This window comes from Phocoena phocoena, chromosome 5 (assembly GCF_963924675.1).
Source record: "Phocoena phocoena chromosome 5, mPhoPho1.1, whole genome shotgun sequence".
Taxonomy (NCBI): Eukaryota; Metazoa; Chordata; class Mammalia; order Artiodactyla; family Phocoenidae; genus Phocoena; species Phocoena phocoena.
The window spans coordinates 75,046,634-75,190,812 of record NC_089223.1 but is presented as its reverse complement, the minus strand read 5'-3'; the positions used below and the strand labels follow the sequence as shown (position 1 = coordinate 75,190,812).

The 144,179-nt window shown below is 38.5% G+C and overlaps 4 protein-coding genes across 7 annotated transcripts in view; 1 reads left to right on the top strand and 3 right to left on the bottom strand.

The window, feature by feature from the left end:
• The window catches only part of RPL9 (ribosomal protein L9), a 4,396-nt gene extending 249 nt beyond the window's left edge, over positions 1-4,147 (bottom strand). The window contains exons 1-7 of the mRNA XM_065877525.1: positions 4,131-4,147; positions 3,634-3,680; positions 3,429-3,544; positions 2,747-2,842; positions 1,628-1,760; positions 685-765; positions 60-174 (exon numbers count right to left, since the gene is read on the bottom strand). Coding sequence (XP_065733597.1) covers positions 68-174; positions 685-765; positions 1,628-1,760; positions 2,747-2,842; positions 3,429-3,544; positions 3,634-3,679 — 579 coding nt within the window. The 5' untranslated portion in view covers position 3,680; positions 4,131-4,147 and the 3' untranslated portion in view covers positions 60-67. The remainder of the gene's footprint in view (positions 1-59; positions 175-684; positions 766-1,627; positions 1,761-2,746; positions 2,843-3,428; positions 3,545-3,633; positions 3,681-4,130) is intronic.
• A 131-nt stretch (positions 4,148-4,278) lies between these two features.
• Positions 4,279-18,685, top strand: LIAS (lipoic acid synthetase). Of its 3 annotated transcripts, XM_065877449.1 has the most exons (11): positions 4,279-4,421; positions 5,564-5,736; positions 6,701-6,794; positions 7,721-7,801; positions 8,971-9,127; positions 9,214-9,271; positions 11,101-11,229; positions 13,382-13,527; positions 14,174-14,244; positions 14,974-15,085; positions 18,344-18,685. In XM_065877449.1, exons 1-11 carry the CDS (start codon positions 4,377-4,379, stop codon positions 18,394-18,396), a joined length of 1,119 nt encoding a protein of 372 aa, XP_065733521.1. In that variant the 5' UTR covers positions 4,279-4,376; the 3' UTR covers positions 18,397-18,685. The 3 variants fall into 3 exon arrangements, with proteins under 3 accessions (XP_065733521.1, XP_065733522.1, XP_065733523.1); XM_065877450.1 differs by lacking the exon at positions 11,101-11,229 and having other exon boundaries at positions 4,377-4,421; positions 18,344-18,396; XM_065877451.1 differs by lacking the exons at positions 6,701-6,794; positions 8,971-9,127; positions 9,214-9,271 and having other exon boundaries at positions 4,377-4,421; positions 18,344-18,396.
• A 9,207-nt stretch (positions 18,686-27,892) lies between these two features.
• On the bottom strand, positions 27,893-49,473 carry UGDH (UDP-glucose 6-dehydrogenase). 2 transcript variants are annotated; one of them, XM_065877941.1, is made up of 11 exons: positions 49,312-49,473; positions 39,872-39,973; positions 37,108-37,308; positions 36,799-36,996; positions 36,198-36,345; positions 33,458-33,552; positions 31,842-31,972; positions 31,209-31,342; positions 30,699-30,790; positions 30,474-30,584; positions 27,893-28,003 (listed from the first exon to the last, which is right to left on the bottom strand). In XM_065877941.1, the coding sequence occupies exons 1-11, from the start codon at positions 49,471-49,473 to the stop codon at positions 27,893-27,895; spliced, it is 1,485 nt and encodes a 494-aa protein (XP_065734013.1). The 2 variants fall into 2 exon arrangements, with proteins under 2 accessions (XP_065734013.1, XP_065734014.1); XM_065877942.1 differs by lacking the exon at positions 37,108-37,308.
• A 13,362-nt stretch (positions 49,474-62,835) lies between these two features.
• SMIM14 (small integral membrane protein 14) lies at positions 62,836-131,119 on the bottom strand. Its single transcript, XM_065878196.1, has 5 exons — positions 131,003-131,119; positions 105,314-105,423; positions 75,674-75,722; positions 65,834-65,976; positions 62,836-63,557 (listed from the first exon to the last, which is right to left on the bottom strand). Exons 2-5 carry the CDS (start codon positions 105,386-105,388, stop codon positions 63,525-63,527), a joined length of 300 nt encoding a protein of 99 aa, XP_065734268.1. The 5' UTR covers positions 105,389-105,423; positions 131,003-131,119; the 3' UTR covers positions 62,836-63,524.
• Between the last annotated feature and the right edge of the window lie 13,060 nt (positions 131,120-144,179).

The window sequence follows — 144,179 nt, the reverse complement described above, 5'->3', positions numbered from 1 at the left end:
AATTAAGACCCCCAACTAAAGCAGTTAATAAAATTTATATGGACATTACAAGAACCTACCTCAGATCTTATTCATCAGCCTGCTGAACTGTTCCTTTTTCAGAAACATAGATACCATCCAAAAATTTTCTGATATCCTTGTTTTTTACTGTTGTGGCTTGCTGAATCAAAGCAGCTGTAAGAGTGAAAAAGGCAATTATTTTATCAGCCAAACCCAAATCATAAGCAAGTATTTTATTATATGCTATATACCCAAAACCCAAGTATCTTTGGGATAGTTTATTAGAGTCCCACAATTTAAAAAAACTCACCAATCTTTTTGTCTACCTCATTTCTCTCTCCTTCCCCGTAATTTTTTAAATTTAGTTACTTATGTTTGATTGCTCTATTAGAGGTATAACAAATTAAACTTGAGTCCTTTTGTCCCTATTAATATCCAATGTACTTAAGAGTCTTTTCTTTTGTGCCTTCACATGTTTAATTGTTTTTCTGTACACAGAGTTCCCAGGTCTGTTTTTAACTGACTGACCAGTGTCTTTACAAACTCCCCACGGAACACTGTAAGTAAATAAACGGATGAAAAAAAAAAAGAGAAAAGCTCACTAAAAGAACATATATCATGTATTCAACTACAAGATTTAGGTAAGATTTTATGGGCGTAATCAGGCACAGTAAACATACAAACCTGAATTTGACACAAGTTCAATGTCATTTCCTTCAAGAATCAACTCATCTTTCTGGGCTTGAGATACTGAACAAGCAACACCTAAAAAGGTAAGAGAGCATATGCATAGTGTCAACGTAAGATAAGATTTGTAGCATTATTTAAAATACTTAAATTAAGTAGCAATTTATTCCATTTAAAATTCCACACACCAAAAGAATTGTTTTGTAACAGAATCTGTATTATCTGGGCCCAATCTTGTATTCCTGCTTGAATGAATCTGTCCCAGACTGATTACAGACTATGATTCAATTAAGGAGTATGAGAAAAAGGTATCCAGCTAGTAGGATTTAGCTGTACAAGGATTTGTATCCAGTCTTACTTCTACTGTATATTTGGTATCCTTCAAAGCTCATTTTTCACCTAAGGGTTCTCATTAAGTACTGCTGACCATAGCAACTATCAAGTAATATTTCTGTAGAGCCATTAATTGGTACAATCCCTTCTTCTCACCCCCACAATTCAAGGGAATCAAAAAGCATCAAGAGCACTAAGTTTTAAAACTTTCTAATGCTTCAGTGTTAACTATGCATCAGACAATAACTATTTTTAAAACGCATTTCAAGTCATTTAATCATGAGAGGTTCCCAATTTTACAGATGAGTAAAATGAGCTAGAGGCAATCTGCCCAAGGTTGACAGTGAGAGCTGAGACCTGAAACTAGGAAATCTAGGTATTAACCTCTTTTCAAATGGGTCTTTTTTTGGATTTCAGTTTGCAAAACCAACCACAGCTCCCATGGCCTGCAAACTACCCCAAATGTAAGCCTTCAAGAACCACAACTGATATAAATATGATACAAAGCCATAATCAAACTGGATAATTCTGAAATAAATCTGGTCTTATTTATAGCTAACCCAAAATACCAGCCTTCACAAGTAGAAAGAAAATTTCTAAACCATACCTGGCCTCATCCGAACCCTGCGGATGTATTTTTCACCCAAAAAATTTCGGATTTCAACAAGAGAACCATTCTCCTGAATAACAACGTTGATGGGGAAGTGAGCATACACAGACCTCATCTTGTAACGGAAGCCCTAGGTTAAATAAACAAAATAAACAAACTATTAGCAATGCTGAGAAATTTGAAAGATAGGATTTCCAGTTTTTCTCTGAAAACCAAGTAGAGGTTGCCCTTTTATAGGGAACATTTACATATTTGTCAAGGCTGTCTCCCTCCCTGCACCTAGAAAAGAATGACCAAATCTCTAGAAATTATCAATGGAGACTTTAGAGGAAAATTTCCTCCTTCCTGACAAAAGAAACTGAAACAGTTCTCATGCAGCACTCATTGTCAAGGTTTTGTAAAATGTATCACCTATACCAAGCCTTACAACAATTTTACACAAAAACATGTGTTTCTGTGTCTCCTCACTGGACTGTGAAGCTCCTTAAGGAAGCATGTATTTTACCACCTGCTATGCCCACAGTAAACAATGCTAGTTTCCCATTAAAGGAGAACCCCAAAGCCCTTCATCTTGGACATCAAGCTAACATACTGGGTTACTAAGGTACGCCAGATTCCAAGAACTGATGACACCAAGACAGGCCCCCTGCCCTCAAGGAACCTAACCTGGTATGTTTTTAAGGAAATGGACAAGGAGCTCAGAAATTAGGTCCACCTTTTTCTATCCCTACAAGAGGTCCTGGTGGTGACAGGGATAAAACAAGAAACCAAAGCCTACCCCGTATGTTACATTTTTTATATATATATAAAAAATGCACCTTGAAGATGAGTCCTATTTTGTGTGGAAAAAACACCATCAGCATACTATTAAGACCATCTGGTCTTTACTCTTATTTATCACTCAATCTTTACTCACATCACTTAATCCTAAGACCCAGGAATGCCTATTAAACACATTTGCCAAGATCACTTTTTCCCACGTACTTAATAAGTACACATAACTCACTAAGTTACATGCATAACCTATTCTCTGCAGGAGACATTTATGTTGCATACATAAATCACAGCTGAGAAACCTCCCCTTCCAAAACAAAGTAGTCTGGTTAACCTGCTTACCAGTGTAACACCCTTGATCATGTTCTGTACATGACTACAGATAGTGCGAACAGTGGCCAGTTCCTTCCTATTCCCCCACCATTTGTCAACCCGGAGCTGTAACAGAACAAAAACTTTAGAAAATTCTTTCCGGTAGTAAGTAGGCTTGGAAAAAAGTCCATTTATTCACAGTAAGTACTCTAGATTCTATTATTTGCCCAAATTAAAACACGATTTTCAAGGAAAAATTAAACCACAAAGCCCTCAATTCACATTTTTGTTACTGTACATTATAGGTACACTACTACTTCACAAAGGAATGAAAACCCAGAACACAAGTTTTGTAGAAGCTGCATCAAACTTCACTCCTGGAAAACTAAAATACCAGATTTAAAAGATCTACTGCTGCATTCCTAAGATTCTTACAAAACAATCAGAAGAAAAATAAACTTAACTTGTAACAGCAATAATACTTGATACAAATGACAACTACTAGTATTGATCTTTTATAACACTCTGTTCAGAATCTCGTTTTCCAATTTCACTGAAGCAACAACACCGAAACTAGTTACACTTCTGGACACCAAATTTTAAGTTAAAACACTGAACCTCAATTCCATAATTTTAAAAGCAACCCAATTTGATGCTCTTAAATCACAACCTTCCAAACAAGCAACTGAAGTGTCAAAAAACAAAAACTCACCCTCTTCTTTTTCTTCCCAAGGAGACTGAGTTCTACATTTATGTGATTAAAGTCCCTCCGCAGGGTGCCTCTGGGGCCCTTCACAATAACTGTGCGTCCCTTCAGAGTAATGTCGACTAGGAGAGAACGTATTCGTGAGGTCTCGGAACAAGGTATAGAGCGTGTAGTAAAGATGTAAGAAAAATGCAAGCACCAAGTCTCGTACCATTTTCTGGAATGTCGACAGTCTGATTGCTGAGAATGGTCTTCATTCTGAAACACAAACACTTGGGGTAAGAAGGCCGCAGAGGACCTGTTTTCGACCAAACTACGATGCACGGACCTCCACTCCTACCGGAGACCGCAGGCAAAAATCCCGGGAAGGATACAGGAGGACCAACAGGGAGAGCGGCCCCCACTACGCTCTGGCCTGGAAGGAGCAGCTCCTCTGCGGGTGTTATAAGCCGAACGGGCCAACTCCCGCTCAACGCAACCCTGGGACTTCCATCAAGCCGGCGCCATCCCGGCAAGGCTGTGGAGCGGGAGTAGGCCTAAAAGCCCAGCACAGGGCTCGAATACCATCGCCACCAAATTCATACGGCGTTCGCCGCGTGGGAAGACAACCAAAATAGGGTTTCCGAGGGGCAGACTGGCGCCGCTGGCTTTCCCTGAGCCGATGGCTTCAGATTCCCAAGGCCCACCGATTACAGTAACCAACCTCACCTCGCAGTAGATGCGGCAAAGAGAGAGCGTCTTTCGTCATCACGTTCTTATAGGCCGTAAGAGTACTGCGTATGGCGTCATAAGCGCGCGACGCTACTAGGCTAAAGCAGCCAATCGCGGAGCAGCGCAGGTTCCACAGGGTCAGGTGTGGCTCAGCTGGTCGGTCATAAATCGAGTGACGGTTTTTCCATCTTTTTTTCCCGGGAATTAGTGATCGCTCGGCACTGCTAGAAAAAAAAGAGAGGGATGTCTCTACGCTGCGGGGGCGTGGTCCGCACCGTGGACCCCCGGGTGAGCTGCGGGGCGAGCAGGGTGCGGGCGTGGGGTGGAGGGGGCTCCCATCCCTTTAGAGCGCCCAATAATGCCAGCACTTACTGAGTGTTTACTTCGAGCCACGTACTGTTCTAAACATTTTTCTTGTGGTATCTCATTTACTTCTTCCGACACCCCAACGAGGTTAAGTCTCTGGTACTGGTTTGTTTATAGGTCTCTCGGGCTGGCACTGAGAGCTTTTTTTCTGCGTATCAGTGATTTGTACTCTGTATTTATTGGAGCGTTATAGGACCACTGCGGTGAGCACTCCAGATTACTACTTTGTGTTGAGCTCTTGTGTACTAGACACCAGTTTGGGCAATTAGAACCCAAATCTATGCTCTAGACTCGAGTGGGAGACCTGGGCAAGTACAGTAGCAATCGTGCAGCATTAATAGGCACTGTATTTTTTTTTTTTAATTCTTGAAGGTTCTTTTGCTTTATAAGTACTGACTTGAATTTTTTAGTGTTTTGGCTGTCTTGTCCGTGTGTGTTCACATCTAGAAGCCAATGGCTTCTTATGGTCAAATACATATTGAGTGACTTCCTTCTTTAAACACAGAATGTAACCTAGAAAATTAAAACATTAGGTTTGGAAAAAAAAAAAAAAAAAAAAAAAAAAAACATTAGGTTTGGTTTCCCTTCTTCAAGTTCTGTGAAACTAGTTGAGCACTTCTACGTTTTAACACATATGCTTATCCAAAGTCCAAAGCAGAGAGATTTACTTCAAATTTCATTTAAACGTCCTTGACTCAAGTCAGGAATAGAAAATTCAAAGCTGTAGCGTCTTCTCCCTTATTGCAATTTAAACTTGAAAAACAGACTTTTAGTACCTAAATGGGTTACATGAAAAGTGTGGCATGTTAGCCAGTTCCAGTGGTTTCCAAATCTATTCTAAATCCAGCAGGAAATGGTCAGCTCCCATTCTCCTTTAGGTTTGGTTTGTTCCCCTTGGGTCCTCCTTAATCTTAGATTCTCAGCTCCTACACAGAGCTTGTAAATAGTTTGACATAATTTCTGAATCAGTTCTCTGGGCTTTACTCTTTTAGGTATTAAAATAGGTTAAAACTAAGTTATTCCAAACCCCACTAAATAAATGTCATAATGAACCCTTTGTTTAGGTATTTGGAAGATATTTATGCAGTCCAGTCAGAGAAGTAAGTTCCTTGCCAGATAAAAAAAAGAAATTTTTGCAGAATGGACCAGACCTTCAAGATTTTGTATCTGGTGATCTAGCAGACAAGAGCACCTGGGACGAATATAAAGGAGACTTAAAACGCCAGAAAGGAGAAAGGTAATTGAAATTTTGAGGTAATTTTAATGTCCCATTTCTTCATAGTGCATCATTTTCAGATATAACCAAGCCCTAGGCTATATTTTTAATCAGCTTGTTAAATTTAGCTAAACATCATTAGAAAGAAGTGATAACAAACAGAATAGGTGAATAGGTGAGATTGTTGGAATCTATTTCTTTTCTCTCTGCCCTCTGACAGTTTTTCTTCAACCTTCCTAGGACTTAGCCATCCTATACCACCATCTCCCATTTTCCACCCAGCAACAAATTTCTTCAGAGAGCAGAGATTATCACCTTGTTACTAGTCTATTACACTTTAATAAGTTTTTCATTGTTACTGGGTGTCGGTGATCTAACTTGTTGCTTCGCCTAGTCAATGTACATATGATCTATGGATAGCATGCCTTAGTTTAAAAGAATTGTAAGGGAATTTAGTGCAGAGAGCAAATTGTATTGGGAGATACTTTACCTAGCAACTTATAGATCACAAGTGGGTGGAAGTCAAAGGGAACCTGAGGAAATGTAGTCTTCACTCAAAATTTTAGATTTTTTTCCACTTCATAACTATCAAAATCTAGAATGTAGAGCAGAAAGTCCACTTGTGGGGGTCTCTCCTTAATCTGAACAAATATAGAACTTTTTGTCAGTATTATTTTTTAGGGAATGAGATGTTCAAAAGCTTCTTCATTTTTTTATTGGGATGGTGTTACTCTGTGCCTTTGCAAAAGTAGACATGAGCACAGTGCCCTGCTAGACACAGTTATAGGTGTTTTCTAAAGTGGTTTGAGCAAATCTAAATTTCATTCTCTGTTATTACTCCTATGGCAGAAATTAAAAGAGTTAATCCAGGATTATGGGGGGAAAATTCCTAACTAGGAATTGTAATAGAGCAGAGTAACTTCAAAGCTGTGTGATTATTTGGGAACATACTTGTTAATGTATAGTTATATTTGGCTTTCCTCAGGTTAAGACTACCTCCATGGCTAAAGACAGAGATTCCCATGGGGAAAAATTACAATAAACTGAAAAATACATTGCGGAATTTAAATCTTCATACAGTAAGTTATCAGAGGGTTAAATATCCCTCTTTACCAGAAGCCGTAATTTTTCCATATATATGTAACTTAAAAATTAATAAAATACATATCAAAAATAGCAAGGAAAGTAAATAAAGATGTTTAGTGATACATTACTCTCAGTAAAGGAAATACATTTAAAGATTATTTTCCCTGCAAGAGAAACAAAAAGTAATTGTATTTTTTAACCTTTCATTTAACAGTACAAACAAAAAAAAATGTTTTCTGCAATTTCGGGAATGAGGGTTTTTGTGTGTTTTATATTACAAATTAAGTACATGCTTGTTGGAAAGGGTATATTAAATGTGAAGCATCCTATGTGCAATCTCAAATGTTTAACTGTTATACCACTTTAACTGTTCAACATATACCCTTGCAGGGCTTTTTATTTGCACATGTAAAATATATACATTCATATAGGGTTTTTTTTGTTTTTTTTTTAAAATTTACTTATTTATTTTTGGCTGCGTTGGGTCTCCGTTTCTACGTGTGGGCTTTCTCTACTTGTGGCGAGCAGGTGCTACTCTTCGTTGCGGTGCATGGGCTTCTCATTGCAGTGGCGAGGTTCGGGGCTCTAGGCGCCCGGGCTCAGTGGTTGTGGCGCACGGGCTTAGTTGCTCCGCTGCATGTGGGATCTTCCCGGACCAGGGCTCGAACCCGTGTCCCCCGCATTGGCAGGCGGATTCTTAACCACTGCGCCACGAGGGAAGCCACCTTCATATAGTTTTTAATTTAAAAATGGAATCCTAATATCTATATACTTCGACAGTTTTAACAGCATTTTCGAATAGTGAATTTCTTCATAAATATGCTGTGAAGAATGGATAGTGTAAACATGCCTGTTGACTAATTTGCTCAATTGGTAAGTATTTTCAACCTGACCGTATTCAGTTCCCTTTTACCCACAGGTGTGTGAGGAAGCTCGATGTCCCAATATTAGAGAGTGTTGGGGGGGCGGAGAACATGCCACTGCCACTGCCACAATCATGGTAAGCCCAGCCTCAAATTCTAAAGTCTAGAGACTGAAAGGAAATGTTTTGTGTCTTTCTCCTACAAATGTACATTATGAACCTCTGATCAGATTTCTTGTTACATATGAGTTTATGAGAAATGTGGGAAAAAACCCGACAGAATAATCCAGGCTGTTATGATCTCACCCTTCTCTGAATAAGTCTGTTATTGATTCTTCCATCTACCTGATGGTTAATCATGTGCTGCCTTGACATATCTCTTCTATTAATTTTTGGAAATGTTCTTCATGTTGGCTTAACTTGTTATTCATGTTGCCCCTTAAATAATAAGCATTTATTTTTCTCCCTCATGGGACTTTTCAGTTGGCCTGTGTTCATCTGTTCTTGACTGGGCTAAGCTGGACTCCAGGAAGTAGGTTGGATTCAGGTCTGCTCTAGAGAGCTTTATTCATGGACCGGTGGCTCTCCAAGGCATATTCTTATCATGGAGGATGGAAGGAGCACAAGAGGGCAAGCCATCCATGCACATTTGAGGTTTCTGCTTCATCATGGCTGCTATCATTCTATTGGCCAAAATAAGCCACTCAAGCCAAGCATGAGTGGGAGTAGAGACATAACTTCCTCCCCAAGTAGGCGGGTCCTGCAAGTTACATGGCAGTGGGTGAGATGTATAATCTTAATATGATAGAGTAAGAAATGGGATTAACAATGCAATCTACCATATTATTTATACAGAGGAGTTTGGAGATTGAAGTATTGGGTTAAATATAAATTATGTGCAACTGAAAGTTCATACTTATCTGGGGAATGTCTGATAAACTGTTGAGTTATATCAGCAAGAGACTATTTAGACGAGAAGCTGGGGATTCTTATGAGATAGAGCTCCTTCTGGAATAATACAGAGCCAAGCAGAGAGTTTATCTAAGTTATGCAATGTTAATTCTTGAAGGAAGGAGTGATTCTGAATACTCCATAATGGAGATCTCTGGTTTTATCCCTTGCCTTTCTTTTTCTTTAGTTTTACCATATATGTTTGTATTCCTTAACTGTATTGTTTAGCTTTGAATGTTTTAAATTTCTTAAAAACAGAATCAAAGTTTATACATTCATTGCAGTTTTATTCCCTTAACATTACATTCTCTAAGTCATCTGTTTATTTGATTTAAATTGTAACATCTCTATTCTAGTTGATGGGTGACACATGTACAAGAGGTTGTAGATTTTGTTCTGTTAAGACTGCAAGAAATCCACCTCCACTGGATGCCAATGAGCCCTACAATACTGCAAAGGCAATTGCAGAGTGGGGTCTGGATTATGTAGTCCTGACGTCTGTGGATCGAGATGGTTAGTGCATCATCATTACCTCTTCCAGAAATTGGCTCTTATCAAGTTAGGACATCATCTTAAGCAATGGACTCTTTTGTTTCTAGATATGCCTGATGGAGGAGCTGAGCACTTTGCAAAGACTGTGTCTTACTTAAAGGAAAGGTACTTACTTGTTTTTGCATTTGCTTGTGTAATTTAAGGACTTTTGATCCATGTAAATTCAGTTTATTTTAGGTCTTTACCTTAAAGCAGTGGTTATTAACCTTTTGTGGGGATTATAAACCTGTCTCATAATCTGCTGGAAATTATGTGGTCTTTTCTCCAGAAAAGTCGTATTCAAACATACAGATACATATTTGCAGAAATTTTAGGGATGTAGGGACACAAACTTATTCATGGACCTTTAGTCTATAGAGCCCCTCCTTCATATTTGAGTATCAGTCTAAACTTTGAGTAATTTTATAAGAAGTATAAAACTAATCTTCCTAGCACTGATTTAAATAAACCATCATCTAGAAGAAGTTAGGATGAGATAAACTCCCACATTGTTAAAATATGTAATCTTGATATAAATTTTATCACTATTGATATGCCCTGGGAATTTCACCCATAACTCACATTTTATTAACATGTAAATTCTATGTATTTAAAAAGCATTTAAAAAGGAGTTTATTTTTTTTAATTATTTTTGGCTGCGTTGGGTCTTCATTGCTGCGCGGGCTTTCTCTAGTTGTGGCGAGCGGGGGCTACTCTTCATTGTGCTGTGTGGGCTTCTCATTGCGGTGGCTCCTCTTGTTGTGGAGCATGGGCTCTAGGTGCGCAGGCTTCAGTAGTTGTGGCTTGCGGGCTCTAGAGCGCAGGCTCAGTAGTTGTGGTGCACCGGCTTAGTTGCTCCACGGCATGTGGAATCTTCCTGGACCAGGGCTCAAACCTATGTCCCCTGCATTGGCAGGCGGATTCTTAACCACTGCACCACCAGGAGAGTCCTATGCTTATTTTCTACAGCTCAGTACTAGTCTAGCACCCTCAGTAAATATTTTTTCAGTGATTCCCCCAATATTTTCTATTTTAATTTTTTATAGTTCATTTAAAAAAAGTTTTGTTTGCCACCCACAAAATTGATCTGACAAACTACTAATGAGTCTCAACTTGTAGTTAAAAAAACAGTGAGTTTTGTGTTCTTTGAACATCTCTTGTATCCATGGGAGGGTGTGTATGTGGTCCTTTCTACATCTGTTCTCGCATGAAACAGCTCCAAAAAAAACTTTGCAGTTGGGTTTGTGAAAAAGTTTTAGTTTCCCAGTCATTTCTACTACTTGTCAAAGGGAACAGCTTTATGACCTAGTTCATATTTTAATGCTTGAATGCATAAATATAGCCAGAATATAAATAGGAAGATTAATGTTTAGCTTGTATTTCATTTAAGCAAAGCTCATGACTCAGCAACTCAGAAGATAGTTTTTAAAGGTCAGAGCACTTGTGAAATATTTGTCTAGAGGACGCGAGGAGGGCACTATTCATGAATTTTAAAAGAATGCAGAATTAAAGGAATTAATATTTGCGTTCACATAAGAGATATCCCAATTTATTTTCTAAAAAAATACAAAGGTTATTTTATATTTAATGTTTTATATTTGTATTTTAATTCCTTTAAACAATTTTTTAATACCTACTTAATAAAGTTTAAAATTCTATATAATCCCAAAATTTACCAAAATTTATTCTGATCATTATTTACATGCAGATGTGTTTTAACCACAGTGTGCATATTATTTGATGTTATAGGTTTGTTTGGTTTTTTGGGGGGTTTTTTTGTTTGTTTTTCATTTAACAGTTCATATATAAACGTCTGTGTTCATGCTATTCTTGGCAAGGTTCTAAAGCTTACCGTGTTGAAACTGATACTGAATGAGTACTGGTGACTTCTATTTTGATCAACAGTTATGTCAATTCTTTTCCTCAGTTTGACACTTATCTCTTTTTCACCCTAGGAATCCGAAAATCCTTGTGGAATGTCTCACCCCTGATTTCCGAGGAGATCTTAAAGCAATAGAAAAAGTTGCTCTGTCAGGATTAGATGTGTATGCACATAATATAGAAACAGTTCCAGAATTACAAAGGTGATTTCATATACAGAGTAATGTTGGGAAGTTTGGAGGGTCAGAATCTGCTACATTTTCTCACTTGTTTCAGGGGAGACCTTTGTAATTCGCTTTTATAAAGTGAACTCTGTTTTTAAACAAAAACAACATATGTCTATTGCAGAAAAATTAAAAAATGTAGCCAACAAAAAGAATGTAAACATCACCCATAATATTTCCACCTAGTAGTATCAATTACTAACATCTAAGTGTAATATATATACTTATATATTTATACATGTGTGTATACGTTTTGGTACACACACACATAATGAGCATCTTTTTTTTCTTTCTTTTTTTTTTTTGTAAAGTATCATTGCAGGTACCAATGAGCTGTTTTTTTCAAAGAACAGTTTTCAAGAAGAAAAACTTACTTGAGCAATTGCTTTGATTGTAGTTCTAAAAAAAGACTTTTAACTATCCACTTGGCAATAATATATGCAGTAAATGATGCTGAAGAAAAACCTAGTACACTCAGATGTATTTCAGATCTCTTTTAAAAAGTAGATACTATGCTGTCTTACTCTTCCTAATGATTTTAGTAGTTAGGAATAATTACAGATTGTTATTCTACATCAATAAGTACATTCATATTTCAGAAAAATGAAAAATTTTGGGCAAGATTAATTCATTTTCATTATTTTAGTAAAGCATTTGATAGTGATTTTATTAGGTTCTATACATTATTCTGTGTTAAAGAAAGAAGTAGGATAAACAATAACCAGGATTTCCACTAAATCATAAATATATTAGGGAGCATGACTTGAATTCAGTGGAGAAATAACTTCCAAAAAGTAATTTCCTTATTATCAATTGTGTGTGTGTGTGTGTTTTAATATTTATTTATTTATTTATCTTGGCTGTACCTGGTCTTAGTTGCTGCATGAGGGATCTTCATTGTGTCATGCATGTGGGATCTAGTTCCCCGACCGGGGATCAAACTTGGGCCCCCTGCATTGGGAGCATGGAGTCCTACCCACTGGACCACCAGAGAAGTCTCTGTGATTATTTTAAAATTTATTAATTTGTTTCCTCTCTTCCCTGTGAACTGGTCTCTGATTAAAAATAACAACCATAACAATAAATCAATTACACAGAATAAAGGTACATTAGAATTCAAATGAAGGCTGATTTAACATCACCAACTTTGTGTCCTTTGGGCCTTATCCATTTAAGCCATGTTGGTTTGGCCCCTGTTGAAGTCTAGCACACAGCCTGTTCCAACCCTGTCATATCTCATGATACCACCACCAGTGGGTGCCAGTTTCTCTGTTTTCATTTTAAAAACATTATCCGGGACTTCCTGGTGGTACAGTGGTTAAGAATCCACCTACCAATGCAGGGGACACGTGTTCAAGCCCTGGTCCCAGAAGATACGACATGGCTGCGGAGCAACTAAGCCCGTGCGCCACAGCTACTGAGCCTGTGCTCTAGAGCCCATGCTCTGCAACAAGAGAAGCCACTGCAATGAGAAGCCAGTGCACTGCAACAAAGAGTAGCCCCCACTCACCACAACTAGAGAAAGCCCACGCACAGCAACGAAGACCCAACACAGCCAAAAATTAAATTAATTGATTTTAAAAAATAATAAATAAAAAACATTATCCTTTGCAGTGAAAATTCCAGAATCATGTGTTTTTTTACCTAAGAGATGTCAAGCTATATACTTACCAGCAGAGGGCAGCTTAGTCTTTAGAAATGAACATAAAAGTTTCATTCCTCTGAAATGGTTCAGGGTAAATGGTTTTTTCTTTGTTCAGTATCGAGATTTTCTTCCACTTTTCCCCTTCTCTCTTGACTACTCTTCTAATCACTTATTCTCAGCTTCGGAATCCTGGTTTCTCAATGAGTAATTCATAAAATGAATTACTTCATTCATTACTTCCATTCTCATTTTCTCTGCCCCAGGCTTGAAAGGCCTGAAAAGTCAACAGAGTTGGGGGCCTAGTGAAGCCTGATTTTCTTTCCTAAAGTAGCACTTAGGCATTTGTGCAAAAATGTTACCATTGAACCATATGATGTAGCATAATGTCCAGAATGTACTTTTCTGGTCTTTCAGGTTGCTTGCATAATTATGTACTTAGTTGAGCTTGTGGTTATTCATGCTGACAACAGCTTTGCTGTTTTCAAGGAAGGTTCGTGATCCCCGGGCCAATTTTGACCAGTCTCTACGCATACTGAAACATGCCAAGGAAGTTCGACCTGATGTTATTTCTAAAACATCTATAATGTTGGGTTTAGGTGAGAATGACGAGCAAGTATATGCAACGATGAAAGGTAAATAAATTGAAAATGAAAACTCTTTTCCATTTAATTTGAGTAATAGCAGGAGTCCCACTTTGAAGGACCTGTTATGCTTTCTCCATAGTCTCAGTGAAAGTGCCAGTGAGAACATATGTATAGTATATGTTGTAAACAGCAGGAAAGGAAGTATGTTTTCTTAAAACTTCATGGAATGATGTACAGGATGCTCAGGATATGAAATTTGCATCCCATTTTATTTCTTAGCCTTTCATCAACTAAAAACATGATTTTGTCCACTTATTCACTCATTAGACAGTTTTTAAAGAGTCCAGCCAGGTACCAGGAGCTCTGTCAAGCACTGACAATCCAAAGATGACTAGGATGAATTCAGGCCTTTGAGGAAGTGCTTACTTATAGAATTGTTACACAACATGGTGTGCTTTGGACTTCGCTGAACCTTAGTCCATTAAATCCATTTGCTTTGTGATTCTTGCACTTCTTAAATTTTAAAATATGAAAGCTTTTATTTTACCTGAAGATCCTTGGCCAACTTACAGTTATTTATTGGTGCAAAGAGTAATAAGTTCAAATAATAATTAAAAGCTGCTCTTTACAACAATGCATACAGTTAGCATTGTAAAAACATCTGCTAATGCAACGTGTGCTTTTTTTCCTGTAGTACTTCGTGAAGCAGATGTGGACTGTTTGACCTTAGGACAATATATGCAGCCAACAAAGCGCCACCTTAAGGTACAACTACCATAAATTGCCAAGTGTTTAATGGTAATTTGAATTAAATCTTTATTTTCTTTAGGTAAAATTAAGAAGCTGCTGGCTTTTTAGTGTAGTGTTCTGTGTATATTTCTAAGTTCCAGTTTCCATTTTATTATCTGCATAAAGCAGCTACACTGGCATTTATTTGCTGCGTCCAAAATTGTATAACTTAAGTGACCTTCAGGAAAAAAATTTTTAAGTTGGAAAGTCGTGTTCATTCACACTTGGTGATCTTGTGATTTGTTTTAGAATTATATGAGAGCCAGAGGTGAAGTAAGAAAGAAAAGTAGGTCTCTCTATTTCTATATTGGACATTTATTCATTCATTCAAAAAACATTTCCTGAGTAGTGACCATGTGCCAGACACAGTGCCGAGCAGAAGATACAAGATGAGTAACACAGTCTTGTCCTCAGGAATCTTTTTTTTTTTTTTTTCTGTCAGGAATCTTATAGAAATAGGTGTAGCTAATTTTTGATTGTACCTGTTGGTCAATAAAGGAATGATACAGATATATAATCTCTACAAATAGTCTCATTTTCTTTCCCTTTTGGAATAGCTAATATAATTCCAAATTGATATGTTTCCCCTATTCTCTAATTTCACTATAATTACATTCTGACCGAGTAGCCAACAAGTAGATTTTTGTATAGAACCGAAATGATTTAGGAAAATTCTAGAATCTAGAATTAATTCTTTAAATCTAGGTTGAAGAATACATTACTCCTGAAAAGTTCAAATACTGGGAAAAAGTAGGAAATGAACTTGGATTTCATTACACTGCAAGTGGCCCTCTGGTGCGTTCTTCATATAAAGCAGGTAAGTTAGACTGCAGAGCATGGTTCTATTTAGTCTGTAATTTTCCACATTAAAATGATAATAGCTGTGGTTGTCTTTTGTGGGGAAGAAAAAAAATTTTTTTTTTCCTGAAATATCTTTAGGAACTTTGCTCCGTAAGGGTAAGTATCTATTTGACAGCATTGCTGCTTGCATTAATATCTTTGTGTCTTTCCTCCCAGAAGCAACAGGAAAAAAAATCCATAAGGTTATTTTCCCTATGGAAATGTTTAGTGTAATTTTATTATCTACAGTGCAATTATTTATTTTAACTTATTAATTTATTTATTTACTTTTGGCTGCATTGGGTCTTTGTTGCTGCACACGGGCTTTCTCTAGTTGCGGCAAGCGGAGGCTACTCTTCCTTGCGGTGCATGGGCTTCTTACTGCTGTGGCTTCTGTTGTTGCGGAGCACAGGCTCTAGGTGCACAGGCTTCAGTAGTTGTGGCACACGGGCTCTAGAGCACAGGCTCAGTAGTTGTGGCGCACGGGCTTAGTTGCTCCGCAGCATGTGGAATCTTCCCCGACCAGGGATTGAACCCTGTCCCCTGCATTGGCAGGCAGATTCTTAACCACTCTGCGCCACCAGGGAAGTCCTACAATGCAGTTTTTTTACCTCTGTAATTTCGGCTCTTATTTTGATCAGTAGCTTGAGCTGACTTATAAAAATAAAAGATAGTTTCTTTTTTTCTTTTTTTAATTTATTTATTCATTTTTGGCTGCGTTGGGTCTTCATCGCTGCACACGGGCTTTCTCTAGTTGTGGCGAGCGGAGGCTACTCTTAATTGCGGTGCACAGCCTTCTCATTACGGTGGCTTCTCTTGTAGCGGAGCACAGGCTGTAGGCGCACAGGCTTCAGTAGTTGTGGCACGCGGGCTCAGCAGTTGTGGCTCACGGGCTCTAGAGCACAGGCTCAGCAGTTGTGGCTCATGGGCTCTAGAGCGCAGGCTTAGTAGCTGTGGAGCATGGGCTTAGTTGCTCCACAGCATGTGGGATCTTCCTGGACCAGGGATCAAACCCGTGTCCCCTGCATTGGCAGGTGGATTCTTAACCGCTGTGCCACCAGGGAAGTCCTAATAGCCTTTTTCAAGAGATAAAGTCATGTGGTAATGGCCATTACAAGAATAAACAGCTAGTTGTTTTTTGGGTATGTCCAAACCATGTTATACCATTAATGATCTTTTAAATGACTTACATAGTGCCGTCTAAATCCTAGATATGTTAAAATTAGGCATAAATTCTATTTGTAAAAATTAATGTTCCGATGTTAGTAATATTCAGTGTGTTCCTGTAAAGAAACTGAAGACATTTTAATGAACTAACAACAGCTTATCTTAGTTATAAAACCCAAGAATTTGATTCAACACTGACTGACAGGATGTGGGAATTTTGGAAACCAATAATGATAAGTGATTTATTCTTTAAGGAGCACTATTGGCAAGCTAAAAATATATATAAAGGATAGGACCAACATCAGCTTCCAGGGTGGTCAAAGTAGAATAATGTCATTTGAAAGGACTTTTTATTTTGTTGGTTTGGGTTTTTTTTGTATGTTTTTTGTTTCGTTTGTTTTTGTTTTTGGTAAGGAAAATTTCTAACAATTATGAGGAAGTGAATTATAAACTTTTTAATTCCTTTAAAATTACCAGTAAAAGGTCAAAGTATTAGATTTAGATGATGGATTAGGATCTGATAATATGGTTCTACTCTTACCAGATTTAGATGAGGCATGGGGCAGCACGGATTATTCTCTCCATTACTTGGCAAGGTTATGAGTCATAGGATTCTTGGTGATTATGTACAGATACAATCATCACAATTCTACTCATGTATTAAGATGGCAGAGAAGTTCATCAGACTCCTCATAAAGTCGGGCCTGCAGTGCTGAACTCTGCCAATAAGCTTTGAGCCGTGCTATAACAGTGATAGACTAAATGGAACCCTAATGACCTGAAAAGTGAAAGTGCCCCCTCTGAGCAGCTAACTTAGTGCATAGGCACGTCTTAGGGGGTGGAGAGAAAGCAAGCCCATTATAAATGAGAGCTCTTGCTTCCCTAGAGGGGAATAAGCTAAAGAGATGCCATCAAATGAATCTGCTCAACTGCAGCAAGGTCTGTTTTATAAACATCAGATCCAGGCTAATAATGCAGCAAAATTGCTCTCTGAAATGAATTGTGCCAACAGCAATACTTTGTCGGTGATGAGGAATAGATGGTGCACATGAAGTGGAATAAATGCACAGAAGCAGCCCACAGATACAACAGGGTCACCCTTCATAATATTTCTTTACTAGAAAGAGTAATGGTAAAAATTGTAGTGATAGAAAAAGTTTTTTAAGAATAATGACTAGGGACTTCCCTGATGGTGCAGTGGTTAAGAATCCACCCGCTGGGCTTCCCTGGTGGTGCAGTGGTTAAGAATCTGCCTCCCAATGCAGGGGATGCGGGTTCAAGCCCTGGTCCAGGAAGATCCCACATGCTGCAGAGCAACTAAGCCCATGCATCACAACTACTGAGCCTGCGCTCCAGAGCCCGCGAGCCACAATTCCTGAAGCCCGAGTGCCTAGAGCCCGTGCTCCGCAACAAGAGAAGCCACCGCAATGAGAAGCCGGTGCACCGCAATGAAGAGTACCCCCCACTCACTGCAACTAGAGAAAGCCTGCGCACAGCCACAAAGACCCAAAACAGCCAAAAATAAATAAATTAAACAAATAATTAAAAAAAAAAAAGAATCCATCTGCCAATGCAGGGGACGCAGGTTTGAGCCCTGGTCTGGGAAGATCCCACATGCCGTGGAGCAACTAAGCCCGTGCACCACACTACTGAGCCCACATGCTGCGACTACTAAAGCCCACGCACCTAGAGCCCGTGCTTCACAACAAGAGAAGCCACCACAGTGAGAAGCCCCCGCACCACAACGAAGAGTAGCCCCCCGGTCACCACAACTAGAGAAAGCCCGCGCGCAGCAACAAAAATACAATGCAGCCAAAAACGAACAATAAATAAATTTATGAAAAAAAACCTCTTTTAAAAGAAAAAGAATAATGACTAAGCATTATGGTTGAGGAAAGTACCAAAGATATGGGGGATATGTGAGGTTAGAAAATTATTGCCATTGAGATTTGAAAAGAGAAAAACACCAATAAATACAAAAGTCTTCTTTAAAGGGAAACACTGAAGTATAATTATTCTGAAATTTACTTTAAATTGCTATTAATGTATTTTTATTTTTCCTAAATAGGTGAATTTTTCCTGAAAAGTCTAGTGGCTAAAAGAAAAACAAAAGCCCTCTAACACTTAACAAGACATTCAAGATCACAGGAATTTTAAAACTTTGACTCCAGTTGGTAACAGAAGTGATGGCAGAATGCCTAAACTTCAGTGGATATATCCCAGTCTTTTTGTTTTACGAAAGATATCAATAAGCTGTGCATATTTAATTATAATAATTCATTTGTCTTTTAGCATATCTTCTTTGTCCCAGTAAACAATTGCTTGTTATGATGTAATCATAAAACATCTTTGTAAGAGTTTACTGTTAATAGTGTAGTTTAAACAATACATTAAAAACTTGTAGAAAATCTTTTAAGCCTCTATACATCATTGTCACGTTTCATTTCTGAAAAATGACATACTGTGATGAAACAGTCAAAATAGATTGAGATTGTATCTGTTTACTTATAAGTAGCATATGTCCTTTGCATAATAGCATAACATCGTTGGAATAATGTAGAAAGGCTTAAGAGTTTCAGTGTTGACTCTTCACATTGATATGACTACTTTAGACCTACAGAAGAGTTTTATGCTGATTGCTTATTTAGGACCTCTATTAAACCAAGACCATGATGTTGTCCAAGATGGGGAAATATAATCTAAAAATAAAATATTAACTCTCATTTTATAATAGTTTGCTACATCACATGCACTATCCATTTGTTCCTTTCATTCCTCTCACCACTCTGGTGAGGTGGCTGTGTTCTATCATGGTAATGACCTGAATGAGGAATTTCTTTCCTAAGTACTAGAACTCAAATTCATCTTTTGACTCTGAATCCTGTTTTTCTACTACATCTCACAAAGGAAGTACTTAGATGGCAATATTATAAAATATGTAATTTGGATAGCCAATTTTGTTTTGAAGTTTTAAATAAGTGAACTAATTTTTTTTTAATAAAATGCATAACTTTGAAAATTAGTTACATTTTAACTCAGGGAGCCATATATACTTTGACTCACTTTCCTTATAGATCCTAACAAATATTTCTGTGTAAAATTAACCCTATCAACTTTCCATTTTAACATCTCTGGCAACTACCCTCCTTCAAAATCTATTATTTCACCGGAAAAATGGATTACTTTTCAGACTCTGATTTTGTAACATAATCTGATGTTTCCTAATTTTGCACAGTGTAGGCAGTTGGTAATGAAACCTTTTAGCAGAAGAGTCATTTTGTCAAATGAAATGTTTGGTATCCCAATGTAAAATAATTAAAATGGCATTTTATTAGCACAAATGTATGTTAAGGTTTTAGATTTGTAACAACTACACATAAAAATAGTGAATGATAAGATGAAGCTGTTTTGATACATATGTGAAATTGGGAGTCATGGATGACGTTTGCAGTCTTTGTCAGGCCTCAACAGTCTACTTACTCCTTTGTTTTATTTTGGTTATATAGTATTGAGAAAAATCCTGACTGATACAGCTAAATAATGATAAATTATTTTAAAAATTTAAAACATCTTGCAATCTCAGCATACTGTCCAGTTAAATTTAATCCAAAAACCTGAAAGATGATTAGCAGGAAATGTTTGTTTCAAAGTGGAATCACAAATAGTATCTTCTGAATTTGTTATTCATTCACTCATTAGAATATGTGAACAAATGCCTGGATCTTGCTGGACATTTGAGCGTAGAGAGTGGGTGCTGTAGAGGTGTAGTCCCTTGCATAAATGTACAAGAATGGACAGGCTTGAATTTTAAAAGGCCAAGGCAGAGCTTTGACCTTCCTAAACAATGATGCATTAAAAAGAAGTGTATTTAAATGCACAGACATGGCAGGTGGCCTATACAAAATTTCTTGATCGCACAGCACAAGTTAATGCATCAGTGGTCTCCAATGTGTTAAAATCTGGCATGTGCCCATTTCAGTATGTCTGATCTTTTTCTTTCTGTAGCACCAATAGTATTTTTAAGAAAGTGAAAGTGACAAATGCACATGGTTTTTAAGAACTCAATTAGTACAGGGGTCACTGTCCCCTTTCCAGCCACTGAATCAGCCAACCCTGAAACCCAATTCCTGTTTGGTGAGATATCTTTACTATTATTATTATTATTATTATTATTTTTTGACCATACCATGCAGCTTGGGGGATCTTTGTTCCCTGACCAGGGACAGAACCCAGGCCCCAGCAGTGAAAGTGCTGAGTCCTAACCACTGGACTGCCAGGGAATTCCCTGAAAACATCTTCACTTTAGAGATATTATTTGTATTACTGCATTAAGAAGCATGAGCTCCAGTGGACTTAGGCAGAAAAATGGGAATAACACCCCAAAGAAAGATTCAGAGTATGAGTAGAGCAGAACAGCAGGAGCAGCCGCAGAGAGAGATTTGAGTACGTGCCCTTCATCCTTGTGGGGACTCCCAGCTACTCAGAAGCCACACATACATTTGTGCTAATAAAATACCATTTAACCTATTTTGTATTGGATTTCCATGAAAATTTCATTTGATGATTATTCTCTTGCTAAAATTTTGGCCACCACATTTTAATTTTCAAGAGCAGTTCTCTGATTTTTTTTCCCCCTTTTAAATAGCATTCTGTTCTTGTTTCCTAGCTACAAGTTCTTCCATTTTTCTTTCTGAGGATAGTGTCATTCTCTGCATCGAGCATTGTCTCTGTTTTCTTTGTTTGTTTTGGTCTCTGCCTTTTGTGTTAAAGGCTCTCCTTCATCTCCTTGGCTGTAAAGACATACTAAGTGATGAGCCACTCTAAAGGTATTTGGAAGCTGGGGTGGCGGGAGCTATCTAATTGATAGAGCTCCACTGGGAGCGTGTTTGGGGCATGAGCTAGATTTCTCAATGAGTGACTCCCAAATGTCAGGATTGAAAATAATAATTATAATCCTCAAGTCTCCTGCCTTGAGGGTTATAAACTTGGCTGCCTGCTTACTCAGAGCCAGATGAGTAAAAGCAAGCTGGTTAGGGGAGCATGGGTCTCTGTTCCATAGGCAGGCTTTTATTTAGTTTCCTCGTTTCCAGTCTGGCAACTTACTAACACCCTCCCCAAGGCTGAAACTTTCTAATTCTATTCCTCCTGAAAATAAACCTCTAATATCCCATGAGAGTAAGGGGTGGGAAAGGGAGTTTCTTGGTGTGGGTAGGGTAGAGACTTGGGTGCAGTCAACTCTTCCTTATACAGCCTTCCATCAAAGTCCCCTGTTTTTAGCCCCACACCTAAACCCCACCTCTTGTGGTATGTGGTGCCTCTAATTCTTGTGTTCTTCTCAGGGACCAGTTACCTACATCTAGAAGGCAGTCCCTTATGTGGGCATTGAAGTTTCTGCTTGCTCTTTATAGTAAGTTACTTAGCCTCCCGTGGTCGGTCCACTTTCTAAAAATTGTTTGACATCTCTCATCTACTGGTGCCTCCTTTCTCATTCTTTGTCCTTATCTATTTACAGCTTTCTTATTTCTTTACTGCCGATTTAGTGAGATTTCAGGAGAGAATGAAAATAGTGCATGTGGTTAATTCAACGCACGTAACCCAAAAGTCCACACAGTGCTTTGACTTGCTGGCTTTGCTTTAGGGCAAACTTGCAGACAGCTGGTATTGGACTTAGGGTTTGTTCTGGTGGAGAACAGTACTCATTGTTATAGTTCTCCCCAGGCAGTCGAATCAATTTCTTTAGAGGAGAAACTTCACCCTGCCTCCACCTACCTTTTTTTTTTTCTTCCCCTTGACCCTGGGGGCTGGAAGATGTAATCACATGGGTGTAAATGCCAGGCTGCCTGTCATTGTGCCTCTAGAGGTGGATGAGATGAGAAGGTTGACTGTTCAAGTTAAAGACCTACAGTTAAGGCCCTGGTGGGTGCCCCTCTCTCTCCCACCTCCTTTTGGGTAGAGCCTCTGCTGTTCTGCTGGGCAGGGCCTCCTCCTCTGGCCCTCACATCAATATTCCAGGAAGCAACTCTTCTCTTTAGTCCGTATACATCTATCCACTCAAGGCTTTCCAGAAATTTATTTAAATCTCTTGACCACTGATGGCCCCCTCCTATTCTCTTTGCTTTATTGGATTATGCCTCTTCCCCCTTCTCACTGTAATTTTAATGGTGTCCTTAGAAGGGAGAGGATATAAATGTGTGCTCAGTTTGCCATGTTGACCAAGAACTCGGCTTGCTGTCTTTTTAATAGTAGCTTTGTAGATAATTTTACATATATAATTATCTATGTGTGTATATATGTATTTATGTTTATATTTAAATCAATCATTTGCTGAATTCCTGAAGCATCTCTGGATGCTTGGGTCGGTCATGGTTTGAAAATCATTGGTAGAGAACAAGTAACATTTAATATTCACTTTACATCTGTATGTTTGCCATTATGTATGCTTGCTCATTAGTGTTAGAAAAACTAACAAACACTATGTTTAGTGTTACTAATTAAAATACATCACCTACCACTGTTTCCTAAACTCCAGTCATTCATGTAAAACCGTCACAAAGTTTTGCCCTATCTGAATGGGAAATATAGTATTATATATTAATTTTTTTTTTACAATTGACTACATTTCTAAACTTAAATTCCTTTAAAATGAAACTTCATGTAGAATATTTAGCTGGCGCGTGGTTGATTATCCTGCTAAAAATTGTATTTCCTAGAGTCCTTTGCAGCCGGTTGTGGATATGTGACTAAGTTGGGACCGATGGTATGTGAGCATAAATGATTTGTGCTACTTCTGAATGTGCTGTTAAAGGGTGGGTCCTACTTTTCCCTTCTCTTTCCCCTTCCCTGCTGGCTGGAATGAGAACATGATGTTGTAGCTGGAGCAGCCATCTTGAACCATGAGATAGGAGACTTGTGTAAAGGGTGGCAGAGCCCAAGTAAAGAAGTCTGAGCCTCTGATGACTATGGAAGTGCTCTGCCATCTGTGGACCACTGACCTGGACTTCCGTGTCTGAGCGAAATATGTTTCCCTTCTGTTTAAAAACACTATCATTTTTGGTCTCTGTTAGAGCAGTCAAGTTTATATACTAACTAATATAATTTGTAAGTCATGTTTATTCTAATGCCTTTAAAATAAATGCCTATTAAAATTAAGAAAAATGTATGTTCACCTAAAATAATCTGCCTTGTTACTAGTGATATATTGTAAAATGCAGATCTACAATGAGTGATCTTTTGGACTATATTCAGGAAAAGGAAGGGAGGAAGACAGCAAGAGGTCACTGTGTCCAACTTATCCTCTGAAGTTTAAAGGTCCCTTGTAAGTATTATTTTGCAAGTCTGGCACTAATGATATATTCATGCCTGGGTTTTGGTCTAAAACTTTAATACAGTGTCAATGTATGAATAAACTAGATGGTAACATCTAGTTTGGGGCAGCAACTCTGGAAAGCAAGTTTGAGTCTGTCCTTTAGTATGACTAACAAATATCTTTTTTTTTTTTTTTAAGAAAATGACTGCAGGGCTTCCCTGGTGGCATAGTGGTTGAGAGTCCACCTGCCGATGCAGGGGACACGGGTGCGTGCCCCGGTGCGGGAAGATCCCACATGCTGCAGAGCGGCTGGGCCCGTGAGCCATGGCCGCTGAGCCTGCGTGTCCGGAGCCTCTGCTCCGCAACGGGAGAGGCCACAACAGTGAGAGGCCCGCGTACCGCAAAAAAAAAGAAAATGACTGCATTTTAAAAAGAAAACCTTCAGTGATTCCATTTATCATTTTTTAAAAATATTTATTTATTTGGCTGCATTGGGTCTTAGTTGCGGCACGCAGGATCTTCGTTGTGGCATGCAGGCCTCTCTCTAGTTGTGGCGCACAGGCTCTAGAGCACGCAGGCTCAGTAGTTGCAGCACATGGGCTCTCTAGTTGTGGCGCAGGCTCAGTAGCTGCAGCGTGGACTTAGTTGCCCCACGGCACGTGGGATCTTAGTTCCCCGACATGGGATCGAACCCACGTCCCCTGCATTAGGAAGGCAGATTCTTAACCACTGGACCTCCAGGGAAGTCCTCCATTTATCATTTTAACAGTTCTAAAGTTTACACTTCAGTGGCATTAAGTACATTCACAATGTGTGTAACCATTGGTGTCTCCATTTTGACTATTAAGCGAAGCCCAAACTCAGCCTGAAGTTCAAGGCTTTCTACAGTCTGTCCTTAGTCTAAACTTCCAGTCTTCTCCAGCTGTTCCTCTTCATGCTCCCTTCAACCCCAAACAAAAAGCAACTTGCTTTCCCTAAAACCAGTCTGAATTTTCCTGCAGGCGTCTTTTTGCTCCCATTGCTTTTTCCACTAACGTGCTCATTTGACCCACTTTCCCTATCAAGATCATGTTTGTCTGTTAAGGCCCACTTCAAGTGCCCAGATAGCATTTTGTTTTTATCATTTATGGCTATTTTCATATTTGGTCAGTTATTTCTGCATGTGTCTTAGCTTCTCCACAAAATTGCTCTCATTCATCTGTGCCCTCCATTTCTTAGCACCTCACAGCATCTGCCTTATAGTGGGTACACAGACACCCAATTTGAAATAGTTTAAATAGGGTTACTCAAATGTGAGTACAAATGAACTTACATAGAAAACGAGACCTTAACTTCAATAGTTTGTCTTACTGAACCTCGCTCCTCTTCTTCCCCATCCCTACCCCCTGCAGAACCTCAGACCCTCTTCTAGTAGTTGGGAGTCCCTGGGAGGGGGAAAGGCAAGTATTTACATCCTTCTCTGCTGCCGCTCATGCTGTTTTGCCCTATCCATCATCTGTTTCTTCCCTTGGGATGCTATCCCATCAGTCTGCTTAAGGTCACAAGTGCCCACTCTTAATAATAATACCTCTGAAATTAGGATGCTTTCAACTTCAAGTAAGAAAAGCTCCTGTTCAAATGGTCGTGACAGTGAGCAAGTTACTTAATCTTTCTAGCCTTCTGCCCTCCACCTGAAAATGGGATGGAACTTACCTCAAAGGCCTTACATGAGGAATAGATGAGAAAATGCACCTAAAGCACTCAGTGTAGTGCCTGCCCTGTAAGGCTGTGTTAATTACTGTACTCTTAGTGACTCCAGAGCCTACACGTGGCTCTGGGTCAGTGGGCCTAATGGGAGTGCCCATCACCTGCCGGCCACTGCCAGTAAGATCTCTGTGTAGTCATTGATCTCATGTAATCCGCATAACAGCTCTGAGTTAGAGATGAATTATCTCTACTTTACGGATGAGGAAAATAATGCAGTCAGGATTTAAAGCTGGAAGTCTTAAGTGGAATAACACATGATTTCTGGAGAACATATTGTGGGAGACAGATTTTACTTTTTTATATATTCTTTTGTATCTATTTGAATTTTTAAAAATCATGTCCATGTATTATTTTCAATTTTAATTACTAGTTAATAATCTCACATAAAATACTAGCTAATAAAAAAAGAAATTTTTTTTTACCACACCTGTGTAGTTTGTGGGCTCTCAGTTCCCCAACCAGGGATTGAACCCGGGCCACGGCAGCGAAATCCTGGAATCCTAAGCACTAGGCCACCAGGGAATTCGCCTAAAAACAGAAATCTTGTATCAGCTTTTAAAATACACATGGTCTTTAATTTTCTTAATAGGGGAGAACAAGGCTAACCATCTTCTTCCAACTTTTCATACAAAGGCCTCAAATAGCTGTAAGTTACCTGCCCAGTCACTGGGGAATTTTTCCCCATTACAAAGAGCCAGTTTACATGGCTCTATGAACTGTCTTTTGTATTTTCTTCCACTTACCAGTTCTCCTACCTTCTAATCGGTAACTATATTTTACATGTTTATTTATCAATTTACTTATCAATCCTAGGCATTGAAGCATCCTGCAACTTGAAACCAGTGCCTAATTCTATCTGTTTTAGCAAGACATCTTTGGGTTATAATCCCTTTACTGGAATACAAGATTATTAAGCACAGTACAAAAATATTTTCAAGCAAAAATGTAAAGCAAATTCTAATTAATAAGCTCATCCTCACTTCAAAGTCTTATGAGCAAGGGATCATCTTATGTTCAAATACTCTGGCATTTATCTTTTTGGTGTTTTGTTTCTTTCACTCTGGTCTGCAAACTTTTTCTTAAAGGACCAGATAGCAATTTATATAACCATTTAAAATGTAATCATGTAAAAATGTAAAAGACATTCTTAGCTCACAGGTGGCTGGCCAGATTTGGCCAATGGGATTTAGTTTGCCAATACCTGGTCTGTTTGCTAAATTCCCTCGCTTTCTTGCATCATTTGAAAGAACAATATAATTCCCCTTTCTCAAAAAAGTAAGGAGTGTTTTCCTGTCTAATGTCATACTGTCATGACTTATTAGTTACTTGCACTAGACAAAAAATAACCCACACAGTGGCTTATGCAGAATATTTTATTTATGTATTTGATACCTCTATAGGTGTCTCTGTCCTCATCTTTGTCTCTGTATCCTTATTGAACCGCAAAATTCCTAAAGGATGAGACTGTTTAACTTAATTTGTATACGCTCAGCAGAGCACAAGCATCAAATGGACATCTGACATATTTCAATAATGATAAACACAAGAGAAAATCAAATATAAGTCAAAGAGACATAAGAAAAAAAGTAGTTGAAGACACAAAATTCCCTATTTTAGGATTATGCTATACATAACTTGTAAAATCTACTTCTTTAAGTTTATATATGAGATTATATTGGTTTATTAAAGAAAAAGGGAGAAATTGCAATGAGTTACAGGAAGAAAATGCGAAGTAAAAGTAACAAATATTGGACTAAAAAAACATAGTAATCAGTGAGGAAAAACAAGAAGTGGAGTGAAATAGATTTTCATTTCACTACACTGATTTTCTCTTCATGTTAAAAAAAATATTGCCTTTTTGTCTTATTTGGATTGATTGGAAGTGGGCAGTGATGATCTTTTTGGACTAGAAAACCAACAACACAGCTCAAAAGGAACAAAAGAACAATAACCAAACCATACTTGTAGGGTTACTTCTAACATGGAAGCATAGGGAAAAGAAAAGCTCAAAGGCCACATTCTGTCCATTGCATCCTCCTCAGTTCAGAGAGACAAGAAATGGCATGGAAAACATCTTGCCCAATTAATCCAGAAACCTCTAAACTTCCATGACACTTTTGGAAAGGTTAACAGGTTTAGCCCAATATTTAGCATAGTCATTTCATGGTTTAAAATACATACTTAAGGACAAGTAGATAAACCAATGATCAGAAAAACTGAAGCATGCCATTCCCATTACAATGTGATATTCAAGTGCTGCCTAAAGACATTCTATAAAGTAAAAAGTGTTTGAAGTTTAATTTTACAAAAATTGACACCATTAAAACCAACACAATTATTTGCTATGCATCCAATCACTGAGGTAACAATATTATAAAAATATGTAAAAAATATTCTAGTTTCATAATTACCAGATACGCTAATTCCCATACAGCTAGTATAAATTTGGTTATTAAAAAAATAGTTTTGTTTCCTTAAAAGCACTTGATTCATTTACCATTTAATATCAGATAGATATTTGCTATCCTGAAGTACCAAAAAAATTACAAATAAAAATGGCAATGTCTATACTCTGGGTTTCTTGTTGGGTAGATCCTGAAGACTAAACTTTGGAATTTCACCAGAAGGTGCATATGGAATTCTCTTTGAAGACACCTTTTTGCCAATTGTTTCAATCTAGAGGGGAAAAAAAGATTTTAGAAAGAAAATTATTAACAATTACAATACTTAATGTAAAAACTCTGTAATGTAGTATAATAAGGGCTAAAACCTAAATGCTTTTTTTCTTTTTAAAGGCAGAAAAAGTTTCTCAAGTCGTCTGGGCTGCTATGAAAGATCTTTGGTTCCTTCCACACTGTTTATGTTTCTAGAGTCAGTCTGCATTCCCCCTTTCATATTCATAACAGGGCACACTGACTCCTGTCATTCTCGACACCAGACCCCCTCAAACAGAATAGGGAACCACCTGCCACGATTGTTTCAGTAGCACATGTGAAAGCAATAAATAGACTGGATTCCAGTTAATTCACATTCTTTCAAACTCTATTCTAATGTCTGTTTCCCTCATTCTAAAAAGCTTGCATAAGCTATAACAGCATAGCTTTTAAGAAGTTCAGGCTTCAGAGTCTGAAAGGCTCCAGCTGGAATCCTGACTGATAAGTGCTGTTACCTAAACCCTCAAAGGTGTTTCCTCCTCATCGTAAATGGTGTTACCCATCTACCTCAAAGAGTTGTGGTAAGGATTCAATTAGATAAAGCGCTCAGCACAGTATCAGGCATGCGAGCCAACCTTCAATAAATCAACAGTCAATTTTCATTTTGCATATTACATTTAAAATTTTTCCCCTCTATCCAAAATAATCAATCTTATCTTTAAAAAACTGCTTCTTTAATAGTCATAAGTTTATCTCCTCTCCACACAGCACAGATAAATATACTAAACAATCTTCATAAATGTCTTTTTAATTAAAAATTAATATTTAATGCTGACTAGTACCACAAAGGGCTTCTGCTTTATATTCATCAATTGTCTTATTTAGTGGCTTATAAATTCCCTTTATTTAGTAATTCCAGTCTAATTGTTTTTTTAATCCTTACTTGGAAAAGTTAATTTTATAAGAATTCAAACTCATTTTAAATATATATACCTCTACATATCTTCTCCTTTAGATGAGTAAAACAGGAATGAGAGAAAATGTGTCTGTGCCTGCAAATAATCTTTAAAAAATAACATTGCTGAGTTTCAGTCATGACTGCGAAAAAGTCACATTACTCACTAAGGAGGAGTAGGATAAAAGGGTCCCCAGGGAGACTTCCCTGGTGGCAGAGTGGTTAAGAATCCGCCTGTCAATGTAGGGGACACGGGTTCGATCCCTAGTCCAGGAAGATCCCACATGCTGTGGAACATCTAAGCCTGTGCACCACAACTACTGAGCCCGTGTGCCACAGCTACTGAAGCCCGCATGCCTAGAGCCCGTGCTCCGCAACAAGAGAAGCCACCACAATGAGAAGCCCGCACACCGCAACAAAGAGTAGCCCCCGCTCACCACAACTAGAGAAAGCCCACATGCAGCAACGAAGACCCAATGCAGCCATAAATTAATTAATTAATTAATTAATTTTTTTTAAAAAAAGGGTCCCCAAGGTCTTTGATGGAGTGTGAACAGACAAGGATGTCATCTGATTTTTCTTGCAAGTTAATCTCTCATGAATGAGACATGGGCACTGAATTCTAAATAAGAAGGATCTTCAACAAGTCAGTGACAGGTTAAGAGAACCAGATCAGATATTTTCAACAGTGGATGAAGGCTTATCAGTACCTCTCCAATACAGCTGGTGCTGAGCAGATGCACACAGCCAGCTCTAAACACTGCTGCACTCTGCCCTGCTTCAGGACTATGCTGACAGCAATCTCCCGGCAGATTTCTTTATCCTCCCAACCGCCCCCCAAGCCTCCCACTCCATTTCTGCTCTGAGGAAATGGAAAGTAGCTCCCTCTTATTAATACTTTTGGAGCCCCTGGTAGAACTGAAATGGATGCAACATAAAATGTACTGTGCAGGTTTGTTTCAGCTCTCTAAACGTTCCATAATTAACTGACAAACTCTGAATTAAAAGAGGGCCAGCACCACTGCAGCTCCCATACTTTTCATTCAGACCTCTCACAGCACCAGCACAGTGCTGAGCACCCAGAGGCATAGGATCCTATACCAACATGTGACAACTATATTGCAGTTTTCAAAACATTCATAAAGGAATAAGTGACCTGGCCTCGGAGTGGGTCAGTGTGATGCAGACAATGCAGCAGAGTAGCTTTGGAGGCTCCAGGAAAAAAAAAAACTTTTCTATGTGTATATTTTCTTACTTGATGTTTATATGAGTTAAGGCAAGGTATATCTTGGCCCCATATGATAGGCAACTGACATTATGTAAGAAAGACCAACACTGAATGACCTTTAGATCACAATTTTAAGGACGGAGTGTAGTACTTCACAAATACCACAGAACTTCCCAGAGAATTGACTGACATGTTGCCCAGAGTTATGCTATTGCTAAATGAAAAAAAATTTTAAGTTCTAAAACTCAAAGCCTTTAAAAAGGAAATGACCAAACAAATGAAACAAAACCAATCCAGGATCATGCTTACCTGGAAGCCAATGGTTTGTAGTTCATTGTGGAGCCCATCCAGGACGCGTCGTCCATCAAAGATAAAGGCTGGCTTCAGCATTTTTTTATGAATGCGTTCATAGTCCAGTTCCTGTAAAGACAGAACCAAAGAAACAAATAGAGCATATATGGGAACACATACTCAACCCCAAATGGTACTAGAACACCTCTAAAATTTTCCTTAATCTCACTACTGTCACCTCACCTTAAACATGTCCCATTCAGTGCAAATCACAACAGCATGGGCACCATCACATGCTTCATAGGGGTCCTTGGAAATGGTCACCAGCCGGGCCACTATAACAACCCAACAGAAAGTTGGAATAAGAAAGGAGTGATTTGAAATTATGCATTTTAACACTAAGATTGCTGGAGGAGTTGAGGGTCTGACAGAAGTGGAATGGTCTGGTTGAAGTGTGAGTAGGGGTAATGGGCGGGGCCTGGAGTACTCCCAATTTTGCCCCAGAAGCAACTCCTTGGAATCTCCGGGACTTTTTAGAATATGTTGGAAAAATCACTAGGCTAACCCACAGCTGATTACTTCAAATCAAGGTTGATGAAACAATGTCTGAGAGTTTAATTTTAGAGAAATAAGGTTGAAAAGAGGGGCCTACCAATGATATAAATGATAAATACTGAACAACCAAAGGTTGCTAGAGAACAAAGTCTGGGGGCCCAAACTCAAAGTGATACATGAGACTCAAAGCCTACTTACCTTGGTCATCCTCTGAAACTCCTGGATGAGAAAGATCCACAACTATTTGTTCCCTTGGTACTTTTGGATCATATATATGGAGGTGTGCGCCTTCATCCATCAAATATTTGCTAATATATATACTAGACGACTCTCTGAAGGAAAAAAAAAATCAGTATTGCTGCACTTTTAAATGGCATATATTCTAAATTTTTTTTTAATTATTTTTTTTTTTGGCCATGCCGCATGCAGGTGGGATCCTAGTTCCCCGACCAGGGATTGAACCCACAGCCCCTGCATTGGCAGCACAGAGTCTTAACCACTGGACCGCCAGGGAAGTCCCATAAATGGCATATATTCTAATACCTAAGGGGTTTAATATACAGGTGAGATTCTATTTCTTGTGAAGATATTGATGTCCACTTTATTTTTATTCTTTATACTATATACATACATGTATTTCACATACACAACCACCATCAAAAAATCAGGATAAGGCCTTTCTCGCCTTCTGAGATGGCCCACACTCTGTCTGTGGAGTGTGTTTCTCTCTAAATATATCCACTTCTTACCTAAAAGAAAGAAAAAAAAAATCAGGATAAGATGAGGAGTTAACATTCTTAAAAAGGTTGAAATATTTCAAAGAACTGGTACCTTGTATCACCGGTGTCCTTTTTGAATGCAAACCCCAAAATAGCTATCTTCTTATCAGTCACTGTATTAAACAGACTGTCTATAATCCGGGAAGCAAACCTCCTTCTCTGGTAGTCATTCATGTCTATGACCTGAAATAACAAGGACAATTATGCAAGGATCAGTTAGAAGAGGTGCAGCCTGTACCATGCACTGCTCACAGCTTTATGGTGAGTACTCTCGTATGAATACAAGCCTTATAAATTAACAGGAGACAAAGATTAACAACCTCTTTAGTATCTGCAGACTGAAAAAAGTAAAGAAAGAAAGAATTACCCACCCCCCACTCCTTATAGCCTGCCTGAAAATTTTCATTTTCATTTGGCTTAACTTTCCATGCATTGGGCTGGGATGGATTTTAAGGTAGGGAGCACAGCTAAATTTCAACACCATTTTAGGTCCAGCCATGAGTCCACCTAAAAAACGGCACATAGCCAACTTCTCCAAACACTGTGGAGGCAATTAAACCCCAAAGTACTCCTTCATATGCTTACCCCCGACCCCTCACCAAAACTGAGTGTGAGTAGAAAGTGGACAGAGAACAGTCAAACTATGTACAGAGTTATAGCTGCCTCTGGATGAACCATAACAGCACAAACATCTGGCAAAATTTTTAACTAAATGTTACGAGTAAAACATAACATAGTCTCTGATCACCTAATCTGTTACTCTCCTAAGAATTTACAAACAAGACATCATATTGGTGACCAGATGGATATAAGGAAAGACTTTTTTTTAAGGCTCTAAGCTTCTAGAAGCCGTCTCAGAGCCTGAGAGCTTGAGAAATGAGCCGAAAGTTTTTGAAAATCAAGCCTTTATCTGCATTTTCCCCACAACGGACAGTAAGATAAAGCCATCATACTGGATTGAGTGAAATGAACCTAAAAGTGTACATTTCCCTAAAAATGTTAATTTCCTTCCATTCCTATTCACTGCTGAAATCTGAAAAACTGTAAACTTGGGGAAAAAATATTTGGGAAAGTTACATACACTGGCTGGTATCTTGAACAAATTACTTAACATTGCTAAGCCTCAGCTTCCTCATCTATATATGAGGGATAATATTAACGATGAGGACTAAGATACTACATGTAAAGTGCTTAAAAGAGTGCCTGGCACAGAGTAAGCATGCAATAAATGTTAACTCTATTTCCAGTTTGAGAAGGGTCTCTAATTTTAGCTCTGTGAATCTCAAAGGGACAAAACAAATATCAACATATGCAAACCACTTGGAAGCATGACAATAGAGGTTCTTTTGCCTTTACTTTTATCTTAGCCTTTCAAGATAGAGAAGAATTATAATTAAAAGTAATATTTCTTGCTTTACTCAGGGAGCAAATTTAGTTATTAAAATTAGAAGGAATACTGGTTTATCATAAACTTCCATCATAGATGATTACCAAAAAAGACAAATTATAAACACAGAACCCCAGCAAATAAACCTAAAATGAACATATTGAATATAATAATAATTGAGTTTCTGGAAAAAATTAATCCTATCAAAAACATCTGACAGAAAAGGGTGACATGTTTTAATTAGAAGTTAATCATAAGCTGTTGACTATAAAGATTAATACCTGCTGCCAATAACGAGCTACTTCGGGCAAATTTAGAGCCTCACAGAGATAAACCAAATTCAGAACATCCTTTTGAAAGCAACTCCCACCAAAACCTGAAGAAAGAAAAAAAAAAAAAGATAATATTTTCATTTAGGAACCAAACAACTAAATCATATTACAAATTTCTTTGTCATACTAATCAGAGGGCCTATGCTTGGATTTTTAATAATAAAATTTGAATGTTGGAAAACTAATGAGTTTATAACTTGTATGAAATTTGCAAGCAACTAATCAACTCTATAAATAATTTCCTAATAATTATAAATAATCTTAAATAATTATAAATCACTTTCTAGCTTAAGTTTTATTGTGGCTATATTTTCTTTTTTTTTTTTTTTTGCGGTACGCGGGCCTCTCACCGCCGCGGCCTCTCCCGCTGCGGAGCGCCGGCTCCGGACGCGCAGGCCCAGCGGCCATGGCTCACGGGCCCAGCCGCTCCGCGGCACGCGGGATCCTCCCGGACCGGGGCACGAACCCGGGTCCCCTGCATCGGCAGGCGGACTCCCAACCACTGCGCCACCAGGGAAGCCCGTGGCTATATTTTCTATCTTTTCCCTTCATTCAGCTGGTATCACTGTCCTGCATCTCTAACATAGAGCTGGCAAACTTTTACAGGCCAGGTAAAAAATATTTTAGCACTTATGGGCCATACAGTCTCTGGCACAACTATTCAACTCTGCCTTTGTAGCTTAAAAGCAGTCATAGACAATATGTAATCAAATGGGCATAGTTATTTTCCAATAAAACTTATTTACAAAGACAAGCTGTGGGCCACAGTTTGGCCTGGGGGCTGTAGTTTGCCCACCCCTGTTCTACTGCAATGCAGTATACAATGAGGGTTGGCGTGGGCTTTGGAGTCAGAAACATCTAGCCACTCATTAGTTTTATGACTTTGAGCAAGTTACAAAAATTCCCCCAATCCTTAATCATCTCTAGAAATACCAACACCTATGTAAAAGGTTATAAGGATTTTTTTTTTTTTTTTTTTTTTTTGGCTGTGTTGGGTCTTCGTTGCTGCGCGTGGGCTTTCCCTAGTTGCAGCAAGCAGGGGCCACTCTTCGTTGCGGTGCGCGGGCTTCTTATTGCAGTGGCTTCTCTTGTCGCTGAGCACAGGCTCTAGGCGCACGGGCTTCAGTAGTTGCAGCATGCGGGCTCAGCAGTTGCGGCATGCAGGCCCTAGAGGGCACAGGCTCAGTAGTCCTGCAGCGCAGGCACTAGGGTGTGTAGGCTTCAGTAGTTGTGGCTCACAGGCTTAGCTGCTCCATGGCATGTGGGGTCTTCCCAGACCAGGGATCAAACTTATGTCCCCTGCACTGGCAGGCAGATTCTTTTTTTTTTTTTTTAAACATCTTTATTGGAGTATAATTGCTTTACAATGTTGTGTTAGTTTCTGCTGTATAACAAAGGCAGGTGGATTCTTAACCACTGCGCCACCAGGGAAGTCCCAGTTATAAGGATTAATAATTAAGATATATAAAGTTCAGAACTTGGTGCATAATACGCCTTCAGTAAATAGGAGCTATTTTTATTAAATGGCCACTAGGAGAAACTATCAAAAAGATACAAAAGGCCAGGGAAATCAGTACTGAGAAATGTCATAAAGCCCCAGAAATACAGGAAAGGCTGTCTATGGCCCAATCTGTAAAAGACTCTATTTACCTTTACATCAATCTTATTAACTTATATGCAAAAGAAACATTGTCAGTTCTTGTTAAACTCAGTAATTATGTTCTACAGATTTGCCACAAACGCTGAATTAGCAAATACTGAAGCACCGCTCCTAGGTGAAATACAGCATTAGGTTCCTGTGAGCTTCTGGTCACATTTTTGCCAACTGATCAACATAATCTTGTTTTATGTGTATTTCTGTTTAAAGACACCTTATTTAAAAATATTGTTGATTCATTAACATTGAACTCACAGCCAATAGCACTATAACTCATGCCTGAATGAATGAAGCTTATCAAACCACATGTGTAAGGCACATCCTAGCTTGTTGACGCTTTGGAACACTAGACAAAACTTCAGCAATATGCTTGGGGGCCATTTTAAACAGTGAAATCACAGGAAAAAAAGCACAAAAATGCAGCACTAAATAGACCACAAAAAGAGCACATATCTGCAGTATGAGAGCTAAAACAAGAAGGTATGAGTATTGCCTTATTCAACTTCAGCTGGGAATATATGTGTTGGGTGACTCAAATTTTTTGCTGCTCTGTTCATGTCTGCAAATCACCACATGAGTATTGATGCTGGGTTACAAATACATTTTATCAAGTAGGCTAATTCACAAATATGGAATCCACAAATAATGAGGATTGACTGTAGTTCACCAAGGTCACATTTCCATAGTTGTATTAGCAGGAAAAGCAAATGATAAGGAATTTTTTCCTATTTGCTTCAGTAAGGTGTTACATGATTTCCTATGTGGTCTCCCAAACTTATTCTACCTAAATGTTCTAACAAAATACTAATATATTCCTCCTAAAACATTGAACTATGTTTATCTACCAATCAGTCAGTAATTATTAAACAATATAGGTAACAGTTGCCTCACTTAGAAAGTTCCTAATAGGCTGAAGCCTACATGTATAATGGAATCATTATTTTAAGGGCATTTAAGTTAAGCAAAGGCTTCCTTAAAGTTAGAGACCTAGCTAAATGAACCTACTTTATGTACAGAAAAATTTCAACTTACCAACACTGGCTTTCAGAAACTTATTTCCAATTCTCTGGTCCATTCCAATGGCTGTTGCCACCTCTTCTATATCAGCTCCTGTTGCTTCACAGAGGGCACTTATAGAGTTAATGCTACTGATTCTCTGTGCTAGAAAAGCATTTGCTGCCTTAAAAGAAAAAAAAAGAATACGATGAGCTAAAATAAAAATTTTATATATCTGTATTATATTTCATTGAGTTGATCCAAATTACTGAGGGAGATATAAAAGTTACTGATGGGCTCAATTTTCGGAGGCAATGGGTGGGTTGGTAAGGGAAAATGTTTTAAATTAGAGAAGAAAGATGATGAAGAAAGGGTAAAAGAAGGGAAAGAGTGATTTTTTTAATTACTATTTTAATTAATTACATTAATAGTAATTACTATTTTCTTTTACATATTCCAGAATATTTTATACCCAAATATTTGATCCCCTTGTGAATATTATTTCATAATATACAAGAATATTATCTTCAAAAGCATATCTTTTTATTAATATTAAGAAAGTACCTGTGTAATCAGGGTTAACAGAAATAAGTCCTTGGCTTTAAATTTAATAGAGAGTTGAGTGCTGTGTACCAACCAGTTTGGAAAGTTCTGAAGACCAAGTATTAGTGGTGAGGATCTTTTCTCTGGGAACCCAGTGCTCATACACAGCACACAGTGCCTGCACAGCTCTCTGACCCTCTGGGGTTTCATCCCCTCCGATCAGTACTCTGTCTGGGTTCTTCAGGTCCTTGATGGCCGTTCCTTCTGCCAAGAACTCAGGGTTGGACAGCACCTAGACTCCCAACGCAAAGGAAAGTTTTAAGCTAGAATTAATTATGGACAACTTTAAAGCATCAATATCTACATAAGAAGAGCCAGATTCTAGTGCTTCCTTTTTTTATACCTGTAAATTCAAGTTAGGTTTTGTGTTTGCATCAAATATTCGACGAATACTCTCTGCTGCCCGCACTGGCACTGTGCTTTTCTCAGTCACAATTTTGTACCCGTATGAGTTTTGCACAATGCGTCTAGCACAAGCTTCAATGTACTTCAGATCTGCTGCGCGGCCTTTCCCCATTCCGTAGGTCTTGGTTGGAGTGTTCACCTGATTAAAGTATACAGGATTAAGAACAGAGTATGAGATATTCACTGATTTCAAGATATGCCCTGGACCATCAACTGACTAGTCAACTGGGAAGTTAACATCATCAGGAGCCCTGGTTTCACCCTCTATTAGTTCCATGGAAATAATATTTTATGAGAACTCATTCAGTACATTTCTGTTGAGAAGCTACTATATATGTGTCAGAATCAGGGCAGGCAGGTTCCAAGCTAAGCCTGCAGATATAAAGATGAAAGAGACTCCAAAAGGAGTTCACAGTCTGAAATGAAATGTAAGTTTTCTCTTTCTTCCTCTCTTGATGGTATGTAATATATTATCCTGGTCTTTAAAACTAAACTTTAAATTCCTTTTTATTCTCCTTTTTTATAGGCCTATATCAATAGGTTTTTAAAAATGTCTGCAGTATCATTCACAAATGCTTTCTTGGCTCATTAGAGCTAGAAATTATCTAGCGCCTTCAGGATACAAAATACTATGTGGACAAAGACTATCGTATAGAAAGAAAAATAAATCATGAGTCCAGAGTCTAGGCATTTAGTTTTGGCTTAGCTGTATCATGTAAACTTGGAGAAGTGTGGCTGCCTTTGTCTCAATGACCTCATTGGAAAATGAGAATAACACACTCTCTAAAATCTAACACACAAGTTTTATAACACTCTCGTAAAAATGAAAGTACTCTGAAAAGTCTAAAATTCTATGTAGGAATAATTTTTGAACCAGTAAGTAGCACCAACTGTCTTCTCTTGACAAGCTTATAACTTAATGGGAGACTAAATAAAGTAATCAAGCCAAAATAATTCAAAACGTGAAGATTGGGTTGAGGTGTAAAAAGCAGGAGGAAAAAGTGGTTTATACGCATGGAACAACTTAGGAAAAGACCTAGACGTGGAAGTAAGGGTGCAGTGGAACACAGAAGGGCAAAAATGGTTAATGGGATAATGTGAAACATGCGAGAGATGGGGATGATCAAATGGCTTCCCTGGGAAAGGAGCTCTGAATGAAGATAATGGTTGAAAACTGATTCAATGGTATAAAACTATTTCTACCTGGAATTTGCCTAAAAAAAATTTGGGTAATCTGGGGTGGGAGGAAAGGGAGAGAAGTAGTAAATAAATCAAGATCAGCCATGAAAACTGTTGACAATGGGGTTCACTATATTGTTGGTTTCATTTTTTGTATGTGTGGTGTTTTCCACAATGAAAAGTACACAACAAGCACATTAAAAAAAAAAAAACAAAAAAACTGATGCAGAGAATAATGGGAACTAGGTAGGAGTTATACTACAATAAATTACCCTAACAGGCACACAAAGTAATAGCTTGGAAAGATTTAAGGCAGCTCAGGCTAGATCGGCAGAGAAGCAAGCGTAAAATCAGCTATCTGTGCCGGACCACACTAAGGTGAACTCTATTGCCTTAAGAATAGATACTTAAAAAAATTTTTTTTCGTATAGAAAAGTCCCCTATTCCTATTCCAGGCTATGGTTATCCAAATGTTGGATTAAGGTAACTTCTTGATTTTCTCCAAGCATCTAGCTACTCCAAAATAATTTCTCCTTTTCTATGCCTCTACCCTAACCTCCTGCAAGCTTAAGTAGAAGATTGGGTAGATGAGTCATAGAAGTGGCACCAATTTTCTCTGAAGTAATTTTTAAAAAGAGAGACTGAATTCATAACACAGTTTTACCAAGGGTTTCATTACTACTTTCTTCTGGAGTTCCTATTTCTTCACAGTACTGCTTTTGTCTCAACACACAATCAATTCAACATCATCTCTGCTCTATGGACCCCGTGGTGTTTATCTCATGGAACCCAGTCAAAGCTCACACCACCGGCTTTCCCTTTATTCCTTAAGGCTGTACAGGTCTTGGGTCATATAACACCTTAGCTCAGCCACCAATTGGTGATAACTATACCATCACACACAGAATATTTGAGTAGATGGTTACCAGGACGGCAAGAAAAAAGTTACCTTGGTTCAAATATTGAATTATCAGAGGGTATTCCCAAGCATTCATTCTACTTGTTTCATTACAAAGGTAAAACAGTTAAGCCCTATTATGAGATGAAGGTGTCTGTGGACTAGCCTAATAACCTAACAAACATATGCCAAGTTCTAAATAATTAATTTAAAATGACTTTTGGAACATAAACTCATCTAAATCGGAGATGCCTGTAAGTTTGCAGCAAACTTTACCTGATTCTTTTTATCTCACTTCCACCACGCAGTGGAAACAAGAAATGATGAAACACATATACTATCACCATATGTGCTCATACATGCTCACATGTTACCAGCACTTCCTAATTCTAGATCTCATATTAGAAACTTTCTCTGAACTTATTTGTTCAATGATCTGAAATGATCAGATGATTATAGTTTGGTGAAGTGTTAGATAAAGTTAGTGATAATCAAAATTCAATTGGACAACTCTATACTAAGTAATGCTGTGGCTTAATACCAATGGCTTTACTATTAAAATACAATGAAACTTCTATATAGACAAGAATACATAAAAACTCACACAGCAAAGGAAAATACTTACAGAAATAAATACAAGATCAGCTTCTTTAATGGCATCATCAATATTGGTAGAAAAAAATAGATTTTTTCCTCGACAGGATTCTACCACTTCTTTTAGTCCTGGCTAAAAAGAAAAGAAGTTGTACATACATTTTACCAGTCATATGAGATAACCCATATGACTTACATTCATTAAGGGGAAGGTCATGTGTAATTTAAAGGTCTAGATTTGCTCTCAAATAACACCTCTGTAGAAAAATCAAAGATTATACTGGTACCGAAGGCCATCAGGTGTACATTATGTAACAAATAAAGCAAACCTGAACTTGCCACAATTAAAGCAGCAGATTAATTTAATGCATGTCATTCTTTACCATGTTCTGGACTTCTTCATAAGAGTTAACAACTCCAAGTATCAACACAATCATCAGAAAAGTCAAAAGTCTTTGTGGTTTCAAGCAAACATTTGATTTTGCTTTGTCACTAGAATACAGGTTTTTACTCCCAAGAATTCAGGCCATAGAATACAGGCCATTCAGAGTGGTTGTGAAACAGTCTTTACTCTACACATAAATATATATTTTTTCTAAGTCCCATTATAAGAAACACTTCTATTAAAAAATTTGTTACTTTTCCCATACAATTTAACAGGAGATATAATTAAGAATTTTGAGCTGTACAACACCACCTAACAAGTATTCTTGCCTCCACCCCCCAAAAAAATCAGGTCTAAATCTGACCAGACCAGTCCAATCAGCAAAATCTGTTTATCTACAGGATAAACAACCTGGTTTCTTCAATAAACAAACTGAAGAGAAAAACAGAGAGAGATTAAAATACTGTGGTCTTGGGACTTCCCTGGTGGCACAGTGGATAAGACTCCACGCTGTCAATGCAGGGGGCCTGGATTCAATCCCTGGTCAGGGAACTAGATCCCACATGCATGCTGCAACTAAAAGTTTGCATGCCGCAACTAAGGCGTCAGTGAGACACAACTAAGGAGCCCTGGAGCCACAACTATGGAGCCCACGTGCTGCAACTAAGACCCGACACGACCAAATAAATAAATTTTTTAAAAAAACTGTGGTCTTAGGGAATTCCCTGGAGGTCCAGTGGTTATGACTCTGTGCTTCCACTGCAGGGGGCACAGGTTTGATCCCTGGTTGGGGAACTAAGACCCCACATGTTGTGCAGTGAGGCAAAAAAAAAAAAAATATATATATATATATATATATTATATATGTATATAGTGATCTTAAAAGACACAAGTGATACAAATCTATTGCAATATATGGCTCTTACTTGGATTCTGATTCAAATAAACCATGGAGGGGAAGGACATGTTTAAGAATTCTTAAAAACCAAAGCAAAACAGACCTTCTCTCCTGGGAGAGAAGGTTCAAATAATATCCAAAATATTATGGATGTATAGAAAACTATATAGCAAAGTAAAAAGTCAATTCTGGGGCATAGGTCTAGAATTATATCCAGAGGTAATCCACTTTTCTTCATGGTTCTGTGGACTTTTAACATAAGCAATCAGAGAAAGTGTAAAATGTAAATTCAAAATTTCTATTAGTTTGGCTAAAATGTATAACAGGACCGGCAAAATATATGAACCACTGCACCATGAATATAGTGTCACTAATTATGGCAACTGGTTCCTTAGTTATTTTGACTAGGTTCTAGAAAATAAGAGTAAAAGGTTATGGAGTTGGAATTTTACAGAGAAGATTTAATTCAATCCTATATAATCTCCTAACATTTAATTAAAGTAACCTAAAATCAGAGCAACGCAGAATTTATACTAAGTCTTAATAAGACCTCAAAATGAACAACTACATTATTCCGTTAAAATCAATGGGATATTTGTAGATATCCAAACTGGATGCAGAAGCAGTTGATAATATAGGTTCTACCTCTTATTAGATTCATTATGTAATTTTCATAACTAGTATTTAGAATTTATATGGCACATTTTATGGAAGAAAAATCCTTTCACAGGATAAAATTAGCTTTCATTTTACTCAGAAAAAGCAAAGCAAATTATCCATTTTGGCTTTTTAGAAGTAGTTATTACATTGTTTTTTTAATGAATAAAGTTAACAAAAAAGCAATGACTATTCAATAAATATGGCAACACAAAACAGAATGTTTCCATTGGTTTTTTTTGTTTGTTTGGGTATTTTTGGCCACACTGTGCAGATTGTAGGACCTTAGTTCCCCAACCAGGGATTGAACCCGTGCCCTTGGCAGTGAAAGTGTGGAGTCCTAACCGGTGGACCACCAGGGAATTCCCTTCATTGTTAAATATTGAGAGTTTCTATTATGCTGTTGCCTGAGAAAAAACTTGAATATCTTATTACCATATTTCATCTGATAGTCATTACTATTTACTTCTCAGGTGGTAAAAATGACTACTTTTTTATTAACATAGTTTTGACCCATAAAATATAAGCCTATAAGACTAGAAAGAACCACAATGAACACATAAATTCATGGACCCTAAGTACATTTAGCTGGGTTTTTTCAATGTAGCCTGGTAACTTTTTTACTTGTCCTCTCATTCTGAGATTACTGCTCCAACCTCCACTACATCTTCTTCAGAGTAGCTGGCATCCCACCTTCAACTGAGATGACCAACGTTTCAGTCACTTTTATTTCCTGTTCCCACCAAAAAGACAGTATCTTCATCCACCCTTGTTTACTTCCCTCCAGTCTGAGAAAGAGGCTTTCAAGACCAATTCCTCTTCTGGTGTTTTTGATCCCATCATCTTTGCTATTTTTCTAGACTTTATTCCATCAATTAGCCCCTTTCTTCTCATACTTTTGACCTTTCCTTCTCTATGTGATTTGTCTACCTTAGTTTATTAACATGCTTGATTCTTTATCAACCACAGGAAAAAATATGTTTAAAAATCGCTGCTTTTGCACTTCTCTGGTGGCACAGTGGTTAAGAATCCACCTCCCAATGCAGGGGACACGGGTTCGAGCCCTGGTCCGGGAAGATCCCACATGCCATGGAGCAACTATGTCCATGTGCCACAACTACTGAGCCTGCGCTCTAGAGCCACGAGCCACAACTACTGAGCCTGTGCACCTAGAGCCTGTGCTCCACAACAAGAGAAGCCACCACAATGAGAAGCCGGCGCACTGCAACGAAGACCCAACACAACCAAAAATAAATTTAAAAAAAAAATCGCTGCTTTTACCCTGTGTCCCTCTCCGGTGACCACCCCCTTTATTTCCTTCTAATTAAACCTTTTAAAAGAAGAGTCTTACTCATTTCCTACACTCTTTCACTTCAATCTCCTACCTTTTGTAATTGTTCTTGTAAAAGTTAACAATGGCCCCCATAATACCGAATTTCATGAGTATGTCTCTGTTCTTATTTCTCCTGTGTTTGGCAGAATTGACAGCTTACTCATTCATTCAGCAAATATTGATATTTGTTGAGCACTTACTAAGTACTGGTCACTGTGTTCATCACTCATAATCAAAACATATACATCTTTATGGAGCTTGCACTACTAAAACTCTTCTGGTTTTTGGTTCACCTTCTCTGAACTACTCTTCAGTGCTTCTCTAAGGCATTTCTTCCTCCACCCCTCATCAAACATTAGCATTTTGACCCCACGCTCTGTTCTCTCTACAGGCTCTTCTTGGGAGAGCTCAACTACTCTGATTTTAACTACTGCCTGCAAAATTTATTTTTTTAACTTCCTGAATAATCTTAAGTTTATGTCTTCAGCCCTGAATTTCTTTTTTTTTGGCCATGCTGCACGGCTTGTGGGATCTTAGTTCCCTGACCAGGGTCTGAACCCAGGCCATGGCAGTGAAGGTGCTAAGTCCTAACCACTGGACTGCCAGGGAATTCCCCAGCCTTGAATTCTTGAATACATTCTAGATTCCTTCCTCTACTTCATCCTTCTTGAATCAACAATCAAGTCTGATCATTTTTCCTTCTAAATATTTATCTTGGGAATTCCTTGGTCATATACCAGAAGCCGCGGGGTAAGGCCAAAAAAACAATTTCTCCAATTAGTCTAGTGAGTTTCGGACTGAATGGAGTGAGGGTGGAACAACTATCAAGGAGGGTGTGTACTCAAAAGTTCATTAAATATTATAATTACATATTAGTTATCTTTTCTTTATCAGTAACCAGGAGTTAAACATTAGTCACCAAAAGAGACTCTCTGATATGAAAAATTGGTATTTACAATGAAAAATCAATGCCATAGATTTTTATAATATCATTGAAAACAAATATCTGCTTGGTTGTGTATTTTTTTTTTAATTTTATGTATGTATGTATTTATTTGGCTGCATTGGATCTTCATTGCTGCTTGCTGGCTTTCTCTAGTTACAGCGAGCGGGGGCTACTCTTTGTTGCGGTGCGCGGGCTTCTCACTGCAGTGGCTTCTCTTGTTGCGGAGCATGGACTATAGGTGCATGGGCTTTAGTAGTTGTGGCACACGGCCTTCAGCAGTTGTGGCACGCGGCCTTCAGTAGTTGTGGCTCACGGGCTCCACAGGCTCAGTAGTTGTGGTGCATGGGCTTAGTTGCTCCCCAGCATGTGGGATCTTCCCGGACCAGGGCTCGAACCCGTGTCCCCTGCATTGGCAGGCGGATTCTTAACCACTGCGCCACCAGGGAAGTCCCTTGTTTGTGTGTTTTTTAATGCATAATAGAATACAAATTTAAGGAGGAGGTTGACTGCAAAGGTATCTAAGGTTTCTCTGGAAATTAAAATATTTCTTTGCCTTGTCCAAGGTAGATCAATATAAAATCACAAGTAGTAACAATATCTATAAGCTACTCAATAAAGGAATTCAGAAAGCAGCATGAATTCTGGTTAAACCTGCCCTTTGTTTTTCTTCTTTTATAGTTCTTCCTGTTTGACATTTCACATAACATTTTACATCTCCTATATGGCCAAGGAAATGTGCAGGAATAGTTAGTTTTACAACATAAAATAAACAAAAAATGGAACAAAGGCCTAACAAATCTTTGAAAATGGATAATTCGGTTTTGTTTTGTTTTGTCTTTTTAAATACATGCTACAGAAATCATTTATTTTCTTCTGATTTATAAATTTCTTATAAATTTCTTATAAATTTCTTATAAATTTCTTATAAATTTCTTAAGCAGGTGTCTTTTAACAACTGATGTGTAAGAAAGACACATGAAAATTATAAGCCTAAAGTCATTTACTTGCTAAGAGGAAAATCATTCTACTTGTTAAAAAGATTCCTTCTAGAATTTTAAAGTAGCAGTGCCATGTTTTTAACCTCCAAAGTGAGCTGGGTTGTTTTTTTTTAAAAGATTCCATTTCCTTTGCAGGCTACAACTAAATAGTGCAGAACTAAAATAGCTGCTTCCGTTGTCATCATCTAATTTTGTGGAGTAGACAGATTAAAAATGAGATAAAAATAAGACTTTAAAGACCAAATAATTACAATCATTAAATAAAGCCAACAGACCAAATAATTACAATCATTAAATGAAGCCAATACAATTATGGGACATTAGAGTTCTGAGAACTCAGAAGTTGCTTCTAATGAGCACAGTGCTAGCTAGACTTTGAAATCTTTTATATTCTATTTAAAGAGATTTAAAGGGGCTTCCCTGGTGGCGCAGTGGTTGAGAGTTTGCCTGCCGATGCAGGGGACACGGGTTCGTGCCCCGGGCTGGGAAGATCCCACATGCTGTGGAGCGGCTGGGCCCGTGAGCCATGGCCGCTGAGCCTGCAAGTCCGGAGCCTGTGCTCCTTAACCGGAGAGGTCACAACAGTGGGAGGCCCGCGTACCGCAAAAAAAAAAAAAAAAAAAGAGATTTAAAGAAAAAAAAATTTATTCATGAAATAAAACTGTGAAACAACAAGAAATACTTTTGTTTCTTTGTTTATAAAAGCTAGGTTATTGAGAAAAACAAGTAAGATGTGGAAAAAAAATCATCTTAGATCTTAGCTCTTTTAATATAACTATATATCCCAACTGGATTCAATATCAATGTAGAACACACTATTTTCTTTTTTGGAGGAATTTAACTTTTAATTTTTAAAAAAGTAACAAGAGGGCTTCCCTGGTGGCGCAGTGGTTGAGAGTCCGCCTGCCGATGCAGGGGATGCAGGTTCGTGCCCCGGTCCGGGAAGATCCCACATGCCGTGGAGCGGCTGGGCCCGTGAGCCATGGCCGCTGAGCCTGCGCGTCCGGAGCCTGTGCTCCACAACAGTGAGAGGCCCGCGTACCGCAAAAATATAAAAAAAATAAAAAAGTAACAAGAGTATAACATGGCAAATTCAGATCATCTCACTTCTTTTGTGGCTTACTGCTGTTTTTATTTGGGGTTTTTTGGTTTTTATTTATTTTTATTGAAGTATAGTTGATTTACAACATTGTGTTAGTTTCAGGTCTATAGCATAGTGACTCAGTATTTTTGCAGACTGTACTCCATTATAGGTTATTACAAGATGATGGGTAAAATTCCCTGTGCTATACAGTATATCCTTGTTGCTTATCTATTTTATATACAGTAGTTTGTACCTGTTAACCCCTTACCCCTAATTTGTCCCTCCTCCCTTCCCTCTCCCCTTTAGTAGCCACAGGTTTGTTTTCTATATCTGTAGAACACACTATTTTTATTTTTTTCCCATTTATTTATTTATTTATGGCTACGTTGGGTCTTTGTTGCTGCGTGCAGGCTTTCTCTAATTGCCTTGAGCGGGGGCTACTCTTCGCTGCAGTGCGCGGGCTTCTTATTGTGGTGGCTTCTCTTGTTGCAGAGCATGGGCTCTAGGCTCATGGGCTTCAGTAGTTGTGGCACATGGGCTCAGTAGTTGTGGCATTAGGGCTTCAGTAGTTGTGGCTCGCAGGCTCAGTAGTGTGGCACACGGGCTTAGTTGCTCCGCAGGCATGTGGGATCTTCCTGGATCAGGACTCGAACCCATGTCCCCTGCAGTGGCAGGCAGATCCTCAACCACTGTGCCACCAGGGAAGTCCAAACACACTATTTTTAATTTAAAGCACTGAAGTCTTAGGAAAAAGAGTTTCAGATTTCAAATAATAGAAATAGTACTAATAATAAGAATCTGGCCAGGGAATGTGCCTGGCCAACTAATTTTTTTGTTTTCTCCAAGAAAAACATCTAAATCCAATATATTATAGTTTATACTTTTTTCTAGCTCAAGATAACCTTTTTATTTTGTTTTTATGTAAAATTTTTATTGAAGTAAAACAAAAATACAGAAAAGTGCATATATTTTAGTATAGAAAAGTGTATAGCTCAATTTTCACACGTGAACACACTTGTGTAACCATTATCCATACAAGAATTAAAAGAACATTAACAGGGAGTTCCCTGCTGGCTAGTGGTTAAAATTCTGGGCTTTCACTGCCAAGGCCTGGATTCAATCCCTGGCTGGGGAACTGAGATCCCACAAGCTACACAGCATGGCCAAAAAAACCCCCAAAAACCTTAAACAGTAAATCAGAGCCTGCAGTATGCCCTCTCCTAGTCTCTACAACCCCTCAAACTACCATCATGATGAATACTATCACCAGAAATTAGTTTGCCTATATTTGAACTTTATACAAATGGGATTATATAGCATGGACTACTTTGTGTCTGACAACACATTACTTTTGTGAGAATTTAAACATATGCTTGCATGCAGGAGTAGTTCCATGGATTTTAAATACAGTATAGTATTTTACTGCAGGATTATACTACAATTTATGTATCCATTCTATTGCTAATTAACATCTAGGTTGTTTCCCATCTGGGGTTATTATGAATTGCACTGTTAATACGTATCTTTTGACACATAAATGTATGCCTTTCTGTTGGATATACACCTACAGATGGAATTTCTGGGTCAGATATGCATATTTTCAGCTTTAGTAAATACTGCTGCACAGTTTTGCAAAATGGCTACACCAATTTATGCTCTGACCAGCAGTGTATAAAATTCCAGTTGCCCTAAATCCTTGTCAGCACTTGGTATTAGCAGTAGTGATAATTTTAGCCATTCTGGTACATTTTGTGTTTGAAAAGCAGAGTATACTGCTGACATAATTAATTACTGAATGACTGGATATAAATAACGGCTCACAAGGTTTCAGATGACTTGCAGCCCTTTTATGGATATCAGAATTATAAAGCTCTTAATCAAGTTATCTTTCCAAAATGTTTTTTAAAATGTTTTTAAAAACTCCTCAAGACCTAATATAGTAGTAATGTTATGTTTATATAACAGGAAAAGAAATGCTATAACACTGAGGTATTTAAATAACTATTATGGGAAGTTAATCTGGTAGAGGAAGAAAGGGTAAAGCACAAACAAGCTACCACACACACACACAGGGCTTTTTTTTTTTTTAATTCTAAACCTGATTCAGATATTGGTTAATCTATGATAAGTGGCTACTAATCTATGGGTACTTTTTCATGGATTTCTATTCATAGGTCTATAAATAGCAGGCAGATTTATCTTACAGAGACTTCCCCTTCTAAAGATCACTTAAAAACTATGGTTGATAAGAGTGTTATAAATAATAAGACTTTTCAGAAAAAAAAGAGAAAAGACTATATTAATGTTAGAGAGAAAATGTTACCCTCAAATTTTCAAGTGCTTCTCTGTATGTCAAAAGCATAATATCATGAACTCATTTTACAGTGAAAATTTTTAAAAATGGAACCCTGCTTAATAAAATAGAGGCATATTTTCCTAACTATGAGTTCTCTAAATTCACAGAAATTTTGAAATTCCAATTCAAACAAATTTGTGATACTAAACACTGAATATGAAAGACACCATTTATTCATCCAAGGTTTACCTGATATAAATACAATCACCCCAAAATATAATACTTACATGAATTAATATTATAAACATCCACAGTTTTTTAATTTTTACAGATGTCACTTTTTTTTTTTTTTTTTTTTTTTTTTGCGGTACGTGGGCCTCTCACTGCTGTGGCCTCTCCATTGCGGAGCACAGGCTCCAGACGCGCAGGCTCAGCGGCCATGGCTCACGGGACCAGCTGCTCCGCGGCACATGGGATCTTCCCGGACCGGGGCACAAACCCGTGTCCCCTGCATCGGCAGGCAGACTCTCGACCACTCCGCCACCAGGGAAGCCCCAGATGTCACTTTTTAATTGTACTATTACCATATGGTAACCATACTAACAAACAAAATTAGAAAATAGAGAAGATAAGAAAATTACCCATAATCTCACTTCACTAATATAACCACTATTAATATTCAATATACTTTTTTCTAGGCATTTTCTCTGGGCATATTTGACATAATTATAATTGTAATGTCCATAACATTGTGTATTTATGTTTTTTCATTTAATTTCTTATCAGCTGAAGTCATAGAATTTTATATTAAAAGTAAATTACTTAGCAAAAAGAGTAAGAAAACAAAGAGCATAAGAACAAAGCATTGGTTTACCTCATAAATAGGAAGTGTAGGAGAGTTCCATGCATTGATTCTTGATTCATTGACATCAACAACCGTTACCCTGATTTCAGGGCACATATGAGCAATGACACTACATGTGGGTCCTCCAACATAGCCTGCACCGATGCAGCAGATCTTCTTAATTTCAAACATGATTGTACTAGAAGGGAAAGAGTAAGACCGTCCAACTATTGAGAACAGAAAATTTAAAGAAATCACACTGCACATTCATCACCCTTTATAAAAACTGTCAAGGTGACAGATACTGGAAAGATTTCCTACATTCACACTCATTAAGAATTATGAAGACAATGATAATAAAAAAATAATGTTCCAATTGGATGACCTAGCCTGTTCTCAGCTGTACCAGCATGAAATATGGAAAAAATTATAGTAACTGATATTACTAAAGAAGTGTCACAAAGATTATAATGAACTAATATAGAAAGTCAAGACGCAAAATAAAACCTTACTTAATCTTCTAACACTCTAGAGTAACTTTGATTGCTGAGGGAAAATTCAAGGGTGAACACACCAGTGCAATTCTTGCTTAACTAAATGCTGGTGTACAAAGGTCAGCTTTACAACAGGTTTAGACTAAAATGACAGATATTAAGATTAGCTCCTAAGTCCAGAATTGGCCTCTGAGATTATATTCCCTACACAATTTGGTTTCAGCAATTCATTTTTAGGTACTGGACGATGATCTTAAACTCTATTTCAACTTTAATCAGAAACCAGGAGATGGTTAAAAGAAAGTGATTTCTGTAGTTAGCAAAGCTGTTACACAGATTTTGATGGGTTTTTCAAAAACCAGTGAATTGATTCACTAGAATCAAAATGACAAGGGACTGAGTTATATGTAAGAATTTCAGTTTACTCAGTAATGAGAACGATCAAACTGATAAGATTCTTAGAACTTTTGTCCTAGAGAATTTAAGCATTTGTTAGTATATTCCTGCATGGATCAGAGAAGGTACTCTGGAAGGCTGATCTAATTACAATGCCTGGCAAGTATATCCCTATTATGAGAAAAGATACACAAAGCACATAATTAAGACGATCCAATTCCCTTTGGTCTGAATCTGTATTAATCAAACAACTCTAATCTTGGTTGGTTCTCTGGGTAAGACTTCCCAACTGGAAGAGAATGAGCTGACAACCCAAACAAGAATCCTGGTCTGTGTTAATAAGCAAGTAATCTGGCTTATAAATTGATCTTTAGTAGTTATGATTAGCAGATATCAACTCATAGTCTGATCTCTAATGACTTTTTTTTTTGGCCGCATGGCTTGTGGGATCCTAGGTCCACGACCAGGGATCGAGATCAGGAGTCGAAAACCAGCCCCACCTCCCCACCTCCCCACCTCCCCACCTCCCCACCCCACCCCCACCGGCAGTGGAATAGCGGAGTCTTAATCACTAGACCACCAGGGAATTCCCTGCGGTACGCGGGACTCTCACTGTTGTGGCCTCTCCCGTTGTGGAGCACAGGCTCCGGACACGCAGGCTCAGCGGCCATGGCTCACGGGCCCAGCCGCTCCACGGCATGTGGGATCTTCCCGGGACGGGGCACGAACCCGCATCCCCTGCATCGGCAGGCGGACTCTCAACCACTGCGCCACCAGGGAAGCCCCCCTCTAATGACTTTTTAATAACCTAAAAGAAACGGAATTTTAGTAAACCAGTAAATATGAACAGAATTTGGAATCTAATGATTCCCCAAAAGAAAGAAATATTCTTAGCAATATACATACAAAGAAATATTTTAAATGTATTTTTATTTTGAATAGGTAATAATTCATATGATTCAAACATTAAATCTGGGGAATTCCCTGGCGGTCCAGTGGTTAAGACTCGGTGCTTTCACTGCCATGGGCCCAGGTTCGATACCTGGTCAAGGAACTAAGATCCCACAAGCCAGGCCGTGCGGCCAAAAAAAATTTCATTAAATCTCTATAAAAAGGTAAACACTCAGAAGCCACACACCTACTCCATCCACATCTACTTTGCTACCCTCTACTTTGCTTCTACAAGCAACCTCTTTATCAGTATTCCAAGATTCACCTTAGCAAAAACACTGAGCCTAGAAAAATTTACATTTAGCAACCATATATCTTTCTTCACCCTTCTTCTGCTTTTCAGTTCTGCCCTTCACACTCTCCAGGCCTCAAGTGCCCTATACATGAGGAGAATGCATGGGGAGATAGACTGCACTGGGATTGCTAAGTGGCTAAGACTGAGCCGGATGTTCTGAAAAGCTCCCACCTGTGGGAGGGACAGCTGGCCTGGAGCAGGCTTACCAAAGATCTGTCTCCAGCACTCACTGCTGCTGTCCCCACCTCCACAGCAGAAAAGTCTTGGCATCTGGTTTCAGAAAAATTGCTTCAACTTGCTTCAGGCTTATTCCCTTCTTCTCATTCATGAAAAATTAATATTCCCAATTTAAGGATTTACTGTGTGGGCACAGCAGAGAATTTGGCCATAGAATAATATAGGTCCTGACACTCAAGTACTTAACAATTTATTCAGCAAATAATTCAATTGAAAAATGTGTATTAAAGACCCCACTATGTAACAGCCACTATTGTTCTATGTACTATAGATACAATAGTGAACATGACAGATACAGCTCCTACCTTTACATAGTTATATTCTAGTAGGAAAGCACACAAACCAAATAATGGCAGTTGTGGTAAATTCCACAAAAAGAAAATAAACATGTAGCTAAAAGAGAAAGACTGTATATGGGGAAAGGACTATTTTAGTGAGGGTAGTTAAAGAAGGACTCTCTGAGAAGGTGACTTTTAAACTGACTTAAAAGATAAAATGGAGTTAGTTGCATCCAGGTAACATGGTTAAATTACACAAGGCAGTATAATCAATTAAATGACAAAGTGAGGGTTAAAGTCCAGAGGGGGCAAAAATCAAAATAAGAAAGTATCTATATCAAGGCAAATGTAAAATCTAAGCTTGACCTAAAGAATGAGTAGGATTTAAAAGGAAACATAAGTGGGGAGGGCATTCCAGATGACAGGAAGGAAATAAATAAGGACTTATATACAGAAATGAGTCCAGGGCTTCCCTGGTGGTGCAGTGGTTAAGATTCCGCCTGCCAGTGCAGGGGACACGGGTTCAAGCCCTGGTGTGGAAAGATCCCACATGCCGCAGAGCAACTAAGCCTGTGCGCCACAACTACTGAGCCTGCACTCTAGAGCCCGTGAGCCACAACTACTGAGCCCATATGCCGCAACTAGTGAAGCCTGCGCACCACAACAAAGAGTAGCCCCCGCTCGCCGCAACTAGAGAAAAGCCCACATAGAGCAATGAAGACCCAACACAGCCAAAAATAAAATAAATTAATTTTAAAAAAAAGAAAGAAATGAGTCCAAAGAAGTGATATCTGCCTAGTTGCACAAAAACGTGGGTGTTAAGAAGTAGTGAGAGGTAAAAATTGTCTCAGGGTGGAAATGAATTGGAAGTGGGTCTTGAATGGCCCTTTCAGGAAAGTATGACCATAAAAATCCATGAGGCTATAATTTAATAACTTAAGGTAACACAGCTGAAAGTAACCATAACAATCAAGTCATTAATATATTAGCTAAAATCTAATAAACTCCACTGAAGAAAAAAAAGGGGGAGGGGGCAAAGGGAATGATCAGCTTGGAGCCTGGAAAAGGGGCATTAAGAATAAGAATGATGACTCTTAAAGGAAAACATAGGCAGAACACTCTATGACATAAATCACAGCAAGATCCTTTTTGACCCACCTCCTAGAGAAACGGAAATAAAAATAAACAAATGGGACCTAATGAAACTTCAAAGCTTTTGCACAGCAAAGGAAACCATAAACAAGACCAAAAGACAACCCTCAGAATGGGAGAAAACATTTGTAAATGAAGCAACTGACAAAGGATTAATCTCCAAAATTTATAAGCAGCTCATGCAGCTCAATAACAAAAAAACAAACAACCCAATCCAAAAATGGGCAGAAGACCTAAATAGACATTTCTCCAAAGAAGATATACAGACTGCCAACAAACACATGAAAGAATGCTCAACATCTTTAATCATTAGAGAAATGCAAATCAAAACTACAATGAGATATCATCTCACACCAGTCAGAATGGCCATCATCAAAAAATCTAGAAACAATAATGCTGAGAGAGTGTGGAGAAAAGGGAACACTCTTGCACTGCTGGTGTGAATGTGAATTGGTACAGCCACTATGGAGAACAGTATGGAGGTTCCTTAAAAAACTACAAATAGAACTACCATATGACCCAGCAATCCCACTACTGGGCATATACCCTGAGAAAACCATAATTCAAAAAGAGTCATGTACCAAAATGTTCATTGCAGCTCTATTTACAAGAGCCCAGAGATGGAAACAACCTAAGTGTCCATCATCGGATGAATGGATAAAGAAGATGTGGCACATATATACAATGGAATATTACTCAGCCATAAAAAGAAACGAAATTGAGCTATTTGTAATGAGGTGGATGGACCTAGAGTCTGTCATACAGTGTGAAGTAAGTCAGAAAGAGAGAGACAAATACCGTATGCTAATACATATGTATGGAATTTAAGAAAAAAAAAATGTCATGAAGAACCTAGGGGTAAGACGGGAATAAAGACACAGACCTACTAGAGAATGGACTTGAGGATATGGGGAGGGGGAAGGGTAAGCTGTGACAAAGCGAGAGAGTGGCATGGACATATATACACTACCAAACGTAAAATAGATAGCTAGTGGGAAGCAGCCACATAGCACAAGGAGATCAGCTTGGTGCTTTGTGACCACCTAGAGGGGTGGGATAGGGAGGGTGGGAGGGAGGGAGGGAGACGCAAGAGGGAAGAGATATGGGAACACATGTATATGTATAACTGATTCACTTTGTTATAAAGCAGAAACTAACACACCACTGTAAAGCAATTATACTCCAATAAAAATGTAAAAAAAAAAAAGAATAAGAATGATGGAAAAAATCTTTAAAAAAAAAAAAAAAGAAGAAGAATGATGGGCTTCCCTGGTGGCGCAGTGGTTAAGAATCCGCCAGCCAACGCAGAAGACACGGGTTTGAGCCCTAGTCCGGGAAGATCCCACATGCCGCGGAGCAACTAAGCCCATGCGCCACAACTACTGAGCCTGCGCTCTAGAGCCTGTGAGCCACAACTACTGAGCCCCCGTGCCACAACTACTGAAGCCCACGCGCCTAGAGCCCATGCTCTGCAACAAGAGACGACACCGCAATGAGAAGCCCATGCACCGCAATGAAAGAGTAGCCCCCGCTCGCCGCAACTAGAGAAAGCCCACGCATAGCAACAAAGACCCAACGCAGCCAAAAATAAATTAATTAAAAAAAAAGAATATGAATAAGAATGACACAGTGTTTATTTCAGCACTTCTAAAGAGTGACACAGAATCTGGAAGTAAGAAGTGTTCTGGTTTCAGAGAGGTGGGGCAAGAAAAAAGCTTTCCCAATGCTTGGATGGCATATTCCCCCCAAATTCTTTGTTCTGATTCCACTATGCCTTACAAGTTCAGATTGCCAGGAATGATAATACTAGAAAGGGATGGCCTGGATTTGAGACATAAGTATTCCAGACACTGGAATAAAGTTTCCCTACTGTAATAGCAAGTTTCCATTCTAGAGTATCCCTCAATCTCTTATGAGCTTAGTCATCATAAGTTACCTAGAGCCTCATTAACCCTTAGGCTTGTGGGAGGAAAAAAAAAATCAACCTTCCAGATCTGCAAGGCTGAAGATCAAGTCCTGAACTGTCATGAACCTGGACTACCACTAACAGTAACCCCTTACTGGATAGGTGGCCTCTCTAATCAAAACCAGTATATCTGGAATACCTAAAAAGTGAAATCTCAATGGATTTTTGGACCAGAGGATCTTGTGGTGTTACCACTTAATCCATAGCCAAGAGGTTATAAGGGCAGTCTATGCCCTCAGTCTCAACCAGAACATGGTTGAACCAGAACATGGGTTGAGCCCATGATGAACTCTTGGGCTCAAGAGTTTTATAAGGCACTCCCAGGCTAACACTTCTCTGCTGCTGTTCACCTCAGCACCTAGAACAGTAGGCTCTCAATAAATATTAATTGAATGAGTAACTCAATAAGGGCCCATCTTTTTGAGATGAAGACTGGTATTTGAACATCTTTATCTCAGATGCTCGATCAGAGTATTTTTGCAGACTGTCCACAATCCTATCAATCTTTCTTCTTTAGGTAGAACTTCAGCATGTCTTCTCAGAGCTACTACTTATCTACCTTGGTTGCCACACCATATTCAGCTTGCCTTTCAGATGGCAGCTGGGGTAAACTATTGATGGCAAGTGGGTCTGTATTATAGAACTGCATGTGTTTTAGGGTATCCCTGCGTTGCTCTTTCACATGAAGTATGAAGTATGGCTCGCAGATGACAATGGGAAAATTACTGAAGAAGCTAGATGTACAATCTGTGCAAGTCCAAATAAATTACCACTTGGAAGTTTCAACAAAATCTTCAATAAGCTTTAATACAGAGCTTGATACAGTGTTAGTGATATACTTTGCCTGACACGGATATCTTCTGATTCCATTTTCTATTTCTACTTTTATTTACCTTCTGACCCTCTACTGTGCTGTCAGGGAAATGAGAATGTCTACTTACTGAATGAGTCAGTTTGAAATGAGTTTTTACCTCTGTATTTTGGGAAAGTCACAGCAAACCAGGCCATTCCAAAACCACTTTTCATCTAAAATTTTACAAATTCAGATCAATATTTCAGCCTAAAAGATGCGGCTAACAAACAGCAAAGCTCCTATTACAATCTAAACTGAATATAATCCCTCCACCTCCACCCCTCTTCAGTATACCCAGTATCTAAGGCAATGGACGTTACAGATGGATACATCAACTTCACATATCATCTTAGATATTTCCAAAAATTAAATACTAACAGATGCCTGCCCCGGGAAAAATATTTAATCAGTGAGAAAGACTGTTAACCTCATATCTAAAGGGTATCATGTAAAGCTGTGGAAATAGCAAGAGAGAAGATGGAGTATGCTTATTGGTTACAGATTTTATGTTGAAGAAAGGAGTAGTACAGCAATAGGAGAAGAAATGAGATCCTTTCAATCAGGGTTGTCTATCCCTTACCTTAAACTAGATGCTGGGCACTAACAAGCACATATCAGAGCAGACAGTAACCTCTTTCATTTCTAGAACCACCCCCCGCTCCCCGCATCCCCCAAGAAACAGACCAGACTACTGTTGTCCATTTCATAGGGGATTTGAAGAAACTCAAAGACTCACTGTGTCTTTGAGGGCAGGCAATGAACAGCTACTCCTCTGTATATCCCTGAAAAGTTCCCTACCAGTGAATCCCTCTTTTCTATATACCAGAATTCTCGACCTTACTCAATTATTTTCCTATATATAAAGAGGCATAATTTTTCAAGGTCTCACACAAACGCAATCTCCTGAAGCACCCAAGAAAGGCCTTCCCTAATATGAAATAAAGCCATTATACAGTGTGGCGGCCAACAATGGATTCCAGGACAGTCCATACAGATGTCACGACAGAATCAATGTCTTAGGATTTCGCCTTCAGAAGGGCTCTCTGGTTCGTTTTCTCTTTAGTTTCTTAAGAAGAGAGACGAGCGACGTGAGGAAATCAGCAGCCCTCCACGTGAGCAGATTCTAAACACAAACAAAAGACTATGATTCTGAGACCAAAATGGGGTCCCTGACCAGAGGACCACTTCCTTTGGTGGACGTTCGGCTTTCAGAGGCGCCAGGGAAATCTCATTTAAGTCGGAAAGTGGGAAAAAGCAGAAAGAGAAGCGGTTGGAAGACTCGCGAGTCTTGAGCCCAAGCTCTCCCTCTTCCAGGGCAGCAGACCCAAAAGACTAGTCCCGCCCAGAGCCCAAAAGAGGAGACGGGGGGTCGTGACACTGGGAGCCTGGGACCGAGCGCAGGGAGCGACTAAAAGCGCGCACACCCCGCCCGTCTCCTTCCACATCCCGCCGGGACCCGGGAGCATCCCCACGGGGTGGCGGAGCCAGCCCGGGAAAGGCGCTTACCCACTTCCAGGCACAGAGAGCGGTAACCGCTCCAACCCCGACCGCTCGGACAGCTCCTCGCTCTGGGCCGCGCAGCCGCAGCTTCAGCACTCGCGTCCTGCTCCGTCTGATCTCCCCTCACCGAACACCCCTCTCGGGCTGCCAAGCGCCGCACCCCGAGTCCCGGGCCCGAGCCTGTATTTAAAGGTTTCCACCCGAGAAGGCGGAGGCTTCATTCCCCCGCAGCCAAGCCCTCCCGGACTTGGCCCTCCGCTGCATCCCTGCTCCCCCTCCCGCCACTGTAGGCCGGGGCCCGCCCCTATTTCCTGCGGGGCCCAGGGGCGGTGGATACGGGGGCGTGACTAGTCGTCGCTGGGAGGGGGCAGACCCCACCCCCCGGCCGAGCCTGGGCAAATCCGCTCGGGCCAGCTCAGCGGCCCCGCCCCTGCCGCGAGCGGCGCTGGGCTGAGCTGTCTGCGCCGCAGGTCGGCCAAGGACCGAGGGCTAGCCTCCCGGTTACGCCTAGGTCAGGGTCTAGTTTCCCGGTAGTCTAGAGCCCGCTCTTGCCGTCTGGCCCCGCTTCCCTCCCTGTGTCTCCATCCTGCCTCACAGCGCTGAGGTGGTGCCGCGTGCGCGCCAGGTCAGCCATACTCTGGGGCTGCGGCCCAGGGGGACCGGAAGGTCCAGGCCCCCTTTCCGGTCTCCCCAGCAGCCTAGAGGGCCTGCCTCGTCTTTCGGCCCCCTAGACTCTGTGGATCAGACGTGGCCAGCGGCTTACGCCACTCCCACGCCTTCCGGTCCCATGGGTCCGCCGCACCCTCCGGGCCTGCGGCCGAGGGTTTAGTCATTACCTCCGACCCGCCGCTTCTGGGAAGGAGGCGCCTCACGTCAAAAGGATGCTGAGTCCCGTCATGACTGGACCAGTTAGTGATCCCCGTCCTGATCCCTGGGTAGAGAAGTGGGACGGCCCTCCAGGCACATTTTCCAAATACTCCTGCCAAATTCGGGATCTGAGATGTCTGTGCATGATATATAGCAGAGAGCATGCAAGATGTAAGTGCCGCCTAAGAGGAAGTGAAATTAACGTATGGAGTCTCCCACTTTTAGTGAGAGCAGTTCTGTTCCTGTTTCCCCACTCCAAGGTCATCTTAAACGTCAAATTTAAAGAAAGAAAGCACAGTCATGACTTAGTGTTAATAAAACACTTTACTGCCAGGGAAGTCCCCGTCCTGTATGTTTTAACCACAAAATTGTACTTACTGGATTGTAAGGAATCCCCTTTATGACATCCAGACTTCCAAAGTTTAATGTTTACATACTAATTAGTCAGGGAAAGCTGCATTCAGTCTAGGGTAATGCCTTTTGTATGTATTATAAAAGCATCTCTTTCTTTGTCACTGAATTAATGAGTGACTATATTAACAGATACATTTCTTTAAAAACAACACAGATTTTTCCACAATGCTGAGTCTGCTATGTTCTTTAATTCTGCTCAGTTTTTCAAAGTGAATAGAAACAATGCAATTTAAATCCTTTCATTATCAAGACATAGCCTGAGTTTAGCTTATGAGCAGTGTAGGGTGTAGGACCATATATCTGAGGTCAGACCTCTGGCATCACAAGGATTATAAATAACTTTTTTCTGATTCCTAAATTTTCTAAAAATAAGCAGAGTTTTTAAGGGAATAATAAGTCTTACTTGATATGAAAGTTGCTTTATTCTTAAAACTACACGTATTGTTGTGCATCCCTACATTTTCCCTGCCTCCAGACATCTCCCTCCTCCCTATCAACAGACATCTCAATTTAGCATCTGATGGCTTAAAATGGTTTCTATAATCTAGTCCTGAATAACACCCATTTTAAAGCATAAACAGTTAAGCAATAAAAATAAACACTTGTTGAAATGTTTATTGAACAAACGTAATCAATTTGTTTGAGAAAAGATATGCAGGGTTAAGTTCCTTGTGAGGAAAAATCACATTGATAACTCCGGTTTTTAACAAACCTAAACATGGGAGATAATCATGGTTGGTGTTTACAGAACATTTTGGGGGGTGGGGGAGAAGCAATTTTATAAATTGAGATTCTGAGTTGAGAAAACTATCAGATGAAATGGCAGGGATCAAAAACTTATTTTATTAGAATTCCATTTTCTGGGTGGAAAACTAGTTATTGCAGAGCCGTTTAATGAAAACAGTTTTGCTGGGAATTCAGATACGCACTGACATACAGTGACAAAGTTTAGATTGAGACTTTGTCACTATCTCCAGGAAGTTATATATTTCACAAATTTTGCTATTTTAACACTTAAGTATCACACAGACATTGACATCATAATCATACCAGAAAAACTATACTATTTTTATGTGTATGGTTATTAATGATCTTTTTTTTTTTAAATATTTATTTTGGCTGTGCTGTGTCTTAGTTGCGGCATGTTTAGTTGTGGCATGTGGGTTCTTTGGTTGCGGCATGAGTGTGGGATCTAGTTCCCTGACCAGGGATCGAACCCGGGCCCCCTGCACTGGGAGTGCAGAGTCTCACCCACTGGACCACCAGGTAAGTCCCTGATCTTTAGTATCTGGATGCATTCCAGGTCCTAGAGCAAACACAAACTTTCAGTTTTGGGTGTTTTCAGTACAGTTACATGTCTAGCTCTTTTTGAGTAACATATGTCCGCTCAAATAATTAACACGATTGGATATTATACCCTCAAAGCAAATGTCTATTGAACCTGTATTCTAGGAAGAAATAAAAAAGAATAACAAAAGAAATGTAATTGCAACCTAATTTCCTAGAGATTCTTAGAATCCTTACTTTTGAATACTGGCCCCATACTGTTATTACATAAATATTCTTCTTGTAACTCAAAGTTCATCTTAGGAATTTTTAGTTAGGGGTAAAAAGTCTTACAAAGAAACTGGTTAATAAAGGATGTTAACATTTTACTAAGCAAGAGATGCTCACTTCTCTTCCCACAAAAGCCAAACAGATAACAGTGAGTGTTACTAATGTTTTCTATTTATTCATTAATAAAAAGTGCATAGTACAAGCCCTTTATCCCAATCCAAGTACTCAGTAAAAGATTACAATAAACCCTGGATGGCACAGACATGATTTGTTTGGCATGATTTAAACATTTAAAAACAGCAATTAACATTTGGTACATCACATGACCACCTCTGCTTTTAACAAAGTAATCATCAGACATGGTAACAAATACATATGACTTTTCATTTAGAAATATTATAATGTTAAGACTAAACCTACTATTGCAACAACAAAAATTTAACCCATTAACTTAAACTCTCTCCATTTCTCCTTCAAGTTGTTGTTCTGTGTCTTAAGCTGAGCTCGTCAAATTTTAGCACATATTCATTTAGAGTGACAGACTTTGATTCAGGGTGACAGACTTCTGAGGTTCCTTTGAAGATGTAAGATAAAGATAATTCTATAAACACTGTAATATCGCATACCACAAAGACACCAAAAGTAACCATGGAAGAGCTGTATTTAATAGTTACTTCTGAAACTTCCTCCAAGTAGTTTAAAATATGACTTGCTGACCATGGGATAGTGCTTGGATAAATACATGATAAAATCTTTTACTATACACAGTTTCAATGTTAACTTTTTCCACGTGGAAAGCAAAAAAACATTATTTTGCATAAAAGAACATTAAATAACTCTAAAACAAAATAAACTCTTAATGGCATTTGTGGAATGTTTAAGAGCCAAAAGGGATTAAAATGTGAAGCTTTATCTTTCTTTTTTCCAGATTATTTAAAAATGACAGTAGCCACAGTTCAGGTGAATGTTTACAAGCCAAGTAATGAGTAAGAGTGTGCTCAATAAAAAGGCCACATGTAGAAGCTTTAGGAATTAAAGAGAATAATATGAATTACTAGTTAGGTTAATAGAAATACTTTATGTGCTATTGCACACCATCTTTGTCAGGAGTGCAGAGAAATTTTACAAGCAAAAAAACCAAGACAATACTGCACTAAAAACTTTTGTTACTAATTAAACAGATGGTCCATATAAGAAAACGTTAATATTCTAATGTAATGTCAATTAAGTATATGTGACAGAAATGAAGAACTAGGAACAAGAACCCAGATTTCTAGGTCTCTAGCTAACGCTACACATTCTGTTTCCATGTCATAGCCACTTCTTCAACCAAAGTCAATTCTTCATTATTTGTGAGCCACAGATTCAGTGAACACATCAGTATCTTATCCATAGACTATCCTTCTAGCAGCTTAGACAGCAGATTGTTAAGACATATGTGCTAGCCTTCAAAGTTCAGGAGCAAGGACAGAAAAAGGAATGCTTATAGGGATTTAGCTCCATTTAAGCCATTCCTGCCTCTCTGCTTTAAATGCTTTAAAAGCTGTAGTGCTGGGAAGGCTTCCAATAGGCCACATTGAGAGAAAAAACCTTAAATCTATGGTGTTCATTTATCCAGGATTTGACTTACCTGTGTTACAATACCTCTCAATTAACACAAGTAATTAAGAGTAGGTTATATTATTTCAAGAAGTTGAGGACAAAGCCAAGATGCACAGGAGGAATGCAAGCAGTCAATAATGGATTATATAATGAAATGAAGCCCTTACAGTGTTTATAGGCTAGAATATAATCATAATAAAGGGGAAAAAATACCCTATGAGTATCACATAATTGTATCAGAGACTCTATTAAACAGTACAATGATATAGAGAAGTTTATTCAATTCATACAAGTAATTTCTCAGATCTATACAGCTAAAAGCTAAACTGATCTAGTGGGGGAAAATCCTTACATTGATAGCAAAATATCTTCCAGCCCCCATAAATCATCTGCAATCACTTGCTAGGAAAAAATTCCATAACCACACAGGTCATGCAGAATTTTTTTATGCCATTTGTATTCATTTTCTATCAAACTGAAAAAAAAAACAATGCAACCTTTTACATTTTTTCACATTTCAAATTTTTACTTATATTAATGCTCCTCCCCACCCCAATCCATCCTATTACCAAACAAGAATGAGACAGAGGTTGAGAAAAAAAAAAGATCCTTGATGTTTCTCATTTTCCTCCTTTTCCCTTGGAGTAAATCAAGAATTCATTAAATATTGTTTAAAGTCAGAAAGATAACAAGACTCAAAATTTTTTCTTCAAAGAAAATAATAGAGTAAATAAGTAAACAGGATTCAAATATCAGTAACCAAACAGGCCTCCAATACAGCTTTAAGATAGTTTCATTTAACAGGGAAGTTTTACAACAGAAAAGCAGCTTCCTGAGAGGCACCCACTTCAAAAATAAATTATAGCTTAAATTATTACTGTATAGATTACACCTGGCAAATGCAGCAAGAATTAAATTTTTTCCTCCTTTCATGAACTGTGTAAGGCTAGTGTACAGTGGCTTACAAATTTCATATAATGGACTGTAAATCATCCACCATATTTAAATCATGTTTAAGTTTTCTTATATTAGACATTTTTATGGGAATAAAAACTTAGTAGACAATTACTTCATTTCTTCTTTCCTCCTTTTCTTTGCCACATAAGCCAGTTGTAGTGGATGATACAGATTTCAGCTGTAACTTGTAAAATATTCCAAAGGCTGTCACAGTCCCAAGAACTAGAGAAAACTGCCATCCACAAATAAACTACCAAGGTTAAGTGTAAATACAATGTGGTTCTAATTTTCTTTCATACAATCTCAGATAACCCCAAATAACTGTATAAATACCTATTAAAAAACAATCTTTAAACCCATCAAAACTATTTGAAAATATTTAAATGTAGAGATCTCAAATTTCCTTCAATCAGGCCAGAAATTATCACAAAAAGTATGATCACAGTTACAAACAGAATGAATGGAATGTTTAAGTTTAGGATAACCAAAAAAGCCCCATGTAACTTTTTAATGTATCATTTACTCAAATATAGGAAAGGCGATAACACAGGAAGCAAAAATAAGCTTGCAAGTGAAATTTCTAGAAGCTCATGAAAACAATACCATCCCATATTGCAGATGCAAAAGAAAAAAACAGTTCTAATGGGGTTAAGAGTACTCTGGTCATCTTCGTTCATTTGGTCGTGCAAGGTGTTAACTATTTTTACTTCCCATATCCACGAAGTTAGTCCACAGGAGGGGCTGGTGGATCCTGTCCCTGGCATTAAAGAGAGAGGAATTATGAAATTGACTTCTTAAATCTCCCAGTGCAACCAGTCTAACACATACAGTAAGAATTGAGCAGCAATGCCCCTCACCTTCCCATCCCAAATCATATACTTATTTGGACCTCTTGTACGTTTTTGCACAAGGGAGCACTAGATTAACACTGTGATTCACCGATGTTTGTCTCTTTCTTCCTTGTAGCATGGAAGAAAGGAAAATTTTGTAACAGTGATATTGACTTAGGTAAAAGTGCTCTCCCTGACAGCTCCAGAGGTTTCATTTAACAGGGAAGTTTAAACCAATCAAGGTAGTCTCATCCCTCTTGCTAAGGTGACTAAGTACAGTACAATCAAAGTGAAGCTAAAGACATATTTCTCACTACAGAATGTCAGTCAATGAGGAAGTATGTGGCACCAGTTGCAACTGGCAGCCGCCCTATAGGGACCAGAAAGGGAGCCCACTTTGGAATAAAGCTAATGGTCTGAGGAAAGAACCCGGATCTTTGAAGACACTGTTAAACTTTCTAAACATTGATCCTACCTCTGGATTTTTTAATGTGTAAACCAATAAAGCCAATTACTTAAACCAGGCTGAACAGATTTTTTTTTTTTTCCTGCGGTACGCGGGCCTCTCACTGTTGTGGCCTCTCCCGTTGGGGAGCACAGGCTCCAGACGTGAAGGCTCAATGGCCATGGCTCACGGGCCCAGCCGCTCCACGGCATGTGGGATCTTCCTGGACCGGGGCATGAACCCATGTCCCCTGCATCGGCAGGTGGACTCTCAACCACTGTGCCACCAGGGAAGCCCCTGAACAGATTTTTGTTACTTGTAACAGAAAGCTTCTGAACTGTAAAGGAAAGAGCAGACCTTTTAGGAATCTTCAGGAAGATTCCATTTATTTACTCTGACATGCTATATGAGGCCCTAGTTGAGGATAATGAATTTTTCTACTTGGAATTAGTCAATATGTTTTCTTGCTTATTCCTAGAGCTGTGGGACTATTATTTTTAGAACTGCTGGTCTACAATGAACTAAGGTTCACGGGACTGTCACTTTTGAATGGCTTCTAATTGAGTTGGGTTTCTTTAGTTCCAAACATTGAGGATGTGGCTTTTTGATATGAAAGTAATAAAACTGTGCGCAGAAAGTAAGAAAAAAGGCTTAGGAGAAAGCACTTTATCAAGACAATATACAAGCTGTTTTATGGATACCCTCCTCTCCAAGAAAACCCTAAAATAAATTTAAGGCATTTAATATAGTGTTAATGGTGCCTTCTTTCTTAACTAAAGTCAGCATGCTACATACATAAATGTTTTAATCCTAAAAAACCCCAAAGCACTGACCAGTTAACACTGCACATTTGCTTTCTCCTGTATAAGCAATTGGTCTAACCAAACTTCTTTTTAATAGTAACAACGAAGGATTGGGGAAAAGAAGTAATTATTTTAGGTTGGAGAGGGGAATTAGTGGGATAATTTGGTGTTCAACAAGTAAATCTGTCATGGAAATATTTTTAGACGTAATATCCAAATCAAATGGGAAAGAAAAAAATATAAACACTGGTTCTGAAAATGATTAAAGGAATCCTTTAATGGAGGCTCTATCAAAAATTCCCTGTTGGGTCACTTTATCATACTTTCAGTTAGGTTCTAAAAATGGCTGTAATCATGACTATCAAGATTATCAACATGAATGATTCCTACCTCTCCTTTTGCCAGCTCAGTTGACCTGTTGTGATGCAGAACTAGAAGAATGAAGTTGAGAGAAATAGGATGGGAAAACAGGTTTAGCCAGATAGGCTCAGTGTCTCTGTTGTATTTGATAGTGAGGACAGAAGCGGAGAAAATGAAGAATGTGTGTGTAGAAACATTTGAACTGTAACTAGTAAGAGAATTTGGGGAGGGGGAGCTGGAAGCATACGAGGCAAGGGATCAACTGTGAGGTGGATAGAACTGGGTAGTGGAAGACTGAGATTTGAGAAATACTGCTGTGGATTATTATGAACTGGATCATTTTTTATGTTTCTCACATGAGTAAAGATTGGAATTCACCTTAAAATGATTTGGGGGCTACTGGTCTGTACTTCTCTCTAAATGTAACTCCACGAAGATTAAGCCTAGATTTACTAGGACTACATAGGAAGAACTTACTCCATGAGCTAAATCTTCCTTTTGCTAATTCAGATATTTCCGTCAAAACAAACTCCTCCCCTTTCCCAGACCACACCCATCCCCCCACCCCAAAACATTTCTAATCCACAACACTTACATTATGAGGACCGGTTGGTTTTCCAGTTAGGTTAGATCCTCTTAGATTAGGAGGTCTCAGTAGAAACAAGATCACTGCAATAACCATCCAGGCCATCAAGATCATAGTAATACTGATGCCATTATCACTAGGGGGTCCTGGTACTAAAGACAAACAGAAAATGTATTTGCAACAAAAGCTGTAGAAAAATTATAATATTGTTAGATAAATGTAAAAACAAATCCTAATGTTTAAATAGCAACTTGAAAAATTATATTAAAAAATGCATTAGTAATTTTAAGAATTATTAAATATTACAGCTTCAATTTCCCTTTCCTCCTGTGAGGAAATCTAAATGGTAAATGGTGTAAAATACTCATAAGCCAGAGCCTATTAAATAAAGATTTTTAATAGTATAGTAGTTCTTAATATTTTGGGGCAATAGAATCCTTTGAGAATTTGATAAAAAAGGACTCTCTTTCCACTATAAGAATCCATGTATACACATTCAACAATTTTGCATATAATTGCACAAGATTCATGGACCCACAAAGCCACCAATCCATAGATATACTGAGATCTACAGAACTCAGGTTAAGACCACATGATACACGGTTAAGACACTCTAGGGGGGAGGAAATTATGCATTTTAATTACAGAAGTAGCATGAAAAAATAACAGAGCTTAAGGAAAAGGGGACATCCACATTGTATAATATATGAATTAATATCCCTTTATGACATTCTCAAACAAACAGATATTAATTTGGCATTCTTTTTTGCAAAAAGAATTTGGATTCAGATCTAGATATTATAGTCTACGCCTTTATCAAGAGAAAAAAGTCAGGTTTCTGGGTAGGTATCAGTCTTTCCAGCTCCTTAAAGCAGCCATATCTTAAATATTAATTTAAGTACCTAGCACAGTACCTAGTTCATGGTATGAACTTAACAAATTTCTAATAAATGAAATGTATATTAGAGAACTCAAAGTATCAAAAATGAAAATTCTAGAAGATTAGATTTAAATAGCCTGTCAAGACTATGTATAAATGTTTGGTTTTGGTCTCACTGCCTCAGGAAAAAGTAAAAGAAATCCAGACAACATTCTGAAACTAAGCAGATGCATTATGCATTACATTGAGGTCCACGGGCCCAGGGCCGAGGTGGCACTGCTGAGGCCAAAGGGGACAAAGTCAAGCAAAGAGCTGAGCTATCCCAAGAGCAGACTGGAGAGGAACCTAGTCTCTGTTCCAACCCAATCACTTCTCCAGGAACAAGTACCACAGTACTCAGGGGTCATCAATTTGCAATGCTTATCACACAATGAATCAGCATTTCCCCCCTCTATATCCATATTCATTCCTTTCCTTGTTCCCTCCTATTATATGTGCCTCCCTTCATAACTAAAAACCAATTTCTCCACTTAAGTTTTGGATCCCATCACTCTTGCAGAAATTTATCCATTATCCTCTCTCTTGTGAATTCAACACCCTCTTCTCCATTGCAGCCATCCCATAATCACTTAAACATGATAAAGTTTCTCCCATATTTAAAATATATATATATCCCTCCCTCAACCTCTTTCTCTGTCCAGCTATCAAAGCTAACCTCTTGAGAGTGGTCTATATTTACAACTACACTTCACTACCTCCCATTCACTCCTTAGGTTGGCATCTACCTCCATCAACATTCAAACAACTCTTTGAAAGGTCACCTATGACACCTGCAGGCTGCTAGGCCTAATGGGTAATTTCAGTCCTCATTTTCCACGACCATGCTCTCCTTAAAAGACTTTCCTCCTTTGTATTCTGTGCCATTACCACTGCCAGATTTTCTTTCTAACACTTAGCCACTCCTTTACATGCTCATTTTCCTCTTCCTGGCTTTTAAATTTTGGAATTCCTCATGGTCAGTTTTAGGTTCCCTTCTCTTCTTTCTCTGCATACTATCATCCTCACCTGTGGCTTCACTTACCTTCTGTATGCAGACCACACCTAAATTTATATTCAGCCCCAACTTCCCTGAACTTCAAACCCAGTATCCAATTATCTATCTACATCAGTAGTTCTCTATTTTTTTTTAATATTCATATCAACAGTTCCTAAACTGTGGTGTACTGTAGAGCCAATGCTTCTTAAAAATGTACCTGAACCCCACCTCGTACTTAACATACTCAATATCCCAAACTAAAATCACGAGCATCTCCCCTGCCCCACCCTCCATGCCCTACCAAATTGGATTTCTATCCATCCAACTGCCTAGGCCAGAAACGTATGAAAACAACTTTTATTCCCTCAATGACCCTCTATTTAACCCATCATGAAGTTTCTGTCGAGTGATATTTAGGAAGTAAATATTTACTTCCTAAATATCACTCAAGTCTGTCCACTTTTAGCTCCGTGCCCACACTTGCTCAAGCTACCATCACTTCTTGTCCGGTCTCTTAACTGATCTCCCCATACCTACTCTTGCCTCCTCTAATTCTGTCCTTTAAGCTGCTCCAAGAATGGTATTTTTTTAAAAATCAAATACTATTATTTTTATTACTAAATAATAGCTAAAAGTTGAGTTGTTACTTTGAACCAGGCATTCTCTCTTAATCCCTTTTAACAATTTTTTTTTTTTGCCACGCCTGGAGGCTTGTGGGATCTTAGCTCCCCAACCAGGGATTGAACCCCAGATACCACAGTGAAAGTGCCGAGTCCTAACCACTGGACTGCCAGGGAGTTCCTCAACAATCTTATTTTATGGTCGGTACTATCATATCTTCATTTTATAAATGAGGAAACTGAGGAAAAGTGGGGGTTAAATCCCAATGTCATAGAGTTGGCATGTGGCAAAGCTGGGATTTAAATACAGTGGTCTCATTCCATAGACTGTGCTCTTAACCTCTTTGCTGTCATAATCTCTGACAGTATCACATTAGAAGACAGATCCCTGAAAATTACTACTCCTGTGGGTAGTAAAATTGGGAAATACAGGGACTTCCCTGGTGGCACAGTGGTTAAGAATCCGCCTGCCGACGCAGGGGACAAGAGTTCGAGCCCTGGTCCGGGAAGATCCCACATGCTGTGGAGCAACTAAGCCCGTGCACCACAACTGCTGAGCTTATGCTCTAGAGCCCGTGAGCCACAACTACTGAGCCTACGCTCTAGAGCCCGTGAGCCACAACTACTGAGCCCATGAGCCACAACTACTGAGCCCGAGTGCCACAACTACTGAAGCCCACATGCTCTAGGGCTCGCATGCCACAACTACCGAGCCCATGCACCTAGAGCCCGTGCTCCACAAGAGAAGCCACTGCAGTTAGAAGCCCACGCACCACAACTAGAGAAAGTCCACGAGCAGCAACGAAGACCCAACGCAGCCAAAAAATAAAATTAAATTAAAAAAATAAAAATTGGAAAATACAGATTTTAAAAGAATTTTGATAGATAAACTCATAACTAGCTGTTAGGTAAAACTAGATTATTTAAAAGTAGTCAGAGAAAGATAACTGTGCCTTCTATACATGATCACTTCTTATAGTGCCCTCTCAGAAGTAAAATGCTAGATTAATTGTACAGACTAGAAGTGTAAGCCCAACGCCAATTCTTATGTTATTCAATTTGGAAAATGGGTCCCTTACTTTTTGATACTCTTCACAGGTAAAAGATTGTGAAGCTTCAGAGAGTTATCACAAATTTACTAATGCCTATTTCTAGACAAAGCAACCCTGACAAAATGCCCGCTCCATTTTAAGACTCTCATAGTGATAATACAACTCCTAGTTCCCCGTAACTGTCACCTAGCTTGGTTCCTATTGCAGCCTTTCCTTCCTGCATACTACTGCCAAAAAAGTCTGCTTAAAAAACACTGCTCTTAACACATCTCTGCTGCCTAATCCAGTGACTCACTTTCCACTGCTACTGCTTCAACTCTGAACTCTTCAGCCTGGCCTTTCCTCATCAGATGTGGCCCTACTCATCAATATTACCTCTTACCATTTCTCAGAAAAAGCATCCCCTGGTCTAGTCAACCCCATTCTTTCTTCCTTCTTTAGCCAGTGGTTCCCTGGCCTGTCTGCCCATCAGAATAGCCTGTGATGATACCAATGTCACAGTTTCCAAGGCCCTGCCTCACATCATCTAATTCAGGAGCAGCTCAGGGGTGGGGTCAGGAATCAACAATATTTTTAAAGCTTTCCAAACGAATCTGATGCAATAGTTCAATGCTAGTGTGGCTAACAGCACTTGCCAACTTTGCAAACTCAGTCCTTCTGGGGACTGATTATTCTTCCCCATCTGGCATGATATTACAACTAATCTCATTTAATTACACCCCTCTCTCGTCTGTAAAAAAGTCTCCGTTTTCTCTGCCCACTCTTTCCTTTCTTCTCTAGACTAGTGTAGCACTTCTAGTTTGAAGGAATGGTTTCCTACTTCTCCTAATTAGGTCATTAACTTTTTAAGAACTGAGACCATCTCATAGCTGTTTGACTCCACCACCTCTTAGATATATAATCTTTGTGCCTCGATTTCCTTATCTGTGAAATGGAAATATTACAATCACCTCATAGGGTAGTTAGAAAGATAGAAGAGAGAAATGGTCAGTACATGGAAAGCAGCACAGTGCCTGGTACACAGCAGGTATTCAAAAAACATCAACCATTATCAATCTGTGCTCTAGTTAAAATCAGTATTAGGATCAACTAGAGCACAGAAAAGACTGAGTGCAGAAAATTCCTTATGTGAATAGCTAGGCTGGATAAGATGGTGAAGTGAGAATGAAAAAGGGTCAGACACAAATGGTAACAGGATGAAAGAAGCACAACACTTGGCGACTGCCTGGATGGTTATGGTAGGAGGAAGAAAAAGTAAGGGTGCCTCTAAAATTTCTGCAGGGCGGTAGTATGCAGAAGAATTCTCCACTTAAAAGGCCAAATGGATGCAGGTTTGATCTGACTTCCCAGGTTTGACCTGACCTCCCAGGTTTGATAAGAGCATTTCTCTTATTCTCTAATAACTTAAGGCCCATCTCAGAATAAAGGACAATAGCTGAACCAATTATAGTCGAACCTCTTGATCACAGTCAATGTTTTTCTGTTTACAGCAGTAGCACAAACTTAAGATTGGCTCTAGAATGTACTTTCACACGGACAAACAGTGCAAGGTTATTAACAAAAAACTGGAAACAGACCTAAACGTCTGCCAAGAGTGTCTGATTAAGAAATTATGGTATATCTCTCTCCCATGTTTTCTCATCCTGCGTCTCCTCAGGGTGCACTATGGGGGTCTGGTGGTGGCTGCAGTGTCTGATGGCAGGCATCCTATTTCTATGCTGAGTTCCCTCAGGGCTCACCCTCAGGCAGTTGTAATGTGAGGGCTTGATGGCTGCGACATCCTTTGTTTACTGAATTGGCAGGCATCTTTTTTTTTCATTGATAAGGTGCGTATTCAAGGAATGATTTAAATGAACTCAGACTCCTGCATCTTCCCATACAAAGAAAAGCGCTGACTTCATTAACTTGAGATGTCTGTTTTTCTTTTTGTTTTTCTTTTTTTTTTTTTGCTGCGCCACATGGCATGCAGGATCTTGGTTTCCCAACCATGGATCGAACCCACACCCCCTGCAGTGGAAGCCTGGAGTCTTCACCACTAGACCACCAGGGAAGTCCCTGTTTTTCTTTAATTAACAATAATATTTTGATGTTCCTACTACCTGGTTTCTTGCAAAAACTCCTATATATCCTGGCTCCTCCCTTACCTCTTCAGAGCAGTCCCTCAGTGTCATCTGAGAGGCTGTCTTCCAGGCTTAAGTCCTCAGCAAGTCTATCAAATAAAATGTAATTCTCAAAAAAAAAAAAAATTGTGGTATATCTGTAAAATGGAATACTATGAAGTTATAAAACAATGTTGAGGGAAGTCTCCATGAGATATGCTATTTTTTGACAGAGAAAAAAAGCAGGTGAAAAACAGTGTGTACTAAGAAAGGGGGGCAAGTAATATATATTTTGCCTGTACATGCATAAAGAAATTCTGGAAAGCTACATAGAAGGCCAATAATACCTAGAGATAGGACATGGTTAGATGGGAGAATATGAGTAGGAAGACACCTTTTCACTATACACTAATTAACTTCTTGATTTTTGAACCATATATAAAAACATTAAATTGAATGAAGCAAAAACAGTAAACCTAAAATGTCTTGGGATTGGAGACACTGGGTATCTGAACTGACTTAGACTTTTTGAAATATCCAGGAATAGGGATGAATGGGGTCAGTATAGGCTTTCTGTGATTATTCACAGTCCCTTGTGACAAGATGTACTTCTTCGTGAAGTCTCAGAACAGGCATGCTACTCAAACTCCCCGACACAGCATGCGGCTAATACAAACAAATACCAGGAGCAGCTATTTTAAAGGCAACACACAGAGCTGAAAGGGCCTTTGAATGAGCCGACCACTATGGTTTTTATTGTGACAACTGTTTGGCACTAAATATTCTAAATATTAACGTAGTGCCAAGTAATCTAGATATTAAGAAGCACAATCTGGGCTTCCCTGGTGGCGCAGTGGTTGAGAGTCCGCCTGCCGATGCAGGGGACACGGGTTCGTCCCCCGATCCAGGAGGATCCCCACATGCCGCAGAACGGCTGGGCCCGTGAGCCATGGTCGCTGAGCCTGCGTGTCCGGAGCCTGTGCTCCGCAACGGGAGAGGCCACAACAGTGAGAGGCCCGCGTACTGGAAAAAAAAAAAAAAAAGAAGAAGCACAATCACATGCAGGATATAAATTCTGTTCCCCTCACTGCCTAGGAATTAATTGCCTTAAAAGGGTAAATACTTTTTACTCTATGGTCTAGAAAAATGTCAAATCATAAAAATGTAAAAGGACTTTGTACACCAAAATACAGGGTTCCATTTTGCTCAAGGGTTAAGTCTTTGGTTACAAGAAAAAGTATTACAAATAAGATGTCAAATGGAATATTCACAATGAAGCTATTAACTTAGCTGGACACCAGGAAGATGAAAGAGAGGGAGGCTCTAAGAGCTGGCAGATCCTGAGGGATTATTTCTATAAATGTATACAGGTTTCCAGTGGGAAAGGCAGAAACAGAACAGCAGTGAAATTGGACAGTGCACCAGCAGGCTTTAACCCTGTGATTTTGGAGTTGTATACAGTAATTACAATATCCTCAGAACATCTACCCATCTTTTGATTTACTCCAAAATTAAATTAATTTTGTTCTCTATAGAGAACAAAACTGTGGGTAAATATCACGATGAAGTGGAATGTAGCTCAATATAAAGAATCATGCAGCAACTAGATATGCTCACAGATTGCAACTAGATTCTGCTACCACATGAAGTAATGAGCTTCATATTCTATTAAATCATCTCAGATACATGCAGTACATCATGGCAGGCACAATGGATACTGTGATATTATGATATAATAAGAAATACATATATTTGGTCTTCATTCTGGTTCCTGTCGGAAAGCTGCTAAAATCCTTGGAATTTCCTGAGTGATAAGGGTGACAGGAACGTCTTTTCTTATTCATAATAAACCCCTTTCAACCATATCTGAGTTGATGTTAATGAGGTGACTCTTAGTGGGCCCCCAGAAAGCTTCAGGATGGGGACTCACTGGGAGTCTGACCAAGTGATTAGAAGGTTGGAACTTCCAGCTTCCAAGTTATTCACCAATGGCCAATGATTTACTCATTCATGCCTATGGAATGGAACCTCCATAAAAACCCTAAACAACAGGGTTCACAGAGCTTCCCGGTTGGTGAACACATGGAGGAGCTGGGAGGGTGGTGCACCCAGAGAAGACAGGGAAGCTCTGTACCCCTTTTCTCCTCATACCTTGCCCTAGGCATCTCTTCCATTTGGCTGTTCCCGAGTTGCATCCTTTGTAATAAACTGGTAATAGTAATTAAACTGTTTTCCTGCCTTCTGTAAGCCATTCTCACAAATTATTGAAACAGAAGAAGGGGTTGCGGGGACTCCCGATTAATATATATTTTATGAAAACAGCATAATCTCATTCGTGAAAATTTAGAATACACAGAAAAGTAATTATATCGCTCAGAGGAAACAACTGCTTAAACCATTTAAAGACATGGCTGTTAGAAAGGATTTCCACCAAATGCTAAAAGAACTGGGGAGGGGTGGAACGACTGGCCAAGATAACTGAATTAATACTCAAGCTCTAGAGTTGTGCCTTTATATTTGGATTAAAGAAGTGAAATTTCACCTACAGAAATAAGAGTATACTTGGTTTACAGGTGGGACTGGCTCAAGGGTCACAAATACCACAAATATAATAAACACTTGTTTTCCCATAAGGAGTTCAATAAGATTATTTTCAACTAGAAGAACACATTTTAGCTTTACTGCTGAGGCAAAAATTTACGACGCTTATCAGAGGGCACACTGCAGATTAATGAACGCTACTGAAGAGACAACATAAAGAAATCTGGAGTTGGGGAACCACCACCCATCATCCCCAAAACCTAACGCAAGTCTGCCCATTACTTTCTTGCCCAGAGGCACATAATTACCCTGCTGTACCAAAGGACTACATTCTGACAAAATTTCTACTTTGGGACAGGCACTGTACTAGCTCCTGTTTCTCTAAGTTGTTACATTTACAGAATTTGATGGGATACCCAGTTCACACAGTAATACCAGTAATTAATAATGTACTAACAAGTTCCTTTATAATGATACCTTACTGTGTTTTGTTTTAGTTTCATATACATAATAAAGTGGTGCTCAGCTTCAGAGATGTGAGGTATAAGCAACTAGCCTATTAATAAATGCAATTTGGCAATATGTCAAAAGCCTTAAAATGTGCAAAAGGATGTTTGTTCAAGCATTATTTATAACAGCAAAAATATATTAGCAACCTAAGATTCCAACAAAAGGGAATTATTTGAACACTGGTGCATCCCCATAATGAATTATTATTTAGTCAGTAAATATTTTTAAGGTAAATACATGCTGATATACTCACAATACAGTAGTGAAAAACAACATATACAAAGTGATCCCGTATTTGTAAGTATATGTGAAATTAAATTGTGCCAGGCTTCACCATCCTGTAAACGTCATACTTCCATTCCTACAGTCAAATTATTATGGTATAAGACTGGATTGGCTATTATTTCCCCTCAAAGTATCCTTCAAGTTATGTCTGTCCTGAAAAAAAGATGCCTCATATTATAAGTCTGTCAGCTACAATCACCATGCGGAATCCATCTTCCTTCACTGATTCTCACTTTACCATCACCATTGCCCATAAAGCCATGGAGAAACCTCCCTACTGCCCTTACCGTCTTGAGAATCCTAATGTCAGAGCCAAAGGAATGACTCCAATGTCTCCAAAGCTTCCAAACCTTGGGAAAAAATGGCCTCCCCTTCCTTCACTCACAAATTCTCAAAGTTGCCAATGGATGCAAATAGATGGTAGGGAAAGAGTGAGGGGTTTGTGCTAGCAGCCTCGGTGTTCAGTTCAACGAGCCAGAAGTGCCCTGTTCCACATGTATTTGCCCAAAAAAGGGTCTTGGAAGGGTTAACACCAAGTTGTTAACAGTGGTCATCTTTTATTATTCTGGAAGTTTTTCCTTTTCTTTTTTTTCTTATCTGTGATTTTATAATTTTATTCAATGAACAGGTTTTGTTTTTGTGGCAGGACCAAAAAACACAATTTTTTAAGTTAAAAAATTAAATATTTAAGTAGGAAATACACTACTAAGAACCATTTCCTTAAAGGGCAAACTGTAAGAATAATTTCTGGCAAAAAATTCAGTCTTATTCTGGTCTCTAATTCTGCCCCCAATGCCAAGCCTCCTCCTGTCCCATCATTACTTACATTCCTGAAGACATTCTGTGTCTGTGCAGTAGGACTGGGACTGCCTCAACTACAATGAATAAGAAGAAAGGAAAGTTAGCCACTGGACTTAACCAAAAATGGATACTACTTATTAGAAAGATCATGTTTTGCTTTTTAATGAATGCTACTACAGTATATATCATACCTTCAAAATCAGATAAAAACACAGGATATATTGAGGGGCTGTTCAGTTTGGGGGGATTATTTTCTTCTCAACATAATATTCAAATATACTGTGATCTAGTGTAATTCACCTATTTAAATTAGGAATTTTTAAAAGTCACCTGTGGATGGGTGGTGGTGGTGGGATGAACTGGGAGATTGGGATTGACATACATACACTAATATGTATAAAATAGATAACTAATAAGAACCTGCTGTATAAAAAATAAATAAAATAAAATTTAAAATTCAGAAAAAAAAGTCACCTGTGACAGAAACTCCTGCTGCCATATGTTATTAGACTTCCCAAAGGAAAAGCACTTAACTGTAGAGGAGAGCTACTAGAAAAAGAGTAAACTTCGTTAATAAGGTTTTTTTCTCCCTGAAAATTAGAAGCCTCTGCTTCTTATAGAAAAAATAGGTTCTCTTTGTAGAAAATGCACCTTTGAAAGGAAGGCTTTTTTTTTTTTTTTGTCCTTTTTGCTTACATCTGCATAAACAGTGGTTAGACAAGGAAGAAACTAATAAAAATGATACCACAGGAGTTGGGGGTGGGATGGAGGAATGAAGTAGGCTCTAATGAGAAGGGATCCGAAGTTTTCAATGTCTATCTTTACATACAATTTAATTTTGGAACCATATGATTATGAATTTTAAAGATAAGTGAAAAGTAAAAACCCATCTATCAATAAACATATATCATCCTTTTATGAATGTTCACCCTACGCTGAGGGCTTTTAGGATGTTTAGAAATGATAATCTCATAATTCTGAAAAGAGATGATACACAGTAAACTGAATGAACATGCAACTTTTCAATTCAGCCTCATTTATAATGACACCCCCTCTCCATTAAAGCAGTTAACGCATAACCTGCAATTGTTTGGGGAAGCAACTACAGAGCAGTCGTGCTTAACTGGTTAAGCATGGGCTCTGCAAAAAGGCAGATCTGGACTTAAAGTCAGGCTCTGCAACTTTCTAGAGTTTCAAGACCTTGGGTGAATTCTTTAACACCTCTAAGCTTTAGTTTCCTCATCTGGTAAAATGGGGATGACATTACCTATATCTGAGTACAAGTGAGAATTAAAATACACAGTGCATATGAAATGTAACAACCCAAGAAAGAAGAAACGTTAGCTATTATATTACTGTGCCAAACAAATTATGACCTCATCTAAAACAATTATTGGAATTAACAGAACAAATCATCTTGTAAGTTGTTCTCTAAGATGATCAGGCTTGCTTTGGTGTATACCACTAAAAGTGTTCTATTTGTTTTTTGGGTTTTGTTCTTTAAATATTTATTTGGCTGCACCAGGTCTTAGTTGTGGCATGCGGGGTCTTTAGTTGTGGCATGCAAACTCTTAGTTGCGGCACGTGGGATCTAGTTCCCTGACCTTCCTAAATATGAAAAGAATCAATCCAAAACCTCTTTAAAAATTTATGCATTCTACGGCTATTATCAAAAAGACAATAAATAACAAGTGTTGGTAAGGACGTGGGAAAAGGGAACCTTTGTGCACTGTTGGTGGGAATATAAATTGGTCGCAACCACTATGGAAAACAGTATGGAGGTTCCTCAAAAGATTAAAAGTAGCGTTACCATATGATCCAGCAATTCCACTTCTGGGTATTTACCCGAAGAAAACAAAAACACTAATTCGAAAAGATAAATGCAGCCCCATGTTTTCTGTAGCATTATTTACAATAGCCAAGCATGGAAAGAACCTAAGTGTCCACTGATGGATGAATGGATAAACACACACACACACACACACACACACACACGCGCGCGCGCGCGCGCGCACACGTGCACACACACACAGAAGTATTATTCAGCCATAAAAAAGAATGAAATCTTGCCATTTGCGACAACATGGATGAACCCCAAGGGCATTATGCTAAGTGAAATAAGTCAGACAGAAAAAGATAAATACTGTATGATCCACATATACGTGGAATCTAAAAACAAAGATCTCATGGATATAGAGAAGAGACTGGTGGTAGCCTGAGGCAGGGGGAGAAGGGTGGGCAAAATGGGTGAAGAGGGGTCAAAAGATACAAATTTCCAGTTAAAAAATGAATAAGTTATAAGAATGTAATGCACAGCATGGTGACTATAGCTAATAATATTGTAAAAAATTACACATTCTAAAGAAATTGAAAAAAAGATTACTAGACCCTTGGGTCACAAATCAGACCTAATGAACCTCCTACTTTATGTTTTATTAATTTTTTCCTAATAAGTAATACGTATACACAGTACAAAATTCAAAAGTACAAAAGGATACTCTATGCAAGGTAAATCTCTTGCTCTCTTCTGTCCTTCAGCCTCCACAGCACTCAGGTTTTTTTGTGAATCTCTCCAGAGATGTCCTTACATTTTTATAAGCATATATATCTTTTCCCATTACTCTTCCACCTCTAAGTAGCATTGTAGCAAATGTAAAACAAAAAGATTTATTAGGTCTTTGGATTGAACAAGTACTATCTAATTACTTAAGATATCAAATAAGGAGTAAAAATAACTTTCTTGGGTTTAGTATTTAGCAATCACACAGCATATCCCAAAATCTACAGCTGTGATCGAAATGACCAATGAATTATCAGTTCATTGTACATTATGTAACTCAAGTGCCAGCCCTGGCTTTTGGCTATAGCTCTACTTGAACTGATGCCCTTGTCTTCAGGTCTAACTTGCTGGCTGTCTGTAGCTCAATGATATCTACAAATAACATGATTTCCATGTGAAAAGCCCCCAAGTCTTTACATATCCACTTCCTCACAAATCTACTTCCATGGAGGGCCACACCACCAGCTCTAGGCTTCTTCTTCATGCTTCCATCAGTCTTATCCTCCTTTCTCAATGTGGGTCTACCAGATAAGATGTTCACTGTGTTCGTTTTTGACCTCCCTTTGACGCTGGCAGGTCTGGGTTTCACCCCACACCCTTGCAGTGGGTTTGTAGTCTATAGCCAGGGTCACCAAACTAAAACCTGTAGGCTGGAGGCCTATTTTTATAAATAGTTTTACTGAAACATAGCCACACCCATTTATTTACATATAGTCTATGTCTGCTTTCACTACAACAGCTGAGTTTAGTAGTTGCCATAGAGACTCCAAGCCTAAAATATTTACTATCTGGCCCTTAAATTACTCAACACTACTGATAATGACAACCAGCTAAAGACATCTAGGAAATACCCATGAAATATGAGAAAAAACAAGTATTTTTGTGTAGCTATATAAAAGTGTCCATTTAGAAATGTAAGATGCAACAATAATACAACAATCGTTTATTTACTTATTCATTCAAAATGTTTACTGAATGCCTACTACATGCCAAGTACAGTTCCAGGTACTGAGGATATGGTGTGAAAAGGACAAAGTTTCTGAAAAGGATAAAGTTCCTAGTGTTATGGATCATACAGTCTTGGGGGGGAAATCAGACAATTAACAAGTATATTATAAAAATGTCAGAGAGCCACACAGCGAATGAAAGTAGGATGGCATACAGTGGCATTCCAGTAGCCACTTTAAATTAGGCAGACAGAGGCAGTAACACTTAAGGGACTAACTACACAATAATAGCAGTAAAAGATCAAGGAGATGAGCATTCAAGAATTCCAGACAGAATAAACAACTAGGAAAGGCCCCTAGATGAAAAGGTGCCCGCGACCTGGTGTCGAGGAACCACAAGGGCACTGTGGCTGGGGCGTGTAAGCAGTATTACTTAGCTGCTGTATTTAGTCAACCTCGGAACCAAATGCTCTCTAGATATGCACAAATCAGCACAGTTTTCTGTTAATGGCATTAGTCTGACTGCCTCCAATTCTAAGACATATAACAGATACCTATATGTTTTATCAATGTGGAATAGGGGTACCTTCTTATTATCACATTAGAAATACATCTAAATACAACTATATTTTAATGATAAATTTATAAATTATATTACTTTAAATTATAATTTAAATAATTTATTATTTATATTACATTATAATAAAAATAAAATTACAGAATACTTAGAAATTAATGTGGATTAATTCACTTAGTACAATTATCATTATTATGTTTTCTAGCATTAAAATATGCATACTTTCATATAATTACAATCATTATAATAACAAATATTTACCGAGAACTTTTATGTGGTAGGGACTATACTAAGAACTTTAATTTATTTAATCCTCGCATTCAATGGCAGGAGGCAGGTGCTATAACTCCTACTTTATGGATGAAGAAACGTGTTTGGGAGAGGTTGGCTAACATATCCAATACTAACTCCAGAGTCTAAATTTTTAATCTCAATTCCATTCTACTTTACAACATACAAAATTTTGTATCATAATTTTAGTTAACATATCATTAGCATGAAACACTGTGTAACCAACCACAATTTTTTTTCCACAATTTTGAATGGTTACAGAATACTCCAGTGAGTTGACAGTCAACTGATATAAAACTGAACTGAAGCAAATTCAGAGTAAAGTAAAAATGACCATAGATGTAATTACCTAATAACCTCTAAGATTAACACAGCCAATGTTTTCTTTCAGCACTAAAAGAGATCTCTTTCCCTTTAGGTGTCACCAGAAGGAGTAGGCTTCCCTTTGGGACTATGATAAAAAACGGTAATGTACAATTTGTCCTGCTATACAAGTTTCTAGAAAACTAATCCACTCACAATTGGTAAATATAGAAATGATGTCAGCTTTATGTGGTAGCTGTGTTGGTTCATAAATGATTTTTTTCTAGGTAAGGGGAACCACAGAGTGGGAGGTCAAATTACGACTTTGAGCAGGTCAAATTATAACTCATGCCATGCAGGCAGAAGCCCTTTCAGCTTTAAGAAAATTGTTAAAAAGTGCCTTCACACATGCATACACACACACGCATATGCACGCACACACACACAACCAAGAATGAGAAGAAATTATTCACTGGGAGCCTGGCTGACTGAAGCACTCCATCTCTAGCCCAAGCTGCAGTGAATCTTTGGGACATTCCACCAAGAGCTGGAGCTGGATCCTGCTCTTCTGGCTGATCTCCTATGGGTTCCTGGCTACACTCTACATGTTCACAAGCAGATGATGCTGCAGGCTCTGAATAATAAGGTGCCAAAGTATCATGACCACATTTCTAGTCCAGGACTTAAGTGTTTTACCCAAACCAGCGTGTTGGAATATATATTCAGTATGTCAGATTCAAACACGATGGGTAAATTATAGTCTTTAAAGAATTAAAAAAACACATTTAGTAAAACGAGAGAGTCTTTTGATGGAACTCTTTAAACAGAGAGACCTAACTTACAGTGCATCTCAGTTTTCTCTTGACTTATTTGAAGAATACAGTGGGACTATTGATGCTGATTTTGGCTACTCCAAAAGGAAACCATTTATGAAAGCAAACATAACTAAAAGAAAACCAATAAACAAGGTCCTATTTTCAAAACTATATTCAAAATCCTGTAGTCAACCATAATGGAAAAGAATATGAAAAAGAATGTGTGTGTGTGTATATATATATATATATATATATATATATATATAGAGAGAGAGAGAGAGAGAGAGAGAGAGAGAGAACTGAATCACTCTGCTATATAGCAGAAATTAACACTACACTGTAAATCAACTATAGTTCAATTAAAAAAAAAAGAAAACCAAGGATAATAAATGAAGGAAACAGGCATGGCAGTATCTACAAGATGGAGCCATAAACTTCAAGTATTTTCTGTATTACAGTGGAGTGGCGGGAACCACATGTGGACTATCTACAGCCAATGGTTGCTGCCTAGGTAAACCTTCATGCTAACACTGATCCCAGGATCCCAGGGAAGATCTGGGATCTTCCCCACCTAACCAGGATGGCCATGTAAAGTTCCTTAGATGAGTTAGGTTCAAAATCGAAGAGACAACATAGTATGATTAGAAGAAATGTTTTTCTTCCTTGGGGAAAAAGGCAGAAAACAGAGATTTAAAGAATACAAGAGTCTTGGCAGAGATTTCCTGTTAGGGAAAATGCAGAACCTAAAATAGCCTCTTAGGATATCCAGGAAGCCTCATATAGAACCTTGGCTGTCAGAGGCTGATGGAAAAAATATAGATCAAAATAAGACTCTAATGACAAAAAGCAGATAAATGGAACTTCTATGAGGAAGCTTACCTTGGAGAAATTCTTTGAAGAAAATTACAAAAAACAGAAAGTCTCTCTTTGGAGTTATCAAAGGTACCTGCTATGGATGTTCGTGTTTCCCCCACCACTCCAAATTCATATGTTGAAGCCCTAATTCCCAAAGTGATGGAATTTGGGGGTGGGGGCCTTTGGGAGGTGATTAGGTTTAGATGAGGTCATCAGAGTGGAGCCACCATGATGGAATTAGTGCCCATATAGGAAGAGGGTGAGACCGGAGCCGTCATTCTCTCTGTGCCATGTGAGGGTACAGCAAGGTGGCTGTCTGAAAACCAAGAAAAGAGCCAAATCACCCTGGCATATCTGGCAACATCTTGATCTTGGACTTCCCAGTGCCTCCAGAACTGTGAGAAATAATTATTTGTTGTCTAAGCTGCCCAGTCTGTGGTATTTTTCCAGAGCAGCCTAAGCAAACTAAGACAGTACCTAAACAAGAACTTATCTGCTGTTTTTCTATGTCTGCTCAAGAACCTCATGTATATTGGAGGTGCTCTTCTTTCCCATGCACCGGGTCTGCCTGTGGACTGGTAAACAGTGTGGTACAGAACAGTGGTTCTAAAGAGAAGCTTTAAAGTCAGAGGTATCTGGTTTCAAATTCTGTGTCTGTTACTTTCTTAGGCAGAGTTTCAAACTACAGAAGAGATAAATACAATCTGTTATCAACCTTAATGTCATTGTGAGGATTAAATGACATAATTAAATCTTACATAAAATTAAATATAAAATGTATATAAAAACTCAGGTCATGGCCCACAGAATGCTTTCGGATTATAGCAATATGCAGGAAAGGGCTGCCTGTTTGTACAAATAAGCCTATTCGTATTTATCACTACTATTTTTTCAAAAAGTGAAATTCCAAAACCAACAACAAAAAAGTACTTTCAAATCAGGGGTTAGACAGTTGGTCAATGTCCTCTGACCAGACCTCACACAGCTCACAGTAACAGGTTAGCTTGAAATAACCTTAGACTGCCAAAACCCAGCTCCCCCTAATTTTTAATACTGCACAGCATTCCATTTAATTGCATCATTTCCAAATTTGTATATGAAAAACAATGTTTTGGTGAATGTTCATATAAATACATTCTTACACACTTGATTAATCTCTTTAGAATATGGAGTAGAGTTGCTATAGTGAAGGTATGTACACTTTAAGTTTTGATATACATTGCCAAATTACAGGAGGGGAATTTTAAAGAAATGACAAAATACAAAGTACATTCAATTCAATTATTCCTGCATAATCACACCACTGAGGAAGCCCAGTGTTTCAACTGGGAGACAGCTAAAACCTAACTATATCTGATCACATTTAGTTCCTTTTTTTAAAATTTATGTTACTAAAGTATAGCTGATTTACAATGTTGTGTTAATTTCTACTGTACAGCAAAGTGATTCAGTTATACATATATATATACATTCTTTTTCACATTCTTTTCCATTATGGTTTATCACAGGATATTGAATATAGTTCCCTGTGCTATACAGTAGGATCTTGTTGTTTATCCATTCAATACACAATAGTTTGCATCTGCTAATCCCAAACTCCCAATCCTTTCTTCCCCTATCCATTCTTCCCCCTTGGCAACCACAGGGCTGTTCTCTATGCCTGTGAGCCTGTTTCTATTTCATAGGTAAGTTCATTTGTGCCATATTTTAGATTCCACATATAAGTGGTATCATATGGTATCTTTCTCTTTCTGACTTACTTCACTTCGTATGATAATCTCTAGATCCATCCATGTTGCTGCAAATGGCAGTATTTCATTCTTTTTATGGTTGGATAGTATTCCATTGTATATGTGTACCACATCTTCTTCATCATTCATCTGTCAATGGACATTTAGGCTGTTTCCATGTCTTGGCTATTGTAAACAGTGCTGCAATGAACATTGGGGTGCATGTATCTTTTCCAGTTATAGTTTTGTCTGGATATATGCCCAGGAGTGGGATTGTAGGATCATATGGCAACTCTATTTTCAGTTTTTTGAGGAACCTCCATACTGTGTGTTTTCCATAGCGGCTGCACCAATTTACATTCCCACAACAGTGTAGGAGGGTTCCCTTTTCTCCACCCCCTCCTCCAGCATTTGTTATTTGAAGGCTTTTTATTTTTTCTTCTTATTTATTTATTTATTTGGCCATGCCACGTGGTTTGTGGGATCTTAGTTCCCCAACCTGGGATCGAACCCAGCCCCTCAGTGAAACCTTGGAGTCTCAAACACTGAACCACCAGGGAATTCCCTGAAGGCTTTTTAATGATAGCCATTCTGACCGGTGTGAGGTGGTACCTCATTGTAGTTTTGATTTGCATTTCTCTAATAATTAGCAGTGTTGAGCATCTTTTCATGTGCCTTTTGGCCACCTGTGTGTCTTCTTTGGAGAAATGTCTATTTAGGTCTTCTGCCCAGTTTTCGATTGGGTTGTTTGATCACATTTAGTTCTTAATGACTAAGTAGTATCTCTACATATTTTCCTACAATATTAACAAAAATATTCAATAACTTGGAAGGACCACAATAATCCATGTACATTTAAGCCTGAAGACTTCAAATAATCAGGTTAAAGGCAAGTCTGAGTATTTTTTTTTTTTTTTGCGTTACGCGGGCCTCTCACTGTTGTGGCCTCTCCCGTTGCAGAGCACGGGCTCCAGATGCGCAGGCTCAGTGGCCATGGCTCACGGGCCCAGCCGCTCCGTGGCATGTGGGATGTTCCCGGACTGGGGCACGAACCTGTGTTCCCTGCATCGGCAGGCGGACTCTCAACCACTGCGCCACCAGGGAAGCCCAAGTCTGAGTATTTTGAAAATAATTTTTGAATGTCTAACACTAATAGGTTGCCCAAATGATATGCATATACTTTCCCAAATCCTACAAAAATACCTTCTAAATTTGAGTTTAATTAATTTATTGAACCAAAAGTCATCACGTAATTTATGGCCACTGACAAGACAACAACATAACTTATATGCTATACCTTTATGGTACAGTCTATTTTGATTATATATAAAGATATACATATAGATACATGACTGTCCACAAACTCAATGCAACCTCTGGCTAAGAGAGCAATAAATGTCATGAAATGGGATACGTGAGTGGGGGGCAAGAGGAAGGGGGACTCTGACATTTTGCTCTGTATTTCTACATTATTTCAAGTGTCCGTAATTTAGATATTCACATATTACAAGTATCATTAAAAGGAAAGACAAAATTCCAATACCATGATACTTGAAAATGAGGGTGACTCTGATTTGCTGTTATGGACTCAATGTTTGAGTCTCCTCAAAATTCATATTTTGAAATCCTAATCCCCAATGTGATGGTATTAGGAGGTGGGGCCTTTCAGAGGTGATTAGGTTACGAGGGTGGAGCCCACATGAGTGGGATTAGTGTTCTCATAAAAGAGACCCCAGAATGCTTTCTTGTCCTCTCTTCACCATATAAGGATACAAGATCTGCAACCTGGATGACGGGCTCTCACCAGAACCCAACCATGCTAGCACCCTGATCTTGGACGTCCTGCCTCCAAAACTGTGAGAAATAAATTTCTGTTGTTTATAAGCCACCCAGTCTACAGTATTCTGTTATAGAAACCCGAACTAAGAAATTTGCTAATATGAAAAAATAAATGAAGTGAAAAAAAACAAGTTGCAGAAACGTAAATATACTATGATCCCTTCTATGTGAAAACAAATTTCTAGAAAGAGATATATAGCAGACTGTATTTTCTAAAAACAGTCATAGCAGTATTTCTAACCACACACGCTCTTCCAGAATCTTACCACTCCCCATCAAGAGGTGGGGTCTCCTAATTCAAAAATGGTTTAAAATTAACTCAAAATATATTAAAGACCTGAATGTAACACCTGAAACCATAAAAATCCCAGAAGAAAACATAGGTGGTAAGCTCCCTGACATCAGTCTTGGTGATAAGTTTTTGAATCTGACTCCCAAAGCAAAGGAAACAAACGCTAAAACAAATAAGTGAGACTACATCAAACTAAAAAGCTGTTGCATAGCAAAGGAAACCATCATCAAAATGAAAAGGTGGGCTTCCCTGGTGGTGTAAGTGGTTGAGAGTCCGCCTGCTGATGCAGGGGACATGGGTCCGTGCCCCGGTCCGGGAAGATCCCACATGCCGCGGTGTGGCTGGGCCCATGAGCCATGGCCGCTGAGCGTGCACGTCCGGAGCCTGTGCTCCAGCAGCGGGAGAGGCCACAACAGCGAGAGGCCCGCGTACCACAAAAAAAAAAAAAAAGAAAAGGCAACTTATTGAATGGGAGGAGATATTTGCACATCATATATCAGATAAGGGGTTAAATATCCAAAATATATAAAGAACTCATATAATTCAATAGCCAAATAAACAATCTGATTAAAAAATAGGCAGAGGATCTCAATAGACATTTTCCCAAAAAAGACATAAAGATGGCCAACAGGTACATGAAGAGATGCTCAGTATCACTAATCCTCAGGGAAATGCAAATCAAAACCACAATGAGGTATCACCTCACATATATCCATCATATATATATATATCAATATAATGCAATTATTATTCAGCCTTAAAAAGGAACAAAATCTTGCCTTTTGCGACAACATGGATGGACCTTGAAGGAATTATGCTAAGTAAAATAAGTCAGAGAAAGACAAATACCATATGATCTCACTTATATGAGGAATTTAAAACAACAACAAAAGATCAAGCTCAAAGATATAGAGAACAGATTGGCGGTTGCCAGAGGTGGGGGGGGGGGGTTGGGAGGTGAGTGAAATAGGTGAAGGGGGTCAAAACGTACAAACTTCCAGTTACAAAATAATTTAAGTTATGGGGATGTAATGCACAGCATAGTGACTATAGCTAGTAATAACATATTGCATATTTGAAAGTTGCTAAGAGAGTAGATCGTAAGAGTTCTCATCACAAGAAAAAAACTATAAACGTGTATGGAAACAAGTGTTAACTAGACTTACCCGTGACAATCATTTCCCAAAATATACAAGTCGCACACCTGAAACTAATGTTATTTGTCAGTTATACCTCAATTTAAAAAAGAGGTGAAGTTTATTCCCCCTCCTCTTAAAGCTGAGCAGGCTCAGGACTGCTACAACCAGAAGTATAATAGAAGTGTTGTATGTGACTTCTTAGGCTAGGTTATAAAAAGTATCCAGGCTGCATGGTTCTTTCCCTCCCCCATCCTCTCGGGATGGATGCTTCTTGCCCTTGGAACCAAGCCACTGTGCTGTGAGGAAGCCAAGCAGCCACATGAAAAGGCCGTATGTAGGTGTTCTGGCTGACAGTACTAGATAGGGTTTCAGCCACCAGCCAGCATCAACTGCCAGAGAGTGAGTGAGCAAGCCTCCAGATGCTTTTCTCGCTCCCAGCTTCTCAGTCGTCCAGTTAAGAACCCAGACATTATGCAGCAGACAAGCCATCTCCACTGTGCTCTGTATGAACTCTAGACACACAGTTTGTTAACTTAATTAAAAGGTTTTTCTTATGCCACTGAGTTTTAGGGTAATTGTTATACAGCCATAATAACGGGAATATAAGAGAAATTGTAAATAGCTTAAAATCAGTAAAGTGGCAATGAGAGGCTGGGGAACATAGGGAGATTTTCACTTTTCCATTTCTACACTTAGTACTGCTTGAATTTTGTGCCATGAGGACATGCACTAGCTATTTTATCTTTTTTGTTTTGCAGTACGCGGACCTCTCACTGTTGTGGCCTTCTCTCATTGAGGAGCACAGGCTCCAGACGCGCAGGCTCAGCGGCCGTGGCTCACGGGCCTAGCCGCTCCGTGGCATGTGGGATCTTCCCGGACCCGGGCACGAACCCGCGTCCCCTGCATCGGCAGGCAGACTCTCAACCACTGCGCCACCAGGGAAGCCCGCTATTTTATCTTTTAAATAAAACATAACCTCACTTCTGTGAAGGAGGCCAGAAGGGGGTCCTCTCACACAGTACAACCTGATGTCAATTACAAGAAGAATTGTCAATTACAGACCTCAACAGAAGATCATCAATCACAGGCCCCAACAGGAAAAGATGTACACTGCATCTCCTACAAGAAACTGACTACCCCAGCAACTCAGCCAATGAGAAGCCATCATCACCCTGAGCTCTCACTTTTCTCCAATGGGTTTTTGTTCAAAACAACACCTCCCAACTTACTCCTTTTTCTCTATAAAATAATGTCCCTCTCCTTTGTTCCTTGGACTTGCTAAATAATATTAAGTTGGGGATAAAATATATATACCATAGTATCTAAATGTTTATTTGTGAGAAAGATCCAGGAAGGTGCATACCAAATCCATCTAGGGAAGTAGGAACATGCCAGATATAGAGAAGTGAGTGAGAAGTTTGGGCTTACTTTTAATGTATTGATTTTGTGAAAAAACATTAGTATATTATTCATATTAATAAACATTTTACAAAAATATAAATTAATAGGAAAAGATACTAACAGTAGATATATTTGCTGGGTAGAGAAGTTTCTCAAGAAACTTTTCAGGCATACATCTTCCAGGAAAAGGCCAATAATAGGTCTTACTTAACGTGACTTATTTAAGTACAGTGGACATTAGTCACAATTTACAAGGCCTTCAGGCTTGTAAGGGGAATCTGACCAATGATCTCCCAGATCACATGCTTACAGTACTTTAATACGGAAACAAATGTAAGTAAATTAGAGATGCAGAAGTTTCAGTTACATGGTTTAGATTAGAGCTGAAATACAGAGCTCAACAAACAAACAAAAGGGGGATTATCTGCATTCCAAACCTTAGTTTACAACAGAAAGGAGGAAAAACACAAAGCATAACCTAAATTCACATTTCTAAATCCATCTGTTCTCTTTCTGGAACTCCTATCATTAACAGAATAAACTGTATACCAAGAGACAGCCAGTCAAGGAGAACAGGAGAAGTAGGTGGCAAGAGAGCAGAAGAGGATAAAAACAGAATAATTCTGCAAATGGGGAACTGAAAAAGTCTCTTGCCAGGCCATCTTTATCGTTGTAAGGAAATATAAGTGATTTTTAAAAAACCCAAACAACTAGATATATCAGTTATAAGGAAATACTTCCTTAAAAACAAAACTAACCTCAGAGGAGACACACACCAAAAAACCTACAACTTAAAAGAATGATTTATAATTAGACTATGATTTTGTGTTGGCATCTTTCTACATATCTAGTAGCATTCTACTACTACATCAATAAAACCCATATTTATCCATAGGCATATTCCCATGTTAACAAGTAATGAAACACAGAACTGTATGTACCATGATAAAGATATCCGAATTTTTTTTGCATTTTATGCCTCATTTTTAATTCATTTTCAGTAGTTTTTTTTTTTCATTTTAACATCTTTATTGGAGTATAATTGCTTTACAATGGTATGTTAGTTTCAGCTTCACAACAAAATGAATCAGTTATATATATACATATATTCCCATATCTCTTTCCGCTTGCGCCTCCCTCCCTCCCACCCCTCCAGGCGGTCACAAAGCACCGAGCTGATCTCCCTGTGCTATGCGGCTGCCCCCCACTAGCTACCTACCTTACCTTTGGTAGTGTATATATATCCATGCCTCTCTCTCGCTTTGTCACAGTTTACCCTTCCCCCTCCCCATGTCCTCAAGTCCATTCTCTAGTAAGTCTGTGTCTTTATTCCTGTTTCACCCCTAGGTTCTTCATGACATTTTTTTTTCTTAAATTCCATATATATGTATTAGCATACGGTATTTGTCTCTTTCTGACTTACTTCACACTGTATGACAGACTCTAGGTCCATCCACCTCATTACAAATAGCTCAATTTCGTTTCTTTTTATGGCTGAGTAATATTCCATTGTATATATGTGCCACATCTTATTTATCCATTCATCTGATGATGGACACTCAGGTTGTTTCCATCTCTGGGCTACTGTAAATAGAGCTGCAATGAACATTTTGGTACATGACTCTTTTTGAATTATGGTTTTCTCAGGGTATATGCCCAGTAGTGGGGATTGCTGGGTCATATGGTAGTTCTATGTGTAGTTTTTTAAGGAACCTCCATACTGTTCTCCACAGTGGCTGTATCAATTTACATTCCCACCAACAGTGTAAGAGGGTTCCCTTTTCTCCACACCCTCTCCAGCATTTATTGTTTCTAAATTTTTTGATGATGGCCATTCTGACTGGTGTGAGATGATATCTCATTGTAGTTTTGATTTGCATTTCTCTAATGATTAGTGATGTTGAGCATTCTTTCATGTGTTTGTTGGCAGTCTGTATATCTTCTTTGGAGAAATGTCTATTTAGGTCTTCTGCCCATTTTTGGATTGGGTTGTTTGTTTTTTTGTTATTAAGCTGCATGAGCTGCTTATAAATTTTGGAGATTAATCCTTTGTCAGTTGCTTCATTTGCAAATATTTTCTCCCATTCTGAGGGTTGTCTTTTGGTCTCGTTTATGGTTTCCTTTGCTGCGCAAAAGCTTTTAAGTTTCATTAGGTCCCATTTGTTTATTTTTGTTTTTATTTCCATTTCTCTAGGAGGTGGGTCAAAAAGGACCTTGCTGTGATTTATGTCATAGAATGTCCTGCCTATGTTTTCCTCTAAGAGTTTGATAGTTTCTGGCCTTACATGTAGGTCTTTAATCCACCTTGAGCTTACCTTGTGCATGGTGTTAGGGAGTGATCCAATCTCATACTTTTACATGTAGCTGTCCAGTTTTCCCAGCACCACTTATTGAAGAGGCTGTCCTTTCTCCACTGTACATTGCTGCCTCCTTTATCAAAGATAAGGTGACCATATGTGCGTGGGTTTATCTCTGGGACTTCTATCCTGTTCCATTGATCTATATTTCTGTTTCTGTGCCAGTACCATACTGTCTTGATTACTGTGAATTTGTAGTATAGTCTCAAGTCAGGGAGCCTGATTCCTCCAGCTCCATTTTTCGTTCTCAAGATTGCTTTGGCTATTCGGGGTCTTTTGTGTTTCCATACAAATTGTGAAATTTTTTGTTCTAGTTCTGTGAAAAATGCCAGTGGTAGTTTGATAGGGATTGCATTGAATCTGTAGATTGCTTTGGGTAGTAGAGTCATTTTCACAATGTTGATTCTTCCAATCCAAGAACATGGTATATCTCTTCATCTACTTGTATCATCTTTAATTTCTTTCATCAGTGTCTTATAATTTTCTGATATAGGTCTTTTGTCTCCTTAGGTAGGTTTATTCCTAGATATTTTATTCTTTTTGTTGCAATGGTAAATGGGACTGTTTTCTTGATTTCACTTTCAGATTTTTCATCCTTAGTGTATAGGAATGCCAGAGATTTCTGTGAATTAATTTTGTATCCTGCTACTTTACCAAATTCATTGATCAGCTTTAGTATTTTTCTGTTAGCATCTTTAGGATTCTCTATGTATAGTATCATGTCATCTGCAAATAGTGACAGCTTTACTCCTTCTTTTCTGATTTGGATTCCTTTTGTTTCCTTTTCTTCTCTGATGGCTGTGGCTAAAACTTCCAAAACTATGTTGAATAAGAGTGGTGAGAATGGGCAACCGTGTCTTGTTCCTGATCTTAGTGGAAATGCTTTCAGTTTTTCACCATTGAGGACGATGTTTGCTGTGGGCTTGTCATATATGGCCTTTATTACGTTGAGGAAAGTTTGCTCTATGCCTACTTTCTGCAGGGTTTTTATCATAAATGGGTGTTGAATTTTGTCAGAAGCTTTCCCTGCATCTACTGAGATGATCATATGGTTTTTCTCCTTCAATTTGTTAATATGGTGTATCACATCGATTGATTTGCGTATATTGAAGAATCCTTGCATTCCTGGAATAAACCCCACTTGATCATGGTGTATGATCCGTTTAATGTGCTGTTGGATTCTGTTTGCTAGTATTTTGTTGAGGATTTTTGCATCTATGTTCATCAGTGATATTGGCCTGTAGTTTTCTTTCTTTGTGACATCCTTGTCTGGTTTTGGTATCAGGGTGATGGTGGCCTCGTAGCATGAGTTGGGGAGTGTTCCTCCCTCCGCTATATTTTGGAAGAGTTTGAGAAGGATAGGTGATAGCCCTTCTCTAAATGTTTGATAGAATTCGCCTGTAAGCCATCTGGTCCTGGGCTATTGTTTGTTGGAAGATTTTTAATCACAGTTTCAATTTCAGTGCTTGTGACTGGTCTGTTCATATTTTCTATTTCTTCCTGATTCAGTCTTGGTAGGTTGTGCCTTTCTAAGAATTTGTCCATTTCTTCCAGGTTGTCCATTTTATTGGCATAGAGTTGCTTGTAGTAATCTCTCATGATCTTTTGTATTTCTGCAGTGTCAGTTGTTACTTCTCCTTTTTCATTTCTAATTCTATTGATTTCAGTCTTCTCCCTTTTTTTCTTGATGAGTCTGGCTAATGGTTTATCAATTTTGTTTATCCTTTCAAAGAACCAGCTTTTAGTTTTATTGATCTTTGCTATTTTTTCTTTCATTTCTTTTTCATTTATTTCTGATCTGATTTTTATGATTTCTTTCCTTCTGCTAACTTTGGGGTTTTTTTGTTCTTCTCTAATTGCTTTAGGTGCAAGGTTAGGTTGTTTATTCGAGATGTTTCCTGTTTCTTAAGGTAGGATTGTATTGCTATAAACTTCCCTCTTAGAACTGCTTTTGCTGCATCCCATAGATTTTGAGTTGTCGTGTCTCCACTGTCATTTGTTTCTACGTATTTTTTGATTTCCTCTTTGATTTCTTCAGTGATCTCTTGGTTATTAAGTAGTATATTGTTTAGCCTCCATGTGTTTGTATTTTTTACAGATCTTTTCCTGTAATTGATATCTACTCTCATAGCGTTGGGGTCAGAAAAGATACTTGATACAATTTCAATTTTCTTAAATTTACCAAGGCTTGATTTGTGACCCAAGATATGATCTATCCTGGAGAATGTTCCATGAGCACTTGAGAAAAATGTGTATTCTGTTGTTTTTGGATGGAATGTCCTATAAATATCAATTAAGTCCATCTTGTTTAATGTATCATTTAAAGCTTGTGTTTCCTTATTTATTTTCATTTTGGATGATCTGTCCATTGGTGATAGTGGAGTGTTAAAGTCCCCTACTACGAATGTGTTACTGTCGATTTCCCCTTTTATGGCTGTTAGTATTTGCCTTATGTATTGAGGTGCTCCTATGTTGCGTGCATAAATATTTACAATTGTTATATCTTCTTCTTGGATCGATCCCTTGATCATTATGTAGTGTCCTTCTTTGTCTCTCCTAATAGTTTTTATTTTAAAGTCTATTTTGTCTGATATGAGAATTGTTACTCCAGCTTTCTTTTGGTTTCCATTTGCATGAAATACCTTTTTCCATCCCCTTACTTTCAGTCTGTATGTGTCTCTAGGTCTGAAGTGGGTCTCTTGTAGACAGCAAATATATGCATCTTGTTTTTGTATCCATTCAGCCAATCTGTGTCTTTTGGTGGGAGCATTTAGTCCATTTACATTTAAGGTAATTATCGATATGTATGTTCCCATTCCCATTTTCTTAATTGTTTTGGGTTCGTTATTGTAGGTCTTTTCCTTCTCTTGTGTTTCTTGCCTAGAGAAGTTCCTTTAGCAGTTGTTGTAGAGCTGGTTTGGTGGTGCTGAACTCTCTCAGCTTTTGCTTGTCTGTAAAGGTTTTAATTTCTCCATCAAATCTGAATGAGATCCTGTTAACCTTATGGGGATTCCCTTGTGTGTTATTTGTTGTTTTTCCCTTGCTGCTTTTAATATGTTTTCTTTGTATTTAGTTTTTGACAGTTTGATTAATATGTGTCTTGGCGTATTTCTTCTTGGATTTATCCTGTATGGGACTCTCTGTGCTTCCTGGATTTGATTAACTATTTCCTTTCCCATATTAGGGAAGTTTTCAACTATAATCTCTTCAAATATTTTCTCAGTCCCTTTCTTTTTCTCTTCTTCTTCTGGAACCCCTATAATTCGAATGTTGGTGCGTTTAATGTTGTCCCAGAGGTCTCTGAGACTGTCCTCAGTTCTTTTCATTCTTTTTTCTTTATTCTGCTCTGCAGTAGTTATTTCCACTATTTTATCTTCCAGGTCACTTATCTGTTCTTCTGCTTCAGTTATTCTGCTATTGATCCCATCTAGAGTATTTTTCATTTCATTTATTGTGTTGTTCATCATTGTTTGTTTCATCTTTAGTTCTTCTAGGTCCTTGTTAAATGTTTCTTGCATGTTGTCTATTCTATTTCCAAGATTTTGGATCATCTTTACTATCATTATTCTGAATTCTTTTTCATGTAGACTGCCTATTTCCTCTTCATTTGTTACGTCTGGTGGGTTTTTATCTTGCTCCTTCATCTGCTGTGTGTTTTTCTGTCTTTTCATTTTGCTTATCTTACTGTGTTTGGGGTCTCCTTTTTGCAGGCTGAAGGTTCGTAGTTCCTGTTGTTTTTGGTGTCTGTCCCCAGTGGCTAAGGTTGGTTCAGTGGGCTGTGTAGGCTTCCTGGTGGAGGGTACTAGTGCCTGTGTTCTGGTGGATGAGGCTGGATCTTGTCTTTCTGGTGGGCAGGTCCACGTCTGGTGGTGTGTTTTGGGGTGTCTGTAGACTTATTATGATTTTGGGCAGCCTCTCTGCTAATGGGTGGGTTTGTGTTCCTGTCTTGCTAGTTGTTTGGCATAGGATGTCCAGCACTGTAGCTTGCTGGTCGTTGAGTGAAGCTGGGTGCTGGCGTTGAGATGGAGATCTCTGGGAGATTTTCGCCGTTTGATATTATGTGCAGCTGGGAGGCCTCTTGTGGACCAGTGTCCTGAAGTTGGCTCTCCCACCTCAGAGGCACAGCACTAACTCCTGGCTGCAGCACCAAGAGCCTTTCATCCACACGGCTCCTTAATTTGGGATGATTCGTTGTCTACTCATGTATTCCACAGATGCAGTGTACATCAAGTTGATTGTGGAGCTTTAATCCGCTGCTTCTGTGGCTGCTGGGAGAGATTTCCCTTTCTCTTCTTTGTTCTCACAGCTCCCAGGGGCTCAGCTTTGGATTCGGACCTGCCTCTGCGTGTAGGTCGCCGGAGGGCGTCTGTTCTTTGCTCAGACAGGACTGGGTTAAAGGAGCCGCCAATTCAGGAGCTCTGGCTCATTTAGGCCGGGGGAGGGAGGGGCACGGAGTGCAGGGCGGGCCTGCGGTGGCAGAAGCCGGCGTGACGTTGAGCCAGCCTGAGGCACGCCGTGCGTTCTCCCGGGGAAGTTGTCCCTGGATCCCGGGACCCTGGCAGTGGCGGGCTGCACAGGCTCCCCGGAAGGGTGTGTGGATAGTGACCTGTGTTCACACACAGGCTTCTTGGTGGCGGTAGCAGCGGCCTTAACGTCTCATGTCTGTCTCTGGGGTCCGCACTTTTAGCCGTGGCTCGTGCCCGTCTCTGGAGCTCCTTCAAACAGCGTTCTTAATCCCCTCTCCTCGCACACCAGGAAATAAAGAGGGAAGAAAAAGTCTCTTGCCTCTTCGGCAGGTCCAGACTTTTCCCCAGGCTCCTTCCCGGCTAGTCGCGGCGCACTAACGCCCCGCAGGCTGTGTTCACGCCGCCAACTCCAGTCCTCCCCCGGTGCTCCGACTGAAGCCCGAGCCTCAGCTCCCAGCCCCGCCCGCCCGGCGGGTGAGCAGACAAGCCTCTTGGCTGGTGAGTGCCGGTCGGCCCTGATCCTCTGTGCTGGAATCTCTCCGCTTTGCCCTCCGCACCCCTGTTGCTGTGCTCTCCTCAGCGGCTCCGAAGGTCCCCCGCTCCGCCACCCGCAGTCTCCGCCCGCGAAGGGGCTTCCTAGTGTGTGGACACTTTTCCTCCTTCACAGCTCCCTCCCGCTGGTGCAGGACCCGTCCCTATCCTTCCGTCTCTGTTTATTCTTTTTTCTTTTGCCGTACCCAGTTACGTGGGGGGTTTCTTGCCTTTTGGGAGGTCTGAGGTCTTCTGCCAGTGTTCAGAAGGTGTTCTGTAGGAGTTGTTCCACGTGTAGATGTATTTCTGGTGTATCTGTGGGGAGGAAGGTGATCTCCGCGTCTTACTCTTCCACCATCTTCCCGGAAGTCTCCCAAGATATCCGATTTTCATTGAAAGGGACTCACTGTATATTCTTATTCACCTCTTTAAGTCTTCTTAGCCAGTATTTAATGAATAAAACGTTAAAGTTCTAATTAGAGTATTAGATTAGGTTAGGAAAATGCCTGTAATGTCAGATAATGCCTCCATTTTTTAATGTTTCTGAACATTCCTGAGACAAACAGAACCTGGCAAACAAATCCTGGCAAAACACTTACCTGGCAAAATACAACTGCATTAAAAACAGTCTAATACCTGTGTAACCCAAGGGTGTAATTAAATCATAGGAAGGAAACATGCCAATAGAATAAGTAAAGCTTTACTTGTCATGAGCACCCCAAAATGGGCATTCTTTGTACTGCAGTCTTACCAACCTTGAACTGAAACACTGTTTATAAGGTATCACTTAAAACACTCCTATAAGAATACAGTGATACAGTCATTTGCTTTAAAAGTCCATATTGCAGATATATTGGGTTGGCCAAAAAGTTCGTTCGTTCTTTACCGTTAAGATGGCTCTAGTAGCACTTAGTTGTCTTTAACTTCATTCGAAACAATTTTTTTAGATTGTATGTGACAGCTCATATCAGCGTGCATTTAAAAAAAGACTTATCAAAACTGGTGAACTTCTGTGTAGCCATTTTAATACTGAAGATGGAAGAAAAAAAGCAACAGTTTCGGCATACTATGCTTTATTATTTCAAGAAAGGTAAAAACGACTGAAATGCAAAAAAAGATTTTGTGCAGTGTATGGAGAAGGTGCTGTGACTGATCAAACATGTCAAAAGTGGTTTGTGAAGTTTTGCGCTGGAGATTTCTCACTGGACGATGCTCCACAGTCGGGTAAACCAGTTGAAGTTGATAGCGATCAAATTGAAACATTAATTGAGAACAATCAACGTTATACCACGCAGGAGATAGCTGACATACTCAAAATATCCAAATCAAGCACTGAAAATCATCTGCACCAGCTTGGTTATGTTAATCGCTTTGATGTTTGGGTTCTGCGTTAAGTCAAGCAGAAAAAAACCTTCTTGACCATATTTCTGCGTTTGAAACGTAATGAAAACGTTCTGTTTTTAAAACAAATTGTGATGGGTGAGGAAAAATGGATAATGTACAATAATGTGGAACGGAAGAGATGGTGGGGCAAGTGAAATGAACCACCACCAACCACACCAAAGGCCGGTTATCATCCAAAGAAGGTTGGATTGTGTATATGGTGGGATTGCAAGGGAGTCCTCTATTATAAGCTCCTTCCGGAAAAACCAAACAATTAATTCCAACAACTACTGCTCCAAATTAGACCAAATGAAAGCAGCACTTGACGAAAAGCATCCAGAATTAGTCAACAGAAAATGCATAATATTCTATCAGGATAACACAAGACCACATGTTTCTTTGATGGCCAGGCAAAAATTGTTACAGCTTGGCTGGGAAGTTCTGATTCATCTGCCGTATTCACCAGACATTGAACCTTCAAATTTCCATTTATTTCAGTCTTTACAAAATTCTCTTAATAGAAAAAAATTTCCATTCCCTGGAAGACCGTAAAAGGAACCTGGAACAGTTCTTTGCTCAAAAAGATAACATGTTTTGGAAAGGACTTCCCTGGTGGCGCAGTAGTTAAGAATCCGCCTGCCAATGCAGGGGACGTGCGTTCAAGCCCTGGTCCAGGAAGATTCCACATGCCACGGAGCAACTAAGCCTGCGAGCCACAACTACTGAGCCCACGCACCACAACGACTGAAGCCCACACGCTTAGAGCCCGTGCTCCGCAACAGGAGAAGCCACCACAATGAGAAGCCTGTGTACCGCAATGAAGAGTAACCCCCACTCACTGCAACTAGAGAAAGCCTGCGCACAGCAATGAAGACCCAACACAGCCAAAAATAAATAAATTTATAAAAAAAACAGTTTTGGGAAGATGGAAGTATGAAGTTGGCTGAAAAATGACAGAAGGTAGTGGAACAAAAGGGTGACTACACTGTTCAATAAAGTTCTTGGTGAAAATGAAAAACGTGTCTCTTATTTTTACTTAAAAACCAAAGGCACTTTTTGGTCAACCCAATACAATAAAATGCATGAAAATCAGGTTTATATTCTTTGTACTGGTACAGCTTAGCAGTTAAATAATCAAAATGTACATAGAACTGGTGAGGCAATAGTAGAGAGTTTGAATTACTGTTTATGTCCATTTAGCCTTAGAAGGAATACAAATTTTTAACATGAGAAAAAATTGTACCAATTTAGAAATCAACAAAGGTAAGATGAGAATACAGTCTTATTAAAATTATTAAAAAGCTAAACATGGTAGAATATATTTTCTTTGCAAATCACATAACAGTGCATTCAAAAATTTTATTCTTCCGTGGAAAAAGTCTGTGATTACTAGTTTTTCAATAGAACTGTCCTGCTTATAATCCCTCTGAAGATGCTTACAAAGTTTTATTTTTAAGTTAATATTTGAATAGGTAATGTACTCTCATAGTTTTAAAAGGTAAAAATACAGTGAAGAGTCTCTCTCCCACAGTTTTCTCCTATCCCTCTACTGCCTCCTTGACTGCAAATATAGTGCTTTTTTTAAGGTACCTGAAGGAAACCGACAGGAAGCAGAGCAGATCATGGTACCGAAGAAACAGCGCAGGGCCTGGAGCTAATGCCAAGCTCGAATGTGCCTCTGCCACTCCCTGGCCGGCTCCAATACCTGGGAAAACCTCAGTGTCCTCATTTGTAAAAGGAGGATCGACATCAGAGGATTTCTGTGGGTTTAAAATAGTGCCTACATTCCCTTCAAACTCTCCCCAATATAACCACTGTTATGAATCTGAGATATATTCCTTGGAACCTCTTCTATGCATTTACAAACATTATCCGGACCTACACATACTCTAACCTTAACCTGCAAAGGCATCTCTATGGCTTTCACTAACATTTCTCAGATACTTCTAAAATATGTTTCTTGTTTTATTTCTAATTGTTTTTGCATTCTCTGTTGTTTGGGACATAAACAGTTTGTCCCAGACGTGATGGATTCTCTCTTTTGTCAGTAGTATTCCTGTGTTCAACTGTTTTGGCTTTGAATTAATTTTGTCTGAGATTAAGAGTATCACATTCTTTTGGGACAGCTTCCCCTACACCCCTGCTCCTTTTATCACTTATCTATGAGATTTTGTTTTCAGTGTCTGTCTCCCTTGATAAATAACAGCATTTAAAAACTTCAACCTGTCTCTATTAATAAGTATAATCCACTCACACATAACATTTTACTTTATGCTTTCTATTAACTATGCTTCTCTTCTTTCTTCCTGCCTGCCTTCAGCTTACTTGGTTTTCCTTTTTCTTTCTCTTTTTTTTTAAATAAACCCTAATTCTCCCCCCTATTCAAAGGTTCTCAAATGTGTCAGTACTAGGGCATACGGATATCTGAGAGGCAGTTCTTTGGTTGTTGAGACTGGCTTGTATCCCCCCTAACTTTCAAAGGTCCTGCCACACATGCACTAAGTGAAAAACTTGAGCCTATAATATAATCTAAGTCCATTTCAAAGAAAAACACAAAGTATTTTTTGGATGGTTATACTCGACACAGAATTATCGAGGAATTTAACTGGACTTTCACATTTAAATCAAGGGAAGACTATACTTAGTTTTGTTTATGACTCTACCAAGAATTTGGTGACTTTGAAACTTTACCATTTCAAAAAATCATGTTGCTGGTGGTACTTAAGAACAGCATAACATACTTGTATGGGTCTGCATTTATAGCTATACATTCATAATGACTTTTCATATTAGAAGGATCTAACTATTTCATCTTGTCTTCTAATGTAGCTGTACCTGCGACCACATTGTAGTCCTTTTATTTTCTTCAACTCTTTGCTTGTTTTTCTGTTCATATTTATTAATGAAGGACTAGGCTGGGTGAGCAGTTAGGGTATACAAACAGCTTCCTTTATCAAGAAAGCATGTGGGTAGCTATAACCCTGGAATGTCCCTTCACCATTATCCTGGGATCTCCATTCACCATCACCTTGGAAATTACTTTTGCCTCTCTCATATGCTGGATCTACTGCTTTCTACACTCGAAATCTCTTCTTTCTTGGTTTATGCCTACATCTTGGTGAAAAACAGTTCATCCTCTAGTAACCAGCTAAGAAAAGGCACATGAGGTAAAAATTTTGAAGACTCTCCTCCTATTTGATAGTTTGGTTGGATATAGAATGATGGATTGGTAATAATTTCCATTCAGAATTTAAAGTCACTGTGCTAATGCCTTCCAGTTTTGCTATTGAAAAGTCTAAAAGCCATTTAGACACTTGATCCTTTGTATGCGACCTGTATTTTCAGGAATGGCAAGGCAGCCAGAAACGGTAGAACAAAGTGAGCAAACGGGAACCAGGGGAGTGAAGGGGGACAGATCACATAGGGCCACATAAATTTTGTTTTTTTTCCACTATGAGTGTCATGGGGAACTACTGCAGAATTTTGAGGAAAGGAGGAACATTACCTGACTTATCGGAAATAGATCATTTCAACTCCTGTAGTGAGACTAAAGTTGAAGAAAATGGAGATGGCAAGAGGGTAGAAGCAAGGAGACCAACAAGGAGGCTAATTTCAATAACCTAGGCAAGAGATGATGGTAGGTTAGACCAGGGTGTTTCACTGGAGGTGTGAGAAATGGCTGGATTCTGGATATATATTTTTAAGGTTGAGCCAAAGGGATTTGGTTCTGCATTAGCCATGGGGTTGAAAGAACAGAGTAAAAGATGACACAAAAGCTGTTGCCTGAGCAACCAGAATAATGGAGTGAATAGAGAAGACAGGGAACTCCCTGGCGATCCAGTGATTAGGACTCAGTGCTTTCACTGCCGTGGCCCAGGTTCAATCCCTGGTCGGGGAACTAAGCCTCATGGAGTGGCCAAAAGGAAAAAAAAAAAAATAGAGAAGACAGAAGTATAAGGCTGGGGACAAGAAAAGTTCAGTTATGCACACATCAAGTACAAAATGTCTACTATTTGTCCAAATGGAGATGTTGCATCAACAGTTGGATACACAAAAGTCTGGAATTCAGGAGCAGCTGCTTTTTGGCTGGGCTGTTTTGGAGCATGGGCTCGTTTTGGCATTGACATTCCCTTTGATCCTATTCATTTTCCATGCCAGGTTATCCAATGTGAGCCACATAATATTTTTTTAATATGTCCTTTTCTGCTTAAATCACCTAAAACTATTACTTATAGTGAAGAACCTTAACTGAAATCATTACTAAATCAGGAAAATAAATTAGTTTTAAATTGTGAATGAACAGGACTTTATTAAAATGGAAAGGAACTAATGGTAAAATCTTAACTGCTTCTAAGCTGAATATATCCCTTGGCAAAGCCCATCTATTTCCACAGAACAGGCAAAACAAAAATTGCAACCCAACATACAACTAATGAGCTAACCATAAAAAAATCATTAAAATCCTCAAGTTTCCCCAAATGAGTTTCTCTTCCCTCTGGAATCTTCAATACTGCTATCAGCATGTTATACGTAAGGGGATCATCCACCAGTAATTTATATTGTGTGAAAATATCCATCATACATAAGAAAATCCAATTTTATTACATAAGGTCAAAAATAATAAAAATTCCAAATTAGAACTTGAAATTAATGACATGGTACGCTATTACAAAGATGAATTAGATGTCCATTTTTTAAAAAATGAGAATAAATCTCTGCACTGTTATCATACTATAACACAGTATTATTGTATCTATGAGCTTCCTAAGCATGCAGACATCTAAATTCTGATAGTTATAACTAATACAGAAAAATTATACCCTCAGATAAATTGCTTTTAAAACATAGGCTGGGGCTTCCCTGGTGGTGCAGTGGTTAAGAATCCGCCTGCCAATGCAGGGGACATGGGTTCGAGCCCTGGTCCAGGAAGATCCCACATGCTACGGAGCAACTAAGCCCATGTGCCACAACTACTGAGCCTGTGCTCTAGAGCCCATGAGCCACAACTACTGAGCCTGCATGCTACAACTACTGAAGCCTGTGCACCTAGAACCCGTGCTCCGCAACAAGAAAAGCCACCGTAATGAGAAACCCGTGCACCTCAACGAAGAGTAGCCCCCGCTTACCACAACTAGAGAAAGCCCACGCGCAGCAACAAAAGACCCAACGCAGACAAAAATAAATAAATTTAAATAAATAAATAAAATAAAATATAGGTTGTAGACTTAGAGTTCCACAGGGTAATAAGATAACAGATACTGGGGAAAAAAGGTCCTATAAATTATGAGTAGAAGATAATGGATGCATGAGAGGTAGAAAAGTCTAGTATTGACATATTACAAAAGAATACAACGACGTTTAAATGAAAATACTGATAGTTTTTGTTAGATAACCTTTTTCTGATTATAAGATTTATTATCACAGAAAATACAAGAAAGTATAAAAGAGAAGTCTCAGCCCATATTCCAGAATCCAGAGATAACCACTTTTAACATTTCGGTGTACTCTCTTCTAGTCTTTCTTCCTATGCACACATGTACATGAAATGGGTGGGTGTATGGGTATATGTGTATGTGTACACAAACGCAAGATCTACTAAACGCCATTTGTACATCTTTTTTTTTTCATTTCATATAACACACACATCTCCCTTGTTTTAAAATATTTTTCAAAGACAACTATTGTAAACAAGATTTTACCATATGAATTTCCATGATATAACCACTGTCCTACTAGTCAACATTAAGGTTGCTTATAACTTTTTATTACTATAAATAATGCTACAATAAATAGTATTATTCATAAATCTTTGAATTTCTGAATTTAGAGACCATATTTCTAACGATACTTCTTAGGAAAAATGTTTAGAAACCACTTAAATATCAACAATGTAGATATGATCCAAAAATGCTGCTTGATTCTGAATTTAAATAAAAGAAGAAATACACATGAAATAAAAATTAAAAAGCACAATTCAATTCAAACAAACATCTATCAAACTTTGCCAGCAAGTTTCCTTAATGAATCAAATGAGTTTCTCCTCCCTCTGGAATCTTCAATACTGCTATCAGCATGTTATACATAAGGGGATCATCCATCAGTAATTTATATTGTGTGAAAATATCCACCATACACTAAAAAATGTAAAAGATCTGTAAAAGATTTTACAGATCTTTTAAAAGATCTGTAAAAATCTAAAATCTATTTTCACACAATTACGAAGTATTTCAAACCAAGAATGCTATAAGTAACGTCCCATCAAGCATGAATTAGTGTGCCCATTAGAAAAAGAAAAAAAAAGCTAAATATGGCTTCCTTGACAATCTACTAAAGTAAAGTGTACAGGGAATCCTAAAAAAGTAGGGCTTAGTTTTAGTCATCTCTTAAAAAGCAGCAAAGCTAATAGAATAAAGCATGTTAAAAATAAAAAATACTATACTAAGAAATAAAAAGAGGTAGTAGCCCTTATTAAAAACTAATCTACTGGGAAATTTTACCACAACTAAATTACAAGTCTATTTTTTGTTCCTAGTATCAGAGTAATTTGAAAAAAATTTGCCTTATGTTTGATTGAAATAAGACATTAAAAACTATCAGCTCAAACTTCATAAATAAACAGGAGAAAATATTTTTTAAACTCTTCTCAGATTAATCTATTTTTACATCAATTACCAGAGATATGACATTGCCATTTTATTTCTATACTCACAAGAGTCTGATTTAATTTATAAGTTCTTAGTTTGTTTCTATCCCTCTAAGGCATTCTTAAAGATCGTAAGTCCTAGTATATGCTAATTCTCAAAGGAACATCATTCACAATCAATGTACTTCTGATCACTGTACACAGACAATGAGTGAGCAGAAAACTTGCTTATTCAAGTATTCCAGCAAATGTTTGTACCTGCCTTTATTAACTGGACTATAATAATATACCCCGGTACAAAAATATTTTAAAACAGCAAAATGTTGTTATAATGTATAACATAATAATAATATACAGTTGACCCTTGAACAACGAAGGGGTTAGGGACGCTAACCCGCCATACAGTTGAAAATCCGCATGTAACTTATAGTCAGCCCTCAGTAAACGCCAATTCCTCCAAATATGCAGTTCTACATCCTTGGATTCAACTAACTGCAGATGGTGTAGTACTGCAGTATTTACTATTGAAAAAAAATCCGCATGTAAGTGGACCCTGAGAGTTCAAACCTATGCTGTTCAAGGGTCAATTGTACTTTATTGTTAATAATGGTCAAATGTTTCCTTTGTATATAAAAAGTATAAAGTACAGTACATAAACATCCCTGTATTTAAGCTTTAAAAGTCTATAAAGGAGTTTCCCTGGTGGCGCAGTGGCTGAGAGTCCGCCTGCCGATGCAGGGGACACGGGTTCGTGCCCCGGTCCGGGAAGATCCCACATGCCGCGGAGCAGCTAGGCCCATGAGCCATGGCCGCTGAGCCTGCGCGTCCAGAGCCTGGGCTCCGCAACGGGAGAGGCCACAACAGTGAGAGGCCCACGTACAGCAAAAAAAAAAAAAAAAGTCTATAAAAACCTACAGTTGAAATCTCACTACACTCAAAGCCTGTTGTTCAGAAATCTGCCTCTGTCAAATAATTGATTTGGATCTGGAAATAAACTATATAGAGATTTTTATTGTCATGCCATTTGTTGGAGTAGGATTTGAACTATATCATAAGAGGAAGTGTGACTTCATAGCAGTTTATCAGGTAAACAAGCTCCGTATAGCCAAAAATCATATGCATTAATACAGAACAGAGGACTTCCCTGGCGGTCCAGCGGTTAAGACTCCGCACTTCAATGCCGGGAGCGTCGGTTCGATCCCTGGTCAGGGAACTAAGATCCCACATGCCATATGGTGTGGCCAAAAAAAAAATACGGAACAGAAAAGCCTCTACACAAATGTGTTTCCCACCCATGATGGTGAATTTCGTGAACAAACATCTACCATAAATAAAGACAGCAATCTGTTTTTATCTCTAATAAAAGAACTGCCGGCAAGCATTTTAACCATTATGACTTAAACCACTGTGGAATTTCAATTATGAAATAATTTTTAGTGCCCATCAGATGAAAATCTTCCAATAAACAACATGCTCCCAAAAACAAGACAGAGCGGTACAGTTCAGTTCTGAATAGGACTGTTCTGTTCATCTCACCAGATTGATCAGCCTTCTCATCGCATGTTCATGAGAGCAAACACATTCACAGGGATCGAATCCACCTTCTGCCATGATTACCCAGCTTGATTTAACTTGACTGTTTAAATCTAGGAGGAAGGAAAAAATATCATAAGACTACTATTCAGAATTACTCTTTCTCTTGAACTATGAAGAATTCATGTATGTATAGATTCATAATAGTTTTCTTAAATTAAGTATAGTTCATATTTATTAATGACTTAAATCTATGAATTTATTACTAATCTTATATGAATTATGAATCTATACAAATGATTGGCTACCACTTTACCATCAAACTGATTTCCTGTAAATGCAAATGTCTTCAGATACTCTATACTGGCCCCATCTGTGAAGATGATGATACTAGAGCCCTACTCTGCTTAATTACCAAATCCTTAAACTTTGTTAGCCCCAGTACTGCTATGGACTGAATGTGTCCCCACTAAAATTTGTATGTTGAAGCCTTAATCCCAAGGGGCTGGTATTTGGAGGCAGGGTCTTTGGAAGGTAATGAGGTCATGAGAGTGGAGCCCTTATAAATGTGATTAGTGCCCTTAAAGAAGAGACTGATATCTCTCTCTCTTTAACATGTGAAGATACAGCAAGAAGGCATCCATCTACAAAGTAGGAAGAGATTCCTCACCAGACTCTGAATCTGCCAACACCTTGATCACGGGCCTCCCAGAATCCAGAACTGTGAGAAATAAATGTTTGTTGTTTAAGCCAGAGGTCCCCAACCCCCGGGACGGCTATTGGTCCACGCCCTGTTAGGAACCAGGCTGCATGGCAGGAGGTGAGTGGCCGGTGAGTGAGCTAAGCTTCGTCTGCCGCTCTCCATGGCTCACATTACCACCTGAACCATCCCTCCCCACCCCCGTGGAAAAATTATCTTCCATGAAATTGGTCCCTGGTGCAAAAAGGTTGGGGACCACTGGTTTAGGCCACTCAGTCTGTGCTATTTTATTATAACAGCCTAAGCTGACTATGGCAACTTTGCAGCCTTTATCCTACCAAGAAAGCCCTCTAAAAGAAAAAAATGAGTTATCTAAAATGATACCAATGTGGGGGGCAGGAGGGGCATGAATTTACATGAATGAACATGATAAAAGCCAGGAAATAGCTGGGAAGATTTTGAAAAATAAGAGTAACAATATGGAGTACTACAGATATTTAAGATGAAATAGGAAATCAATGGAACTCGTAAATTAACTTAAAAGACCTTCATTCATTCAAAAAATATTTAGCACCTGTGCTAGGCATTAGCAATATAAAAGTGAGCAAAAACTGATACAGTCTTTATCCTAAGGGTGTTCACATTCTAATAGTGGAGACAGATATTAATCTAAATATTTTTAAAATTATAAATGCAAACTTGTAAATGTTATAAAAGATAAATGGACCAAAAGACTGGAAAAAAACAACACACAGAATGAGAGAAAATATTTGCAAATCATATATCTGACAATGGCTTAATGTCCAGACTACATAAAGAACCCCTCTAACTCAATAACAAAAGCAACTCAATTTAAAAATGGACAAAGGGGGCTTCCCTGGTGGTGCAGTGGTTGAGAATCCACCTGCCAATGCAGGGGACACGGGTTCGAGCCCTGGTCCAGGAAGATCCCACATGCCACGGAGCAAGTAAGCCCGTGTGCTACAACTACTGAGCCTGTGCTCTAGAGCCTGCGAGCCACAACTACTGAGCCCGTGTAACACAACTACTGACGCCCACGCACCTAGAGCCCGTGATCCACAACAAGAAGCCACCGCAATAAGAAGCCTGCGCACCACATCGAAGAGTAGCCCCTGCTCGCCAAAACTAGAGAAAGCCCACGTGCAGCAACGAAGACACAATGCAGGGCTTCCCTGGTGGCGCGGTGGTTAAGAATCCGCCTGCCAATGCAGGGGACACGGGTTCAAGCCCTGTTCCAGGAAGATCCCACATGCCGCAGAGCAACTAAGCCCGTGTGCCACAACTACTGAGCCTGAGCTCTAGAGCCCGCGAGCCCCAACTACTGAGCTCATGCACCACAACTACTGAAGCCCGCACACCTAGAGCCCGTGCTCTGCAACAAGAGAAGCCACCGCAATGAGAAGCCCGCACACTGCAACGAACAGTAGTAGCCCCCACTCGCCGCAACTAGAGAAAGCCCGCGGACAGCCAAGGAAGACCCAACACAGCCATAAATAAATAATTTAAAACAAAACAAAACACAATGAGATATCACTTCACACCTATTAGGGTGACTTTAATTTTATTTATTTTTGACTTTAATTTTAAAAAAGGAAATAAATAATGTGGAGAAATTAGAAACCTCCTAAATGGCCTTTCAGGAAAACAGTTTGATGAGTCCTGAAGTTAAGCATAAGAATTATCAATGACCCAACAATTCCACTTTAGGTATTTATCTCCAAAGATTTGAAAACAGGGACTCAAACAGATACTTGTATGCTAAGTGTTCATAACAGCATTATTCACAACAGCCAAAAAGTAGAAACAACTCACATGTCCATTAACTGATGAACGGATAAACAAAATGCAGTATATACATACAATGGAATATTATTCAGTCATAAAAATTAGTGAAGTTCTGATACACAGATGAGCCTTGAAAACATTATGCTAAGTGAAATAAGTAGACACAAAAGGACTCATATGATCCCACTTATATGAAATATCTAGAATAGGCAAATTCATATAGACAAAGTAGAATTGTGATTGCCAGGACCTGGAGGAGAGCAGAATGGGGAGTTATTGCTTAATAAGTAATAACTTAAGAGTTTGGTGTGATAAAGTTTTAGAAAGAGATAGTGGAGATAGTTGTACAATGCTGTGAATGTAATGCCACTAAATTACAGACTTCAAAAAATGGTTAAAAAGGTGAAATTTATGTATGTTTTATCACAACAAAAAAAAAATCATTGTGGTTGTCCAGGACTGAAGGGCTTGAGGAGAAATGGGGAATGACTGCTTAATTGGTACAGGCTTTCCTCTCGAGTGAAGAAAATGTTCTAAAACTGATTATGGTGATGGTCACACAACTCCATGAATGTACTAAAAACCACTGTACACTTTAAACGGTGCACTGTGTGGTATGTGAGTATCTCAATAAAGCTCTTACTTTAAAAAAAAAGATAAAAGGTGCCTATAGAGTATATACACGTTCTAAACTTATCTAGGGAGTTAGGAAGATTTTACTAAAGAAGTTAATGCTGAGTTGAAAATGGAAGGATGCACTGGAATACAATAGGGTAAGGTGGAAGTGGAAGGTATGGGGATCTAGGGCTGGAGGCATTCTAGACACGAAGTAAAGAGCAGTGCAAGACCCTGTAGTGAGTAAGAGTATAACCTGATGAAGGAACTGAAAGAAAGCCATGACGTGCTGGAATTCAGACAGCAATCCAGACAAGAAGAAGAGTGGTCTGAAATGAAACCAGAGAGGTCAATGGGCCAGGCCACACACAGCTTTCCAGGCGATGTTCAAGATTAGGGCTTCATCCAAAGATCAATGTGAAGTCCATAAGGTTTAATGCCTGTGTGTTTTTAAAAGATCACCTTGGTTGCACTATGGAAAACTGACAGTAAAGAAGCTAAAGTCAACATAGGGAGCCTAGTCAAAATGCTCCTTCAATAGGTCAGTGATGATGACGTCCATTATAGAAATTTATAGGTTGAGGACAGCACATCAAATCACTGGGGGGGAAGACAAGTTATCCATAAATGGCACTGGGGAAAGCTGACTCCTTACCCTCATTCCTTATACCAAAACAAATTCTAGATGTATGAGTGATTTTTTTAAATGAGGTCACACACAGAAATAGTCAACTAGAGCAATGAATCAGAAAAGAATGCTGACAAATTGACACCATGATTTTAGCAGAATGTATAATGTGTAAAGGTGCTCTTTTATTTTAGTTATTTATTTTTGGAATATTTATAAAAGTTATTCTTCAAATATTTACTATTGTTATATCTATATACATGTCTTAGATTTTTTATAACAATTTCTTTGAGATAAATCACATACTATACAGTTCAGACACTGAAAGTGTACTAATCAATATTTAGTGTATTCACAGAACTGTGCAACCATCACAATTTTAGAACATTTCATCACTCCAAAACAAGACCTATACCCATTAGCAATCACTCCTCACTTCCCTCTCTTCCTCCCAGCCCTAGTTAACCACTAACCCGCTTTCTGTCTCCATGAATTTGCCTATTACAAACAATTCATATAAATGGAATCATATATGTTCCTTTGTTATTTGAATCTTTTAAGCAAGAATTACTTATTTGTTATTTATGGACAAGAAAATTAAAGTCATTTATTCCAGAAAACATGAACTTCAAAGGACTACTGTGTTGTACATATGACACAGGTTTAATAATCTGAAATATGGTTTTCTGTGAGAGATTACATATCCAAAGGTTTGATTTTATACATATTGTCACTGAAAAATTTCCTAGTTTACTGTCTGAAATTTCTTAGTAAAAATCAGAGCCAAAATCTTCAGCTGTGTTTCTAAAATGGTGCTACTTTAAACCATGGACTATTTAGAATTTAGAATATGATAAAGGTGCCATCTTAAACCATAACTATTCAGAAATGGTGGAATAGTTGTCTATTTTTTTAAACTAAAGTACGATGCATACAAAAGGACTGGAAGAAAATACATCAAACTTAATGAGTGGTTAGCTCTGGGGGAGAGAATATAATTTGGGGGACAGCCATTCATTTTGTCAATTTTTAAACATTTCTTATAATGACTATGTACTTATATATTAAAACTTTTAAAATATGGAAAAAATTTAATTTAAAAAGTCACAAATGTATAACTACAAGAAGACCACTGGGATACATGTAGAAGAACATAAATCCAAGAACCTATAAAGGATCAATCATTTTGACAGCCAAAAATGATATCCAGTTTCTATAAGCCAAAAATATACTGTAAAATAAAAAGACAACTTTAAAAAAAAAAAACTTCAACACATCTCAGGGTTAATTTCCTTAATTTACAGATAACTGAAAAATCAATATGAAAACGGCAATCTAACAGAAAAAAAGGAGCAAAGAGCATGTTCACAGGAAAACAGAGCCAATAAGCAAATACAAAATGGAAGTGCAAATCTAAACATCACTTTTATCAGAAAATTGGAAAATTTATGTAGATAACTTAGATATCCATATCCAAATAAGCATGCAAAATTTTTGTATAAGAATGGTCACTGCAACATTTTTTATAAGAGCAAAAAATGGTAATTCTAAGTGTTTATTTATGTAGCTCTAATTAAATAAACAATAGTATGAGTACCTGAAATCCTATACAGCTGTTAAAAAGAATGAGTCAAATTTCTATGTGATGATTTGGGGAAACATCCAAGATACACTGAGGTGAAATCTAGTTGCAGAACAGTCAGGGAAATCCTACTTCCCATCTAATATCTTCTTGCCTGAGTTAAGGGCAGGTGGGATTGGAAGGGGAAGGAAGTGGAGTTGCAGGCAACCTAAGCTGGAGAGTTTTGCTCTCCAGAAGGTAGAAAATACCAAACACAAACTCTGACTACTTCACAGTTTTGTCTGAGGCCACTCTGTGTCCACACTTTTTTTTTTAATTGATAAGCCTTCATGTTAGACAACTGACTGTACATACCCAACACAGAAAACCCTGAAAAAATATATAATTTACCCTTATATGTAGATAAAGCTCACCCCTGAAAGTCTTTCTCAATTGTTTTTTCAAACTGTCCATAAGGAAACAAGGGCTCAGACTGTGCTGGGTGTGGACATATGCAAGTGTCCACTTACAGATACTGGTCCTTCCTCCCTCTCAATGCCTTGCTAGGCCACTAAAATGTTGGTTGAAATTAAAATATACAGTCATAAGTTTTTTTTTAATAAAATTCAAGTACTAAAATGCCCAATGTCTATCCAGTTCTATAGCCCCTGGACACAGAAATGCAAAGTACTAGCAAACTGACTTTTATAAAGGGAGACTTGTTTTTATCACCCATAAAAATTGTAAAACAGCTATTTTAAGTCTCTTTTTAATCCATTTGACTTACAAAATTAGATTCCACCACTACCACCGCCCCCCCCCCCAAAAAAATACAGCTTGAAGGCAGGAACCTATTTTAGTCATCACTCTTGTCTCTAAACACCTCCCTCATTGCTTAAGCCATAGCAATGAATAAATATTTTTGAATTTTGGACAATGTTAATTTTCTCTGTATCTATATATGCCAGGAACATGTATATCAGCTAGAATTTAAAGTATCTGTTGGTCTTAATTAGCCTCCAGTAAAATGAGAAAACGCATTTATAAACAGGATATTGCTCAATAGTGCTATGCTTCTGTGGAACTTTCTGCATGTAAACTTGAGCTGTTTTAAGCACTATACAGTTTTCAGTTAATAGTTTCCACTTTAAAATTACTTTTTAAAAAAACAGAATGGAAAGTCTCTTTTGGCTCAGACCTCAGAGCAAGTGTCAATGCACACCACCAGCTAAGCACTAGAGCAAAAAACTCACCCAATCCCACCCCACATTTAAATCCTTTGGTGTCCAAAGACATTAAGAAGCTGCTCTATCCTAAGACAAAACCGGGTTACTGAGTCAGAATTCTGGTAAATCAGCCTAGAAGAGGCTTTTGATAGAAAGTAACTTAAAACAATGCTTTTGCTTTTCATGTTTCAGAGGAGTTATTCACCTCCTCGATATATACCCCTAATGTGAGAACAATGCTAAATAATGTCACAGACATGGGTCTGACGCTTGAAGACAACCAGTTTTATTCCAATTGGTCACAAAAGGCCTAAGTCATAAAAATAAGAATAGTGCACTGAAAAAGTTCAAAATAATCCTGGAGAGGAGAGAGGGAAGTAAATACGGGCATAGAAGAAATAAAACTGGCCTTGAGTTGATAATTATTGAAGTTGAGTGATAGGTACAGGAGAGCTTTTATACATTTCTACTTTTTTCTGTTTTAAGATTTTCCATAATAAGTAGTTAACTTATCAGTATTTTCCCAGTATAATGAATATTTGTGATAGCAATCTGACTCTGGGGGTAGATTAAGCAACAGTTTACAGATGACTTTCTACGCAGCATAAAGGACAAAATACAACTAAAGCTCTCAAACCATCCACTCCTAAACAACTCTTAGCACAGGAAATCAGTAAAATAATCCACTCTGTATCTTGGGAGGGCAAATGCAATTAATTCCCCATATCCCTCAGCTCCAGGTCATTTCTTCCTTCAACTACAACTAACAAACCTTTCCTGGTAGAGTTCAGCTGTAATAAGACAGTTGAGTCATCCTGTTTCTGTATGTGCTGAAGGAATTTTCCAGTGCTGTTAACCAATTTATTACCTGCCAGTAGAAACTTAAACTCTCCAGCTCATGCTGGGTGGGTTTAACCTACCTTATTTCATCTTTGGGGAGTCAAACTTAACTGCCTATTTATAACTTTGGAAAAGGTGGAAAAGTAGATACTGTAGTTCTACTACTGTGTTTTCTAGGATTATGCCATGGAACTGCATGCTTATTATATACAGGATTCCTTGGGAAATAAACTTCTCAAAAGTGGCTCTTGATTAGGCCAAATACTCTTAGTAGCAAATATTTGTAAAACAGCAACATTACCAGTGTTATATATTTAGTATCAGTGGTATCCCTAGAAGCACAGGGAGTAAAATGACAAATGCCAACCTTCCCATTCCTCTCTCCCCAATTCTACTCCCTTTCCCAAGAGGTACCATAGTTAACAGCCAGGTGTGAATACTTTCAGGTCTTTTTATATGTATTTATACCCATCATTTTGGTAGGTTTTATGAGATCATACTATACATGTTCTGCAACTTGCTTTTTTATAACATAAAAAGTCTTGGAGACCTTCCAATATATAAAGCTCGACTTCATTCTTTATAATGGTTACATAATACTCCAAAACACAAATATACAATTTTAGCATTCCTTTAGTAGAGATAACTTAGGGCCTTTCCAACATTTTTGTTAACATAATGTTGCAACAAACATCTTTGTGCCCATATTTTTGTAGGACTAAGTACAAAAAAATGAAATCTCTAGGTCTAAGGGCATTCACAAAAAGCCTTTACCAATTTTATTTCTATCAATAGCACATAGTACATATCACGAATTGCATAGCATCGTAATTACATACATTATTATTATCACTAATAGTACAATAATATATGGCTATAACATTAAAAAAAATTTTTGCCAGAATGTCAGACCCCCAAAATATGTCTCATTGCTTTTATTTTCTATCTAATGAGGCTACACATCTTTTCAAGTTTATTGGCATCTATATTTCTTCTTTTTCAAACTCTTTTTGTCTAGTTGATTTTAGGAGCTCTTTATATTATTGAGTATTAGTCCATTATGTCATAGTAAGATTGAGAACTTGTTATACATTATTTGCTTCCCTTTCTTCTAGATGGCTCCAAAGCCAGACTTATAAGGGTCTATTTTGACAAATTTTTCTATTTAAATATCTATCAGACTATTAGCTAAAAAGTTAACAGAACTGCAAATCACAGAATAATAGATCTAAAATCACAAGAGAGCAATTGGAAATAACATCCAATGACAATGTGAAATATTAATTGGAGAGTATTTTCATTTTCTTTAATGCTTTAACTTACTAACTTCTTCCAAGGACAAGCTAGAAGAACTGAAGGATAAACATAAACCCTGGATATTTTTTTGTGACACTTTTACTTCAGCTTTTATTTTAGAGCTATTTGTTGTTGCCATAGGTGTTAATGACTAACATGAAGTTAAAAAAAAAGTCTTCCAGCCATTAAAGACTTAGGGGGGAAAGCATTAACACATTTGTATGTGTGCAAGTTCATCTTGGTTCCTCTTACAGAAGTAAATATTTGGTTTGGGATATATCTTTGTAAGAAGCTGTTATCTCCTAAGTTTCTTTTTAAAAATAAATTATGCCTTTTTAAAAGAAAGTATTTTACAAATACCTAGGGGTAACAAAAATTCCCAAAATATAATAAAATGTCAACATAGGTTTCAAGATTATAGAAGTAATTTTCAAATGGGTTGAAATGGGTTTTTTGTAACACACTGCAAAATAGTAAATATTTTTAAAGTACTTTTAACATAAAATGCTTGGGAGAATCAGTCATGAATTTTTAAAGCAAATAATCCTAGATTATTGCTAGATTATGCTAGATTAACCCACAATAGTTCTCACATTAATTTGGAATGGAACTACCATTACATGACTTTTACCTAAAATAGCCTTGTTTACTTCTTGCTTTACCAACAGCTAGCAAATTTCCTTATCATATACGTAGGTAAATGTAACAGAAGGAGGAAAAAGTTTTAAAAGAATACAACAGGACTATGAATGATGTGGTCATGAGATCTGAATAAAAGACAAAACCCTGAAGATGATTAAAAATGAAGGGCCAGTAAGCAAAATGGTAAATAAATCTCTTAAGTCTACGAGACAAAAGAGTTAAAATAGCCAAGAAAGTCTCTAAAAAATATTTAAAATAGGTAAAGACCAAGGAAAAGATAATTCCCAAAAGAGGTGCTACAGCTAATTAACAAACATCTTAAAAGGTCACCCTAAGTAAATCAAATAAATGCAAATTAAAATGTAAACTTTGGGGACTTCCCTGGTGGTCCAGTCCAGTGGTTAAGATTCCATGCTCCCCATGCAAGGGGCCCACGTTCGATCCCTGGTCAGGGAACTAAGATCCCATACCGCAACTAAGCCCACGAGCCACAACTACCATGCCCGTGTACTCCAGAGCCTGCGTGCCGCAACTAGAGAAGCCTGCTCACCACAACAAAAAGCCTGTGCGCCGCAGTGAAGACCCAGAGCAGCCAAAAAGGAATAAATTTTTTTAAAAATTCACTTCTAAAAAAAATGTAAACTTTCACCTAAAAGAAAAACACCAAAAAAGTACCATGAAAATTCAGTCATACATTGCTAGTCCTACAGTTAACATCTACATCCCTTCAGGGATTTGGCAATATGTATCAAGAACTATAAAAACGTTCTTATTAATGATGTGTGTTATCTGTGGTTTGCTTTAAAATACTCTCACAGAGGGAGGGATATTAGATTTATCACCTCTAGGAGGTGAAGCTTAACCCTCACTCACCCTTGAACATGGACTAGACTTAGTGACTCACTTCTAAAGAACAGAATTCAGAAGAAGGTAACTTTATAGTAGAGAAACCTAGCAAACCCTATCTTAACCAAAAGATCAAGGTAAACATCATGTTGATATGTCATGTTGATATTACATACCCTTTGACATGATGTGATGAGAAGGGCATTTCACCTCTGTGGTATTCTTCCCCAAAACCATAATACCAAATCTCATCATGAGAAAAATCAAACCCAAATTGAGGGGAATTCTACAAAATATGTAACCAATACTCCTCAAAACTGTCAAGGACATTAAAAAAGCAAAACAACAACAACAAAAAAAACAAGGAAAGCCTACAAGACAGAGGAGACAAAGCAGACTACCACTACTTCCAGGTGATCCTAGGAAAGTCCTTATAAATGATAAAAAGAAATAGATTAGGACTTCCCTGGTGGTCCAGTGGTTAAGAGTCTGAGCTTCCAATGTAGGGGGCACCAGTTTGGGGAACTAAGATCCCACATGCAGCACAGCACGCCAAAAAAAAAAAAAAAAAAATCAGCACTGACATTTTACTTAAGTTAGTAATACTGGGTAATGTACTATTTTTGTTTTTTTGTCTTTTGTTTTAGCCATGCCACGTGGGATGCAGGACCGTAGTTCCTCGACCAGGGATCGAACCCGCGCCCTCTGCAGTGGAAGCGTGGAGTTTTAACCACTGGACCGTCAAGCCCTTGGTAATATGCTATTAATTCCACAAACATTCATTGTTCTCCAGAAACTTTAGGGGATCGCCCTCAAAGAAATTCTACCAAGAAATTTATAAATTAATTTTGATTAGAGGCAGAGTACTGTGTATTAGGCATTTCTGTTTTTCCATGCAAGCATTCAAAACAATAAAATGTCAGCTTATTCTCTACACATCTCAGAACCAATCCTCCCCTAAAAAAAAAAAAAATCAAAAAAAGAAGAGCAATCAGTTCTAAGAACCCAGAAATACTGCAGCTTGATTTTTCCTTTATTTTTCTCAAGGTTGAATTATAAAAATATGTACCCTTATTTAACCTCCCTACTCTTGCCAACCTCTCATTTCCTCTTGTCTTCAATAAGGGTTAGTTCCCTGCTCCAGCTTCCAAGAGCAATATAACTAAGAAATTCATATCCTTCATAAGAAATGAGTCAGAAACCCAGTATGCTCAACGTGAAATTCTTGCAGTTACGGGGAGAAAAGTATGTAAAATTACTATGTGTCTAGAATTTAAACCTAGGGAAGAAGTATTCTACATTAAATCGATTATACTTGGTTCTGTTAAGGTTATCAGATGTTTTTTCTTCTTGTTTTCCTAATTTTCTATATTTTACTTTTTAAATCAAATCACATATTTACATATGGGTACATAAATTTGTACGTATATGTAAACATTTACATACACATGTAAACAAAAGATTCTATCCAAAATAAATACTAAAGGTTGATGCCGAACTTCCTTGCATTAATAACTCACAGATAAATTTTCTTCTCTGGATGCTTGCGAACGGTTTAAAACCATAAGAATTTAGGGGAAAAAAAAAGAATTTAGTATTAAAAAATAATTATATAACTGGTTGCCTCTCGAAGAGAGCCTAAACATTCAGGGGACAGAAGTAGTAAAGAAACTTTTCACTGTATACTGCTTTGTGTCTTCTGAATTACTCAAAAAATATTAACTTTTAAAAAGAATAACCTTAGAGTAAGCGTCTTGTTCTTCCCGTACCAGAACCATTAGCTCTAGGGACAAATAATTACATTTCAATTTTTCTCTTGAACTGAACATGCTAAATTATTTTAACCCTCTATCTGACCTTCCATCATCACTGAATTTCTTGGTTAGAATTAATATATACAAAAAGGTATTCTAAACTCTGTAAGTGAATGTGTTACAAAATAAACCAAATCCCATTATCGGTGAGAAATGACCAAGTATATAAACAGACCATACAATGGATACTTCTAAAGTCAACCTTTGCCCTAAATCTGGGTAATCATTCTTTGTAAAATCAGTTTTCAATGTTTTACCTTTCGCTTCCTCTACTCATTCTCTGGTGGAAGCTTTAACAATTAAGAGAATCAAAACACTGAAACAACAGAGTATATATCACAAACTACTAATGTTGGTATAATGTTTTGGTAATGTTTGGTAAATTGAGTTTAAAATAAAAGCAAATGGGAATTTTTTTGGGGCGGGAATTCATTTTTAAATTCATTTAAAAAATACACATGAAACAAGGAAAATAAAAGAAAACAGATGAAGATGAGACTAGTTTTCTTTCAGGTTTTTTCCCAAGGCACATTCAGAATCAAAGACGTCTGGATACATACTATAGCTGGAAGGCAGAAAAAAGAGGGTGGAGGGAGGAGAGAGATAAGAGATAATATTACAACCCAGTAAATAGGAAATCAATTCTTTTTTCTAGAATTTTCTGAATATACCAACCATATATATATTTATACATCAAAACTTGAATTACAAATAAATGAGGATGGGATCAACATTTTAATAAATGGTCCCTAGGAAAATCTGCTAGCAATTAAGAAGGAAAAAAAACCATCAGTGATTCCAGAAGACAATTTAGGTGAATATTTATTTGGCCTCTAGTGGAAGAATTTCCTAAAGATACACACAATGAAAAATATCAACAAACTTACAACATAAAAATGTGTCCATAAAAAAATTCTCAAAGACAATTAAAAGAGCCAAAGAATTAAAAAAAAAAACATTCCATTAATATGACAAGCAAAGACATCTTAATAACATGGAGCATATACAAACAGTTTCTTAAAGTGGAGACTGCATTTGAGATCACAAGCTATAACTTTTACGGCAATACGAATCCAGAAGTCAAAAAATGTTCATGTCCTGTGAATAACTCCACTTCTAAGTTTCTTTCATTTAAAAAAAAATCTGAGGGACTTCCTGGCAGTCCAGTGGTTAAGACTCACACTTTCACTGCAGCGGGTGCGGGTTCGATCACTGGTCAGGGAACTAAGATCCCGCAGGCCATGCAGCACGACCAAAAAAATTTTTTTAATTTAAAAATCTGAAATACAAAGATTTATGTACTAACATGGTTATCATAGCTTTATCATAGTGAAAAATTGGGACAATCTAAATTTCTGGCTAAAAGGAAATATTTAAATTATGACACATACTGTGAAGTATTATGCAGCCAAACGTTTCATTTTCTTTCATAATGACATGGAGAAATAAACACGACACAAAAGTATATTAAATAGGATATAAAAATAAGCAAAGCACATGCACATATTTAAAAAGCACAGGGTCTTTCCTGGTGGCGCAGTGGCTGAGAGTCCGCCTGCCGATGCAGGGGACACGGGTTCGTGCCCTGGTCCGGGAAGATCCTACACTCCATGGAGCGGCTAGGCCCGTGAGCCATGGCCCCTGAGCCTGCGCGTCCGGAGCCTGTGCTCGCAACGGGAGAGGCCACAACAGTGAGAGGCCCACGTAACGCAAAAAAAAAAAAAAACACACACACACAAAAACCACACTCAAAAAAGTTGAAAGAAAACATACCAAAACTATCATTGGGTATCTCTGGGTGACAGGATTTTTAGTTTTCATTTTGTATATTTTATCTTTCAATATCATATAATGATTATATATTAACTCTTGTAAATCAGGAAAAATGTTGGATGCAGCAAAACTAAGGAAAACTTAGATTTTTCAATAAATAAGTGGTAAAAAGTAAATAAAACTTTTAAGAGATGGCAGGGATATGCTTACAGTTGAAGAAATTTAAGAGATTAACAATCAAATGCCACATAGAGACCTTGTCTGAACCCTGATTCAAACTAATCTAGCAAAAGGACAATTGTGAAACAACCAGGAACTTTGAACACTGACTAGATTAAATGTTATTTAGGAATTACTAATTTTTTTTTTTTTTACTAATTTTTTTTTAACATTACAAAGTCAATTGACACATGTGAAAAGAGTCATTATCTCTGAGAGATCTCACTATGTATTTCCAGTTAAAAGAGATTTTATGCCTGGAATCCAGTTGAAAATAATCATCCAAAGGGGGAGGTATGGATGAAATAAAACAGCCATAAGCTGAATAACTGTTGAAGCCAGTTGATGGGTACATACGGATGCATGATACTATTCTACCTTTTAGTACCAAAATTTTCAAACATACTTAAGTTTTTCAGAAATACATTTTTATAGACGAACAAAACAAAAACTCTTCTTTCTCCCCACCAAACATAGGGCCCATCTTGAGAAAGTAGGGATAACCAAACCTAACTCAAGGTCAGAGAATGAAAACTATCTTTCTACCGTAATTTTAAGAAGGTAATTGATGATAAAATCACTCTTCCAAATAGCCAAATCTTTACAGTGATCAAGAACAGTATCAAAACTCTTCCCATTTAAAAATTAAAAACAGGGACTTCCCTGGTGATGCAGTGGTTAAGACTTCGCCTTCCAGTGCAGGGGGCGGTGCGGGTTCGATCCCTGGTCGGGGAGCTACAATCCCACATGCCTCACGGGCAAAAAACCAAAACATAAAACAGAAGCAATATTGTAACAAAATTTAATAAAGACTTTAAAAATGGTCCACATCAAAAACAAAAATCTTAAAAAATAATAAAAACCCAGAGCAAGGGCAAAATACAGAGTAATTATTTAGAATGCATGCAATTTGTTTTTATAAGACAGAAAATAGAGATGCTGGTCAGTGAAATGGGGAACTCAGAAGAAGCATTCTATGCATTTTTATCTAAAAGGCGTCAATGTTATTGATTAAAGCTCAAAAGTTATAAAAACCAAGAAAGTGAAACATATGTGCCAGAAACTGCTGGAACTGCCCCCCAGACATTCAGGGAGACTACACTTGAGTTTGCTGTCTATTTTTAATCTTATTCCCAATTATATCAAAGGGGTAATTACCTCTAAAAAATTTTTTTTTTCTATAAATAGCTTTCTGATCCCAAGTTTTTACCCAGTAGTCAATTAGAAAACTGATTAACCAAATGAGCAGAGCTATCCCAAAACTCTGGCTACCTTTCATATTAAACAGGGAGAACAAAATATTTGCCTATCAATTTCAGTAATACTATCATCACTGTACTATGTACTAATATGCTATAATTAGTTGTTGGGATTACTTTTATCAACTGACTCAACATCTCAATGCAATAAGGTGTTCAAATTCACTCATATACAATACTTTTTTGTAACATATTCATTTGCTTTATTCTTTTTATCAGAAATGGATCTCAATTAAACATAGCCATACCTAATAATAGTTTATATTTGCCTGTAGCTTTCTAACTACTTTCGTATCTTAACAACAGCCCTTCCGACAAAGTCAACGCAGGAAAATCATGTTTTAAAACGAGGAAAATAGGTTCAGATAAGCTAGCAATTTGACCATGATCACACATCCATCCAGTATGAGCCAGATCTTGGACAGGAAGTCACAATGTAAATTCCTGACCAAGACTCATTCCACATCTGTCAGATATGACCAATCATGCTAGGTATATTTGTTTCACTCTTATAAACACAACTTTAGAGCAGTACAGAAATGAGATAACCATCAACTAACTTCCTAATACTTCTTACTAGTGACATACTTTTCTCTTAAACTACATTTGCATCTCTGATTCTCTGATGGGAAGAGGGCAAGGAAAGGATGCAGACTCAAGTTCAAATCAGTCAACTGTTATTTGTTAAAAAATGCTAAAGCTATGCCTGGGAAGTTAAAGTCATTTTTAAAAATTAAATGTTGAAATAAACCCTATTATGTACCTTAAATACCATAATTCTTTATGCTTAGGAGTTAAGACTTACTGAATTCTATCATGACAAATTTTTATTTATTTTTTTAATTTTTATTTATTTTTTTAGCTGCTTTGGGTCTTTGTTGCTGCACACAGGCTTTCTCTAGCTGCAGCAAACAGGGGCTACTCTTCATTGCAGTGCATGGGCTTCTCATTGTGGTGGCTTCTCTTGCTGTGGAGCACAGGCTCTAGGCACGCGGGCTTCAGTAGTTGCGGTGCGTGAGCTCAGCAGTTGTGGCTGGTGGGCTCTAGAGCGCAGGCTCAGTAGCTGTGGCACACGGGCTTAGTTGCTCCGTGGCATGTGGGATCTTCCCGGACCAGGGCTCGAACCCGTGTCCCCTGCATTGGCAGGCGGATTCTTAACCACTGCACCACCAGGGAAGTCCTTATCATGACAAATTTTTAAAATTCACATTAATAGCCAAGCAATTACAGTAACAAATTCCTTATAATACTCCCAAATTGATCCAATAGGGTGACCCTATATTGTTTGTAAACAAAGAATGTTGCCTACCATTCCAGTTCTATAATGATCAAATCATTAGCCACAACCATTGCTGACCTATAAGTACACACTGAAAGAATTTAGGATGAAGCATTCTGTGTTTTGGATTTATGGGCCCCTAGATAGTCAAAAATGCATATCTAAGGAAGAATTCCAATGACCCCAGATTCTTGCATCTTCTCATGCACAGAAAAGCACTAAAATTGAGATAGCTGATCCTTGCGACTAGCAATAACCTTTCACTTGACTGCATAAACACATACACACACCAGCTCCTCTCTCACCTCGTTGGAACGGTTCCTCAGAGCTACCTGAGAGGCTGTCTCCCATGCTACAGTCCTCAGTAAGACACTGAATAAACTCATCTCACAGCTCTTCCGTTGTACATTTTTTTCAAATCAACAGGCCCATCTAGAATTAGCTATTTACAAAAGAAAACTACAATAAAAACCACCTCTGAAAATCTTACCATAAAACATCTTTACAGGATAACAAAAAACTTATAGATACTCTTTCTGGGGGCATACTATTCCAAAGGAAGAGACTAGAGCATGCTAGAAAGAATGACAACAAAATGTTCATTTTTCATAGAATGGGAATGGGAATGTATAGAAGAAACAAGGTCAGTATGACCAGGAGGCCTGTGCAAGATATCACTGTATAGATAAGGTACAGATTAGAGAATGCTAGGTCTTTATTTATATTCAACAAACCAAAACTTGACAAGTGTTACTCTTAAAACTCTGGGGATGCACCAGTTCTCATCCACTCATTTAAAGAGGAAAGAACTCAGGGCTTCCCTGGTGGCGCAGTGGTTGAGAGTCTGCCTGCTGATGCAGGGGACATGGGTTCGTGCTCCAGTCCGGGAAGATCCCACATGCCGCGGAGCAGCTAGGCCCCTAAGCCTGCGTGTCCGGAGCCTGTGCTCCGCAACGGGAGAGGCCACAACAGTGAGAGGCCCGTGTACCGTAAAAAAATAAATTAATTAATTAAATAAAATAAAGAGGAAAGAACTGAGGCCCAGAGAGTGTCAGTGACTTACCCAAAGTCACGCAGTAGAGGTGGGCTTCAAACCCATGTCTTCTCTCATTTCTCCTTTCCTGAAAAGGTTATATCTAACAAGTCCCCAGGGAACTAGGTAACTAGCAGAAGAGTTCAGAGGAGGATACAGAAGAAATAAAAGGCATGCCCCACCTCCAAGAGCTTGCTATCAAGTTAATTATTAATTATAAGTCATTCATATAATAATATAATCACATACCAGTATATAATTAATGGCCAAAATAAATATCACAGACAAATGACTTCTGTGATAATCTCTCTGGAGAAAGATCAAAAGGAGAACTACTTAACTAACTTAACGTCTATCCCATTTTTATTAAAAGCTGAACTCTTCAAGATTATTTAGAATTTCCTTACCTCCTTAATTCCTTGATGTCTCTGCAGAACAGGACTCTGTTAAAGGTCCACCCCAGGGCTGCCACCACTTTTCTGGAAATTCCCCATTAATGTGACCCTATTTTCCTACACCTTAGACATTACCTTTACTTTCCTCTGCGACCCTTTTTTCCCTTACCTGTATTTGATTGTATTCTAGGAATCACCTTAGGCAACACTTGCTAAAAACAGCATGGGATAGCAGAAAGAATATATCTCAGATAAATGACTTAAGTTACGGCACTACTGAGAAATTGATAAATTAGCCTCTCTGTGACTTCAGATTATCTATAAAATAAGAGTGATAATTGAAACTATTCATTTTAAAGGCCTGTTCATCAAGTGAGAATTTGTAAGAGTGCTTTGTAAACTGTAAAATGCTCTGAGCCAGTAACTCTTAAGCCCTTAGATTTGAAATGTATCTTCAACCTTCAGCCCAAGTTCTCTGTATACTGCTTTGGGGTGTTTGTATTCTCCTGGGGCTCAGCTATCACTCTTCTGCATAAAAGCAAAAAGGGAAGAAAGAAGTCTTCTGTTCTAAACCTTGGTCCCTCACCTACAAATTTCCTGTCCTTCCCTAGCTGTTCTTTGCTCTTAAACAATCTCATAGACAGATTCTCTCAAGATCCAGGGGTAAAATTTACTATAAATGGTCAAACAAAGGAAAACTTTCCAACTGAATCATTTTTTTTTGGAATCATTTTTGTTTATACTCAATATCTTAACCCAAAGTTTCATCTTCTAAAAGTATTTTCTGAAATTTCTACTCGAGTACTACTTAGTCATATTCTAAATAAAAATTTTTAAACTCAGGAAAAAAGGCTGTGTTTCATAAGTAAGAAACAGAAAAATTCAACAGATGATATAAAAATTCCATATTCTGTGACCCCAAGTCATGGTGGATATAAATTACTCACAAATGTTAAAAAACCAGCTTTCAACAGCTGTATTACAAAATACTAGTATGTTCTGAAATTCTGAGATATATCACAAGTGATGTTACAAATCTGTGAATGATTTACACCATTCAAATAAGCTAGAGCAGAATCAAGACTTTTCCTCACCATCACTCCCATTCACTTCCTTGCCTATATGATTTTTGGAAGCAGAAAGGAGTTATGGCTACTGCTTTCCCAACTCAGGTAACTCACAGCTTCTCTCACCCATGCTATAGCCTAGATGACAGATCTGCACGTAGATGCACATCAATGCCATTCATGATGACAGGAAAAACGCTTAGAACCTCTGTGATAAAGAAAGCAATGTTATTTAAAAAAATGAAACTTGAGTAAGCACCACAGAAAAAAAAGTCTTCTAAATTTCAAGCAAGTCAGTTTCTTCTATATTACCTTTGCCCAGAGTACAAAGCAACAAAATACATACTATAGGAAAAATTACTGTTTTTTTAAAGTATAAGTTAAAACAAGACAGCAACCAGAACACTGTCCTCTAAGTCTTCATTTACGAAGAAGATGCTTACTATATCCCTAACTTGATCTGAAGCATCTTTATTAACTGTTAAAATTTGAAAGTGCTGCACCTGTAATACTTGTCAATGAGTGCAGTCGTGCAAAACCCAGCTTTATTCTGTATTTTTACAAAACTGAGACTCACATCTGTTCTTTAACCTAAATTTAAAAAAGGAAATGAAAATTCAATATGAAAATAAGCAACAAGAAGGTAACTTTCTTCAAAACAAAAGCAATGAAGTTTAAAATGTTATAAACAAAATATAAGCCCTACTACACACCTAAAAATTGGTTTTAGTATAGAAAAATATACACTTTTCCAAGGAGTTAAACATTTTTTTTAATTTTGAAAGCAACCACATTTAATTTTAAAATTCAAATACAGAAGGTTGAAAAAAAAGCAAAAGTAAAAGGTACTCTCTTCTCACAGGCAACCTCTATTAAAAACTCTCATGTAAATTTTCTCGGATTACAAGTATATGTATGCTATATACACTTGCTGAACTATGATTGAATCACATTTCAAATCATTTAAATGTCATAATTATGACTTTTTTTTTTTTTTTTGCGGTACGCGGCCCTCTCACTGTTGTGGCCTCTCCCGCTGCGGAGCACAGGCTCCGCACATGCAGGCTCAGCGGCCATGGCTCACGTGCCCAGCTGCTCTGTGGCATGTGGGATCTTCCCGGACCGGGGCACGAACCCATGTCCCCTGCATCGGCAGGCGGACTCTCAACCGCTGCGCCACCAGGGAAGCCCAATTATGACTTTTTAAATAATTAGACTGGTTGGTTGACTATTTAAAGCCATGGTTCACCACATTATTTATAATGGTGAAAACTGGAAACTACATTCATGTCCAACATAAAATGAAAACTTCGAGTAAACCAGTTTATTCAAAATATCTTATAAAATGCAGCCAGTTAAAATCAAGTTTAGAAATTTTCTAAGGCCACAGTAAAGAGCTCACTATGTTAACCTCCTCCACAACCCCCGAAAAAGAATACAAGCTTATGTGAGTATTACATCTCATTTGTACCAAAGATGAATTTAAAAAGACTGGAAGGAAATACATGTACAGAGAGGACTTCTGAATGACAAAATTATAGCTTTTGTTGTTGGCTTTATATATTACTATCCTTTGCAGCTTTTCAGTAACAAGCATGTCTTGTGTTTAAAAAAAAAAAAAAAGAGGGACTACTAGAAATGCATATCCAATTTAGGCTTAAATAGAACAAAACAATTCATGATCGCAGTTCTATTAGCATATTCTGAAGCCAGAACAAGTAGGTTTACTTGTTATAACTTCCATGATTGTGTAAGACAAAAAGACTGGTCAACACTGTTGTAATATAAAGTATATGAATTTTGGGTCAAAGAAAATTGGGTTTGAATCCCAACAGTTCCAGTGGCTTTTCCTTGGGCAACTTACCTAACCAGAGCCTGTTTCCTCCAGTGTAAATCTGGGGTAACAATATCTGACTTGGAAGGCCGATGTGTAAGCTAAACATAAAGTATGTAAAGAAAGTAAAGAGGCTGGCATATATACTGCATGAATAATAAATGACATTGTTATTGATATTCAGACAGGTAACATTTTTTAAATTTCAGACTCAAATAATTTTCAGCCCTCTTTTAAAATGCCTTTGAAGTGCCCAAGCTTTTCTTTACCTACGTTAGGATCTACTGACATATGCCCAACCATTTCAGATGATTAGCACTTTTTGTATGGGCCAAAATATGAATATGCACATAAACACACACCAAAAGAATACCTTTACTCACAAGCCTGTAGTAGTATTTGTCTAAGAAGTTTTACAATCTTAAAAAAATCCTAATATAAGCCACAATGTAACAGTCGAGTCTTTAATTTTCTTCAAAGTCTTTACAACTCCTATACTAATATATCACTATTAATTATCAATTTAGACAATTTAGTGTCTTTTATTGAAGTTTTTGTTCTAAGTCTTATTACATTATATGGGAAAAGATTATTACAAATACTGTACTTCCTTTTAGCATTGTACTGCTTTTTACAGATACAGGTAAAATTGCGATTTTTCTTCATTTATTTATTCCATCAGCAAGCCTACTGATTGCTTAATTGGTTCTCCCTGACCTCATGGACCTCCCAATCGAATAGGCCAGAGAGCCACAGACAATTTACTGATAATATGGAAGGTGAAGTGATGGGAGCCACAAAGGGCTCTTTACAGAATCCTGAGGTGGATTAGGATAGAGCTCTGCTAAAGGTCAGGTATGACCTGAGCTTCGACAGATAAACATAGTCAGGCTTCAAGACTAGGAAGAGAGTAAAGACAACTGGTATTTCTCTGGATTAACTGCTCCAAATTAATGCATCAATCAATTTTTTTTTTTACTCATTTGCAAAGAAGTCTTGCAGTGAGAAATCTATTCAGTTTATGATGATCCAATGGCTGTCCAAATATTAAAACACCCAAATCAATTTTAAAAATGTAGGAAGAATTCAAATGACTATACCAGCAGGTAAAAAGTGATAGATGGATTTCTGGTGTGTGGAATGCAAGGTAATGCATAGGAAGGAGAACATAATCCAAATTGACTTTAAACCTGGTAGGCTCTGAAAATTCAATACAACAAAGCAAGAAGACCTTTGCAGAATGTTTCTTGAGGTCATCTACCAGCTATGCAACCTCAGGCAAAAAGACCAACAGAACAATGGACTTCATTAAGGACACGACTGGAAACGGGACAAAAAACATTACTTTGGCCTTAACAAAAACATGGCCTATCAAAACCAAAGTACTGTGTACAGTTCTAAACACTGTAGTTCAGAGGCAGTAGGGTACAGTGATTAAGAAAACAGACATGGGATCAAATCCAACTTTCTGCTACTTACTATGTCTCAATTCTTTCATTTGTAAAGTGGGAGCTAGAATGCCTACATCTGAATTGCTCTACAGTTAAATGAAAAACATGCTTAGAGTTTTTAGCATAGTACCTGACACAAAGTGTTCCCCAAAATGACAGCTATCATTACTACTATAAAGCAAGAAGAAATCTCCCAGAGAAAAGCCATTAAAATATTAACACATTCTCAAACTTTGACAAGCATTCAAATCACCTAAAGGGCTTGTTGAAAATTCAGATACCTGGGACCAATTCCTCCCAGGGATTAGTTCTATAGGTCTAAAGTAGAATGTGACTGTTCTCTGGCCCAAACATCACGAACTATTGAAGTTGGAGAATCAAGGTACAGCCCTACAAAAAGAAGCTGAAAATAAGGGTTTTTCCATAGAACTGGTTTAAAATAGACAGTACGTTCAAGAGTGATGCAGATGTGTTCAGGTTTATTCATTCAACCAACATGCGTTGAGCACCTACTTTGCAGTGAAAAGGACAGACAAGGTCCCCATCTTCCCAGAGTTTAACTTCTAGTATAGGAGACAGAATACAAAAAATAATGAAATTCCAGACAGTGATGGAAAAAAGAAGAGAAAACGGTGAGATAATTGTGGGGGCAATCTCCGTGAAGGAGAAGCTGAACTGAGACCTGAATAACACAATGGAAATCAGCCATGAGAAGATCTGGGAAAAGATTGAATCCACAGGGTACAGCAAATGCAAATGCCCTGAGGCAAGAACAAGCCTGGCAAGTTCCTAGGACAATGCTAGTGCCACGTGACCAGGCTCCTGGGTACTAATCTAGGCATTCGGATACAAGATAAGAAAGGAAGGCAGTGCCAAAACATGTACTGCCTGGCAAACCTTGGTAGAGTTTGGATTTCATTCCGAACGTGATGAGAGGCTTTTCAACAGAGGTGTGACACAATCTGATTTACATTTTAAAGGATCCCTTAGGCTGTGGCAAGGGGAAAGCCAAAGTGGAAGCAGGGAGACCAGGAGGTTGATGCAGTATGCCAGGTGAGAGATGGTTAGCTGGCAAAGGTGGTAGCAGTAGGGATGGGAAGAAGTGGACAAATCTAGAATATATATTGAACACTATAATTTAAGGCAAATTTAGCTAAGTTTATGACTAACAGACCCCAATACATTATTAGCATGTTTAGGATACTTTGTAGTATGTACTTATCCTTTGAAATTGAGGTGAAGGGGAAACTTTCTTCTCTTTTGGCACCACTGATAAAGCACTGGACTAAATGGGCATACATCCAAGACTCAATGTTAATAAAGAATATTAAGTGTGTAAAGTAAAGTAAAATCTTTTAGGATCTTACTCCCAGAAGCCTGGACAGCAGGTCAGTATATGGAGTATATAGCAGCTATGGAATAGAACTAAACCTTTACCTGAATCAGATCACTAAATGAACAAAAACTTTTTAAACTTCCATATTGTCATCTCAGGCTATTCTGTGCCTGCTCTTTCAAGAGTTAAACAAGCAAAGCCTTATCACACAGTGCATATTAATTTCATAAATCTTACAATATCATAAGAGATTTGAAAGGAAATCTTTTAGAAGCACGATTTTAATCATTATGGTATAGCAAACATACAGTGAATATTCCCTAAAAGTTAAGGTCTACAAGTCCCTATCTGCAAAAATTTAAACTTTGTTGCTCAAAAATGAAGTACTACTATGTGGAAAAGCAGGTTACAGAAAAGCATATGCAGTATGATACCATTTTTGTATAAAATACATAAATGCAAAAATGTCTGGAAGGATGTAAAACCACTCCTGACATTCTGGTGATCTCTGGATGGCAAGAATATTGATGACTTATTTTCTTCTTTTTTTTGCTTATCTGCTTTAATCAACATTTTCTCCAATTATCACAAATTATTTCATATAAACAAAAATATTCAGTTATAGGTTAGCATTAAAGGTAAAAAAAAAGAACTTCAAAAAAACATAATTTCATTTGTGTGTAAATCAGCAGGATTCCAACTGTGGTGTTAAGAATAAAAGATCCCAGTTGCACACGAGGAAGGAAGAAATTTGTTAGGAAGAGGTCCATGTTATGCCACACAAGGACATACTCTTCAAGGGAGTAGTCTAAATTCCTAAGACCTGGATTTGATAAGTGACAATCAATTTAGCACATAGCTCTGTTTTTCTTTCCTGCCGTTTGCTAAAGAAACACCTCAATTAATGAGCTCTCTGGGGAAAAATATTCTTTTTTAAAACTAAGTTAGGACAAAAGGGAGGTTTGGTCTTCCGCTCTCGTTCCTGCGGTGGAAAAGTGCGGAGAGCGGCAGGGCTCAAAGCAGGCTACACTAGAGGAATCTGCGTGGCCGGTCATCTAAAGTGGAAGGGAACACAAGTCTTCTGCAAGCTCCACAGACTGGGCAGCGAGAACGCCTCCTAAGGGTCTCGAGACTACGTCTGAAAGGTCTTACGCCATCCAAGTTATTCTACGTACAGCTGCCAGTGGTTTCTGACAATAACACAAAAACTGGAAGATCTCTTTAAGCACAGGTATTACGTGCAGGAAGCTCATCCGACTCTTTGCAAAGCCAAGACATTCTCTTAAGGCCACATCTTCGATTTTGCAAACTAGGACAACTGAAAACATCCTATTGATTCTCTACGGCTAACAAACATCATCTTGGCTAAAAAACACACAGAAGCAGCCACTTTGGAAAACTGGCTTTAAATGGCAACATAAGACTTCAGGTACTCTGGTAACCAGTTTATCGTACTTTATCTGTTCCAATAAAGGGTGCTACCTCTTTACTGTCTGCTCTGGTTCCACTTACTGAATACAAAAATGGAATCCTTCAAATTCACAACACAATAAGGGCTAAAAGCTCCCGCTTTCTGGACGGCAGCTCTCTAGTCTCATTAATCACAACAAAGGACGTATCCTAGTGACTTCACCAAACCCGGCAAAGGCTGAGTAACAGAGGTAAATTATATAGTGTGAATTTCAAGGTTTGTGGGGTTTTCCTTCCAGCTACGACTCTCTCTCTTTTTACTCCATTATACGCCTCCACCCGAGTTTACTGCTTGCCCTAAAAATGAAACCATCCCTGGCTACCGTCCACTTCCCTGCCAAGTCCCGACTCTGGTTTCCTGCAGAGAAAGCCAAATTTCAGGCTCTCCGCCTCGCTCTTCGCCGGGGGACGCGGGCTAGGCAGCAGCGGGCTTCTCCAGGTGCAGAGTCGCCAGCCCAGCCGGGGACGCACCGAGCCCGAGAAGCAGCCCCGCTCTGCCACAGCTGCCGCAGTCCGCCAGAGCCTGAGTAGCCACCAGGAAAAACCGGGGTGAGGGTAAGGTGGGCCAGCAAACGGCGGTGGGAGAAGGGGCAGACACTCACCCGCCCAGACAACAACCGATAGGGCGGGGAAGATGGGGGCCGGGACCAAGCCTCGGCAGAAAGACCGCCTGAAGCTTCCGGAACACAGCAGCTGCTCCGGTCGTCCCTGCCGTCGCCGCTCCTGGCCGCTGCTTCCTCCCCTCCTCTGTTTTGACTCGACTGACCACGTCACTCTTAGCCACAAGACCCGGATCTGCCGGCTTCCGCGGGCGGCGGCGCAACAGATTGCAGCATCCCGAAGCCCCCAGCAGCCGGCCTGCCGAGCATGCGCGCGCCCTGCGCCTGCCCAGTAGGTCCGGGTAGGCGGGGCGGGCGCGAGCGTCACGCGGTTCGTGCGGGCGCGGAGCGCGGGGGTTGTAGTTCCGGGTGGGAGGGGTGGAGCCGAGCGTTCCGACGTGGTGAGGGAAGGCCACGTGTCTGTTGAAGTGGCCAGTGTGTCCTTTGTGTCGTCTGTCGTGGACAACGTCCTCTGCAGTGTGTCTCCCTTTGCCTAAGCTGATGGCTTTCCTCGGCCGGAGTCTTTAGAATAGCGGGGGTATTGGTAGACGTGGGTGCAAGTTGATGTCTTCTGAGACATGTAGAGATTGTTTTCAATCACTCAGGCCCAGGTGAAAATTGGGGATCGGGATTTAGTCTTATATGTACAACAGTACGTCGGACGTGGCAGTTATTCCCCTGTACCCTCCCTAACAGTGCATCCAGAAAGCTGACTAAAAATCAGTTCAAGACGAGTATTAAAGGCTGATCCAGAGATAGTGGGGAACTGGGAGGCAGTCAGCTCAAACCATTGTTGCTTTGACCTTAGGGATTGAAATAAGGATAATACTTGTGGTGTAAGAACCTCACTTCTTTGTAAACTAAGTTGGTGCTTCCTACTCTCTCATTCTAACCTTCTTAGTTTCCCCGCTAAACAACTGGGACCCAAGAGATTTCCCAATTTGGGAAAACTTAGGGCTACTCTGTTGTTTTCTTGGGTCCATGAATTGGCAGACTTTAAAGAGGGACTAGTGGTAAAATGAAAGTGTGAGTTCCAAACAAAGATTTCACGAAGGTGCCTATTTGCCTATCCTGCAGGAGAGGTGAAGGTTAGCTGTAAGAAACTGTCTTCCTTACTCTGAGTTGACCTTTTCATCTAACCTGGCCTTCTACCTCAGTATTTGGTTAATCACCTCAACTAGCTGAATCACCTTCAGCAAATTAGTATCATCTGCAAGAGCTTTTTTTAAAATTTTAATAGTACACTTTATTTAACCTAATTATCCAAAATATTAGTTTCAACATATAATCAATATAAAAATTATTAATGACATACTAATGTTTACCTCATACCAAATCTTCAAAATCGGGTGTGTATTTTACACTTAGGGTAAGGCTCAATTCAGACTTTCAATATTGCAAGTGTAGGGTGTGGCTAGTGTCCACCGTATGAGACAGAACAGCTCTAGAGCATATGAGGTAACAGGCATCCGGGAGGGGACCTGGGACTAAGCTGGAGGCAAGACCCGAGGACAATCTTTTGGGGATGTCTGGCTGCTTATTTTGCCAAGTCTCCCTGTGCCCTGAGTTCTTTTAGAATAACCTATGTGGGAATAATTGCTGTGCCTTTAAAATAAAATATTCATAAAATTCCACATGGACTTAGAAAATACCTTCTAGGTAAAGGTAGGTAAACAAAGAGAAGAGCTTTTTAATTAAAAAAGGTAAAATTTTCTAGAAAATGAAAATTTCTGGTAAGACTCAAAGTGTTTCCTCGTTAATTAACAGATTACAAGTAGATAGAAGTCCAGCTACTTGGCTGTTACTCTGCACTCTTGAACTCTGTTTACTCAAATTCAGAGTTTGAAGTGGAATCTAGTGCCCTAATGAAGTTCATAGGCTGACCTTGTAACAGAGGGCCTTTAATCTGTGGAACCTTAATTGTGGAACAGAAAGTCTCAAATACTTGGGTGCACCCATGCGCACATATGTGTTTGAACACACAGCTGTGTTTAAAAGAACAGTATGCTGCAAAATTGACTGGTACACAATATTGCAAAATTATCAGTATTTGCTTTATAAAGTAAATTACAGGAAAATCAAGATGTTAGGATCTTTGGTAGCTAGCTTCCAAGAAAACCCCCAGTGATTCTCCACTCTGGAAATATATACTCCTCCAGCCCTTTGAATGAAGGCTACTCTGACCTGTAGAATACAGCTGAAGGTGTGTGACTTCTGAGGCTAGGTCATAAAGGCACTGATTGCAGCTTTCCACCTCATTCTCTTGGATTGCTTGCTCTGGAGGAAGCTAGGCTCCACGAAACTCCACTCAAGCAGACCTGTGTATGAAGAGGCCCATGTGGAGAGGAGCAAAAGCCTCCACCAACAACTTCACCACTTTATCCCCATGTGAGTGAACTACCTTGATTGGGCTCATCCTGCAACCCCAAACAAGCATTCAATGACTCCTTGCCCAACATCTGCTTGCAATCTCATGAGAGAGAAAGGCCCAGCTCTGACACGCAGACAGGGATACAGGATCATATGTGGGTTTTTGCCGTGATCTAAGTTCAACCTTTCAAAACTTTAAACAATGGAAGAATGAAAAAGTATGTGTGTAATTCTCTATATAAAGTAATTTAGAAAATAACGTAGAATTCCCACCATAGTACGTGGAACATAGTAGATAGTGAATATTTGTTGGATGGACACATAAAATTAAAAGACAGAAACCAACTGGGAAATATTTGGAATAAATATTGATAGATAAAGGAGTAATATAATGTATGAAGGACTCATACAAATCAATAAGAAAGATATTAATGCCTCTAGTACAGGTATGAGTAAAGAGTATGAGTTGATGGTTTACACACGAAAAGGAGATACTAATGACTAATAGATATTTGAAAATCTTCAATCTCAGTAGTAATCAAAAATGCAAATTAAGATTTCCTTTTTTAACTACTACTTTAGGGAGTTTTTTTTGTTTTTTGTGTTTTTTTTTAGCAGAGAGGGAGATTTTTTTTTTTTCCTTCTTTTTTGTGGTACGCGGGCCTCTCACTGTTGTGGCCTCTCCTGTTGCGGAGCACAGGCTCCGGACGCACAAGCTCAGCTGCCATGGCTCACGGGCCCAGCCGCTCCGCAGCATGCGGGACCTTCCCGGACCGGGGCACGAACCCGTGTCCCCTGCATTGGCAGACGGACTCTCAACCACTGCGCCACCAGGGAAGCCCGAGAGGGAGATATTTCTAAAGAGGAGTATCTAATATTGGTACTGTTAGCACTGCTGTAGAAATGTAAGTTGGCAGGTAATCAGTTTGGCAATATATACCAAGTTCCATAAAAGTATCACATCTGTTGACCGATTTTCATTACTAGGAACTTAATGAAATAATTTAAAAGAGTAACATTGTAGAGATATGAATTACATTTATATGATGGGAGAAAAATAGGGAAATAACCTACGTAAACAATGGTAATGGAAAGGCTAAATGTTGCATTGTATGTTAGGATCTAAAAAACTTGAGAACAGAAATAATTTTAAGTGACTATAAGGAAGTTAATCACATTTTATGAAGGAGGAAAAAAATCTAGAAATAATCTAAATATACAATGGATGGAATGGATGAATATGTTAAACTATGTTTTAGGCATTAACAAACTTGAAGGTATCTTCCCTTTCTGAACAAGACCCTACTGTGATTCTTGCTAGAAGAAGAGGAAAGTGTTTATAATATAAATATATGTTTTATATATTCATAAAAGCATTCTGGAAGATATTCTTATAACTATTGGTATTGGTTACTCTGGGGATGGGGTGAGAGGCTTCCTTATGATTTTTTTACCCTTTGTATGATTTAAATTTTTTATAATGAATGCATTATTTTTACAATTCAAAATATCATTAATAATTTTTTTAACTTAAAAAAATTGTGATTGTATTAGTCTGCTCAGGCTGCCATAACAGAATGGCACAGACTGGACGTCTTAAACAACAGATATTTAGGGGCTTACCTGGTGGTGCAGTGGTTAAGAATCTGCCTGCCAATGCAGGGGACACAGGTTCAAGCCCTGGTCCGGGAAGATCCCACATGCTGCAGAGCAACTAAGCCTGTGCGCCACAGCTACTGAGCCTGAGCTCTAGAACCCACGAGCCATAACTACTGAGCCCATGTGCCACAGCTACTGAAGTACGTGCACCTAGAGCCCGTGCTCCACAACAGAAGAAGCCACCACAATGAGAAGCCCGCGCACCGCAACGAAGAATAGCCCCTGCTTGCCGCAACTAGAGAAAGCCTGCACACAGCAACAAAGACCCTACACAGCCAAAAAAAGTAAATTTATTTCTTTAAAAAACCAGATATTTATTTTCTTGAAGTTCTGGAGGCAGGAAATCCCCAAGATCAAGGCAGGGTTGATTTTTGGTGAGACCGCTCTTCCTGGCTTGCAGATGACCACCATCTCACTTTGTCCTCACATGGCCTTTCCTCCATGCAAAGGCACTCCTGGTTTCTCTTTCTCTTATAAGGACATTATTCCTACTGGATTAGGGCTTACCCTTATGACCTCATTTAACCTTACTTACGCCCTTAAAGTCCCTATCTCCAAATAAATAGTCACAATGGGGGTTAGGGCTTCAACATATTAACTTGGGTGGACACAAGTCAGTCCATTAACTGGTTAAATATATATAACATAAAATTTACCATCTTAACCATTTTTAAGTGTACAGTTCTGTGGCTTTAAATACATTCATCTTGTTGTGCAACTATCACCAACATCTATCTCCAGAACATTTTCATCTTTACCAATTAAAACTCTGTGCCTATTATACTGTAACTCCCCAGTCTCCCTTCCTCCTAGTCCCTGGAAACCACCATTCTACTTACTGTCTCTGTAAATTTGACTACTTTTGGTACTTCATATAAGGGGACTTGTACAATATTTATCCTTTTATGACTGACTTATTTCACTTAGCATAATTTAAGGTCATCCATATTACATACACACACACACACACACACACACACCATATTTTGTTTATTCATTCATCCGTTGATTAAAACTTGGCTTGCTTCCACCTTTTGGCTGCTGTGTATAACACTATTATGAACATGGCTGTACAAATATCTGTTCAAGCCCCTGGTTTCAATTCTTTTGGGTATATAACCAGAAGGGAAATTATTGGATCATATGGTTATTCTGTATTTAATTTTTTGAGGAATAATCATACTGTTTCACAGTAGCTGCACACATTTTACATTCCCACCAGCAGTGCATGAGGGTTCCAATTTCTCCACATCCTCACCAACACTTGTTACTTTCTGTTTTTGTTTTTTAATATTAGCCATCCTAATGGGTGTGAGTTGGTATTTCATTGTGGTTTTGATTTGTATTTCCTGATAATTAGTATGTTTTCATGTGCTAATTGTCAATTTGTATACCTTCTTCAGAGAACGATCTGTTCAAGTCCTTTGCCCAATTTTTCTTTCTTTGTATTTTTTTGGCTGCACTGGGTCTTCGTTGCTGCGCGCAGGCTTTCTCTAGTTGTGGCACGCAGGGTCTACTCTTCGTTGTGGTGCGCCGGCTTCTCATTGCAGTGGCTTCTCTTGTTGCAGAGCATGGGCTCTAGGCACGCAGGCTCAGTAGTTGCGGTGCGTGGGCTCAGTAGTTAGAGCGTGCGGGCTCCAGGGCATGCGGGCTTTAGTAGTTGTGGTGCGTGGGCTCAGTAGTTGTGGCTCGCGGGCTCTAAAGCACAGGCTCAGAAGTTGTGGCACATGGGCTTAGTTGTTCCACAGCATATGACATCTTCCTGGACCAGGGATTGAACCCATGTTCCTTGCATTGGCAGGAGGATTCTTAACCACTGTGCCACCAGGGAAGTCCCTTTTGCCCATTTTTTAATTGGTTTTTTGTTGTTGTTGTTAAGTTGTACGAGTTCTTTATGTATTCTGGATATTAATCCCTTATCAGATACATGATTTGCAAACATTTTCTCTCATTCCGTGAGTTGCCTTTTCACTCTGTTGATAATGTCCACAAAAGTTTTTAATTTCGATGAAGTTCAATTTATCTTTTATTTTGATGAAGTCCAATTTAATTTATTTTTTCTTTTGTTGCCTGTGTTTTTGGTATCATCTCCAAGAAATTATTGCCAAATCCAAAGCCATGAAGCTTTTCCCCTGTTTTCTTCTAAGATTTTTATAGTTTAGCTATTGCATTGGGTCTTTAATCAATTTTCAGCTAATTTTTATATATGGTATAAGGTAGGGGTCCAACTTCATTCTTTCACATTTGGATATTCATTTTTCCCAGCATTTGTTTAAAAAGACTATTCTTTCCCCATTGAGTGATCTTGGTACCCTTGTCAAAAATCATTTTATTATATATGTGAGTGTTGTTTTCCTAGGTTCTCTATTCTATTACATTTGTGTTTATAGATATCCATCTTTATGCCAGTACCACATTATTTTGATTACCATGGCTCTATAGTAAGTTTTGAAATCAGGAAATGTGAGATTTTCAACTTTGTTCTTTTTATTTTTAAGATTGGTTTGGCTATTCAGGGTCTCTTGTGATTCCATCTGAATTTTAGGATAAATTTTTCTATTTCTGCAAAAAAAATGTCATTGGGATTTTGATAGGAATTGCATTGATCTATAGTATCATTGGGTAGTATCAATATCTTAGTAATATAAAATCTTCCAATCTGTGAACACAGAATGTCTTTCCCTTTATTTGTGTATTTAATTTCTTTCAGCAGTGGTTTCTAGTTTTCAGTGTATTAGTTTTTCACCTCCCTGGTTAAGTTTATTCCGAAATATTTTATTCTTTTTGATGCTATTATAAATGGAATTTTTTTTTTTTTTTTTTTTTTTTTGCGGTACGCGCGTCTCTCACTGTTGTGGCCTCTCCCGTTGCAGAGCACAGACTACCGACGCGCAGGCTCAGCGGCCATGGCTCACGGGCCCAGCCGCTCCGCGACATGTGAGATCTTCCTGGACCGGGCACGAACCTGTGTCCCCTGCATCGGCAGGCGGACTCTCAACCACTGCACCACCAGGGAAGCCCAAATGGAATTTTTTAAATAAAGATTTCTACTTTTCATCTCTCAAATTTTCTTCAAATACTCTTACAGTTCACTATCTTCTTTTTCATTTTATTCATTATAAGTTTAATGTACTAAGATTAAATTTTAAAAATTTAGCCAATTACTTCCTATTTTCCTTTGAGATTCTTGTTTGTTTGTTTGTTTTTTACTTCTGAGCTAGAAGATTATCTTCATTTCAGTAGGTATTTGTTGAATACCTACTGTGTGTTGGGCACTAGGGGCACATTTATGAATACGAAAATCCTGAGGCCTACAAAGAACATTCCGATCCAAACATTTAATAAATATTTAGTTCAAATGTCTTCTAACTTCTGAATTATTTATTATATTTAAACTCTTAATTTGTTTGGAATTAATTTTGGTTAAAAATGCTACTCCAGTAAAGTTAATGAGGCAGTTCAAATTCACAGTAGAGCTGTTTTATTATTCGGTGTAAAACCTTCACTGTTGAAGGTAGTTATACAACTTAAATTCAGTAGAAATAGATCTTGAGAAAGCATGTTCACTATTATAGTCATAGGAATAAATCAAATTACTCCTATATTTTGAAAAGTTTGACATTTCATTGCTATCTTACTATTTCCTGAAGATAGAGAACATGAGTTGTATTTTCATAATTTAAAACTTCAAAGGCAAACAAGATTTTATATATTCATTGTTTGCTATATAGTAATTGATATATTGACAATATCCTATGTACCAAGTTTTAAGAAAGTAATAGAATGATTTTTCAAGATTTTGTATAATAAAAATTGAAGAAGGGGGCCTACTGAAGGAAAATAAGGAAGACTTCAGAAATTTTATGGGAAGAAAGAAAGACATTTAGGATGAAATAAATAAAAGGCAAACTATTTGTGCTCTGACCTTGGGGATAATGTTTAATAATAAGTGTGGAGAAGCAGATGTGATAGCTTCAGTATTGTTGCCAACTGCACTTCAACATTTCTTCTTTTTAGAAATATTACTTATTTCATCCTCTGGTGCATGTTAAACATACACACCCACACACCCACACACACACTCACACACACACACACACACACACACACACACACACACAAAGAGATAATTGAGTTCTGGAATTCATTAAGCTATGTCTATTTTTATTCCCCAATCTCCATCTAATCCGTCACAAAGGTATTTCAGTCTTTTTCCCTAAAGTTTAAAAGGATATCACCTTCTGCTATCAGGATATTTCTTCTCCGAAAGTGATATTTAGGATTGTAAATCTTGAAGGACCCTCAAGTATTACAGGAGGATTTTAAATGCCTCTTCCTAACCATTATATTATCTCTTTATGTGATTAAATCCACAGTATTTTAGCTTCAGCCACAATCCAAATGGCATACTAGCAAAGGTTGTAAGAGTTAAAAAGAGGAGGAAATAGGACTTTCCTGGTGTTCTAGCAGCTAAGTCTCCATGCTCCCAACGCAGGGGGCCCAGGTTCAATCCCTGATCAGGGACTAGATCTCACATGCCATAACGGAAGATCCCTCATGCCACAACTAAGACACAGTGCAGCCAAATAAATAAATAAACATTAAAAGAAAAGAGGAAATAGAATCATGGAGGGGTCAAGAAGTCCAGGAATTCCACAGGGCCTTGTGCTTTTTCTTATATTGTAACAAAGATAAATAAAGGTAGATATGCAGACAGTACAAAAATCCTGAAATGGATTCCAATGCAATTGTTAAAAATAATCTAAATGCCAAATTAATGGGAGAATAAAATTGATGAAAAGATGTTCTTTCCTGAGACAGACTTTAATCTATGATCAGCTCTGACTAGAATTCTTTTGGATCTGGAAAGGAGGCTATGCACCTTGAGGAGGAAAGGTAATTGGAAAGTAAACTAGGATATCAGGGGTGCTCTGGAAGGTTCCAATGTAATCTCTGGATAGGGTTGTGGATCAGTGACAGCCCAGACACTTAATTAAATGGCACAATATGTGTGAAAATGCTTTGTAAATAGTAATGAACTAGACTATTAAAAAACCAATCAGTACTGAAACTTGTAAAATTTTCTTATGCACATATTTGCAAGTCACTACCAGAAATGATTCACTTATGCTGCTAATTATATGAAACAGCATTGGAAAGGAGTCCAACTCATATCATTGTCTATGTCAGGGACGTTTTTCATTTTAAGTGAAATTAGATCCTGTTTTTGAGCCCAAAGCTAAGAATACACAATGCTACCTATTCTATGTTTGAAGAACCATCAGCTTTTGGAGTCTATCCCTTCCCCACTGGGCCCAGTGAGAGGTACCAGTTAAGAAAATCATCACTACCTGCACCACTATCCCCTCCCTCACATAAGGGGAAGACAGAACAAGTGAAGGTTGCCTTTTGGGGGGAAAGCAGTGTTCTAAAGAGAGGTTATTCTCTCTCCTTACATTGTGAAAGAGGGTAGAGATTTTTCCCCTTCTCTAAGACTGGGGAGGGAGTCACCAAAAGAATCACTAATAAAGTAGGGGTGCTTGAACCCTCTGAACCATTATCAGCTTCAATGAGTTGAGATTGGTGATAGCCTCTGGACTAAAAATTGCCAAACCATTGTCCTGGTGCTGCTAGGGAATAGAAAAAGAGACATGAGAGAATAGGGAAAGCTGAGAGAGGGAGGTGTCAGAGTGGTGGGGCACTCTTTATTTCTACTGTTTGGAATGGTGAAAAGATTCCCAAGAGTCAAGTGGTACTGCATAGTATAGCATGGTCCTAGACAATGGCCCATTACCACATATATGCACAAATGCATATGCAATGCATATCCATACCAGCCTTATATTACCCGTTTCAAGCAGCCAAAGAGACTTCTGGGGTTTCTAAATCCCAATTCCAAATTCTGGGGAGAGAAAAGCCAATTGGCCTAGCTTAGTTTGCTCCTGGGGGCTGGGGCTGAAAAGGGAATATCACATGTGAGCAAACTGTTGGAGGAAGAGGCACAGACAAGCTAATTTAAAGCAGAGAAAGGGTGGAAAGGAAATGAGAGACATCATAGCACAGTTATCTACAACCAATATTTTGATAAAACCGAAATCATGAACATGACCTATTGTAAAAAGAAAACATGTTCCATTTCCTGCCCAAATCTTCCATTTTGAGTTAAAAATCTCGAGGAGAAAAAGAGAAAGTACTAACTTGGAATAACTGTAGCTTTAGTTAATCATTATATAACCTACTTCCAGGCAAATGTTTCTTGGACCAGGAAGAAGGTTCACAGTCCACAAATAGTCATCACAGTCTGCAATAACAAACACCTATTGAGTGCTTGTAGAAGGACAGGCCTTGCTGTTGCAGTCTTGGTTCAGTTCAATTAAGTTGAGCGCCTTCTATGAGCAAATCATTGTGTGGAGTTCTGTGCTGGTGCTGGGACAACTGGGAATCCACGTTAAAAATCTTAAGTATACAACTTGAATTTTTACATATGTAAATACCCATGTAACCGCCACCCAGGTCAAGATATAAAAGATATAAAGATTCCAGGGCTTCCCTGGTGGCGCAGTGGTTAAGAATCCACCTGCCAATGCAGGGGACACGGGTTCGGGAAGATCCCACATGCCGCGGAGCTACTAAGCTGGTGCACCACAACTACTGAGCCCATGCACCTCAACTACTGAAGCCTGCGCACCGAGAACCCGTGCCCCGCAACAAGAGAAGCCACCGCAATGAGAAGCCCACGCACCACAACGAGAGTAGCCCCCGCTCGCTGCAATAAAGAAAGCCCGTGTGCAGCAACGAAGACCCAATACAGCCAAAAGAAAAAAAAAAAAAAAAAGGTGCCCTTCTTGAAGGAAGTTTATACATTAGAGGCTAAATTTTACAAAAGTATTAAAGGAAATAACGATTATTTACACTGCAAAGAGTTTTTAATTTGTAAAATAATTCTCTGTATAATTATTGTTATACATAAGTGTCCCAAACTGGAAACTATCCACTTGTTCTTCAATAGATAAATGGATAAATAAACTATAGTTCATCCACACAATGGAATACTACTCAACAATAAACAGGAATAGATTACTGATACATACAACAACATGGATGAATCTCAAATGCATTATGCTAAGTGAAAGAACCCAATATTAAAAGATCACATGCTGTATGTTTCCATTTTATATGACATTCTGAAAAAAGCTAAAATATAGGAACAGATATAATGCACACAGGTCAGTGGTAGCCAAGACTAGGTGTGGAAAATGATGTAAATACAAAGGGGCAGCGGGAGGGAATTCATTCAGGTGCTCAACTGTTTTCTAGACTGTCTGTGGTGGTAGTTACAAGAACTTATGGGTGTATAAAATCTCCTAGAAATGTACCCACACACTCACACATACACACAATTTTGTATGTAAATTTTTTAATTCAAAAGAAAAAAAAAGAATTCTCTGCATAAAGAACTTCCTTGATGCTTAAAAATGTTACTTTGTTTATCCATATTTAGCTTACTGCAAGTTTTCATAAATAAGTCTGCTGTATGAAGTGAGGTTCACTAAAACTATACCAATTTTCACCAAGAAGTTTTTATAACTCTGTGCAAAAGATCAAGGATTTCTTTTTTTTTTACAATCTTGGTGAGATAAAATTAACTTATAAGAAACTGCACATGTTTAAAGAGTACAATTTAATGAGAATTAACATATGTATACATCCATCAAACTATTGCCACAACCAAGGAAACTAATTTATGTAGAACACCCAAGTGTTGATTTTGTAATCCCTCCTTCCTCTTCATCCGAGTCTCTTCCCCCCAGGCAATCACTGATCTTAGTTTCTGTAACTACAGATTATTTTGCATTTTCTAGACTGTTATATATTATAAATGGATTCATACAATATGTACTCCTTTTTTTTTTTTTTTTTTTTTTTTTTGCGGTACACGGGCCTCTCACTGTTGTGACCTCTCCCATTGCGGAGCACAGGCTCCGGACGCGCAGGCTCAGCGGCCATGGCTCACGGGCGCAGCCACTCCGCGGCATGTGGGATCTTCCCGGCCCGGGGCATGAACCCGTGTCCCCCGCATCGGCAGGCGGACTCTCAACCACTGCACCACCAGGGAAGCCCTGTATTTGCTTTTTGAAAAATAATGATTCCTGGTACAATAATAGATAGCTTGTATTATTCTTAGGGACAAAAAAAAAAGTGTATTTACAAATATAACTTTTAGTACTAGTTAACGCTTTCCCATGTTATTTAGTCCTATAATTACCTTTACAAGCACACCATTTTTTAAAGTGCAAAGATATTGATAGAGAACCTTTTACTGATATCCAATGATGATTTTATTAGAATTAGAGCATGGATTCTCCATCTAGCTTCAAAGTTTACATTTTTAAATACAATTTATATAATCTGGGACTTTGGCACAGTGGTTAAGAATCCATCTGCCAATGCAGGGGACACAGGTTCGAACCCTGGTCCGGGAAGATCCCACATGCCACGGACCAACTAAGCCCGTGCGCCACAACTACTGAGCCTGCCTTCTAGAGCCTGTGAGCCATAACTACTGAGCCCGCGAACCGCAACTACTGAACCTTGTGCACCTAGAGCCGGTGCTCTGCAACAAAAGAACCCACTGCAATGAGAAGCCCGCACACCGCAAGGAAGAGTAGCCCCCACTTGCTGCAAATAGAGAAAGCCCACGTGCAGCAACGAAGACCCAGTGCAGCAAAATAAATTAATTAATTAACTAAATTTAAAAATTTATATAACTGAACAGAAAACATTTGCAGCAGGTTTATACAGTGGTAACTTATTTAAGCGGAGCTATGAGTCCCAGAAATTCCCTCCCCTACATACTTACAAGGTTAGCCTGGACAATAAAAGACGTTTTGTGTGAGATTTAAGAAGGCAGCAGTAAAACAGCAGCTATCTAAAAAGAAAACAAAAAAAACAAAAAAAAGCTTTTTTGAGACATAATTCGCATACCATACAACGCACCATTGTCGTCATCTTTTTACACTCAGAGGGTCAGTGCAGAGTATCGGGTACTGCTGTAGCTCACACAGGTTGTCACTGATTTTTTGACTCACTTTGGAGATGTGAGGCAGCAGCTGGGTCCACAGCAATCCATCTCCTGCTGGATCTCCTTCAT

Bases quoted from the DNA above. Each gene is read 5' to 3' on its own strand.
- LIAS (XM_065877449.1), top strand. From the start codon at position 4,377: ATGTCTCTACGCTGCGGGGGCGTGGTCCGCACCGTGGACCCCCGG. The intron at 9,128-9,213 runs GTTAGTGCATCA...TTTTGTTTCTAG, and splicing joins GACGTCTGTGGATCGAGATG to ATATGCCTGATGGAGGAGCT. The intron at 9,272-11,100 runs GTACTTACTTGT...TTTTCACCCTAG, and splicing joins GTGTCTTACTTAAAGGAAAG to GAATCCGAAAATCCTTGTGG.
- UGDH (XM_065877941.1), bottom strand. From the start codon at position 49,473: ATGTTTGAAATTAAGAAGATCTGCTGCATCGGTGCAGGCTATGTTGGA. The intron at 33,553-36,197 runs GTAAGTTGAAAT...TTCTTTCTTCAG, and splicing joins GTTTCTGAAAGCCAGTGTTG to GTTTTGGTGGGAGTTGCTTT. The intron at 31,343-31,841 runs GTACCAGTTCTT...TTTTTCCTTCAG, and splicing joins AAGGACACCGGTGATACAAG to AGAGTCGTCTAGTATATATA.
- SMIM14 (XM_065878196.1), bottom strand. From the start codon at position 105,388: ATGGCAGAAGGTGGATTCGATCCCTGTGAATGTGTTTGCTCTCATGAA. The intron at 75,723-105,313 runs GTGAGATGAACA...TATTCATTGTAG, and splicing joins TGAGAAGGCTGATCAATCTG to TTGAGGCAGTCCCAGTCCTA. The intron at 65,977-75,673 runs GTAAGTAATGAT...GTTTGTCTTTAG, and splicing joins CACAGAATGTCTTCAGGAAT to TACCAGGACCCCCTAGTGAT.